General features: G+C 33.7%; 1 protein-coding gene, 1 long non-coding RNA gene and 1 pseudogene across 4 annotated transcripts; 2 read left to right on the forward strand and 1 right to left on the reverse strand.

The window, feature by feature from the left end:
* The first annotated feature begins 42,517 nt into the window (after positions 1-42,517).
* Positions 42,518-45,588, forward strand: LOC132303082 (ATP-citrate synthase alpha chain protein 1-like). 2 transcript variants are annotated; one of them, XM_059800158.1, is made up of 5 exons: positions 42,518-42,656; positions 43,123-43,203; positions 43,606-43,676; positions 44,958-45,134; positions 45,365-45,588. In XM_059800158.1, the coding sequence occupies exons 1-4, from the start codon at positions 42,629-42,631 to the stop codon at positions 45,048-45,050; spliced, it is 273 nt and encodes a 90-aa protein (XP_059656141.1). In that variant the 5' UTR covers positions 42,518-42,628; the 3' UTR covers positions 45,051-45,134; positions 45,365-45,588. The 2 variants fall into 2 exon arrangements, 1 of the variants encoding a protein (XP_059656141.1); XR_009481089.1 differs by lacking the exon at positions 42,518-42,656 and having other exon boundaries at positions 42,663-45,134; positions 45,233-45,588.
* Positions 45,589-46,187: 599 nt separating this feature from the next.
* Positions 46,188-47,939, forward strand: LOC132304879 (ATP-citrate synthase alpha chain protein 2-like; annotated as a pseudogene).
* Positions 47,940-54,235: 6,296 nt separating this feature from the next.
* Positions 54,236-98,550, reverse strand: LOC132303083 (uncharacterized). Of its 2 annotated transcripts, XR_009481090.1 has the most exons (5): positions 98,318-98,550; positions 93,550-93,602; positions 69,098-69,232; positions 54,530-54,632; positions 54,236-54,441 (listed from the first exon to the last, which is right to left on the reverse strand). It is a non-coding gene; the product is annotated as an uncharacterized LOC132303083 (long non-coding RNA). The 2 variants fall into 2 exon arrangements; XR_009481091.1 differs by lacking the exon at positions 69,098-69,232 and having other exon boundaries at positions 98,318-98,543.
* Positions 98,551-144,179: the final 45,629 nt, after the last annotated feature.

Below are 144,179 nucleotides of genomic sequence, written 5' to 3' on the forward strand. Positions count from 1 at the left end.
AATAACCCGTGCCCTTATTCCAAAATAGGTTGGACTGAGTATTTTGAATCAGTCGGTCTCTAGTATGCCACCGTCCCATACCGGCGCATACAATCCACAAAATCCATATAATTGATAGAACATGTAAAACTGTTCACCAATTAACATCCATAAGGTAGGAATTAGCGCTTTGAGCTAAACCATACCTAGTATGTCACCGTCCCATACCGGTACATGCAATCCTCCATATCCGTGTAAATTATAATAAATAATAAGCCAGTAATTTACAGTCCAAAACCAAATATTCCTACCATTGCAAAAGAATATTTAGTATTTCAGTAACTTAAATCCAAAACCATGTAAATTACAACCGATACATAACAGTTTAGCAATTTACAATCCAAAACCAAAATCCAAATAATTGCAGAAAGAAGATTAAAAATCTCGCAATTAAAATCCAATATTAATCCATGTAATTGCATCAAAGAATTTAATGTCTAACAATTAACATCCAGAACATGCATAGTTCCAACTTAATATAACAATGACTCTATCATGTATTTAAAATAAGTTCTATAATCATATTATAGTCCAATAAATCGCTAAATTAATTTAAGCAATTTAATTCCTTCCATCCGGTAACAGCGTACTAAGTTGTATACTTATCTTCTATTTATCTTTTAGCACAGAACCACACCCTATGCCACAAGTCCAATTTATTAATTAAAATACTTCACAGTGCATTTAAAATAAATTTAGAATCATTTTATAGCACCCTAAACTGTCAGATTAAAACTAATCAGTAAATCTCCTTCCAACCGTTAACCGCACGCAAAGTTGTCAAATAGCGTACTGTTAATTCTATTAATACAAATAGGGTATTTTATGCAATATAAGACCTTAATTTCATCCTAAAATAATTATTGAAAACCCCATTAAAGTTTCAAAACTGTTCAGAAACCCCAAGTGCCCAAACAGTAGCTGAAAACCTACAGTACGCATTAAAATGGAAAGAGCCTGCTCTAAAAAAAAATAGAGCAGGCTCAAACCAACATTGAGCCGGTTCCAAAAACTTTTGGAGCCGCCTCCAAGAGGGGGAAACCCACTAGTCCGCTTCTTTCTTCGTTTCCGATGATCTGCTTCGACCCCGGCCACTTTCTACCCTTCAGTTGGTTTCTAAAACTGATCCTAAGGGTCTTATTAATACCAAATAGCATCCCAATGGTTTAAAAACAACAATTGGAATTAAATACGACATCAAAACAACAATCGACTTAACATGTCTTTATGCTCAAAAACTGAAACGAGTTAAATTGTATATGTCAGTTAATCCGTAGCTAGCAGTAATTTAAAACATAAACATACTTGTTCCTATCACTGTTCCATGATTAACATATTGTAACCATCCATAGTAATCTGCTAAATTAGTTTTTTTAAGCGATTAAACTCTTCATCTTCAATGACAGTATCCGGATTTTCATATTCCGACTTATGTTCTGTATCACCCTAAACAATGGTGTTTTAATACTCAGTAATCAACTCTTAAAAGTTATAATATGAACTTAGATCATCTCAAAACACCTCAATATAGCTCATGTCAGAACTTAAAAATCCCAAAATCTGAGCACCACAGCCCAAACAGTCGCCCAAAAACTCAAGAAACTGAAGAAATGAAAAGAGGCTACTCCAAACAAGTTGGAGCCGCCTCCAACCTAGATGGAGCCGGCTCCAAAACCACTTGGAGCCGCCTCCAAGTTACTTTGAGCCGGCTCCAAAACCTTTTGGAGCCGCCTCCAACTTCTCCCCTCCTCTCTGCTTCATCTCGTCAACTATATCTTCTCTGGTGACGTCTTGTTTGATCAGTGATGAGCACTGAAAAGTGCGCATTTAAACCCGTTAAGCTTAAGCATTCTAGTGCCTTTATCTATCTTACTTTGCCGTTTTAGACTTATTACGTGTTATTTATATTTTCAGGCACTAATCCCAAAATTTAGCTAACTCAGCCAAATAAGAGCTTAATTGAAGCAATCCTGAGATAAACCAAAGGAGGGAGCAAAGTGGAGAAAGAAAGGAGCAAAAAGGAATCAAGTTGTGCAGCTGAAAAGTTCGATTGATCCAACTTAGAGTTCGATTGATCGAACATCTATGATCGATCACAGTACTTCTCGATAGATCCAACCTTGGTCTTTGCTGAAATTCCAGGTTCGATCGATCAAACATCACCTTCGATCGATCGAACCCTATTTTGTCCTATTCAAATGATTGATCTTATCCACAGTTGTACGCCTACCAACCACTTTTGTCTTTTTCCCTATAAATATCTTGAAAATATCCCAGCCTTGTCATTGTCCGGAGGAGTCAGACCACTTCGATCGATCCAAGATGCAGTTCGATCGATCGAACCCATTTTCGATTGATCCAAGTTAAGGTTCGATCGATCGAACTTCCTCCAGCGAGAAAAAGTTAAAGTCCAGCTCATTTATTCCGTCCTTCATCCAATCATTGGAGAATATGCCTTGCACGACCACAGCTCATCATGAGGTGTATTTGACCTACCTATATAAGAAATATGATACACTTTTTGAGTGAGTCTCTTATCACACATTGAAAATCATCTTGGAGGCTATTCTTGGAGAGGAAGAAGGGAGGAAGCTAGAGTAACCTTTGGAGGAGACCTTCATCATCAAGGAGCAGATTTTCACCATGGATTTAGCCCTTGAGGGTTGGAGCTTCATCATCATGTGTGGCTAGACATCCTTTTGGGGCTAGAGTTAGCCCCAAACATGATTTCTTTACCTAATCTTGTGTAATTTTGAGAGATTTGTGTTATAATGCATATTTTGACTCTTGAACTTATGAAGATCTTGATTATTCATTGAATTCTATGGATTAATGCTTCTAATTGATCATTTTCTCTATCTATATGTCTATGTATGCTAGAGTAGATGTTCACCTCTAGATTTAATGTTATTGATGCATGTCTATGTGTATTAATGCATTTAATCTTGAGATTGTCAAAATATGAAGTTCTTAATGTAATGCTCTTGTTATGTCTCTAGATGGTTCATACTTATTCCTTGATGGATTGTGCTTCTCTTTTAAGTAGTGTAGTGTTAGTTGGGGAAACAATTCATGCTTGTTCTTTGATGTTCCATACTTTTGAATGCAAGAAGCATATGCTCTAATATTGTGGTGTAATGGAATTTTGAGCTTAATGAAGGATTAATGACTAGTTATGATATGTTGTATCTTTCACATGTGTTTAGACAACTTATTCCTCTCCCAATAGATATTTTGTACCTCTCACATGATGTTTAGATAATGCATGTTTAACTAAATCATCCTTATGGATTGCTTGGACTATGAGCTTAATGAAAGGTTTAATGACTTGAATTGTTATTTTGTTATCTTCACATGATGTTTAGACAATATATTCCTCTACCAATAGATGTATTGTGGCCTCACACATGTTGATTGAGACAATTTGCACTTGTTGAGTCACCCTTACCAATTGAATGTCTTTTACACACACAACATTGTTGCAACACATTCATTTCCCTCATTAGTCACTTGATTATGGTTTGGAATAGTATTGTTTGGTGGTGATCTCTACACCCCAAGACCTTTCCTTCTTACTTACTCTTTATCTTATTGCATTGCTTTGTTATAGTTTAGCTCATTTAGTATAATCAACCAACCCAATTCTCTTTTGCAATCATTTGGTACGCTAAAGTCGAAGTTGAAATTCCAACACGTATAATCCCTTGGGACGATCCCTACTCACCCTATCTATATTTTATATAGAGAAAGGTAGTAGTGGCTTTCTATAAATGTAAAACTTGGCCACCTCCTAAATTCTCACACAACTTTCAAGCTTTGTTCGTTGTGGCGACTCCATCAAGGAAACCAACAATCAGTCCTTAACTCTAATGATTTCTACTGATTAAAATTAAGTTCCAATGCCCCAGATATGTTAAAACCTTTAATCTTAAATCCATCCTAATTAGGACAGAAAAATTCAAGAAAGAAGTAAAACAAGCCAATACGAAACATGAAAAAATGTATACAGTTGCAAACGATCCTAAACATGCAAACAGTTTAAAATTAATACTTTCCAGTGTTACAAGCTAATTTAATTCCTTGTATATTAATTCACATGCATCATACATTCCGTTTCGTGAATTATTTTATGTGTTGAAATACGTAAAACCATAAAACAAGTAGTATAACTCATGGCTACCTTCAGTGAAATATAACAGAGACATGTAATCCAGTTTAAGTTTGATTCTTATTTAATCCTGGAGTTGAATTAGACATGCAAAGAACACAAGTCTAAGGAATAGAGATAGGATTAGAACTTGCCTTACACCGACATCGTCCTAAAGTCTCCGGCCAACCCTCTTTGTTTCTTCCCTCTCTGTTGCTTCCCAGACTTCTCCCAAATTACTTCTGCCTTTTCTATATCGTGAATATAACCCTCAACCCTAGGCAGAACATCACTGGTATATTTATAGACCACCAATTCTAGGTTCTATTAAACCCTAAATGATTTATCCGGCCCGTAGACCAATCTATATTATACCAACGTCGGCTGCATAATTGAGGGTGATAATAACACTAAAACCCTAACCTAATCTTACCATAGTGGAAAAAAAAATAGAACAATACAATTAACAATTTAAATAATTCAAATAATTCACATAAAGCAATTAAATCCATTTAACTAATTCAAATCGCAAATAATAAATGCAAATCAATAATTAATTAAATTAAATAAACACATCAACACATAGCCACGTAAGCTCCCAAAAATAATTAAAAAAAAATTTAATGAAAATAATAAAATAAAAAGTAAATTCCAATTATATCCCTTTTTAAATTAGGGGTATTACACTATGACAGAGGACATCAACATGGCGAGCATCCTTTGTTATATTCAACTGCTTTTTCCAACATCTGGCAGAATTAATATAGTGAGACCAATCAGGATAACAACCTACTTAAAGGAATCAAAATTACTTGCACTTTACTGATGTCTACCATATTTTCTCACCGCGTTAAGATTCAAGCCCAAATACAACCCAAAAATACAGTTCCCTGTTTCCCGTGATTAATTGAGACATTATTTGTTGTCATAGAAATCCCTTGTGCAAGAATATAATTCAGAATAGAATTCAATGGAAAAGTGTAAGCCAAAAACAACCTAAATTAAGTAGAACAAAAAAATTCAGATGAAAACAAACAATATTAAGTATCTCATGTGCAAATTTTTTATTTTTGATGGTGGTGCTGGTGGCAGCAAAGAAGGTCCATTCAGGAATTGTAAGCATTATAATTTTAATCAAAAGATATTAAGTGCAAGCAAACAACTTGCCTAAGTATTCATTATCCTTGCCTTGATCCTCTCCACACCCGTCGCCCACCGTTGCGAAAGCTCGCCGTCACCGTCTCGCCCCCATCCGAGCACTGCCAAAGTTCATCTACAGCCCATCTTGCCCGTTGTTCTGTCAATCGCCGGCGCGCACAAGCCGCCGTCGCTAACGCCAGATCCGTTGCCGCTGTGCCAGTCTCTGATTTGTGCCGAAATCGCGACTTCTCTAGTCGCTGCTCTGCATCGTTGAGCTCTCCACCGGCCGAAATCTCCACAACCCATACCACCGAGCTCTCTCTTGCTCGCCGGCTGCCATCACCTTCACCCCTTTCTCTCTTTCGCTCGGCGGCTACGACGATGATCGATGCTCTATTCCACATCCACGGCTGACGAATTGCAAAGAGATCTCCACCGATGTTGCCGCCACTTCTTCCATTTCTGCAGTGTGTGTGGTTTAGGATTTGGTTGTATTGAGATTATAACAAACTTAGAAGGGCAGTTCCGCCTTTTTACTTTTCCAGTGGCCTGAGTGGGCAAATTGCAACAAATTCATAATTCAGGGGGTTTTTTATAGTTCAAGGGGGTTAGTTGCAAAACTCCTATAGTTCAAGGGGGTTTTTTTGCTTTTAACCCTAAAAAATATCAGGTTATCATATGTAACCAGAGTTACCATTCCTGTAAGAAGGGAACGATATCATCTTGGATCAGGGAGAATCTCGCTTCAACAACTACTACCATTAATGCTTCTATAAAAGAAATGATCAGTCAACTTAAAAAGGTACGCCATAAAATTTATATGTAATCCTTATTGGATATTTAATCGTCGAGTACTAACTTGACCGTCGGAGTGCACCCGGCCGGCACCACGCCGGTCATCACTTCTCTTGTCTTGTAGGAATCGTCACGAGCTCCGGAGTGTGTAGATTTTTCACATCAACAGTTGGCGCCGTCTGTGGGAACGTATATTAGTCCCAACAAATCATAGTTCGTACAAGGGAAATTTAAGACAAAACTTAAAAGCAATTCAGTCCCTTTACAATCTGGCTTTCTCTAAAAAAAAGAGAACAGTTCATGGATTGCATGGCCAAAAGCAAGGGTACAGTTGCTCAATCTGGTAAAATTGCTGGAAAGCCCCACTCGACCACTAGCAGTTGTTTCATCATCGCTGTTAACTGGGTAAGTTTTATGCATTACGCGTATATCAAAATATATGTCTACACTTCCTCACATGATTTAAAGAGAAACAATTTTTTATGTGTTTCCAATTATCTGCAAAATATTGTTCACCTACATAATGATGTAGTTCACCTGGGGACCCTTCGATAGAATACTACGCTTTGCGGGTACTGTTCCCAGAGAGAAAAAAATAAATAAATAAAATAAAAATAAAAATAAAAAATAAAAAAAATTGTGGGTACTGTTCACAGGGTTTAAAAACAAAATTTTATTTTGTGAGTACTATTCACATGAACAGTACCCGCGAGTACTGTTCATAGGGTTTTTTTTAAAAAAATTTATTTTGTGAGTACTATTCACATGAATAGTACTTGCGGGTACTGTTTACAGGGTTTAAAAAAAAAAAAAAATCTTATTCTACAGAACAATCGCTAGCTCCAGTGATGATTTTGGTCCTATGATGCTCAATGATAAGTTTTTGCCTTAATTGGACCAATTCTGATACATATAAATATGTATATATATATTATTCGTTCAAACTGTACATCTGTTCTTTTATTTTTGCTTTGCTAACTTTACAAATAGAAATAGAACATTAGTGTTCCTTGCGCGTGAGAGGCAAGCTTGGGAATGGGGGCAGAAAATTAACCTCTCTAATTAAAGATACGAGCTCACGAAGCTCTGGAAAATCAGTTTTCCTTATCAAATAGATGAGCTCACGCAACTATCGAAAATTAGTCTCTCTTATTAAAAAGATGAGATAACGAAACTCACGAGGATGAACCTCCCATATTAAAAGAATAAGTTCATGAAGCTTAGAGAACCTACTCCCTTTTTAAAGGGCTAGTTGAATGAAGCTCGTAATTGTCATCCCCGTATTATAAGGGATTAATATAAAAGTGCCACGTACTATAAGAGTCCGAGCTGAATGAAGCTCGCAATTGTTGTCCTCCGTATTAAAAGGGGTCGAAATCAACTTGTAAAATATACTTCCCTTTTTAAAGGGAGAGCTGAGTGAAGCTAGTAAAATATATTTTCCTTTTTAAAGGACGAGTTGAATGAAGCTCGTAATTACCATCCCCGTATTATAAGGGATTGATATAAAAGTGCCCCGTACTATAAGGGCCCGAGCTGAATGAAGCTCGTAATTGTTGTCCTCCGTATTAAAAGAGGTCGAAATTAACTTGTAAAATATACTTCCCTTTTTAAAGGGCGAGCTGAGTGAAGCTCGTAAAATATATTTTCCTTTTTAAGGGGCAAGCTGAGTAAAACTCGTAAATATACTTCCCTTTTTTAAAAGGTAAGCTCATTCAGCTTAAGAAAGCCTACTCCCTCAGCTCATGAAGCTTGTAATTGTTGTCCTCCGTATTAAAAGGGGTAAAAATTAACTTATAAAATATACTTCCCTTTTTAAAGGGCGAGCTAAGTGAAACTCGTAAAATATATTTTCCTTTTCAAGGGGCGAGCTGAGTAAAACTCGTAAATATACTTCCCTTTTTAAAAAGGTAAGCTCATTCAGCTTAAGAAAGCCTACTCCATCAGCTCATGAAGTTTGGGCAAATCTTAAGAGATCAACCAAAAAAAGGTCGCCCAATAAAGGTTAACCTAAAAAGAGATTGATTTATGCCAAAGAGATGTCACTCAAAAAAACACTTTAACATTCTCGATGCTTGACAAGCAAGCATGAGAATGGGGGGCAACTGATAAGGACAAAAATAATAGGTAACTCAAAGTCAAAAGAGAAATAAGATAAGGGTAAGGGATTTATCTTAGGGTAAGGGATTTATCTTAGGGTAAGGGATTTATCTTACCCAAAATCTCTATGGAATCATAAAAAAATCTGATTACCATATGTAACCAGAGTTACCATTCCTGTAAGAAGGGAACGATATCATCTTGGATCAGGGAGAATCTCGTTTCAATAACTACTACCATTAATGCTTCTATAAAAGAAATGATCAGTCAACCTAAAAAGGTAGGCCATAAATTTTATATGTAATCCTTATCGGATATTTAATCGTCGAGTACTAACTTGACTGTCGGAGTGCACCCGGCCAGCACCACGCCTATCATCACTTCTCTTGTCTTGCAGGAATAGTCACGGGCTCCAGAGCATGTAGATTTTTCGCATAACACTTAGTATCTCTTTATTTTTATATAATTAATGTAATAAAAAATTAAAATTACAATTGCCATCTTAATAGTGTATGGTGAATCCTAAGATTTAAGCTGCATTATGTATTTGAAAATTATATATATTTATCCTGATATGTAACGTTATTATTATATACGGTGATAGTACCCCATGAGGTTTTAACGTGCATTAAATATTTAGAGGTAAAATACAGCCACACCCCTGAAGTTTGGTAAAAGGACACTCGGAGAAAACTTACTTATTTTTTTGGACAAAGACACCCCTTGAAGTTCAAAAATGGACAAAGACACCCCTTTACATGAAAAATTAATCAAATTACCATTTGACCGTTTAGGAGACTTTTTTAACTTTACAATTTAATAAATTGGACCAATCTACCCTCATAAATAATTTATGCATAAAAAAACAAAGTAATAAAAAACTTTATATTGTTCACTTTCCCCCCCCCCCCCCCTTTTGTTGGGACCAATCTACCCTCATGAATAATTTATGCCTTTGTTTTTTTTTTTTTTCCCTTTTTTTTTCCCCCTTTGTTTTATTATTATTTTTTTCCCTTTTATGTTGGGAAATACATAATATTTGATATATAATTTAAGATGCATGAAGTTATACTGGTACCACATTTTTTATTTTTAAGGAAAAGAGATTGGTTTAATTTTTCTAGATGAAATAATTAAGCATCTTAATTTAAAAATAAAAAAAAAAGAAAGAAAAAGAAGTAATAACAAAATATAATTTATTTGAAATATATGTATTGGATGAAAAAATCATTTTAGACGTCTACATTTTTAAGAATTTGGGACTTTTATAAAGTAAATAAATAAAAAATAAAAGAACAATATAAAGTTTTTTTTTTTTTTTTTTTTTTTTTTTTTTTTTTTTTTTTTTTTTTTTTTACTTTTTTTTTTATGCATAAATTGTTCATGAGGGTAGATTGGTCCAATTTATTAAATTGTAAAGTTAAAAAAGTCTCCTAAACGGTTAAAGGGTAATTTGGTCAATTTCTCATGTAAAGGGGTGTTTTTGTCCATTTTTAAACCTTCAGGGGGTGTCTTTATCCAAAAAATAGGTAAGTTTCCTTTAAGTGTTCTTTTACCAAACCTCAAGGGTGTGATTGTACTTTACCCAAATATTTAAAAACTATATATATCTATACTATTATTAAATGTGCAAAGTGTTTCAGTATTTCAGTATTTATTTATTAATTAATATAAATTTTATAAAACTCAAAATTATCTAATAAAATTAAAATTAATTCAAATTAACAAAATATAAAAAGAGTTTAATTCAAATTACAAAGTCTCACATTGGTTTCAAGTAAAAATGATTACATGAAAGCCTCTTATAAAACTATAGAGCTAAAGAAATAATAATCACACCTTCTCGGCCTTTTGGTTAAGATCAAGTGTAGTATTAAATTTTTTTAGGTCGACCTTTTGGCTAACCTTTCTTGGTCTTTCGGCTAAGATTAAGCATAGTACTACTTTCTTGGCCTTTGTGCAAAGAGTTTTCAATATTTATTTATTAATTAATGATATAAATTCTATAAAACTCAAAATTACCTAATAAAATTCAAATTAAATCAAATTAACAAAATATAAAAAGAGCTTAATTCACAATAAAGAGCTCTCATTAATTATTATATCCCACGATATAAATTCTATAAAACTCAAAATTACCTAATAAAATTAAAATTAATTTAAATTAACAAAATATATAAAGAGTTTAATTCAAATTACAAAATTCCACATTAGTTTCAAGTAATAAGGATTACATGAAAGCCTCTTATAAAACTATAGACCTAAAGAAATAATAATCACAATTACTAAATTATAATAACAGTAATTACCTAATAAAATTCTAATTAACAAAATATAAAAAGAGTTTAATTCACAATTCAAATTATACTATACTACTCTCATTAATAAAAACCTATTCATAAAAAGAGTTTAATTCACAATAAAGTGTTTCAGTATTTCAGTATTTATTTATTAATTGATATAAATTCTATAAAACTCAAAATTACCTAATAAAATTAAAATTAATTCAAATTTCTCGGCCTTTGTGCAAAGAGTTTCAGTATTTATTTATTAATTGACGATACAAATTCTATAAAACTCAAAATTACCTAATAAATTTCAAATTAATTCATATTAATAAAATATAAAAAGAGTATAATTCACAATAAAGAGCTCTCATTAATTATTATATCCCACGATAAATCTATATCTATACTATGATTAAATGTGCAAAGAATTTTAGTATTTCAGTATTTATTTATTAATTGATAAAAAAGAATAATTATTTTTTATGGATAATTATCACAATGTAACATGTTCGCCCCAGTTATGATTATGTCATTATAAGGAGAGGACACATGTCATCATCCTATTAATCCAAGAAGGTTATAAATAGAACCATGGAAAAAGGAGGAAGGGATACAAAAATTGAGAATTCTAGAAATCCAGAATTCTAGAGTAAAATACAGAAACTCTGCCAAAGAGTTTTAGTATTTATTTATTTATATAAAAAAATATTTATTAATTGATATAAATTATTTTTTTATCTATACAATTATTAAATGTGCAAAGAGGTTCAGTATTTTAATATTTATTTATTTAAATAATTTTTTTATTAATTGATGATATGAAAAGATTTTTTATAAAAATTACCTATTTATCTATTTATTATGAGTTTTTTAAAAAAGAAAATCTAATTAGACAAAAATTACAAAAATTGAGAATTATAGAAATCCAGAATTCCAGAGTAAAATATAGAAGCTTCGCCAAAGAGTTTTAGTATTTATTTATTTATATAAAAGATATTTATCAATTGATTGATATAAATTATGTTTTTATGTATAGAATTATTAAATGTGCAAAGAGTTTCAATATTTATGTATTTATTTATTTATATATAAAAAAATTTATTAATTGATGATATGAAAAGAGTTTTTTTTATAAAACTTACCTATTTATCTATTTATTATAAGTTTTTTAATAAAAGAAAATCTAATTAGACAAAAATATTTATTCATTGATTTAAAAAATAATATAATTTCTCTAATACTCTACCATAAATTATATTTTATTATGAGTTTTTAATAAAAGGAAATCTAATTACACTATGATATATTTAAAGAAATAAAATAATCTGTATAAAACTCTACCACAAATTAACTATTTTATTTTCAATAAAACTATATCACATTATACAATGATATATTTAAAGAATTTTTATAAAACTCTAACACAAATTATCTATTTATTATGAGTTTTTTAATGAAAGAAAATCTAATTAAACCAAAAAAATTAATATAAAAAATATTTATTAATTGATATAAAAAAAGATTTAAAAAAAGAGTTTCTATAAAACTCTAACACTAATTACCTATTTATCAATTTATTATGTGTTTTTTAATAAAAGAAAGTCTAATTAGATAAGAATTATTAATATAAAAAAATATTAATTAATTGATATAAAAAATAAAATAATTTTTCTAAAACTCTGCCATAAATTAACTTTTATTTTGAGTATTTTAATAAAAGAAAATTTAATTAGAGAATAATTATTAATATAAAAATAAATATTTATTAATTGATATAAAAGAGTTTTTATAAAACTCTAACACATTTTACCTATTATGGATAATTATCACAATATAACCGAACTGGTTCAGTTATGATTATGACATTATAAGGAGATGACACATGTCATTATTCTATTAATTCAAGAATCCTATAAATAGAGGCATGGAAAAAAAAGGAAGGCGTACAAAAACTGAAAATTCTAGAAATTTAGAATTTCAGAGTAAAATACAGAAATTTTGTCAAAGAGTTTTAGTATTTATTTATTTATATAAAAAAAATATTTATTAATTGTTATAAATTATGTTTTTATATATACAATTATTAAATATGCAAAGAGTTTCAGTATTTAAATATTTATTTTTTATATAAAAAAATATTTATTAATTACTGACATGAAAAGAGTTTTTATAAAAATTAACTATTTATCTATTTATTATAAGTTTTTTTAATAAAAGGAAATCCAATTAGAAAAAAATTACTAATATAAAAAAATATTTATTTATTGATTTAAAAAATAATATAATTTCTCTAATACTCTACCACAAATTACCTTTTATTATGAGTCTTAATAAAATGAAATCTAATTCGACTATGATATATTTAAAGAAATAAAATAATTTGTATAAAACTCTACCACAAATTAGCTATTTTATTTTCAATAAAACTCTATCACATTATACAATGATATATTTAAAGAATTTCTATAAAACTCTAACACAAATTATTTATTTATCTATTTACTATGAATTTTTTAATGAAAGAAAATCTATTCAGACAAAAAGTATTAATATAAAAAAATATTTATTAAATGATATAAAAAGATATTTTAAAAGAATTTCTATAAAACTCTAACACAAATTACCTTTTATTACCTATTTATTAATTTGTTATGAATTTTTTAATAAAAGAAAGTCTAATTAGATTAGAATTATTAATATAAAAAATATTTATTAATTGATATAAAAAATAAAATAATTTTTCTAAAACTCTACCACAAATTACCTTTTATTTTGAGTTTTTTAATAAAAGAAAATCTAATTACAGAATAATTATTAATATAAAAATAAATATTCATTAATTGATATAAAAAGAGTTTTTAAAAGAGTTTCTATAAAACTCTAACACATTTTACCTATTTATCTATTTATTATGAATTTTTTAATAAAATAAAATCTAATTAAACAATAATATATTTAAAGAAAATACAAAAATTTCTATAAAATTTAGCACAAATTATTTTCTATAAAACTCTATGACATTATCTATTTATTATGAGTTTTTTAATAAAATAAAATCTAATTAAACAAGAACATATTTAAAAAAATAAAATAAATTCTATAAAACTCCACAACAAATTAGCTACTTTATTTTCTATAAAACTTTATCACATATAACATGTATTTACATATTTATTATGAATATATTTAAATAAAATAAAATAATTTCTATAAAAGTACGCCTCAAATTACCTATTTTATTTTCTTTAAAACTTTATCACATGTAACTTGTATTTATCTATTTATTTTGAGTTTTTTAATAAAAGGAATCTAATTAAACATGATATATTTAAAGAAAATAAAATAATTTTTTAACAGAGTTTCTATAAAACTCTAACACAAATTTCCTATTTATCCATTTATTATGAATTTTTTAATAAAAGAAAATCTAATTAGACTAGAATTATAAATATAAAAAATATTTATCAATTGATATAAATAATTAAATAATATCTCTAAAACTCTTCAACAAATTGTGATACCCCTCGGATCCGAGACACGGGTTGATCAGGTCCAGGCTCAAACCCGAGAGGAATATCAAACAATCAATATTTAACCGAATACAGAATACAAATTGAATTAAGAAATAAAATTTAAGCTGAAGGAAAAAAAACTAAATATAAATCCTTTAAAATTAAATACTGAAAATCCTCAACATTATAAAGATCAAGTAATCCAACTCCAAAACTTTCAAGGGTACAACTCGGGAATCCATCCAGTGGACCCCTAATAAGAAAACCAAACTGAAATAAAATTAGAAGAAATCCATAATTAAATCATGGAGAGAAGTCATACGTCGTTGGAAAAATGAGTGACCGTCTCTGCTCAGCACGAACAAGCTCAAGCCTGGAACTGACGTACACATGAAAAATAGGAGTGGGTCAGGTCCACGAACAAGTTCTATCATATTACAATTCAAGCAGAGACTCGATACGCAAATACATTCTAACCAACTCAATAATAGTTATCTAATCCGTATATATATATATATCCACACTATTAACTTTCACTGGACTATGATGCGAGTCTCAACCTGAGTGGAAGACAACACGTAAAACGCACCTGAGTGGGCATGACTACCTACGCCTAACAGGGTATACCTCAAGCAATATAACCAACTACACGTCCTATTGCATATACGCTCCCTAACCGTCGACTCTAAGACTTAGGTTCATGTCACGGTTCCATAAAAATATATCAAAAATCCGTTCATAACCATCCACAAAAAATCCAGTAAGTCATCCAGCGTAATCAACTGCACAGACTTATATATAAAGTGGATTTTATTTATAACCCGTACCCTTATTCCAAGATATGTAGGACTTAGCAATTTGAGCTAATCCAAATCTAGTATGTCACCGTCCCATACCGGTGCATACAATCCAATCCATTCAACAGTTGATAAAGCAATAAGTCAAAGCACATACCAACTGATCCATAACATCCACAATCGATAACATAATAAATAAATATAAGCATCAATTGTTCCATATTAAGCATGATAAAAAGGTTGTCAATTAACAGGCTTAATCCATACCCCTTCGCAATGTCAAATAATTGATATTACAGGTTGTAAATCAATTAATTCTAATTACACAAAACAGAATATAAAAGTTCACATGCTTAGTTTAATAACACTGGAACTTAATTTAAAACAAATCCTCCATGAGAATTGCTATCATAAAAGTAAGCAACATAAAATCCTTTCTTTCCGGAAACCGTAAACCAACTATGTTCCAAATAAGCATACTATATTATATATATCCACATGCTTATTTTTATTAAATTGGGATAGATTTAACTGTAAATTTTATTACTAAGAATTGCTATCTTAAACTTTAAGCAATTCGAAATCCTTCCATCCATAAAAGTAAATTGATTTACTTAGCTTCTGCATACTGTTGCATTAAAACAAAGTTGCTCTATTTTACATAAATCTTCTCTCAGGGATTTTAAGCAAGCTTAGAACATCTCCAAACACCTCAATATAGCTTCCAACAGAAACTGAAAATTCTAAAATCCAAGTTCTGTAGCCCACATAGTCGCAGAAAAACTGAAAAACGAACACCCAAGGGAAGAGCCTGCTCTACTAAAAGAAGAGCCTGCTCTTTTCATCTTGGAGCCGGCTCTCCTAGCCTTGGAGGAGGCTCCAAGACCCCTCAGAGCCGGCTCTACTAAAAAGAGAGCCTGCTATTTGGCTCCAAAAGCCGGCGCTGCAAAACTGTGAGCCGTCTCTTCTCTGTTCCTTCATCTTTTCCACGTCCGGTGAGTTTCTAATGAACTGTCCTCCACTCCTAAGACTTCTAGGTCTCTAAACTAGATTTCAACATGTTTCAGAATCCATTATATTCATTGTTCAATTTCCGACAACGGTTAAAACATAGATTATTGCAAGAAGATTTCAAGACGAGCAAGTTAAACAAACATGAAACTCACTGTTTAAAGCTTTCAATTCTGTAACCCAGAATACTCCTAGTGTTTCTCCACATGTTCCAGACTAATTAATATCTTAAATCCTCAATTTACATGAACTCCATTATGTTGTACACCAGAAAACATCAAAACGAACAATACACAAACTTACGACTACAATCAGTTTTTAAAACACAGAGACATAAAAACCAGTTTAATTTTAATCTTTAATCTTTCCCTGAAGTTGTATTAGACATGCAAAGAACACGAGCCAAAGGAAAAGAGTTAGGATTATAACTTGCCTTTGAGATTTCGGTTCAAAATCCCAACGTCGTCTTCTTAAGTTCTCCGACAAACTACCGCAATCCTCCTTTATTCCTTCTCTGCCTCCACTGTCGTGAATAGGGTTCTAAAAACCCTAGGCAAAACTTAATACTCATATTTATAGGTTTACAGGTTTACACAAAACCCTAGTTAAATTCAAACCCTACACTGAATCCTTAGTCGGCCCATAAAACCCTAATTAAAACCTACGTCGGCTACCAAGACGTGACTTCTAACAAAACCCTAAACTAAATCAATAAACAAAAGCAAATAAGTAAATTAAAACAGTGATTCAAAGAATTAAAAATTATGTTATTTAAACAATTTACCAATTAAACCAAAAAATTAAATTCAATTAAATCAAATAATTCACATAATGCAAATAATTCAAATAATTCCAATAATTCAAGTAATTCAAATAATCAAACAACAAAACAATTTAAATAATTAAATTCACATAATTCAAATAATTCAAGTAATTCAAATAATCTAGCAACAAAACAATTTAAATAATTAAAATACAACAAACTAATTAATAAAAATTTCAGGACTATCCTTTTAAAATTAGGGGTATTACACAAATTAACTTTTATTATGTGTTTTTATTAAAAGAAAATCTAATTAGACAAGAATATATTTATAGAAACTAAAATAATTTTTATAAAACTCTACCACAAATTACCTGTTTTATTTTCAATAAAACTCTATCACATTAGACAATGATATATTTAAAGAGTTTCAATAAACTCTAGCATAAATTACTTATTTATCTATTTATTATGAGTTATTTAATGAATGGAAATATAATTAGACGAGAATTATTAACATAAAAAATATTTATTAATTGATATAAAAAGATATTTTAAAAAACTTTCTTTAAAACTCTAACATAAATTATCTATTTATCAATTTATTATGAATTTTTTAATCAAAGAAATTCTAATTAGACATGAATTATTAATATAAAAAAATATTTATTAATTGATATAAAAAAATAAAATAATTTTTCTAAAACTTTATCACCTATAACCTATTTATTATGAATATATTTAAAGAAAATAAAATAATTTCTACAAAACTCTACCAGAAATTACCTATTTTATTTTCTTTAAAAATTTATCACATATAACATGTATTTATCTATTTATTATGAGTTTTTTTTAATAAAAGAAAATATAATTAGACGAGGATATATTTAAAAAATAATAATATTAATTTTTTTAAAAATTTTCTATAAAACTCTAACACAAATTATCAATTTATCTATTTATTATGAGTTTTTTTAATAAAAGAAATTCTAATTAGTCAATAATTATTTATATAAAAAATATTTATTATTTGACAGAAAAAATAAATTAGACAAGGATATGTTTTAAGAGTTTCTATAAAAGTCTAACACAAATTACCTATTATCTATTTATTTTGAGTTTTTAAAGAAAAAAAATATAATTAGACGAAAATTATTAATATTAAAAATATTTATTACTTGATATAAAAATAATTTTTAAAAGAGTTTCTATAAAACTCTAACACAAATTACCTATTTATCTATTTATGATGTGTTTTTAATAAAAGAAAATATAATTAGATTAGAATTATTAATATAAAAAATATTTATTAATTGATATAAAAAATTAAATAATTTTTTTAAAACTGTAACACAAATTACCTTTCATTATGACTTTTTTAATAAAAGGAAATCTAATTAGACAATAATTATTAATATAAAAAATAATCTATAAAACTCTACCACAAATTAGCTATTTTATTTTCTTTTTATATTTCAATATTTATTTATTAATATAATAAATATTTTTTAATTGATATAAAATGAATTAAAATAAAAGAATTTTTATAAATAAAATGAATTAAAATAAAAGATTTCAAATCATTATTAAAAAAACTAAAAATAGGTAATAGTTTAATAAAATAATTTACCAAATAATAAAATAAGTTACAAAACATTCATCACGTGCATCGCACGTGCGTTTTCCTAGTATATATATATATATCCTAATGTAAAGTTGCATTTGTTTATAAGATCGAGCTACATGTCATGGGTAAAAATGTTTTTTATCTTAATGTAAAGTTAGTTTTTCATTCCTCGATTAGAAATTCTTATTTTTTTCCTTTTAAGATTTTCTCATTTTTCTTTCTTTTTTTTCTAATTATTCTCCTTAAAATTTTTCTTTTTAACGTGCATATTTGAATAATTTTCTTCTTCTTCTTCTTTTGTATTTTATATTTTTATTTTTGTTATGTGTATATATATATTGCACTGATATACATATAAATTATCATTTATAATTTTATTAAACTCCTTACATAATTTAATGGAGAGAGTATTATGAATATCTTAATAGTATACATTTTATTATTCTCCTATTTTATCTTTATAATTGTAGTTTTATTATTACGTTTTATTAAATTTATGCAATATCAATATTCTCTTAAAAGAAAAAGAGGTTGGATTGGTAATATTCAGTTTATTTTTAGAGAAAAAGTACTTGTAAACTTCGTAGTAGGAGAACTGATCAAAGGGTTATATGGTGTTCATCAAGAGTCCAGCGGCATTATTGCACTTTTTTAAGGAAGTGGGACCCAATATAGTGTCGTAGTTTTAAGGAAACAAACCCCCCAATAGGCGTTAAGGAAGTGGGACCCAACATAGCCAAGTAGGTGCGCATGATGATTGTTGAGAGGATTGGCCACGAAAATGCATTCCATCCTCCAATTTTTATTTTATTATTTATTTATTTATTTATTTATTTTGCTATAATTGAGTGAAATGTCTTCACTACCCCTTGCTTTTGCTACCCACGTAACTACATTAGATTGGTAATATTCTCTCTCGTCTCAAGCCCACACTTGTAGTACTCTCTATAATGGATTAACTTAAAAGGAAGGCTAGCCAATTCCTACCTTCATTCTATATCAGTTATTCATTTCAAAAATTTTGATTCATTATTACCTTTTTAATTTTAGGTCATTATTAGTCGTATTTCTTTTATATATTTATATATTATTTGTATCCCATATTTTATATAATATTGTGAGTCAAAATTTTCGAAATGAATAATTAATTTGGAACGGAAATAATAATTCAAAATTAAACAATTAGAGAACCTTCAATGCTAACAAAATTATATCTTAAGATCATAGATATATAAATTAACTCAAGAAAATACTAATCAAAATCAATTCCTTTAGGCTTTAACCCTCGATAAACTCAAATTGCATTGCTTATATTATGGTGAATCCAAAAGAAGACTAATCAATTTTTTCACAAAACATTACCTAGTACTCTAATTAGTTAAACACCTAACTTTTTAAGCGGATATGTCCGTGTCCGATTCTCCGTCCTCATAGTTTACCAGAATATTCAAAAAAAGAAAAAAAAAAAAAAATCATCAGTCGTCCCATAACTCAAATTGCATTGCTTATATACGCTAAACTCAAGGTATTCACATGTCAACTCCGCATCAAGTCCAAATTTCAAAAACTGCACATCATTATTTTTTATTTTTCTAAAATAAAAATTTTGGTTGTTCAAATGTTCAAAAACTACCGATAGAAGTTTTAAAAAAAATTAAAGTCTACCAATTAGAAATTGGAGCAATTTTAACATGAAACAACATTAAAATTTGCTCAATAATATCTTTTTATATATTTTTTATTAATTTGTACATAAATTAAACTTGATATCAATTATTATAATTTTAACCAACATTATGCCACCAAATAATAAATAAATCATAAAAATATAAAAGTTTATTTTATTTTGGGTGTACTTGGTTAAATTCACAAATTACGTTGCTTATGCTAAATTTTCAAAAAATTAAATTGCATTAGAATTGAAATAGCTGTTCTCTACAATAGTCCAATCTCTCTCTATTTATAAGCCTTCCTAAACACATCTAATAGAGAGAGATTACAAATAATTCTCAAACATTCTCCATGTTTTGACCTCCCGCGGATCCAAAAAAAGCTACGTGTCACAATTGGGTGAATACCAATCAAATAATTTCCTTATTTATCTAAAAAATAACTTTCTTTATGTAATTAATTACAAAATACACCTGTAATTTTATGAATGGTTATGTTAATCATATATGAACATGTGTTAATTTGTTATTTTTTTTAATAAATACATTTAAAATTATCAATGAAAATGAATAACATTCATTGAAAGAATATCACACGACATATATTGTCAAAATATTATACATATTTTTTATAAATTTAAATAAATGACAAAAACTTAGTATCTTTTTATTTTTATATAATTAAGGTAATAAAAAATAAAAAATAATATATATATATATATATATATATATATATATATATAAAGTTGCAATTGTTTATAAGCCCTTCAGAACAATACAAATGTATGAGAGAGTTTCTTGTGAAAATAAATAAATAAATAAATAAATATATATATATATATATATATATATATATATATAATATAATTATTCACCTACTTAAAGGTGCAAAAAGAATTTATTCACGAATTACCTTTTAAAAAAATATATATATATATTGACAAATTAAATCAATGGTGAATATATATATATATAAGACAAAAATATTAGATTAGCCGTTAGAGGTGCCAACTTAATAGTAGGCTACAAGGCATTGGAGCCTATATATAAATATAAATGACTTTATTTAAGTATTTATTGAGATTTGATGATTAATAACATGCATACATTTTTTATTATACATGTATATATACGCACACATATGTACATATACCTACAACTTCAGTATGACGGATGTACTGAGTTTAGCTTCAATAAGAAGCAAAAAGTCCCACAGAAATTCCATGAAACCACTAGTAGCAATATCTCACAAATAATTATAGTGGACAATTAGACCCTCCTTTATCTCACAAATTGTTAATAGTATTATACACCAAAGTAGGTTGTACCATCTCTATCGGACTATGGATACACATGATATCTATTCCCGCCACGTGGGATAATAGCCACGAACGGCCCAGAAAACGCCACGTCATGACTGATCAAAATTGTGTGATAATCTTGCGTCCCAAAAGTGCAGCCCATAATTTTGGACTTACAGAAAAAGAAGAAACACCAATAATTATTAATTACCAAAACACAATATTGGGCACCGTGCCACGTAAAATACAAGAAAGTGTTGGCTTTTGTGTGAACCCCATTGATGGGTTACAAGTGGGGCCCATAACTGTTTACGGCTCCGATATGTTCAACAGTAGCAGTACTCAACGGCTGAGATTTGTCACACTAAATTTTAACCTTTTCCAGGGTCTGAGCCTGCGCCTGACTGCCTACCATTTTATTAAAAAATAATATTATCCATCAAATCATATATGGATAACATAATATTTGAATATTTTATTTTTTTACACATAATCAAGTAATATTTATACTTTCATACAAAATTTATTCAATAAAGGGTATTTTCTTATTATGCTAATAAAAATTTTTCTTAGAATTAGAATCTAATCAGGATGTAGAGTCCGTGCCTGTATAAATAACCTTAACTATCAAAATAACAAAAAATTTAAATTTTTTTTTTTTTTTTCCTCCTATGTAGTTTCTAACTCTAATTTGTCTTTGCCAATCTTGTTCATTTTTTTAAATATGAATACAAAATCAAACTTATGGTTGTTTATATATATAAATAAATAAATATATATATATATATATATATATATATATATATATAGGTAATTGATACATACAGGGCAAAAAAAAAAGGAAGAGTCCATGACAGCAAGAAAACCCTATAATACAATTTTGGGCATCGTGCCACGTAAAATACAAGAAAGTGTTGGCTTTTGTGTGAACCCCAGTTATGGGTACAAGTGGGGCCCATACCTGGTTACGGCTCCGATATGTTCAGCACTAACAGTAATCAACGGCTGAGATTCATCACACTAAATTTTCACATTTTATAGGGTTGTGAGCCTTTGCAAAGCGGCTATTATTAAAAATAATATTTTCTCCGTCTCAATATAAGGGTCATTTATGAAAAGTGATAATTTTTAAGAGAATATGTAATATTATATATTGTCTGTTTGAAAAATTACTAAGTTACCCTTTTAAGTTTTGAATATTGAAATTTAAAATTTAAACTCAAAAGGTATTTTTGGAATGATGTGAAATATATTGTTTAAAAAAAGAGAGTGAACACTTATTTTGGGATAGACAAAAAAGAAAAGCATGACACTTATTTTAGGATGAAGGAGTATTAGTAATATCATCAATCACATCATCAAATATGAATAAAATAAGTATCCAACTATTTTGGAAGAAGTAATATATTTTAGTATTTTACTATATTTATTAAATTACACAATTAAATACTCCTTCAATCCCATAATATATGTTTTGCGTCGAAAATTCAACTTTTTATAATAACGGAGTTTTAAAAGTTTTTTATTATATTGATAAGAATGAAATTTTAAATATGCACTTACTAAAAGATAAAATAGTGCTCTCTAATTGGTGTATTTATTTAGTTAAAAGGATAGTTTGAGAATGTTATAAAAAATAGAATAGAAAATGTTTTTTGGGAACATTTCAAAATAGAAAAATAAAAAACTATTTTGGGACGACATTTACAAAGAAAAATAAAAGTCCATGGCAGCAAGAAACCTAAAAGAAAAGGGGGAAAAAAAAAAAGCACAAGGAGTCAAAATTTCAGTAAAACACCTCCTCAATCCGAGACAGAGTTTCACATGGGTCTATTTTCCAATAAATAACTTTAACTTTACATCTTGGGAAGGTTTAGGGCAATAGATTCCCTGTCTTGGTAACTTCACATCGGATACATAGTTTTCAAATGTACATAAGAACCCATCACAGAAAAATACAGTTTTTCAAAAGTCTTATAGATTTGAATTGAAATCATTGGAGAGAGAGAGGGAGAGAAAAAAAAAAAAACCAATATATATATATATTTATTGAAAATTAAAACGCGGATTCAAAGGATATAAAAAGTGGTGTAATAAATATATATACAATGCCGTGGGTGTTTGGTACGGAAAAAAAGCCGGAGAGGTACCACCATGCCCATTCATTCATCCACCATGCTCATTCATTAGACATAATATACACGCAGTCTTTAGAGTTATATTGAAATATTGTAATATTTTTGCTTTTAAAATCAGAAGAATGATAGATCTTTCGACTTCAATTGTTGACTATTCTTTCGAATATAACGTGATTAGAAATAAGTCGAAGAGAAAGAGATATTTACGAGAATTTTTTTAAGAGTTTTAATGGAATTCAGCCACATTGTATTCGTAAGAAAAGTCAACAATTAACGTCAGAAGACCTATCATTTTTCTAAAATAAATAAAAAATCTCTATAGAGTATCATTCAGTGTTTTAATTAATATAAAACCTAACTTTTTAACATATATGAAAAAGAATTTATCTCAATTTAACTTCTCTTAATAATAAAGTATTAAGTTCTTCAAGCAAATATATCAAATAAAAAAATAACTATTAACAATTTACACAACACTATTATATTATGAGTATCTCAAAATGTGGATGAATTTTTTACTGTAACAAATAATTGTTTTGTTATGATGTTGTAATTTGTTAACATGTTTATTATGTATTTCAATACAATAATTTTTAAAATCATTAATCAAGGGTTTTTAACACAAAATTAAATTGAAAGTGATAAATTTAATGCCCTGTATAAAGCCCCAATCATAAAATAATAAAATACTTAATATTTTCATACTTAGATTTTAATGAGACTGAGTGAATCAAAATTTGAATGTCATTGATTCAATTGTTTAAAATTAATTCTAATTTCAAATTTTGTGTTTATGTCAATTTTTCACCTGTAAATATGGTACTTAATTAATTTGTAAATTGAATTTTCTTTAGTTGTGAATTTATTCCTAATTACTACGGAGTATGTCATTATTTTTGTGTGTAAAATCAACACTGAGTTTGAATTACAAAAGGTAGTATTGAGTCTATTGACTGTCGTTGTGAGAACCTTCAGTCATGGTACAAGTGGGCCCAAATTTGGCAAGGCTATCCATGAATTGAATGGCTCCGATGTTCAAGTACAGCACACCACTGAAGTGAACGGCTGAGATTACTCACACTATATTTTCACCTAGAAATACCATTTCTAGGGTTTCTCTTTTTTGCTGTGCGGCTGATACCCCTCTATTCAACTAATTTTAATAAAATATATTTTCCATTTATATATGCTGGTTAGGCTATTGCTTTTACTCAGGGCCTACGCTTTTATTTTTTTACTTTTACTTTCTTCAAAAATAAAATCATATTTTACTTTTTTTTAGATAAAATAGAAAATAAAATGATGTTTAATAACCAAATTTTATTTTTAGTATTTTAAAAGTTAGAAACAGAAAGTAAGTTTAATAATTTTAATTTTAATTTTTATCTTCCTCTCTCTAAAATTGTTATCTTCTTTCTCTTTAAAATTTTTTTTATCTGGGTTTGATGAATTTTTTTTATCTAGGTTTGATGTAATAGCTGCTCACTACTTAGCATGTATTCTATCCAACAACTATAATTAGTCTCCTTTGTTTTTATCTTTTTTCATCCGATAAGAATCTGATTGCTTAGAATAGTTTCAATAAATCCCAAGTCATCCAAGTTGTTACAACAGCTATGACAAGTAGGGCAAAGAAATTGTGAGTTTCAGAATTCAAGTAACACCGAAAAGAAGAGAAGGACTGGACAATGACCCTTCATCCCCTTTGCTTCGAGATAAGCAGCATCTAACTTTCTGTTTCCAAGTGTTGTGCTAGCCCAAATGTTGTATTTAATACTTTTGTGAACATTGTCTTTGCTGGAAGACTTGATGATGAAAAACTTCGCATTCTCGTAATTTATGACAAAATCTGGATGGTTGTACGGATCAAAATGAACCCCACAGCTAGACGCACTATCTCTGTTAAAAACGGATAATGAGCTCTCTTCAGAAGTGTTCTTGCCATTTGGCTTTGAAGCCCTAGGTCCGCCATTATGATCACTAGAGATACCATGTGAATTAGTATAAAGAAATCGAAGCCCTATGAGTACAGAGTGTGTGTGTGTGTGTATATATATATATAAGAGGAGGAGTGAGTTTCATACATGGCACAGGGATAGGTATATTGTTGATGGGTTTAGAGAGGAGAGAGACGGTTATGGTTGTGGGCAGTGGGAGGAGGTGGCAGGAGGCGGCGGCCATGGTGGGGAGGAGGTGCGAGGACGCGGCGGATGGGCAATGGGTGGATTTTGGGATTTTTTATTTATTTATTGTTTTTGGATAAATACTGCTACAGTAAGAAAAGTAATTCCTATGTACTTGTAGAAATCACAGAAAAGCACCAGTTTCTCATTTTTCTCTTTCCTTCGTTAAATTTGAAAGTACTTTCTAAAAGTGAAAAAGCAAAAGTATATTAATAAACGTAATTTTTATTTCTACTTCACATTTTAGGAATTGACAATAAAAAATAAAAAGTAAAAATGTTAGTAAACGGGCTCTTAGTGTTTTTTTGATTTTGTTAGCATATTATAGTGAAATAAAAGCACGAATCATGTTTATTATCATTTGAATAATACTAAAGCGTTTCTAAAATTTAGGCCAAAATCAGAAACATCAAAATGATGCTTTTGTTTTAAATTAAAATAATATTTTTAATTACCCATTTAAAATTTTAAACTTGCTAATATTTTTTTATCAAACATGCTTTCATATTTTAGTTTCTAAAATTCGTGTAACAAATTTACATTACAAAATAAGTTTAGAAAATGGTGTTGAATATACTCTAAAGCAAAAACTGCTATTAAAGCAAAAACAAAAAATAATTGTGGTTGTCAAAAGACCCTTAAGTAAGTATTTACTATTTTTATGGAAAATTTGTTCACCATTCAAAAACATCATGAATGCCGTTTATTTACCGGTGCCACTTCCAGGGGCGGAGCCAAGGGGGGCTGGGGGTGGCCATGGCCCCTCCAAATTTTTTGAATTTTTTTTTTAATATAGGTAAAAATAAAAATAATATAGTAAGTATGGTATAAAATCTATACATGGCCCCCTAAGAAGAAAAAAATTCTTCTCACTTCCGGAAACAATACAGAGGAGAAAACCATTCTTTAATTAGCATTTAACAAAAGATAATTAATATATAATCTAAAGGAAAGTGATTTAATTGAATACTATAGAATCTCAATAAAAACTGACTTGTATAAAAATTTAATGTGATTATGTTAAAATTTCAATTCAAACACAATTCTTTCCATAATGTGACTGACTATCTTAAAATCCTTGCGACTATTACTTTCATAACTTTATTATTCTAAAATTTCAACTCATACATGATTTTTTCCGATCACTTTTTATTTATTTATTTATTTTATTGGAATGCTTTTATAAGAATTCTATAAGAAATTAATTTTCACAAAATCTAGAACAAAAATTTCATTTAGAGTTTTGAATATCAACAAAAATTCATATTTAATTTTATTTTATTATTATTTGTTTTTTATCATAGTTATAATTTTTATTGATATATTGTCTAATGATTATTCATTTGTGCAAGTATTACATGAATTTCTTAATTTTTTTATAAATTAAAATCTAATTGTTTAATTATTATTATTATTTTTTAATTTTGGCATAAATCTTATTTATGTTTGTTCAGAGAGTTTGATAAATTTAAATAAATTAGCAAAAGTTTAGATAGATATAATTTTGTATGAATATAATAAATAGTAAAATATTTTTACCTACATAATTTTTTTTTTTTCCTCAAAAGTTCTAATGTTGCTTATAACTTTGGTCACCCCAACCTCAAGATTCTGGCTCCGCCCCTGGCCACTTCCACGCTTGCAACCATCATCACTGCCCAGGCAAGCGAATATCCGGACCCTCATCGCCTCTTTTTGGGCAGCTCTCGCCGAAGCCAAATGGCAATCGACTCCGACCTTGCTTTTGCGTTGCTCGGGAATTGCCTATCAGACAAGACCATCGAAAGAGCGATTTTCATGGAATTCGGATTCTCGTAGATAGATGATGGAAACTTTCGCTTACTGATCAATCGATTGAACGAAGATTGGACCGAGGGAAAAGAAAAGACTAACAAACCACTCGTGAGAAGCTAACCTTCTGATCAGTCAAGAGCAGCCGCAATAAGGTCCTCTCGGTTCTTACGTTTCCAGCCAAGCCTGAAATCCATCATCACTTTATGGGGGAGTCTAAGGTCCGGCGATCTTCTGTCATTCTTGAATCTAGAGAAGAGAATCAGGCAGTGGATTGAGGAAAATCACCAATTGACGCTGTTCACTGTGTTATCGAAGGAAGCCCCTTTATAGATCAAGAAAGTCTTGGACTGCCCTTCCCTGTCTTGCCAAGAAAGGCTTGTTTATTAAGCGATTCTGAAATCAGAACTGAACATCATGGAATGTATCTTTCTCTACGCAATTACGAAAGAAGAACATGGACTGTTTGAATTTCATTTGAACAAACTGAGCAACAAAAAGCATTTTGAGAAAGAGCTTGGAACAAATTCAGCAAATGGACTCATCAAAGAATCAATGAATCGACTTGTTTTTCGCTGATTGCACTATCTAGCTCATCTCAGTCAAATCTGAATTCTAGAAGTTCACCTCGTATTAGGAAATCTGAATTGGAAAAGAATTCTAGAAGTTCACCTTTGGCCTGTTTCTCTCTTCGATTCCACTTTACCCTTCTTTGCTTTGTACGGGGAAAAAATGTGTTTGTTAGAAAGAGATAGAGGAGAGAGGAGAGAGAAATCAACATATGATGACAGCTGGACAACCACGTATTTCTGCCTAACAAATCTGCTAAAATAATCGGCCCAAATATCATTTTCCTAATATTAAACTACCAAATTCATGTACCGGATATAAATAAGATTTTGATTAGAATCTGTCAAATTGTACATGGAGTGATAAAATTAAATTATTTATATATTTTATTTATACTGAATACGGACTCATTTATGAGTGATCCATTGAATTATTAAAACAAATCGAATTAAGATATAGATATGAAAAAATACATAAATTTGGTGGAGTGTTGAATTCCAAGAACGTAGGACACGAGTTATATGAACACCACTAATATACATATAAATTATCATTTAAAATTTTATTTAACTCTTTACATAGTTTAAAGGAAAGAGTTATATGAATATTCTAATATTATATATTTTATTATTCTCCTTTTTTATCATTATAATTATAATTTTATTATTATATTTTATTACATTTATGCAATATCAATATTCTCTTAAAAGAAAAGGAGGTTGGTTGGATTGGACCCAGCATAGCCAATTGGGTGGGCATGATTATCGTTGAAGTGGATATAGGAACGGTGTTACAAGTGGTTCTTCTCCTACGTTGAATTTGGATGGGAGATGAAATGTGAATAAATTAGTGGGTATACGATACTATTCAATAATTTAAGTTTTTGAATAAATGAGCAAGCGCTCAGTGCCCACCTATTACAGTTGGTATCAGAGTTAGACTTAATCTTTGATCCAGTGTCATGCCAAGTGCAAGCTCGGATAGCGTCCGGGTCTGAACCCCGGGTAGGCAGGGTGACCCGATCCTAACGAGAGCGTCACGCTGGTACTTATCCCACGTTGGATTTGGACGAGAGTTGAAGTGTGTATAAATGGATGAGGTATGCAGCACTATCCAATAACTAAGTTTTTGGGAATAAATGAGTAAGCGTCCACCTGTTACAATTCGCGTAACTGCCTCTTTTTTTTTTCATGTCCATTTTCAGGTGTAATTGAGTGAAATGTCATCACTACCCCTTGTTTCGTTTGCTTTGCTACCCACATAACTACATTAGATTGGTAATATTCTCTCTCTCAAGGCCACATAAATTACATAATGTGCTTGCACTCTTTAGAATAGATTAACTCAAAAGAAGGCTAGTCAATTAATTCAAAATTAAACAATTAGAGAACCTTCATCACTAACAAAATTATATTTGAAGGTCATAAACATATAAATTAACTCAAAAAAATATTAATCAAATCAATTCCTTTAACCCTCTAGAAACTCAAATTGCATTGCTTATATTATGGTCAATCCAAAAGAAGACTAATCAAAATTTTCATTGAACATTACCTAATGGTTTAATTAGTAGAATACCTAACTTTTTAAGCGGATATGCCCATGTCCAATTCCCTGTCCTCTTAGTTTACTAGGATATATAAAAAATAATAATTGTCTCCTTAAACCTCCCCGAACTACCGAATGTCTGCACCACTAAGTAAGAATGACTTCAAACCTTAGAGCATGTGGTCCAACACTTGCTTGGGCCATCATCGGCAGTGATAACTAACTTCTCCATCGACTTCTTGGATTGGAGCTCAGATCAGAAAAAGATGAATATGAAAATGCAGAAAGCTAGAGAGGTAACACCCATATATATATATATATATATATATATATAGACACACACATCAATTGAACTTCTACAACTAAAATATATAAATTGAACATTAGGCTAAACCCACGATGGAAGGAGAGAGAAAAAACAAAACAGAATTCATAAAATTTCACCAATTTATTGAATCGGTTGAAATTCACCATCACGACAAATTGGTTGATAATTCCATTGGAGCCAAAGGAAAGGCAGGTGTCATCAAATTGGTTGGGTTTTATAATCTAGACTGAGCTTTGTGTGTCTACATATAATATGTATGTATGTATGTATGGTGTTCATTTGTTACTGATTTCTCTAGAGTGTATAGATTTTGGTTCAAGTGATTCCAACCCAGATGGGTTATATCCTAGAGAGAGAAAGTATGTGTGTATAGAGAGATAAAGAGAGGGGGGTGAGGGTAGGTGATGAGCACTGAAAAGTGCGCATTTAAACCCGTTAAGCTTAAACATTCTAGTACCTTTATCTATCTTACTTTGCCGTTTTAGACTTATTACGTGTTATTTATATTTTCAGGCACTAATCCCAAAATTGACCTAACTTAGCCAAATAAGAGCTTAATTGAAGCAATCCTGAGATAAACCAAAGGAGGGAGCAAAGTGGAGAAAGAAAGGAGCAAAAAAGAATTAAGTTGTGCAGCTGAAAAGTTCGATCGATCCAACTTAGAGTTCGATCGATCGAATATCTATGATCGATCACAGTATTTCTCGATAGATCTAACCTTGGCCTTTGCTGAAATTCCAAGTTCGATCAATCGAACATCACCTTCGATCGATCGAACCCTATTTTGTCCTATTCAAATGATTGATCTTATCCACAGCTGTACGCCTACCAACCACTTTTGTCTTTTTCCCTATAAATATCTTGAAAATATCCCAACCTTGTCATTATCCGGAGGAGTCAGACCACTTCGATCGATCCAAGATGCAGTTCGATCGATCGAACCCATTTTCGATCGATCCAAGTTAAGGTTCGATCGATCGAACTTCCTCCAGCGAGAAAAAGTTAAAGTCCAGCTCATTTATTCCGTTCTTTATCCAATGATTGGAGAATATGCTTTGCACGACCACAGCTCATCATGGGGTGTATTTGACCTACCTATATAAGGAATATGATACACTTTTTGAGGGAGTCTCTTGTCACACATTGAAAATTGATCTTAGAGGCTATTCTTGGAGAGGAGGAAGGAGGGAAACTAGAGCACCATTGGAGGAGATCTTCACCAACAAGAAGCAGCCATGGAGTTAGCCCTTGAGGGTTGGATCATCACTACCATGAGTGGCTAGACATCCTCTTGGGGTTAGAGTTAGCCCCAAGCATGCTTTCTATACTCTAATCTTGTGTATTATTGAGGGATTAGTGTTGTATGATACATCTTGATATTCATGTATATATAAATCTTGATTATTTCATGGTTTGTATGGTTTAATACTTCCAATTGACTATTCTATTCTATCCATATATCTATGTATGCTAGAATAGGATATTCATGTGCTTATCCCTAGATTTAGTGTTTTTGATGCATGTCTATGTGTATTGATGCTATAGATTTAGAGATTATCAAGATGATATGCTTAATGAATGCTATTTTGGTTCATTTGATGGTTTATGCCTATTCTTGATGGTTTGTGCCTCTCCCCTAGTCTAGATAGCTTTATTTTCATGCTAGTAGTGTAGATTTAGTGTAGTGGTAGTGTAATGTTAGATGGGAGGACAATCTACTCTTGATGTTTGATGTTCCATGCTTGTGAGTTCAAATGGCATATTCCTCTAATATTGTGTTGTATGTGGATTGTGAGCTTAATGAAGGATTAATGACTTGTTTTGATCTATTGTGCTAACCCCATGTTGTCTAGACAATATATGCTCTATTGTTTAGATATATTGTGCTCTTCACATGATGTTTAGACAATACTTGCTTGATTTGTCATCCTTGCCAATGGAATCAACCTAATGCACACACACCCTTATCATATTGCAACACATCCATTACCCTCAATTGATCACTTGTTAGTAGTATAGAAAAGTATTGCTTGGTGGTGATCTCTACACCCCAAGACCTCTCTCTCTCTTGTTTACTTCATATTATTTTATTTAGTTGAATTCAATTTAGTTTAATCAATCAACCAATCAATTGTGTGATCACTCGACCTACTAACCCTAATTACCATAGTTTCACAATTCGATACACCATTAAATCCCTTGGGACGATCCCTACTCGCCCTATCTATATTTTATATAGAGAAAGGTAGTAGTGGCTTTCTATAAATGTAAAACTTGGCCACCTCCTAAATTCACAACTCTTCAAGCTTGACTTGGTATCGCGACCCTTGTAAAGGACCGGTCAGTAGGGGTGGATTAGAAACTGGTGCGCCTCACATCTCCTTACGCGAAGAAACCTATGCAGCTCCAAATATGGCACCCCAACCTGTCAAAAGAAAAGCAACCCAGTCACCTCACCCATGTTTGGGTCAAATTCTTCAATATTTCAATACATTGGTGGACGGCCAAAGGACTAACCCACATTGCAAGTGCAATTGGCCGCCCAATGCATGCAGATTATGCCACTGAGAACAGGGAAAAACTGAGGTATGTAAGGATTTGTGTTGAGATTGATTTGAACTTACCACTGCTCAGGTCTTTTACTTTGAAGAATGGTGCTGGAAGTACGGACGAGATCTGTGTTAAATACCAAGGCATTCCCAAATTCTGCTCCTTCTACAGGTTGGTTGGGCATCCCTTATCTTTTTGCCCACTAAAAGAAGGTTTCACAGCTCGCAATCATACCTCTCGGCCTCAATCTGAATGGAATGTCGTTCCCTTAAAGAAAAGAAGATCACCCCCCAACAACCCACAACATCCAAGATCAAACGATAATCATGTCACTGCTCACATAACATCCACCTCCTGCCTTAATGTACAGCCTGATTCGGTGCCCCCTACTCTTAATCCCACACAAGCTGCGATTGAACTTCAATGTGATCCTCATCAAGGTTCCCCACTTTCCCCGATAGTTAAGGCACATACCAACTCGCTTTCAAGGAACCTTTCTCTCATCCATATTAAGAAGTTAGCAAGAGGCATTCCCGACAATAGGCTCCAGAGCTGTGATCCTCAATGCTCAGACACTGCACAAGAATCTCAACAATTGGAGCTACTTAACAAGTTTTATCCACTTGCTGAGAATGATGTTGCTCATGAGACTGATATTCTCCCCCAAGATGAGTCAGATCAGCTTTCCTCATCATCCTCTCTTAGCATGACCAGTTCAGGTATTTCTAAAGGAAGGAAATCTACAGTCAAGAAGAAGATAGCCATAAATGGGTTGCATTTGCATGTCTTTCCTTTCAAAGGGATTAGGCATCTGAAAGGAACTACTAAGTCCCTTTTTAATGATTAACCTAGCCGCATGGAACATTAAAGGCTTGAATAGCCTCCCAAAGCAGTTTGAGCTGCATGAAATTATCAAATGTCATAAGTTAGACTTGCTGGCTGTGCTAGAAACAAGAGTTTCCCATGATAATGTAGCTCCCATCCACAAAGTTATTACCCTTAAATGGTCCATTATTCACAACTATAATCACCCTTCTCTTGGTAAAATTTGGATTTTGTGGAACCCAAATAATATTAAAATCTCAGTGGTGCTTTGTTCCAGACAAATCATCCATTGCTCTGTTCAATTCCCTAGTAATCAGCACTGCTTCATCTCTTTTGTGTATGGTGCTAATACCTACATTGAAAGGAGGGAGTTACTGGCTTCCATCATTCACCATGCTACCCTTTTTTGTGATGCACCTTGGCTGGTCCTTGAAGAATTCAATGTTATCATTAACTGCCATGAGAATTTTGGGGGTTCTCTTAGAAGGTCATGTGCAAGTGCTGAATTCAATGACTGTGTAATGGATTCTAAGTTGGATGACCTGAGGTACACAACCATTCACTACACTTGGAATAATCAGAGCTTGGGACATACCAATATTGTCAAGAAACTGGATCGAGCTCTAGTGAATGAACAATGGTCAAAGGTTTTCCCTATGTCTTATTGCACTTTTATCCCTCCCATTCTATCTAACCACAGCCCAATCCTTGTTAAACTTGGCCCTCCTGCACCAAAGAAGAAAATACCCTTCAGGTACTTCAATTCTTGGGCCTCCAACCCTTATTTCAAACCTATTGTTAAGCAGGTATAGGCATCCAGTGTTAGTGGTACACCAATGTTTCCGGTGATGCAGAAACTGAAGACACTCAAAGGGGCCTTAAAGAAAATGTAGGATGGAGATTTCACAAGCATCTATTCAAGTTAACTAGGCTAGGCAAGCCTTGGCTTCATGTCAGCTGCAGCTGGACATTAATCCCATGGATGTGAATCATAAGCTTTTTGAAAAGGAATTATCACAACAGTTCACTGCCCTTTCCCTATCTGAGAAGCTCTGTATCAGACATAAATCAAGAATCAGGTGGTTAAAGGATGGGGATAACAACACAACATTTTTTTTAAAAAGTTTTCAACTCTAAGGCTAACAGAAGGAAAATCACCAACTTGACAACAGCTACTGGTAATTCCATAACTATGTACATCTTATCAATTCAGAGATTATAGCTCACTTTCAGTCCCTGTTGGGCTCTTCCCCTCCCTTATACCCTGGGATCTCACACTTACACCCTTTAATCATAAAATCCATTCTATTGCACTTCCACCCCATGCTTGTCTCTATCCCAACAGAAGAGGAAATCCAATCATGCTTTCTTTCACTGAATAATGAAAAATCACCAGGGCCGGATGGGTATAATGCACACTTCTACCAAGTGGCATGGCCAATTGTAGGCGATGATATTACTAATAGCATTAAATCTTTTTTCCTAAGTGGGAAGATGCTAAAGGAAATCAACAACTCCTATATTGCCTTAGTCCCTAAAGTACCCAATCCATCATCTCTTAATGATTTCTGCCCTATTTCATGTTGTAACACAATTTACAAATGCATAGCTAAGCTTATTGCTAATAGGCTTAAACAAGTCCTACCTTCAATAATCGATCCATGCCAGAATGCATTTGTAAAGGGATGGCACATTGAGGACAATATTCTTTTAGCTTAAAAGCTTTTTCAGGGTTATCACAGACACCTTGTTCCCCCTAGGTGTGCTATCAAAGTGGACCTAAAGAAAGCCTTTAACTCAGTTGGATGGGATTTCATCCTTGACTCACTACCACTCTTTGGTTCCAAACAACTTTTGTGGAATGGGTGAGAGCTTGTATCACTACAACATCCTTCACCATCTCTGTAAATGGAGAGTTTCAAGAACATTTTCGTGGGGCTAATGGGCTGAGGTAGGGGGATCCAATCTCCCCTCTCTTATTTGTCATTGCTATGGAAGTACTCACATCTATCATAAAGAGGCACATCACTGACAACCCTTGCTTCAAATACCACTCTAGATGCAGATCTCTGGCCATATCCCATCTTATTTTTGCAGACGACCTACTACTCTTCTCCTATAGAGACTTGGCTTCTATCACCACTCTCAAGAATGCCATTGATCAATTCTCAACTCTCTCGAGACTTTCCATCAATAATCACAAGAGTTACTTTTTTATCTCTGGTGCAACTGATGTTCTTATTAATGATATCAAATGCCTTCTGGGATTTGATCATGGTGAACTACCATTTAAATACCTTGGTGTCCCCCTTGTCTCTACAACTTTAAAGGCAGTTGATTGCAGAGGGTTGGTTGAGAAAGTCACTAGACGAATTTGCCACTGGTCATCTAATTTCCTATCCTACGCGGGAAGACTTCAACTGATACAGTCAGTGCTTTATAGTATGGTCAACTATTAGATAAGCCTCTTCATTTTGCCTAAGTCAGTTCTAGCTGAGATTAATGGGTTGCTAAGGAACTTCCTATGGTCAGGGACAGAGCTTAAGTATTCTGGTGCTAAAATTACCTGGCCTGCTGTTTGCTTGCCCAAGAGCTGTGGTGGGCTTAGTTTCAGGAGCTTGGAAATTGCCAACACGGCAACATGCCTAAAGCATATTTGGAATGTTGTCTCCTCACACAGGGATAACATCTGGGTCAGTTGGGTGAGGGTTTAGCTTATTCGGAATAGGTGTTTATGGACCATGAATATTCCTCAGGTGTCTCCTAGTAATTGGAAGAAACTTATGCAGTTAAGCGGTGTGGCTAGGTCAATGATCAGAACAAGGGTTGGATGCGGTTCATAAACCTTCTTTTGGGATAACAGTTGGCTTCAGGGTGGGCCTTTTACCTTCAGAGCAACCCCGGGTTTCATTCGTGACTCACACATTCCAGCTGCATAAAAGCTCTCTGCATTCTCTTCAAACAACCATTAGGAATTCCCAATTGAAGTCATTCAACAATTCCCCGATCTTTTACTCCTCGATCCCCCTTATAATGCACCTGATAAAGTATAGTGGATTCCCTCACCAACTGGTGTATTCTCGCTTACCAATACAATGACTTGGCTAGCACCTCATTATCACCCGCGACCGTGGAATCACTTGGTATGGAACTCCTTCTCCATCCCACGATGCAAATTCAGCTTGTAGCTTGCTGTGCAGAAGCGGCTATTGTAATACCCCTAATTTTAAAAGGATAGTCTCGGTATTTATTTCATGATTTTATTACATTTTTAAATTCATTATTTGATTATTTGACTATTTGTTTAATTGTTTAATTGGATTATTTGTTTTAATTTAAATTGTATGCTTATGTGGTAATTGAAGTAATTATTTATTTGATTTATTCTTAAATAGTGTGTTTGCTTACATGAATTTATTTGTAGATTAAATGTGTTATTTTATTTTTATTTTAAAAATAATTTTTAAATAGATAGTAGTAATGAACCAACAATTAGGTCGCATGGACTACTTGAATATGAGTTGATTATGGGTACGGATATTTACCCATATATGGATGGTTGTTTATATATTTGATTATATACGTATATAAGGATAAACTGTTATTATTATTAATGCTAATAATAGTAATTTTAGGTTAGCAGGTTATATATATAATTATAAATTATATGTATATATTTGATTGTCATGTATAGGATATTATATGTATACGTAATTATATTATATTTTCTTTTATTTTCCCTTAAGATAGCCGACTTAATATTGGTTTGGGATTAGGGTTAGCCTATATTATATATAGGTAAAGTTGTGTCTGCGTTTTAGAACCCTATTCACGTAATAGTGGAGACAGAGAGAAAGAACAAAGAGTTTATAAGAGAAGGGAGAGAGGAGGACGAGAAGGATTGGCCAAGAACCAAGGCTGAACCAAGGAGAGGAAGAAAGGGTATTGTTCGTGGGTTGAACCAATGGCAACAGAGGAGTTAAAAACAGTCAAGGATTGCTGAAAAATCTAAGAAGACGATGTTGAGATTTTTATCCGAAATTTCAAAAGCAAGTTCTTTATCTTACTCATTTCCTTAGACCTGTGTTCTGTGCATGTAATACCCCTAATTCTCAAAAGGATATAACTGGAATTTATTTATTTATTTTATATGCATTTTAATTGATTATTTGATTTGTGTGCATTTGAAATTGTTATTTATTTTATTATTTGCGTAATTGATTAATTGTGATTTATTTATTTATTTTACTTTAATTATTTAATTGTAATGGGTTATGTGTTTTAATTTAATTGTTTATTTGATTATTAGTGACTTAATTGACATGTATTTTTGGTAGCTTAGAGTATTTACGTGTGTTGTATTTATAATTATGTTTAGGCTTTAATTTATGTATAATGGGGTAGCCGACGTTTCAATGGACTGGGATTAGGATTAGGGTTTTAGAAGGAACCTATATATATATAAGATAGTAGGATTTGCTAGGTTACAAACCCTATTCACGACATAGTATCTTGAGAGGAAAAACAGAGGAAAACTAGAGAAGAGAGAAACAGAGAGGTTTTAGCTATAGACTGAAGGTGTGCCACAGAGGAAGGAAGAGGTTGATGGTGGAATAGAAATGGAGTAGTAGGAAGGTTGCCGGTAGTCGTCCGTTCGTCGAAAACTCCATAGACGGCGGTGAAGATTTCAAACCGGAATCTAAAGGCAAGTTTCATTCTATCTCCTTCCTGTAAACTTGTGTTCTGTGCATTCTCTATAGTCTCCAGGAATCTAATTTAATTATTAAAATGGATGTTTATGCGTGATAGAGTCTCTGTACAATTTTAAACCCCTGTTCGCTTTTGAAACTATGAACTGTTGTGTTTTTGTTTTAAATTTTTTTGTCATTAATTTCACAAGAGAATTTGAGGAGTTTCTAGGATTTAATGAACTTGAATTGAACCCTAGGAATGTAAGAAAAATTCTAGAACGGAGGGTTGAAATTCGCCAGACGCGAAGAAGATAAACGGAGAAAATATAAACTGTTGCGTTCGTGGTTTAAGCTTTTGCTCGGTAATTCATGCTGGAATTAAAGAAGTTTCTAGGCTTGTTAGGACTTAATTTGAACCTTAGAAATCTTTAACAAAAGGTGGGACAGAGGGCGGAGGCTTGCCGGATACGAAAAAGGCAACACAGAGGAAGCAAAGAAGGAAAAACGGAGGCTGGGGAAGTGGAGGCGGCTCCATTGAAGTGGAGTCGGCTCCACAAAGAGTTGAGGCGGCTCAACTAAAAATTGGAGCCGGCTCAACTTAAAATTGGAGGCGGCTCCAATTTTATAAAGTGCCCAGTACGTGAATTTTGTGATTTCAGGGCTCCAATGTGTGTTTAAACTTGGTTGGATGGATTTGAATGATGTAATTAAATAGGATTATACCCAAGAATGATTAATTATACCCATGAATGATTAATTCATGTTAGGAACTTGATCAACTTGGGATTTAAAATTAAATTCACATGCGGTTTACGGCTTGGAAGAAATTAAATTTCTTGTCATGATGTTTAAGCAAATTTAATGGAGAGGTTTTAAAATGATGTATTTAATCTATTCAAAGACCTAGAATTATTGGTTGAGGCTATGGGAGTGGATGTCATGACTTTTAATTATTAATTAAGCATGCAGTCAAGGAGGGTGGAAGGGTTAATTTCTAGCGTGGTACTAGTAAATTAAACGGACTAAAATAAAAGTTGTTTTGTGAGGTTATATAAATGAAATATATAATGTATGGGTCCCAGGAATGTTGGTTTCTACTATAGTTATAGATATCATGAAATTTAGATACTAAATTATATGCTGTCAGGAGCAGTGCAAGTTGTAATTACTAGTCTCGCTTTAGAAAACTAAATGGACTAGCATGGAGGTGGTTTTGGCATTCAAATAAAATGTATTCAGTTTTTATATCTGAGTATAATTAGATCATGCTTCGGACTTATAGTTGGGGATTAAATAGTCGCCATAAGAATTAAATATTAATTTACATGCCGACAAGGATTGAGGAGGATTTATATGCTAGTCTTCGTTTCAATAATGTAAATGAACTAGTATGGATGTATTGGTTGGGAATTCTAGTATAATGTGCAGTTATAATTCTGTTATTCATTATATTATGTTATGGATGATAATTGCTGAACTGTCATAATTTCTGTTCTGTCAATTATATGGAAATGGATGGCTTAAATTGTTTATCAGTACTTTAACAATTTAAAAGGAGGATCTATGATTATAATCATATACTGGATGCATAATAGGATCTTAATAATACCTGTTTTCTATTATGTTGGTTCATGGATATACTTGATGTTCTAATGAATGTGCATCACTGGTGGATCATTTGCATTATATGTACCGGTATGGGACGGTGACATATCAGGGATGGATTAGATCAAAAAGCTAAGTCCTACCCCTTCATGCATACAGAATGGATTAACTAAAACAGTTAAATCCTACATGGATGCATGTCCTGTCAACTAAAACAGTTGAACGACATAACGGATGTTTGTTTTATCTTTCTGCGTTAGGAAGGAATTTATATATATATTTATGGTACCGTGATACGAGCTTGAGTCTCCTGATCACGGTTAGGGTGCGTATATTACAAAGGTTAAGTAGCTAGATATAGCTAATGTTCCTTAGTAAGTCTAGGTACTTGGCCGCTGAAAAGCGTGTTTTATATGTCACCTTCTACCCAGGCTGAACTATGTTATAGTTTAATGAGCATCCTATAGTGTGTATATATATATATGGACTATTGTAGATATTGCCGAGCTATCAAGGATGTATTTGCGTATCGGGTTTATGTACGGATTGTAGTAGATTGGAACTTGCATGTGGGCTTGACCCACTTCTATTTTTCAGGTATTCGCCAGTACCAGGCTTAGAGTTGGATCGTGTTGATGCAGATACAGACACTCACTCTTCCGGTTATATAGGATTTCCTTTCTATTTTGGTTTTGGATTTTAATTCTGTAAATTTATTTAAAGTTTTGGAATTAGGGGTCCACTAGATGGATTCCCGAGTTATACGGATTTAAATTATATTAATTTATTATTTAAGGTTCGAGGATTTTCATTTTAGTTTTCTTTCAGCGCATTATTATCTTATTCTTAATTCAGTTTTATTCTTGCTTGTTTATATATTGACAGTTGGTATCCCTCAGATCTGTGCTCGGACTTGATCACCCGTGGCTCTAGAATCGAGGTGTATCACAGTGCATGCCTAGATAATCTCCAGGATTTAATCGAACATTAAAATTGGACTTGTTTGAATGTTAATTCAGAGTTTAAACTGTGTTTTGTGTTTTTATTCTGAGTTTTCTGTTCATCCAGGAGGAGATAAAATGTATCAAGATATAAAGCGGCAGTTTTGGTGGACAGGTATGAAGAAAGACATTATTATTTTTGTCTCTCAGTGTAGTACTTGTCAGATGGTCAAGATCGATCATCAGAGGCCACCAGGATCTCTACAGCCACTGCCTATACCAGAGTGGAAGTGGGAGAGCATTTTTATAGATTTTGTGGAGGGATTGCCTAATTCATTCAAGGATTACAATTCTATTTGGGTCATTGTTGATAGGTTGACTAAATCAGCTCATTTCTTGCTTATTCGCACTGACTTCACATCGGAGCAGTTGGCAAGACTTTACTTATAGAGGTTGTGAAGTTGTATGGCATTCCGTTATCTATTATATCGGACGGGGATTCGAGCTTTGTGTCGGGATTTTGGAAGAGTTTTCAATAGGCTTTGGATACAGAGTTGCATCTTAGCACTGCTTATCATCCTCAGACTGATGGACAGACCGAGAGGGTTAATCAGATCATAGAGGATATGCTTCATTCTTGTGTTCTTCATTTTAAGGGCCACTGGGAGAATTTTTGCACTTGTGGAGTTCGCGTATAATAATAGCTTCCAGAAGACTATTGGTGTGGCATCGTTTGAGGCATTATACGCCGTCCATGTCAATCTCCTATTTGTTGGATGGAGGTTGGAGAGAGCAGATTTCTGGGTCCTGAATTCATTAAGGATACTTCTGAAAAGATTGCTCTTATTAGGAATCGCATGCGCACTGCCCAGAGTAGGCAAAAGAGTTATGCCGATCATCATACTCGTGCATTAGAGTTTCAGGTTGGGGATCAGGTTCTACTCAAAGTGTCTCGTATGAAAGGAATAATGCGCTTTGGGAAGAAAGGGAAGTTGTCATCGTGCTTTGTCGGCCCATTCATGATTATGGATTGAGTTGGAGATATGGCTTATCGGTTAGCACTTCAGGACCATTTGGATCGTATGCACAATGTGTTTCATGTTTCCATGTTGCAGAAATTTCTGCGAAATGAGGATCGTTATCAGCATATTGATGTTGGTGAGATTGAGTTGCAGCCGGATGGAACATATATGGAGCCACCATGTCGTATTGTAGATCGTCGGGATCGAATTCTTCGCAATAAGGTTATACCTTTAGTGCGTAGAGTCACCATAATGAGGCTGAGTCTACTTAGGTACGGGAGGACGCCATTTGCTCGCCATTTCTTGAAATAATGGAATATATATTTATAAGAATAGTTATGAGTTCATAATAAATGAAGAATTTTAAGTGCAATTTCTTTGAGAGAAGTCCACAAGAATAAAATATATATCAAATATATTTAAGAGTTAGAGAAATAATTTTGTACGACATTAAAAGTGGTCCAATTCTTTCATTTTCTTTATTGAATTTTGGAGACTAACTATTAAGAGTGAACAATATGAAGGCTCCTATTTAGTGACTTAAGCTAATGAATTACAAGCAACTCACTCCTAAGTAACAATCCTTTTTGTGCCTCATTGGCTTGGGAGTTGGCTTGTGTAGTCAACCCTTATGTTGGGAGTTCGAGGTTTGGTGGAGAGAGAGGAGAGAAACTCGCTCCAAGAGGAAGTTGTCAGAATAGTATGTTTATCTAATAATTATTTGTTAATATTGTTCATACTTGTTAATGTTGTTTTTCGTCTTTGAAAAAAAAACAAAAAATGTTTAGTTAAATAAAAAGTAGTAATTTTTTTGTTAAACATCTTGCATTGGATAGTAATAGTATACCTGACGTTGGCATTGTATCACTTTTGTTGTTATAATTAGCTTGAATTGAAAATTAGATTGTAAATCAAAAAATGTTATCAATCAATTGAGGAAAAAGTACTCTAGCTTGTCAAATTCAATAGCGAACCTGAATTGGATAATAACATATTATTGTAAATTTAATTGTGCAAAAATAGCATAGCAATATATATAGAGCGTTTAAGCATTGTTGTGTAATTTTTAATTTTTTCTTTCAATTATCAACCCTTTTATAAATAATATAGATATTTCATAAGTCTCATGTTGAGATTTCTTTTTCATTTCTTTTCTTAAAAGATGTGTGCAGGATATGGATTATGTGAGTGGCGGCATGAGCACCCCGTGACATAACCCATGTTCAACATCATCGGATGTTAGAGAATGTATCTCTGCTCTATATTTACTTTATGTATGAACTCTAACATCAACCAAATCATTTCTTGAGACTTAAATAAATAAATAAGAAAAACGCAAAATTTTCAACTATAAATAGACCCAGCTAAGCATGAAAAATTTCAGCGGTTGTTCAATCTCTCTCTCTCTGAATCTCTCTAAAGCCTCGTTTACCTTTAAATCAACGACATTTAATTTCATTTTCCTTTTTCCCATATAATTCCAAGCTATGATCTCAACATATCTCTATTTTTTTCATTAATTTACAGTAGATCTGTGTTGGTGCGATTTACTGTACAGTGCTTTTCTTCTAAGACGATCATTAGATTTTGTTTCAATTGTTGAGTTTAAAAATGTAACCTTGTGTTTTTGTTGAATTTAATTTAGATTTTTTCTAATTTTATGAAATTTTCTTTGATGCTTGTGATCTGGGATTGTAGATTTGAGATCAAATTTTAAAGATCATGGTTTTGTGAAAACAGGTAAAGAAGAAATGGCACGTGGGAAGATCAGAGAGTATGATTCCAAGAGGCTGTTGAAGGAGCACTTCAAGAGGCTCTGCGGTAACGAATTGGTTATTAAATTGGCACAAGTGTATTTTCTTATATTTATATCTTTAATTTTTGGGCATATTGAGTTCATGGATTGACAATGACAAGCTTCTTAATTTTTGTATAATGTTTGTTTCTGCTGAAAAAAGTCTCCATTTTTACTATTCTGTAATCTTTGTAGTCGAAACACCAATGGGCATTAGTCCAAATGGTATGACCTCTCATCCCAAAAAGAAATTTCAGAGTTCAAATCCTGCTATAGGTCAATATTGAGAAAAAAAAAAAAATACTTATAGTCAAAATATTTATTATTTATTAGAGCACTTGTGGTTAGGGAAAAGATTAATCTATACCTACAAGTGCAACAACTGAGCTTCCCGTCACACCTAAAGTGTCAAATGGATTTTAAACTAGGTGCCAAGACCATTCTCTTTCTGAAGATCCACTGTGCTTTTCCGTGCCTAATGATTCCAAATATTTGTCATGTAAGTTCAATATCATCAAGAACTGACTCTCACAAAATCTAAGTTGATGTCTAAATATTAACATGTATCTAGTTTCAGTATGTACAATAGGTCAATATCGTAGTTTTGGTTCATGGTTAAATGTTCTACTTATTTCATCGTATGAGAGAGGGAAGTTTCTAGCAATATCATTCTTTGAATATCTTAAATTGGATTTTTAATTTGCTTGAAAATTTACATTGTTTATAGAGATTTGATCAGATATGTAACAGAAGTTGTATTGTTTATAGAGATTTGGTAAAAACTTGTAACATTGAATCTGGTAATTCTAATTTGTTCTTGCAAAAGATTTATTGATAGGCTATAAAGCATGGAAATGGACACGGAACACAGGTCGGTGCGACACGATACAAACACTACAGTATGACAAATCTAAAAAAAGAAAAGAAAAGAAAAGAAAAGAATATGGACGGGGCAGGGATCCGAGAATAAATAATAATGTAATATATTATTATACATATAAAAAATTGATTTTTGATCATTTTGTCCACATTAGGAGCTTAGTGCTATATGTGTGTTATTTTTATTTTCTAGAACTTATATTATTTTTTCATTAACCTATAATATGATTTAAATTTGCATTGGAACCTATTTTTAGAAACGTAATTGTAAAACTACCCTGCCATGTCCTAACTGTGCCTTTGATGTGTCCCCTTTGTGTCGATGCCATGCGTAGCAAGAAAAAAATAATAATTATAAAATTTAAAATCAAACTCAGGGACACTCTTAGCCATGTTGGACAAGGGTCCGCCATGTCCTCGTCTTCGACGCATCCATAGCACCTCTAGAGGAGTATCAGTGCTTCCTAGGTAATCAGTAAGAAATCAGCAGAATTTGGAGCATCGAACATGAAAGGTTTTGGTTTTTGCACCAATCTTTTGAACCACTTTGGCTAGCAAGGTGATCTGTGATGAATGAAACATGAAATAGATGCTCTTTGTTACATAAGTCTGTCAAATAACCGGGCTTGACCTCCAGTATATCTTTTTCTAATGTTTCATAGAGCTTTGGGTTGTCAAAGAAACCAAGGCCTTGAGAGCGTGAAATAGATGCTGTTTGGAAATGAGAAACACTGATTGAAGCATGAAAAATATATATTTTTAAAATTTTGATCATTCATATTTGTTGAATAAGTTACCAAAGTGAAGAATGGCTTTAATTGATCTTTTATACAATACAAGCAGGGCAGTAAGATGCAGCTCGCTGAACTTAACGATGTGTTATGTCCTTAATGTGGCATAGATTACAGAATCAACGGATTTCAATGGGCTAGTAGAAAAGGAACCATGGCTCTCGTCAGGGAAACTTGTTGTGAAACCTGATATGTTGTTTTGAAATTGTGGGAAGAGCGGTCTAGTTGCGTTAAATCTAGATTTTGCTCATGCTGATACTTTTGTGAAAGAGTGACATGGGAAAGAGGTACTTCTTGTTATGTCGCTCATTTTAATAATTCATCAAGTTCCAATATAATCTTTTGATGACATGGTTTTTCAATTTGCATCTTCTTTGTTCAATAGGTAGAGATGGGGGATGTAAAGGACCTATAACAACATTCATTGTTGAACTTATCAAAAAAAAAAAAAAAAAACATTCATTGTTGAACAAAATATCCCACACAATGAAGAATTTTAACCATAATATTGTTTCAGAGCGACTTGGACGTAGCATAAGCTTTTCTGAATGTGGAGGAATCGAAATTGAAGAGAACTGGGACAAGGTACTTTTGATCATGGAATTTGCTGTTTAACCCTACAAAATGATAAAATTCTTCTGAAACCGAAATGGACTTTTTTCTTTGTAGCATGTTATTTTGTATATCTAAAAATTTATGGAAGTTATTTCTTCCATGTCCTGGTTAAAACTATATTTGTCCCAACAGGGGTGTCCTTTACATCAGAGATATGCACTCCACTTGTTGCAACCCTTCCCTTGGAGGTAATTTCTTTGTAACAGTATTTCCGTGGGCTATTTTCCTGCTCCTAGTTATTCCTTACTGCAAAATTTTAAAGTCAAAACGTCCTGGAACACTAAGAAAGAAAAAAATTCATGCGTGCAGTCATACGTCTCTTTCTGTTGAATTTTGTTTTCTTAGTTACAAATAGGTTCCTTTCCTTTTCTATTGATATTATGCAAAAAAATGAAACAATTTATTCCAATAGCTGTTAACTTACTTTCATGTAAGGTTATGTGGTATTCTCTCTGGGTAGCAATTCAGCCGCAACTCTATTATCCAGATCTAGGGTGTACATGAGGAGTTCATTAAAGTGATTTTTACTCTATTTTTTGGTATGATGAGAATCTTTAACAGATACTTGTGTATATATTTACATTTGAAGTTGTTAAGACAACATTAAATCCTGTTGTAATTTACTTTAACTTTTTGGAAATTTGTTTCTTATGTTAGTTTTGGACTTCACTTTCCTTGAGATGAATCCTTTAACATTGATCGATGGAAAGCCTTAACCTTTGGATATGAGAGGCCAACTTGATGACACTGCTGCTTTCAAGAACTTCAAGAAGTATAGTATTTCTTAGTGATTACCACCTTTACTTTGTTTTTTTCTTTATTAGGTATTCTCTTTTTTTTTTTTTTTTGGGTATGGAACTCGAGCAATTCAAACATATTCATTTTATAATTTTATTAGTCTCTCCCCTTACAAGACTTTTCTCTTGCAGGTGGGGCAATATTGAATTTCTATTATCTTTCGAAAGAGTTATGAGTCCCTACTGAAAGCTTAATACATGGTCTAGATGAAAAGGTATAAATAGATGCTTTAAATATTCGATAGTTGTTTTATTTACAAATAAATCCCGGCTTTAAGAAAAATGTAAACAATTAGAGTTGATTTGTTCTTGAATCTCAGCATTGTGTTTAACCCAAAGCAAACCCTAGAGTGGTGGCTTGCTTCTTGAAACCCAAAAGTTTTTGTTCTTAAATTTTTTGTTTTTTCCTATTGGGAGGGGGAAGAGGTAAAACATTATGAAGTTGCATGCTGTTCAATGAATTTCTTTACCCACAAGGATCTTATTAAATTTATGAGTTAGTTATTCGTTTGAAGCAAGTGCATCCTTGCAGTTCACAGTTAAATTTTCGAGTTTGTTATTTGCTTGCCGACAAGTGCATCTTTGAAGTTCACTGTTCTGGACCCCAAGGGCTGAATTTGGACTGTTGAGAAGGTGCTAGTGTCATCTATGTGGATACGGTGTGGTTCTCATCCGATGCACTTGGGGCTTTTATTAACTTTTAACTCTCGCTCTCTCTGTGCACATCATCGTCGTCGTCGTCATCCTTGTCCTTTTACATGGCAACTAGTTTAACCTGATCAGGTTGGAGATATTGGCTATGCTTCCGAGCTTGGGAATTATGCTGAATATAGTGGAGATGCCAATGAAGAGGAGGTGTTGCAGTATGCCAGAGTTGTAATTGATGTAAGAACTCTTCCTCTCTGCTCCTAATTTAATGTTACAGCTCCACTTTGCAGATGAAGAATTGTTAGCAAAACTAATTCTACATTTCCTTCAATAAACTTAATATATGCTTTTATCAGGCTATGCAATTCTGCTTATAGCAACTAATTCCCTGAATTCTCCACTACAGACTACAGAGTGCATTGTAGACCCCTTGTAATAGGTGGTGGAATCGCCAACTTTACCGATGTTGCTGCTACATTTGATGGCATTATTAGAGTCTTGAAGGAGAAGGTAAATATTGTATCTATCATGGCCATGTTTATTATTCTCAACGTCATCCTCTTGCTATAAGCACAGTGGCTGAATCTGTCGTATGTAAATAGGAATCAATGCTTAAAGCCGCGAGGATGCACATATATGTAAAAAGAGGAGGTCCAAGTTACCAAAGGGATTCTGCCAAAATGCGGACACTTGGGGATGAAATTGGCATCCCTATTGAGGTACCCATACATTCATGCAACCCAAAAAGCATTCCCATGTTGGTTTAAACTTTAAAATGATGCGGAAAATTTCGTGGACTTATAATCGTAGATTTGAAAATACTGAAAATTTTCTCTTGTTTGTATGCTCTCTTGTAGGTTTAAGGACCCGAGGCAACAATATCTGATATATCCAAACGGACAACTGAGTGCATCACTGCAGCTGCACAAGTCTGTCAACTCTTGTAGCTATTCAATTTAAGTTTTACTATTGTGTTATTGTACCTGAAAATGTGTTGGTGGGTTTAATTATTATATCCGTCTTTGATATAAATGGGACCAATAATGGGCTTGCTTGGTTCCTGAGAATAGTTTTTTTGTTTTGAAAATCTAAAAACTATACAAAAATCTGTCTGGTCGACAGTTTCTGAGAACTACTTTTTGAAAACTAGGACTGATTTCCGAGTGCAACCAAGCAAGCCCTAATTTTCCCTGGGAATTTAGTCAGTAATCACAATATTGTTGGCAAATCAAATAGCTTGCGTTGTCTTTTGAGCCCCCTGGCTTTAACAAAAACATGCAAACAAGCTACATTAGAAAGCAATCAGCCTGCCCCTCACTCTGATATTGAAGGTAAAAAATTATGAATTTCCAAGGAACAAAATAATAGAGATTCAGATGCCACAATGTGAATTTTAAGAGGAAAAAATGAGATTCAGATATATATCTCTGGGATTAGAGTAACAAAATATCCAGCCTGAAATTTAGGTTTATAAAGTTTCTCATAAAAGCATCTGCAATTCCTCATCATCTCAACTGGGCTAAGTAACAAGTGGTGTATGTTGAATAAAATAAAAATAAAAATTCAAATCAAATCAAAGGATTTAAAAGAGGTTGATTCATGGATTTGGATATCAGGTAAGGAAAAAATTTGTGTGAGCTCCAAAAAAAAAAAAAAAAAAAAAAAAAAAAAAATTCCTAGTTTTGCTAAATAAAATAAATATATAAATAAATAATTTTTTTTTTTAAAAAAAAAAAGAAAAGAAAACTAGTATGCCATAGTTTTATTATATAATTTAAATAAATATATTTATAAAAATAATAATAATAATAAAAATAATAAAACTAGAAAGGCTTAGTGCCGAAGCTCAGTTCTAATTCAAACAAAACAAAAGCCCAAAACTGCAGCTATTGGGTCTTTATATCTATAAATTTAGTCTGGGACTGCAACTGGGGTTGGGCTTATTGTTGGGTTGGGCCTAGTGGTCCTGTTACAACAGTGTAAACGTCCTGATAGTATCCCTGTTACAACAGTTGATCCCATGAGGTCTTCCCAATTATAAGGTGATACGGTAATACAAAAAATCTCAAAATAAAATAAAATTAGAACATAGTAATGACATGGATACATCAAAATAATAATAATATAATATATATAAATTATATATAATTTTTTTCATTTTATCCCTATAATCATAGATAAACTAATAAGTTAAGAGTTTGGAACCGGATGTCTGTTATTTTAGATTTTATATTATTTTTTTAATTAACCCATAATTTATTCTAGATTGCATTGAATTATAGTTTTTTTTCTTCTTTTAAATAATTACAAAATTATCTCACCGTATTTTTTTTTTCTTTCATGAATGACTTATCTCACCGTATTTTAAAAGTATTCAAAAAATATTCTTACTGTGTACATATATAAAATAAAATATTCATTATTAAAAATATTTTTAACCGTAGCCCACACGTGATCGAAATGTATCTGAATATAGTATATGATTCCACCCTGTTCGAAGTTTTCATGCTTCTAATGTTTGGGCACCTTTCCTAAGATGCAGGCAAACCAGGATAAAACGTGACGTAGCCAGTTACTTTCCTCTAAAACCATTCTTTGGCTGATAAAATAATTGAAATATAGCTGACACAGGGCCAAACATCGGATCCAAATCTGCTCTAGTGCACCTCTCACTGGAGCAGGATCAGTGCATATCCAATGGCTGAGATGAAACCACCTCAACCCATTTGCCACGTCAGCACTCAGTCAGCATTTACACAAAAAAGTTACTGATGTACTATTTTTATTTACCACATGTACAAATACTCTATACACTTATACTAATATACCATACACTTATACATTATACGAAATCAGAATACATAATTTACAATTACATTTAATAATTTTTTGTTAAAATTACTTTCAACTTTACCGTTGGGGGTAAAATTACAGAACCCTAATTTGACTCCTCTGCTCTTCGTCTTCGTTGCTTCCTCTGAACGTTCTTCCATTATTCTTCTTCCTTCCAACTCCTGTACTATCCTCTTCGTCTTCGTCTCAAGTTCAAAATTTCAAATTTTAATGGCTAGGTTAAAATCTATAGCGAGGAAGAAAACCAATAAACGTACGTTCCAGGTATCTAGGAAGAAAAAGTCAATTTCTACCAATGACGCAAGAACAGAGAACGTCTCACATGAAGGACAAACCTCACGTGAAGGACGAAGCAGTGTTGGTATTTCCGGTGGCGAGCAGGATTTGGTGAACCAGCCTCCCATAGTGTTCTTAATGTATAGGTAAACATTGATTATGGATTGGTTTGTTTTAGGGTTTAGAAATTTTATTCAGATTTTATGGTTGGGAATGGTGAAATTGAGTTTTGGAAGTTAATTTTTTTAACGTGTTGGGAAAATATTATGATGTTAAATGCAATTGATGCATGATACATGTGTTTAAAAGTTCGTATAATAATAATTTGTTGTTTCCGAATATGAAATCTTCCTACATATACTCAAAGTGTTTATGGTTGTTATTATTAATTTAGGAATTGTGAGATTAAGTTGTGGAAGTTAATTTTTTTAAGTTGGTAGGTCAATATGTTGATGCAATATAAATAATAAGTTAATTTCATACATGATACATGTTTAGACAAGTTGTGAGCAAAATAAATTGATCTGCCCAACTTTTAATTTAGTAATTGTATTGTATTACGTTACAAATAGTAGGTGATGAAATATGCAAATCTTCCTATATATATGTTGAAAGTATTTGTGGTTCTTATTTTTAATTTATGAATTATAAAACTGAGTTGGGGAAGTTAATTGATTTAACGTGTTAGAAAAATATGTTAATGCAATATGCAATTCATACACGATACATGGTAAAATAAGTTGTGATAATATGCAATGCATACATAAAGGGCCGAGTGCATTAGAAAGTACAGGACAGAGCACTCAAATCATGACAGGTTACCAAAGGCAGTGATGAATACGGTGCGCAAATTGCTAAACAGATATGGAACCATGGATCAGAGAGAGTACAAGACAAAAGGAAGAGTACGACAAGCTTCCTGAAAAAAGAAGGGCCCCAAAAAAAGAAATGGTGATTAAATTTTAATGTAAATATTTTATTTGATGACGAAACCCAGAATGTATGCATGATGTGTTATAATCATATGCCTTTGAAGCAGAAGAAAAGGGAAAAGATCAATTTGACCCAAGGTGCCTGGCACAAATGCTCCTTTCCAAGTTCCGCAAAGCAGTATCACAGCTTGATGAGGAAAAGATAAAGGTTGTTGAGTAGGTTGGATTTGGAAAATTACTGGAACTTAAATGTTCTTTTTTGTCCCGGGAGTTATGTATGTATTTAATCAAAAATTTTGATTTTGAAAAATGTTGTATAAAAGTTGAGGACATAAGTTATATACCCATTCATTTAGTTGATATCCACTCTATCCTTGGCATACCATTTGGCCTTATAAAAGTGCCGAAAAATAATCAGTTTCTTGATTCTAAGTGGATAGATGAAGGTGGTTATAAGGAAGCTGGTCGAATGCACCAAGATGTATTGTTAGAGCAGGTTTTAACGGTAAAGGGAATGGATGAATTCAAGCGAGCGTTTGTGCTATTTGCTTGCAGTACTGTACTCAGTCCCACCGGTTGTAATAATTGTCATTGGGGCTTGTTGAAAACTGTAGATGATGTGAATACAATTAGCAGTTACAACTAGTGCAGATATGTCCGTGATTGTTTGGTGAGAACCTCGGAACCATCTGCAGATGGCAAGTTGAAAAAGTCATACGATGGTTGTATGATTTTTTTGCAGGTATCCTTGGTTATGAATTTTTTTTTTTTTTTTGTGAATTACGTATTCATTTGATTCAACATAAGTAATATTTATTTTAATTATTGGTCTTTTAAATCAGCTGTTTTATCTGATACGTTGTGATGCGCAATACCGAGCTTATCCTGAGGGAGATATTAAAAGGTTAGGTTTTTGGACATCAGAGGTTGTACGATCACGCATCAGATGGGAGATAGGTAATGAAGGTTTTGGACATGGACAGGTAATTATTTTTGTCATGTATGGACAGGTATATTTACGAATATTATTTTGTATTGTTGCAAATAGTTATATATATATATATATATATATATATATATATATATATATATATATTATAATTTGATGATAGACTAGTGTTATCTAAATATGGAATGGAAATAGTTGATCTCTCTGAAGCCGAAGACATATAGCAGCAGTAGTGGTAATGATGTGCCAGCCGAAGGTGGTTTTGGCCCTTCTTTAAACATTGATTGTGATGATTATCATTTTTCTGACTCGGATGTGGAGGTAATTGTGTTGTAAAATACATTTTATGTATTTACAAGATATATTTGAAAAAGTTATGTGAACTAATTGTCCTTATTTTACATAGGTTTGCATAAGTAGAGTGCAAATGGACATACAAATGGCTGAATTAAGTGTATTAAAATCCAAAAGAAGTCTAACAAAAATGTTGTTTGCCTTCAAGAAGTGGGACATGCCAAAAAAAAGCAAAACTGTCAAGGGAGAACAAAGAGAAGAATGATGGGTTGGGTGGGCAACCAAGTGGTGCAGATGGTAATGGTAATGATGATGATGTTGACCGTGTTGAGGAATCAGGTGGGGATGAAGAAGTTGAGGATGAAGAAACTGATGGTGACAATGAGGAAGAAAGTGATGGAGACTCTGCGGATGGCAATGAGGCCAATGAGGAAGGTGAGGATGAAGAAAATGATGGAGAGTCTGGCAATAGCAATGAAAGAAGCGAAGATGAAGAAACTGATCAAAGAAGTGAGGAAAAGTGTAATGATGATGATGAGCAGGAGCAGGGTGAAAAGAATGAGAGTTGTTCTATTCCAACTCACAGTTTTTTGCTAAGTGTCGAGGAAAATAATGAGTTGAATGCTGTTGTTGCGGCCATTTATCGAGACAGTGAGTTAAGTTCGCACCAAATTGAGTTAACCAAGAATGAAGGACTTGTAGAGTTTGCAAGGGGGAAGAAGAAATTAAAGAGCTGTGGATATGCTTACGCTCCCTATGTAAAGAAAAACAATAAAATGGTTTGTCTCACCAAGGAGCAGAAACTGCTGTTGACATATGTGGGAAAGTTTGACGGAGATAGTTCGTAAGTTTTTTAAAGCACACTTGTCATCTTCTGCATTACATATGTTTGCGTTTGAATAATTATTGCATGTTTTTAGATGTAATGTGTGAGTATTATAGTTAATTTACAAGCGTTGTTATTAGTTGTCTCTTCACTGAAATAATTGTTTCCATGTTTGGTCGCACTATAAGTCATCATCAGATTCAAAGTGTATTCCATGATAGGTGGTTGTCCGATGATGTGAGTTAAATGGATTTCGTACATTACTATTGCATAGTTATGGTTATTGATGGTATAAAAATTGAATGTGTGTAAATGAAATGTATTTATTTAAAGGTGGTTAATTTCTTTGGGAATATACTAAACATGGAGCAAGGACCTGCTGGGGAAAAGTACTGCTTTAGTAGTAGAGCGGTACAGTTCATTATTGATTTCAATGTGATGAAGATAAAGACTAAAGGTGGACGCTGGCCTGTCCCACAACAAGTCTGGTCAAAATACAATAAGGATTCTGAGATAACTTTTCTTCCACATCCCATACAAGCGCAATTGGTGAGTATGTATTTTATTTATTGGATATAATTTTTTAAACCATAGTTTTTGTAAGATTAACTTTATATTGACCTTGGTGCAGTTATTATTCCCATCATGCATAGACGGGCATTGGTTATTGTTTGTGGTAAACCGTCGCAAGCGAATGGTGGATTACATTTGTTCAAAGGGAAGAACCCATACATGTAATTCGTATGTTAATTTGTTGGTACGTATATGCAGTTTCAATTGATATAAAGAATTTTACGTGGCAATATATTTAAAAAAAACTTGCTTTGAACAACAGAAAGAGTTTGCTGGGATTGTGTTGGGTGAAGATTTGACAAAATATCGTACGTATATACCGAAGAAAATACCCCAGCAACCTGACAGGTACGTATATTTATATTTACTTATATATTGCTCTTAATAGCTATTATGGGCCTGTAGGGAATTTATTTATATATTATTATTAACATGGAATAAATATTAAAAATTCAGACGTGTTAAAACATGTAATAGCTATTATGAGCCTGTAGACATAAACCAGACATGTTAAAACATCAAAATCTCATCAAATTAGTAACAACATAGTTATAAAAGTGATGTATGGGAGAAAGACATCGTAAGCTTAAGATAGAAGAACAATCAACATAGATAGCAACACATATAAAGTCTGAAAATACCTGCATTGCATAAATATTTAAAAAGTCTCCGGATACCCAAAAATGTCCCAGGTATCACAGGTATCAAATATGGACATACAATTGAAATGGTAGAATTATAATAATGAAGTTCTATCAGACAGGTTCATAATCTCTCGTCATTTTATGTGCCGGAAAACACTCAAAAAAAAACATTGCCGCCGTCTTGGACCTGAAAATTTTTGAAACAGAAAGTGAACTGAGCCAAGTCTAATGGTGTTCAAGATATCAGGAAAAGCCACCAATAAGCAGATACGTACATAATCAATTCGGGCGATCAGTAAGCAGTGCTATCACCCAAATGGCAATAGCAACACCAATTGCAACGCCATGAATAATTTCAGTTGATTTATCTTCTTTTTTCTGCAAATGCATTCCAATTCAAAGGAAATAATAAGTCCAAAAATGAGAAAGAAAAAGTAAAAAGTGTAAGGTTGCGAAAGTTTTTAAAGGCCTCTAGTGTTGGGGATTGAAAAACAGCATTTGCACAATTTGAAAAACAGCATTGTCAAAACGACATCTGTTGAGTTTCCAAAGGCCTCTAATCTCTCTTTTTTTCTTCTTCTGACCCTCATTGATTTAGTTATTTACCCTAGATTTTGTACCATTAATTTCACACTAATTACAGAAGCTAAAGTATAATTAGTGGGTAGCAATTTTCATATATATATATATATATATATATATATATGTTGTACTTGCTACTTTTTCTATATACATATACTAGTATAAATGCACATGGAAACCTCATAAGTATAGTACAAATAGACATAAACATTGTATTACAAATACGAAGTCCTGATTGATCTAAGTTTCAACAAAAAGAAACTAATCCTATGTTTGGTTGGACGGAAGGATTTAGAAGGGATGGATGAGAAGGGGGATAAAACCAACTTTTTTGTTTTGGTTGCAGGGAAGGGAAATGAGGGATGAAAGCAAGGAGGGATGAAGCATTCCTCCTTGCTGTATTTTTCTATCCCAATATTGGGGGAAGAGGAGAGAAAAAGAAGGGATAATTAAAACAAATATAAAATTCCATTTTTAACCTTACCAAAAATTTGAAATGTATATCTAATTCTAATAATTTTAGAAAATGAGGATATATTGGTAAAAAGAATATAAAAACATTTTATTCCCTTTCATCCTCTCTATTATCCATTCCATCCAACCAAACAAAAAAAGTGTCACCCCATCCATCCTTTCTATTATCCATTCCATCCAACCAAACAAAAAGTGTGAGAGACATTTTCCCTTCCCTAGGGATGCTTCATCCATTCATTCCCTCTCCCTTCCATCCATTCTCCCATCCCTCAAACCAAACAGAGCATAAAAGTCCAATCAAAAATATTTTGTCGAATTAACAATTAGGTCTACTACTATTGAAATTTAGTTATTAAGTTGGGGAATGGATTAGTCATGCCCACTAATTGAAAGTCATAAAATAGATTGGAATACTTTCTTTTTTTTTATAGGTAATAATAAATTAAAAAAGCGTTCAAATGGGGAACGCGTCCCTAAAACAATAATTCGGGGACTAAGGCTCCAAAGAATCCAAAAAAATAATTAAAGCATCAGAAGAAGAGCAAAAACTCCTCTTCACATAACTAAAGAAAGAGCGAATAATAACAAGTTTTAGTGTCGCCGTAGACGACTCTTTTCCTTCAAACATTCTACTATTTCTCTCCTTCCAAATGCTCCACCATACGCAATGTGGGACATTTCTCCAGTAATCGCGCACACCTCTGCTCACGCGACATCCTCCCCAGGCATAAACCAAATCCTTAGTAGAACGTGGCATTACCCAACACATGCCAAACAGTCCATGACTAAGATTCCAACAATCGTACGCCACATGGCAATGCATTAGAAGATGATTAACAGATTCCCCATCTTACTTACAAAGGCAACACCAATTAACAATGGCAATGCATTAGAAGATGATTAACAGATTCCCATCTTGCTTACAAAGGCAACGCCAATTAACAATACAATTTCCCCTCTTCCTCAAATAATCAATCGTCAGAATCTAACCCCACACAGCTGTCCAAACAAATAATGCCACCCTAGTAGGTGCCGAAGAGTGCTATATAGTTTTCCGAGGGAAGACAAAGCTAACAAAATTAGACAGACATAAGAATAAAGATCGTACTTCAAAACGACCGTGAGAAGAGGGAATCCACATCAAATAGATTGGAATACTTAAGAACAACCACGTGATGAAAGTCATAAAATAGATGCATGGACTGATTCAATTGTCCACCCGAAAAGCTATGGAAGAGATATAGGTGAAGATAACTTGGTGGATTTGAATCTGACCTGTAGCGAGGACCATAAAAACAAAAGTAGTTCATAAATTATTAGTATTAATAATTTTAAATTCGTCAAACTGTATTTGATCTTGCAAATGAGGAAGGGCATCATTGCCTATTTTAATTTATAAAAGACTCTACGAGATATACAACCTTGAGAAACCTGAAGATTATATTAAGCTGCACAATTACAAAACCTACTATGTGTACAACAATTACTCACAGTTCAAAGAAGAAAGTATTTTTCTCCTACAACATTCAATGCCTTTCGCTATTACAATCCTTCCTTTTTATACCTCTTTCATTCTTACACTAATTTTTCTAACTTGAAGCTATAGATAAGGACCATAAAAACAGAAGTAGTTCATAAATTATTAGTATTAATAATTTGCAATTCATCAAACTGTATTTGATCTTGCAAATGAGGAAGTCAGTGCTCTCATCTTGCCTAGTCGGACGTTTTGACGAGGTTGGAGGGTGTGACCGAGTGGGGGTAACACCTTTATCCGACTTACTGCTCCTTTTTCGGTTTCCTTCTCAGGCAGAGGCCAAACGTGTGCTGAAGGAAGGCCGACGACAGTGGGAATCTGTAACTCTGAGGATCGACGTGTGGTCCTTCAGAGTTGGGTGTTGTGGCATTCTTAGAGACAAAGGTCTCAAACAGATCTGGTTGTTTGGCCTTCCTCTGCATCTATGGTGTCATGCTTTGTTCGTCGAAGTGGGAGAGCTTTGTGGTGGGTACGTGAGATCTGATGCGGATGAGACTAAGGACGCTGAAAGCGTTCAGATCACAGTGAGAGGTTCGTGTTTATTAACGACAACACCTTCTACTGCAAGGTGGCGATTTGGGAAGAAATCTCGCCGGAGCTTGTTCCTTCAACGGAGAGCCTTGAAGGTAGTGACGGATCACACCTTATGACGGAAGAGGAATGGACTAAGATTCTCAGTAAAGGTAAAAAGGGGGTACTCGAGATTCAACAGTGGTTGAAGGATAGAGAAATCCAACAAGCAGTGAAGTATATAGGGGGAAAAAGACGAAGTGTTCAACACACGCCGGCCAAGCGCGTTGATGATGAACAGCGAAGGAATACACGTGGAGGTCGACGGGATGCTCATCCGGATTCCCTCTTATCCTTATCTTTAAGTGTTGATGATAAGATAGGGGAGGAAAAAACTAATTGGGCTGAGGTTGGTGGTGAGATGGGCAAGAAGATGTCAAGGCAAGCCAAGGGTGAGATCGGGCCTAGTCTTAATTTTGGGCTCACTCAGTCTAAACCCAACAGAACTTTCATTGGTTTTGGGCCTAATTGACACGTACAGACAGGGCCTACTGGATTCGGGCCGAATACACGGATCCAAACAGGGCCTAATGGATCTGGGCCTAATAGACGAAAAGGGCCCAAGTCTTCAACCGTCTCTTCCTCAAACACTAAGCAAGGCCCTAATCCTTTGGGGCCATGTAATGAAGAACAAGCCCATGTCAAGCCTCCGTCTCATTTCTCAAAGCGAGTCTTGCCTGAGTTTAATCACGTGCTTTCGTCGGATAAATCTAAGCAGACGATGATGGATGTTGGTCGCCATGGTTCTCGGTGGATTTCGAGTGAAAAGCAAGAATGGGTAGCACGATCTCACGCCTCTCATCTAGGTTTGATCTCTGTTCATTCTCAAAGCTCTCTTTCTACTTCTACTCCTCCTTCGGGTGGAGTGGTGAGAACTGGGGGTGGTTTGGAGGATGAATCAACTCAACAGAGGGGTTTTCTTGGGTCCTCAGGTTCATGGTGTGATGGGTCAATGTTGGATGCCTCAAAAGCCACAACTGGGAGCGTAGGTTGCTTCAATGGGGTGACAGTTTGCGTTGGGTGAGACCGCACTTCAAACTAACAAATGACTCAGTTGTAGCTCTACTTAAAGAGCTTCGGCTTTTGCTACGTTAAAAGGGCTGAATTGTCTACCATCTGTGAATGAGGTGAGTTTGTCAACTGAAAAAGATGATTTGGAAACAGAGGGGGATATGCAATTAGGAGAGGTTAATAGAGATTTTCCTTCTCAGCAGTATTGTTCTAATGACTCCTATTCCTGGACGAATATGGATCAACCAAATGTGGACTTAATGGAACCTTTGGCAGTTGTGCGGCCAGATTGTTTGGAGACGACCAATGATCTAGGTATGGAATGGGTAATTGAGAATATTGGAGCAATAAGTGAAGCCTTGGGTGTCTCTTCAGAGGTTTATGATGATCGAACCTTGTCTATTCTTCATGAAATGGTTGCTAGTAATGACAATACAGAACCTTATTGAGGCACAAAAGAAGTTAAAGCCAGAAAACATTTTTCGCATCGGAAAGGGGAACAGGAAGTGAAGAATCTGATTTCTTGTGTTAATTATGACGGGAAGGATGGGTCGACTAAAGAAAGGGGAAGGACCAGAAGTGGAAAATGGGGAGAAGGAGGGGAGTTTATCGTTTTTGGTTCTTGATGAAGCTACGACTTATTACGTGGAATGTTCGTGGTCCAAATGATAAGGACAAAAGAAGAGTAGTCAAGGTAGCTTTGAGGAAGTAGAGTGCCCATGTCGTTTGTTTACAGGAAACTAAGATAACTTCTATCACTGATAAGATTGTTAGGAGTCTTTGGGGAGGAAGGTTTATGGAATGGGAAGTGTTAAATGCCTCCGACACTTCGGTATCGAAGGTGGTTATCAAGTATGAACAGTTGGAAGGGTATTTTCTCTATGTCATGTGTGTTTCAGATGGGTGTTTTCAGGAGTTTATGGGCTTGTTATTGATAGTGACAGACCAGTCCTGTGGGAAGAGCTTTGCTACGTTAAGGGATTGTGGTCATTGCCTTGGTGTTTAGGCGGGGATTTTAATTCTTTTAGGTCCCCGTTTGAGAGGTCCACAGGGAATAGGCGGTCCTTTGAAATGACCATGTTTTCAGAATTCATTGATAGTCACTTTCTCATTGACCTGCCTTGGAAGGGTAGCCTTTACTTGGTCTAATGGTAGGGATCCAGTTACTTTTTCACAACCGGATAGTTTTCTGATTTCTGGGGCGTGGGAAGAGCATTTCCCGGATGTCTCTCAAACTGTTCTAGTTAGAGTGACATCTGATCATGTGCCTTTAGTTCTTGATTATGGTGGTAAGAGATCTAGACGCATACCTTTCCGTTTTTAAAATATGTGGCTCAGATCTGAGGATTTCCAAGGGAAAGTTCAGTCTTGGTGGGAGGAAACGAGTTTATAGGCTCTGCTAGCTATGTGTTAGCTAGAAAGTTTCAGATTCTAAAAAAAAGGGATAAAGAGGTGGAATAAAGAAGTGTTTGGGAATCTTGAATGGAAGCTTAAGGCACTATCTAGCCGTAATGGGGACAAAGCTCCATGACCAGATGGGTTTACTATGCGGTTTCTTAAAGAGAGTTAGGAGGTTGTGCGAACTGAGGGGATGGGCACCTTTCAGGATTTTTATTCTCATGGCATATTTGAGAAATCATTGAAAGCATCTTTTATTGCTCTCATTCCCAAGAAGGGCGGTGCCTCTGATATTAATGACTTCGGCCAATCAGCTTAGTGGGATGTATGTATAAGCTCATTGCCAAGGTTCTCGTCTCCAAGATGAGTAATGTTTTGGATGGTCTTATTTCAGAATCACAGAATGCTTTTGTTGGAGGACTGCAGATTTTGGATTCTGTTCTTATCGAAGGGGAATGTGTTGATTCTAGATTGAAAAGTGGGGTTCCTGGCATTTTATGTAAGCTTGACATTGAGAAAGCCTATGATCATGTTAATTGAAAGTTTCTTCTTTATCTACTTCGGAGGATGGGATTTGGAGATAGGTGGATAAAATGAATTGAAACTTGTATCTTGTCCGTTATGTTCTCTGTGCTCGTGAATGGTTCCCCTGCAAGTTTTTTTGCTAACTCGCGTGGTCTGAGACAAGGAGACCCATTATCGTCTTTGCTTTTCCTTATTGTCGTGGAGGGATTGAGCAGATTAATGAGAAAAGCGGAAGATTTGGGTTACATCAGGGGGTTAAGAGTTGGCAGAGATGTTGAACATCAAATGCAGATCTCCCATTTGTTGTTCACGGATGACACTACGGTTTTTTGTGAAGTCTCTCAACTCAGTTATATGAGATGCATTCTTGCTTGTTTCCAAGCGGTTTCGGGACTAAAGATTAAAGTTGGAAAGAGTGTGCTTGTTCCAGTGGGGGATGTTCCAGATATTTCTTCCTTAGCTGTTGTTCTTAGGTGTGGAGTGGGCACTTTTCCACTTCCTTACTTAGGATTGCCTTTGGGAGTTTCCTCTACAAGAGTTGGGAATTGGGACCCAGTGATTAATAGATATGAGAAGAGATTAGCAAGATGGAAAAATACAGTATCTTTCTAAGGGGGGGAAAGTCACTCTCATTAAGAGTACTCTCTCGTCCCTTCTTACCTACTTTTTATCTTTGTTTCATATTCCATACTCTGTCGCTGAAAGGATTAAAAAAATTCAAAGGGATTTTCTATGGGTTGGAAGGGGAGAGGAGTTTAAGTATCATCTTGTTAATTGGGAACAAGTCTGCCAACCGTTGAAAATAGGCGGGTTAGGCATTCGAAAGCTGGTCCCTTTTAATCAAGCTCTCTTGGGAAAGGGGTTATGGAGATTTGGAAAGGAACGCCATCGTCAGTGGAGAAGAGTTGTCTCATGTCGCTTTGGAGAGGAGAGTGTCCTCTCTCCCAGTCACTATTACTGGAGGAGTTGGTGTGTGGAAATTCATTCGAAAGGGCTAGGATGTTTTCTCTTCACACATTAGATTCAAAGTTCGTGATGGTAGACATGTTCGATTTTGGGAGGACCTATGGTGCCGAGATCAGCTGTTGTCTCACTCCTTTCCTAGACTTTACAGTATTGTAGACAATAAGCACGTCTACGTAATTGATTGTTGTCAACTTGATAGCAGTGGAGTTACGTGGGATGTGCGTTTTAGGCACCTCTTTCAGGATTGGGAAATGGAGGAAGTTTGTGTTTTTTTGGATACGTTGTATAGACAGCAGGATGTTGGCAAAGGGTGTGATGATATTTTGTGGGTCCTTTAGCTCATGGTAGGTATGGTGTCCGATCCATGTTCTTGTGTTTGTCCAACTTCGTTGTTCACGATTTCCTATGGAAGTCTGTTTGGCGTTCTAAAGCTCCTCTTAGAATCGCGTTCTTTGTTTGGACTGCCACATTGGGAAAGATTTTGACATTGGATAACTTGACAAAGAGAGGCAACATCATTGTTAATTGGCGTTATTTATGTAAAACAGACGGTGAATCCGCGGATCACATTCTTTTGCACTGTCCTGTGGCGTACGATTATTAGAATTTCATATTTAGCATGCTTGGCGTTTATTGGGAGACAATGCCCCGTTAAAGAACATGCTCGTGATTATTGGAGGATTGTTCCACATTGTGTTTGGTGGTGTCTATGGCGAGAGACGAATAACAGAAACTTTGAAGGAAAGGAATCGTCCTTAGCAAATCTGAAAATTCATATTCTTCGTTCTTTGTTCAATTATGTAAGAGGAAGCGCATACTCCTCGATTGATGACTTCTTTGATCTTTTGGATGCTATTGGTCCTTAGGTCTTTTTTCTTCTAGTATTAGGGACGCGTTCCTTTTTTGAACGCATTTCTAATATACTTTTTACTTATCAAAAAAAAATGAGGAAGGGCATCATTGCCTATTTTAATTTATAAAAGACTCTACAAGATATAAAACAACCTTGTGAAAACTGAAGATTATATTAAACTGCACAATTACAAAACCTACTGTGTGTACAAGAATTACTCACATGTCATAGAAGAAAGTATTTTTCTCCTACAACATTCAATGCCTTTCGCGATTACAATCCTTCCTTTTTATACCTCTTTCATTCTTACCCTAATTTTTCTAACTTGAAGCTATAGATAAGGACCATAAAAACAAAAGTAGTTCATAAATTATTAGTATTAATAATTTGCAATTCATCAAACAGTATTTAATCTTGCAAATGAGGAAGGGCATCATTGCCTATTTTAATTTATAAAAGACTCTACAAGATATACAACCACCTTATGAAAACTGAAGATTATATTAAGATGCACAATTACAAAACCTATTGTGTGTACAAGAATTTCTCACAGTTCAAAGAAGAAAGTATTTTTCTCCTACAACACTCAATGCCTTTCGTTCTTACAATCCTTCCTTTTTATACCTCTTTCATTCTTACCCTAATTTTTCTAACTTGGGGCCTATGCTTCGGTATCATCAGCTTGGACCCTCCTTCTTGACTGTCCTTCTTTTTCGGCCTCCCAATCAAGTGATTGGTCCACACAATTCATCCTAGGCCCGCCTGTCTCGCTTTGGCCTTCAGCGTGGTTGGTCCATATTCTGTGTGATCTGTCGCTGCTTACACGTGGCACGCTAAAATTGGTGACGCGTCCTCCCCAAATGCCATGTTTTCATTCGGGGATATTTTCGCCCCTCACCTTGCCCCCAATTTCGCCCCTCACCTCGCCCCCAATTTCGCCCCTCACCTCGCCCCTCACACTTTTGTGGGGATGAAATTTCAAATGTAAGGAGGCGAACGGTTCGCCTCCTTTTTGGATATTGTCGTAATCAATGCTTTAATGGGAGCGTGTGCCTTCGGGTCTCGTGCGGGTCTTTTCCAAGTCTTCTCAGCATGTCAGACTTCACTATTTAAGAAGGGACAATGTTTAAGTCCTGCCCTATTAGGACAATTTTAGTCCTGCAAGCTGAGTTGGTCCAATAAGAGGCTGACACCTCTATTCAGCTCTAAAAAATACAAAGCATGAGTTATGCCCATTTACTTGGGGCTAGACCCGACAGATCATTCATTACCTTTTTGTTTCTCTCTGCTACGTCTTCATTTCTTTTTTGTTTCTCTCACATCATGCTCCCATGTCCCTAGGTCTTGCCCTCACCACATACTGCAAAATTTGTAGAAGAGTAATGGAGGTGCTAAAAATGTTAAGATTTTATTTTTATTTTGTTTTCGTTTATGCATTACAATGAATTCCTGTTCTTTCCTTGAAGGTTAGAATTTGAAGAAAAAGCTTTTTCACTTTACCTTTCTTTTGTTTTTCTTTTTTATTGAATTTTTTTTTTTTTTTCCTCTCTATTTCTTAAAGAAGAAGTGATGATCAGATACCAGCTATAGAACATTTATTCCCTTTGCTAAAGAGCATAACTATATATATAAAAATTGAATGAAACTTCACCCAAAAAATATCAATACATTTTTTTATCTAATCAAAATGAAGAATACCATTTAGGAAAAAAAAAATATATATATATCATTTTTTTATGGAAAACGAACCTAAACAAGTATGAGAGGAAAAGGATACAAACAGAAACCTTTGTTTTTGAAAGGAAAAAAACCCAAAATTTGAACACAATTAAGCTTGAATTAAGCTCGTTTTGAACAAAAAAATTCAACAAAACCCATACTTGATTTAAGCTCTTTGAAAGAAGAAAAAAAAAAACAATTTGCATCGGAAAATATAATATTTGAACATACCTGCTTCAAGAATGTGAATCAAGAAAAAAAATTTGAGTTAATCCTTGCTAAGACCAGAACACTGTCCGAAATCAAGGGACTGGATTCGATGTTTCCTAGAGTTTAGATTTGTGAATGGAGGCGACAATGTGAAACGGAGATGGGAGCATGATGTGAGAGAAACAAAAAAGAAATAGACATATGCACATGGGAGGAGAGAGACTTTTCTACAGCAATCTCTCCTTCCTTCCTCGGTGCATTTCCGGTGATCATCTTTTCCTTACTTTGAGGCCAGTTTTCTTCGTTTTTTCCTACCTCAAAACCTTTTCTTTTTTCTCTCCAGTGGATTTCTGGATTCCTTGTAATGGCCATCGATCTTGAAGCGCTTCGTGTTAACTGCTAGATCCCCGACAATGTTTACATTAAACACTACCCCAATGACGCAAAGTTCAAGGTTGGGGAGGGTTTTAACCCCGGTTAGATGATCTTCTCTTCCCCTCAGTTAGGGGTTTTTTGGGTTTCCTCTACATCCCCTGCATCATTTAGTGCTTAATACGCTCAACCTTGCCATGCTACAAGTCAACCAGAACTTCTTTGGGATAATTTCCATGCTTCTCATTCTAAATCAGAGGTAGAGTCTCGACCTTAGTATCATTGATTTGCTTTTCTGTTATAAGGTGTGTAGAATCCGCCTTAAAAATAATCGATACCACTTTTTTCCTATCTCAGGTCGTGCAATCTGAGCCGATAACCCCAACTATTGAAAAGAATGAAAAGACGATCACATAATGGTCTGGGGGAATTGGAAGACCAAAGTATCCGAGTCTGCCCTGATCCCCTCCTCGTTCAGGGAGTGCACTCTCTGAACATTCACCCCCTTAGGAAGCATAAATATGTGTGTAGCACGCGCGTGCGTGAAACTTGTCTCGTCCGCTTCTATAGATTTATTTGTCATTTTGTTGGTGTCCCCACAGATCTCTTGGACTACTCCATTGCGAAGGGAAGGCTCCTCTACCTGTGCCAGAAAGTGTGGAGCAACGTCTTACCCCCGAAGAAAGTGTCTGTCGAAGCCGCTAGGATGTCTGATACTAACATTCGGCAGAAGAGCCGCCGGATAGGGGAATGTGAACCAGACTCTACAACCCAAGAAAAGTCTTTGGGGAAAAGAATAGAAGACGGCAAATCTGGAGGTTCCAATCAGAGCGCACCAGCACCCAAGCGTTCAACCGTTCATCAACCTTCTTCTGCCGTTCAGGTTCAGGCTTCTCGATCGGCCCAAGCAGTTGCCTCTGGTTCCATTGCAGGGGATACTTCTCGTTCGAGCAAGCCATGGGCTCCCAAATTCCTAAAGGTTGATGGGTCCTTCGTGACAGCTGAGGACACCATGTGTTTGCTTTCAAGGCATGACCTGTTTGCTAGGGTGTCTATCTGTGCAATGGAGGTGAGAACTCCCCAATTCGTTATAATTCTTTACTTTCAGTTTATGTGTATTCTCTCATCCACCTGTTGTACTTAGATTCCACTTCTATCCTTGCAGACCATGTTCGGGATAGCTTCTCTATGTCACACCATTGAGGCTGGTGATCGTAAGGTAGCGAGCTTGCACTCTCAGAAGAACAAGTTGGTTCTTGAGGCCAACAAGGTGGTTGTTCGACACCAGGAACTTGAATAGAAATGTACTGAGTTGTCTAGCGCCTGGGCAGTGGAGAAGGCAGCCAGGATGGCCGCAGAAAAGAAAGTTGGCCCATCTGTGTGTGCTGTCACTGCTTACACATGGCACGATATGATTGGTGACACATCCTGCCCAGATGTCGTGTTTTTATTGGGGGATATTTTCGCCCCTTCACCTACCGTCTAGGCCATGATGTCATATGATACTCAAAGAATATTTCAAATAGCTACTGTACAAAATGCAAATTTAAGCTTGGTCATGGCCGTTAAACTCTTAGCCTTCTTAACTGACTGATATGCTACCTTTTTTCACTGGTTTGTGACCTTAAAACAGTTTGGTACACAAGTTCCTCCCTTGAACAATTTAAGGTCTTTTATAAAAATCACATGTAGGTGTAAGAACTATGTACAATCAATAAAGTCCACTCACATCTTTGATTGAGCAGAAAATATTTATCTACGTATAATATTTTTTCTTCAATGAATTCTTTATCACCTTTCATGCGTATAAAACTTCCTCCATCCGAAATAAGGCCAGGTATCGAAATGGTATATCTAAAATAACATCATGAAACATATTGAAACATTTTTTTGACATGAATCCCTTGTGAGACCATTTTTTGAGATTTCCAATAGATAGAAAGTTGCACCTATTACTTTATAAGAAAATGTAGTGCTACCAACATGAAACATTTTGAAATTAAAATAGTTGCAACACCTATATATATACAAACTACTAAGCATTCCAGGAAAAACAACAGAAAATTAAAACTGATACGTAATCAAAAATTTACTTCTATTGCATGAAAAACTAATTTCTTTGGACTTCTACTGAGAATTAATGTTTAAGGCTGCAAAAATAACAAAAAAGTTGAATGAAGTTGTGCATGGCCTATGAATTAACATATATGAGGTTTCACGAGGATATATCACATTTGAATTAAACAACTCTTGCATAAACAAAGAAAGTTGAAAAACCGAGAATAAATCCTCAAACAAATGAAAACAACTGGTTTTGTGGAAAAGAAATTCATGTTGCTAAGAGTTTTTGTTAAATAGAATAATTTGAAATGTGTTAAATTAAAAATGAAGAGATAGAAGATAAGAGACAAGGCTTAAAAAGTTAAATATAATAGGAGACATGCCTTGTAATAGAAAGAACGGAAAAACAAAATTCATATATAGTAACAGCAAGTGATGCAATTCTAGTAACTGAATTAAAGAATCATGCATACATTACTAGCATTTCCTTCAACTTATAATCAAAAGCATTGACTTAAAATGTGATGACCATGTCATCTTTTTCTTTTTTCTCCCTAGTTTATTTTATTTTTAATTTTATTTCCTTGTTGTCTTAGGGTTGTGTGGACCCAAGGTAGGGTCAAGTGTTCGGAAATGGCTTCCGACACTTGATGCATTTCATTCTAGTGCATTCTATCCTCAAGACATGATTTAATTGTGTAGCACTTACATGCTTCTTAAGTTGTATTTTGTGGGGTTATTAGTGCTATTTCTTTTTTGGGGTCCTTTGTGCAATTATCTTTAGAAGATATTTTATTTTGGGGCATTAGTGCGATTAACTTTTAGAGATATTTCTTGGAGAGACTTTTATGCAATTAGGGAAAGTTAGGACATGTGCCATTTGATGATTAGGACAAATGTTGGAGTTTGAGTGGAGACATGTGGGGGACCAAGATTGAGACAAGTGGAGGGCTTATATACTATTTGAGAGGTAGTTCTAGGGTTAGTTTTTATGTTATATATCATATTTTGTACACTTTTCTCTAATCTTCTTCTTCCTCTTACCGGCTACCCAACCCGACCCCACAGTGCAAGTAGTATTTTAAGTCAGGAACTTGCAGAGTTGGAGGAAAATCGAACCCACACCCAAGTGCTAAATACGGGCGTCTAGCACTTAGAGACTCCCACTACCACCATTGTTGCTCCACCTCAAACCATATTCCTCCACCACCTCTCATCTTTTGACAACATCATAGAAGGGAAAAAGCTTGGTGGTTCCTTTGGCAACATAACCCTTATCTTGGATTTGCATTTGCACCATCTTGTTCTTGGATTTCTAGGAGGCTTTCTCTAGTGAGGTAGGGGGTGTAGTATAATTGTAACCTAGGATTTTCGTTGTGGTTTGGAGAGTTTCATGAGCTTTACTTGTGTTGTGTGAGTTATAGAGAGATTTAATTGTTTTTAGTTCTTAACCTAAGTTTGCTTGACATTTCTATGTTATATAGCTTTTAACTTCATTGTTCAAGTAATGAAGTAATATGTCTTATTCTAGTATCCTTGTAAATTATAAATTGTGGTATCTATATTATCTTCATACTTGAAGTTGATTTACCTTGTGTTAAGACTTACTTAAGTTGTGTATGTATTATCTCTTAACCCAATGATCCTATATCCATGTTTATGTGCCTTGAATTGTTAGAATGTTAGCAACATTTAATGCTAGCATGATATTAGATTTGAATTGAATATCTAAATGTTAGTATACTTAGTTTTTTGCCTATGTTCATGTCATGGTCTTAGTATTCATGCTTAGATGACCTTGTTGACATCCTACCATGGTCTATGACCATTTTACCCTTGACATATGTACTTTGATCTATTTGTCTTCACTTCCACATTCCTGTTTACTTGGATTATTTGTTCTTAGTTCCGCATTGTACCGTGTTAGAGTCTCGTGACTCTTCTTGATGTCCTATTCTTGCCTTAGAGACGGATTTCATCTCTAGTGTCTTCTTTCCTTGTTTAGCTTCCGCATTTCTTAATCCGGTTTCAAGTCAAGTTTTCGGATCACTTTGGTTGATGAACCAAATCACGGGATTTGGGGCATCACATAAAAGCAAATACTTCGTTCTAGTTAGGACATAAGTAGAATATCCCCACCAAAATATACCAAGAAAATCTCAAAATCAACACTATACCAAATAAACAGGTCTGGTCTTGTTTTCTGAACTAACCTCACAGCCACATCTTATACCGGCTTATATCATATAGACCTCTCAAGTATTTCCCATGAGATGACGGATAAATTTAGTAAGTATTTGAAATATATATATAATTTATATTTAACACTTCAAATTCAGCTCTTGAAATTTTCAATACTTATATTTTAACGTTTATCAAACAACACTTAGGTAGAATCACAAGTTTGTTTAAACATAAAAAATAATAATAATAATGATAAATAAATAAAATAAAAAATAAAATTGATAAGTAAACAATTTTGTTTATACATAAATATGAGTGCTATTTCAGTTTTTCTACAAATCCTTTAACACAATTATATTTTAAATGGACTTGAATACTCACCGGAGATGCCATTTTAATTAGGCCATCATTAATTTTTTTTATATTCTCGTTCCCTTTCTCTTGCAAGGCTTTGTGCTCCCGAAGCACAAATATCTGGGTCTTCCATAGAACATCAGTGATCCTATTAGAGGAGACCTACAAGAAAGGCATGATAATACAAATCACAATTGTAGTCCAACTACTTTATTCTGTCACTAGAGTGGACATAATTAAATTCATATACCCTGTAGTAACTAAATTTGTGTGTCTGTGTGAGTGATTGAGAAGGAGAGCAAGAGGGAGAGAGAGATAAACCTGGTATCCAAAGGCCAATAACATTACGATCACATTGGTCAAAGCAATACTGACTGTGAAAGGGTATTTCTTAAATTCAGCAAAAAAAATTGCTTTTAGATTTGCAATGCGGGTGAGGGGTGGTGGCAGGGTTGTGGATGGAGGGGGAGGTGGTGGGGGTGGGGGTGGGGGTGGTGGTGGTGGTGGTGGTGGGATGGAGGGGGTTGGGGTGGGGGTGGGGGTGGGGGTGGGGGTTTGGGAGTTGGAGTGGGAGTGGGAGTGGGAGTGGGAGTGATGGTGGAGGGGTTGGGGGTGGCGGTGGAGGGGTTGGGTTTGGGATGTCTCAAGGAAAAGGGGTTCAAAATTCTACTGATGTGAGCATTGGTGCTAGGAGGTGGAGGGAGGGGGAAATGGGTTGTGTTTCCCATAGTTGGACGAAGTACTGATCTGTTTAGGAGGAGGGTGGCCTTCCGGCGACAAAGGACGCCGATGCGAAGCATAAGAACCATTGAGAAGGGTGGAGAAGGGTTCTCTCTTGGAGATAATTGGTTAGTAATATATTTGGGGTCTCGGTTATAATAGTGGCAACACAGTTTACAATGTATGGAGCTTTTTGATCCTCAAAGTTAAACAAGTCATTTAATAAAAAATAATGCCACTAAACTTTTTTGTTTTTTTCTTCTCATGCGACTAAACTGATGTTCACTCTCTCTCTCTCTCTCTCTCTCTAATATTTTTTCTTTCTATTAATTTTTTTTATTTTATACATGTGTATATAAATTTATATATTCTCTTGTGCACTATCTCATATTCTTTTCTTTCTATTAATATTTCCACCCACAGTGCCACTATTATAACCGTGCCACTATTAAAAGTTTATATTCTTTTCTTTTGGAGAAGGGAATTTTTCCACCACTCATAGTGAGCAATCAGATAGAAACATGCATGTCAGGCCAGAGAAAAAAACCCATAATGTGTCCCATGGACCAAAATATATCCAACACCGAATTGGCCCGAAGAGCAAGATCCAGCCCAGCAAGTCCAACCCAAAATTACAACCAAGCACAATCGAAAATAACGCTCATCAATAAATTACTAATAATTATGGAAATATTAATATTATATATGTAACGGCCTATGACAGCCCCAAGAAATTCTCATTGTACGAGTATAAACACAAGGGCAAGGACCCAATAAAAGGCATCTGATTCCCAATGCCATTAGCCCTTATTTTTCCTTGATTGAGTATTTTAGTGTTTAATCCTTCGGGTCAAATCATCATATTCAAGCCGAAATTTTATACACCTACACTTTAGCACCATCTGTGGGAAGGTACTGAAAGTCTCTCACCATCATTGTTGAGTTCTTTGATACATGTAACACCGTTGTAATAGGATCAGACGCTGTTCAAATGCAGCAGCTATAAATCATACAAAAAATGCACGAAGAGATACAAGAACAATTCAATACTATGCGCTAAGCGAATGAGGCCAGCGCCCAACAGATCAATACCTTAAGGCAAGCCAGTGAGGCAAGTGTCGCTCAAATCAATGCCTTACGATAGGAAAACGAGGAGCTTAGGGCATCCCCTGCCAGCTACTAATCGGCAGATTCCCCAGGATCAACAACCCGAGTAACGGGACGAACAGCTGAGCCTGCCATCAGTCCCAACAGTTCAAGGGGACAATAACAACCTTCAGCAGCCGAGGATTCCCCCACAAAATCTTGACGCGCTTCGAGCCATACCAGAGCAAAATGCGAATGACATGACCAATCAATCCCAAGTAGCGGCAAAATCTACATTAGGAATACTGAAACAGACACGAACGCAAGGCTTTGAAGATCACGTCGAATCCGAGAAGCGCAACACTTTAATCCCGGATGGGTATCTTCAACATTTGACTGATAACGATATCCTGGCAAATTTCAGGAGAGAAGTGGACTAACAAATCGATGGACTGAAGGCCCAAACGCCCGAAGACATGACTAGAGAATTCACCACCTCTATAATTAAAACCCACTTTACCGACGAGATAAACCAAGTTGAGAGGCCAAAAAAGTTCATCATGCTGAAATTTATTAAGTTTGACGGAACCGGAGATCCGATGAAGCACTTAGACCACTACAACCAGGAGATAACTTTAGACACACGAAACGATTTGTTCTTGTGCAAGATATTCCCATCCAGCTTAACGGGAGTTGCACTAGAATGGTCCAAAAACAGACCCCACAAGTCTATCCCAGACTTCAAGACGCTATGCACAACCTTCTTAGCACAATACTGTGGGAATAAAAAGCAGAAGAACACCATATCCATCCTGTTCACCATACGGTAAATGAAAGGAGAAAAACTTCAAGATTTCCTGACCAAATTCAACATGCCGACTGTAACCAAGCAACTGGTTGTGGAAGTATTCAAGATAGCAATGATCCAAAGAACCAGGTTCAATGACTCTTTGATAAAAAAGACCACGTCGACATGTTAGAATTAAACGCAAGAGCCCAAAACTACATAAGGCTCGAAGAGAGCGAGGCCAACAGGCAACATAGGGCGACACTGGTCATAGTGGAAAGTCGAACTAAAGAGCGGGTGAGCATCCCAAAGGCACAATAGGAACCGCCAAGCTTCGAAAACAGAGCCATAAAGAAAAGGTCATGGGTGGCTGAGAAGGTAACCCCACTCGAAACCACTTTAGCAAGATTGTACAAGGAAAACAAAGGCAGAAAGATTTTCTAAATCCCTCTTCCCATCAGGCAACCAATGGATCAAAGGGATCAGGATAAGCACTGTGCTTTTCACAACGATTTCGATCATTTAACTAATAATTGCGGGAGCTTGAGAAGGCAAGTGGAAACCCTACTGGCAAAAGGAGAGCTCACCGGGTACTTTCTCAAACCGGTTAATTCTAAGTAACCTGATGTAGAACAGCTCGCTCACGATTATTTGAGCATACAGGATCATCGCAAATCAGGGAGGTTAAAAAGGTAAGGAGAATAGAAGGAAATAAATAAATAAGGAAAAGTCAAAAGAATCATCGCAAATCAGGAAGGCTGAAAGGGTAAGGAGAATAGAAGGAAATAAACAAATAAATAAGGAAAAGTCAAAAGGAGATTTCATGTAGTTGCCAGCAATAGAAGATATTATTCTCCATTGCAAGATTTAAGGAGGATTCTACTCCATCAAATCTAAAATTTCCCCTTTAATATTATTTCACGCATGTTTTCTTTTTCTTTTCTTTTTTTTGACTTGCCTCTGTAAAGGCAAGAGATGTAAGTCTACAAACATCATCATTATCAATATAATTTCAATTTCTCTCTTGTGAGTGTGTTCTTTGTGAGTTCAAGGGTTTAACCATGTTCTTTATCGTTTCCGCTACGTTAGTTGGTATCAAAGCAAGGTTCAGAATCCAAGATTCGCCTTTGTTTTCGATGGCCGGTTCACGGGATGGAAGCAACGCCTCCAGCGACAGTGATCGTGATGGAGTAGCTCTTTTGAAGGCTGAGTTTACTATGTTCCAGACCAACGTTAATCGAACCTTGCTTGATATACATGAAACTATGCGTCAAGTATTGGCGAGATATACAACGGTAGAACTTAACCGCGAGAACAACATGCTGTCCAACAACGGTGATTATGGACGTCCTGCTAGTAATCACAACCCAAACCCACCGAATAGGCAACCAGCCTATGAGGAAAATGTCGGTTTTGGTAACCACCGAGCCATACAGGTGTTTGGCGATAATCGAGGTCGATGGGGAATTAATGATTCCAGGGATTTTCGTAAGAAGATTGACCTACCCACCTTTCAAGGTCATCTTCGTATTGAAGAATTCTTGGACAAGATTAGTGAAGTTGAACGTTTCTTTGACTATATGAAAATCCAGGAGGAGAAGCAAGTCAAACTCGTGGCGTATAAGTTGAAAGGCGGCGCGTCAGCATGGTGAGATCAAGTGCAAACTACCCGTGCACGTGAGGGTAAGGATCCAGTACATACGTGGGTTAAGATGAAGAAGTTGATGAAAACTCGATTTTTACCCCCTGATTACGAACAGGTTCTTTATCAAAAATATCAGTCTTGCACACAGGGAAGTAGAACGATTGCTGAATATGCTGAAGAATTTTATCGGTTGTCATCCTGTAACAAACAGGTGGAACCCGAATTTAGCATGGTGGCCCGTTTTAAAGGCAGGTTACGATGGGATATTGAAGAGAAAGTGGCGCTCCAACCGTTATTCAAACTGTCTGAGATTGTCACGGTGGCAGAGAGAGCAGAATCGTTACTAGAGAAGTCAAAGAATCGATCTTATGGTTCATATAACACCCAACGTCCTTCACATGACATGGGTAAACAGACCATGATAGCCCCTGTTCCAATGACATGGCGAGGCATTGGAGATGGTCCAACAAAGGCCAAACCCGCAGCACCAATAGGCCCTGCTAGAAGGGGAGCCCTAACTATGAGAGAAAATCCCTATGCACACCCAAGTATGGGCAAGTGTTTTTGATGTGGAGAACCTGACCATAAATCCAACAATTACCCCAAGCGACCAACAGTAAATCTGGTCGAGCATGAGAAAGGCGAGGGTGAGAAAGGTGAGTTCCTTACCTTTGAAAAAGAAAAGGTGATTGAAGGAGACAATGGCGAGTTGCTATCCCACTCTTTAGTCGTGAGGAGGTTGATGTTCACACCAAAGAAAGAGGAGCACCCACATCATCATAATGTGTTCCGTACAAGTTGCACTGTCAACCATAAGGTATGTGATGTTATTATTGATAGCGATAGTAATGAGAACATTGTTTCCTTAACAACGGTTCGAAAATTGGGGCTTAAAACAGATAAACATCTCCATCCATACAAAATTGGATGGATCAAGAAAGGCTCAGAAACACGAGTAACTGAAACCTGCACCGTTCCATTCTCAATTGGGAAAACATATACAGAGGAGGTGCGTTGTGATATAGTCGACATGGATGCATGCCATATGATATTGGGCAGACCATGGCAATTTGATGTCGATGCCACTCACCGCGGTAGAGACAATGTGTATAATCTACACAAGAATGGTCAAAAGATTATTTTGGGTCTGATGAAAGAAGCTGAATTTCCCAAAGGAAATTCAGTTATGTTGATCAACAGTGTGGAATTTATGGGCGAAATAACAACTGCCCCTGGAATCTTTGTTGTTATGTGCAAAGGGGAAGTAGTTAAACAACCTCCTTTTATAGTAGCCACTACTACAGGAGTTTAGTGAGTTGGTGCCTGAAGACTTACCTGATAGTCTCCCTCTCATGAAGGACATTCAGCACCACATTGACTTGGTGCCCGGGGCAAGCCTGCCAAATCTACCACATTACCGAATGAGTCCCAACAAGAGTCCGATCTTACAAGAGTAATTGGAAGAGTTACTACGGAAAGGGTTGATCTAGAAGAGCACGAGCCCATGTGCTGTTCCGGCCTTGCTAGTACCGAAGAAAGATGGCAGTTGGAGAATATGCATTGATAGTCGCGCAATTAACAGAATCACTGTCAAGTACAAATTTCTCATTCCACGGTTGGATGATATATTAGATATATTGGCGGGATCAAAAGTCTTCACCAAAGTGGACCTCAAGAGTGGATACCATCAGATCATAATCCACCCTGGGGATGAGTGGAAAATGGCGTTCAAAACAAAAGAAGGACTGTATAAGTGGTTAGTCATGCCATTCAGATTATCCAACGCGCCAAGTACTTTCATGCGGTTGATGAATCAGGTACTCAAACCATTTATTAATCGATTTGTAGTTGTTTATTTCGACGATATTCTGGTTTATAGTCAAACAAAGGCAGAACGTCTTTTTCACTTGAGAGAGGTATTAAAAGCTTTACAGAAGAATAAACTGTTCATTAATCTGAAGAAGTGTAGCTTTGTGACCCCAAGCCTAGTATTCATCGGCTATATGGTTTGTAGTGATGGCATTCGGGTAGATGAAGAGAAGGTGAGGGCCATTCCGGAGTGGCCTATGCCAAAGAATGTGGGAGAAGTACGCAGTTTCCATGGCTTAGCCACGTTCTACCGAAGGTTCATCAAGAACTTCAGTAGTATTATGGCTCCCATCACAGAATGTATGAAGAAAGGAAAATTACAATGGGGAGGGGAAGCTGAGATAAGTTTTGCCTTAATCAAGGAAAAACTGTCAACAGCCCCAATCTTAGTCCTTCCAGATTTTGAGAAGTTATTTTAGGTAGATTGTGATGTCTCAATAGTGGGAATCCAAGCAGTTCTATCACAAGAAGGAAGGCCAGTAGCGTTTTACAGTGAGAAGTTGAGTGATGCATGCAAGAAGTGGACTACCTATGAGTTGGAATTCTATGCGGTGGTGAAACCTTTACATACATGGGAGCATTATCTTATCCAGCGAGAGTTCATGCTGTTTACAGATCACCAAGTATTGAAATCCATCAACAATCAAAACAGTGTCAATTGGATGCACGCGCGATGGGCAGCTTATATCCAGCGATTCACCTTCTCGCTAAAACACAAGTCAGGCTAACAAAACAAAGTTGCAGATGCACCAAGTCGGAGAGCAATTTTCTTAGTAACTATGAGGGCTGAAATCATAGGGTTCGAATGCCTGAAGGAGTTATATGAGGCTGACGAAGATTTTAGCCAAGCTTGGGCAGCATGTAAAACAAGCCAATCCTTTAAAGGGTTGCATATGCAGAAAGGATTTCTCTTTAATGGCAATCAGTTGTGTATTCCACGGAGCAAGTGGTTGGTGAATTGCATGGCGGAGGATTAGGAGGACATTTGAGGCGTGATAAGACGCGAGAAATGGTAGAAGAACGGTATTATTGGCCACAACTCAAGCGTGACGTGGAGAACCATGTGCGACGGTGCTCAATCTGCTAAACTAGTAAAGGTCAATCTCAGAATACTGGTCTTTACACACCGCTGCCTATTCTAGATGCTCCATGGGAGGATTTATCCATGGATTTTGTTCTAGGGTTGCCGAGGACGCAGAGAAGAGCAAACTCTATTTTTGTGGTGGTCGATTGATTTTCCAAGATGTCCCATTTTATTACATGCAAGAAGACGAACGTTGCAGTCCAAATGGCTAATTTGTTCTTTAAGGAGGTGGTTCGTTTACATGGGTGCCACAGTCCATTACCTCAGATCGTGACACCAAGTTTTTATCTCACTTTTGGCGGACTTTATGGAAGAGATTTGATACCTCTCTTAATTTCAGTAGCACCAGTCACCCCCAGACTAATGGCCAAACAGAGGTGGTGAATAGGACCCTTGGAAATCCAATTCGCTGTATTTCAGGAGAGAAACCAAAATAATGGGATCTTGCTCTTGCCCAGGCAGAATTTGCTTACAATTGCATGGTTAACAGGTCCACTGGCAAATCCCCGTTTGCGGTTGTGTATTATTGTCCTCCAAAAGTTGCTTTGGATTTAGTATCCTTACCGAAGTTGCAGGGAAAGAGTGATGCTGCAGAGAAAATGGCTGAGTACGTTAAGACCATTCAGGAGAGTGTCAAAAAACATCTAGAGGAAACTTACGCCAAATACAAGGCTGCAGTTGACAAGAGACGAAGGAAAAAAGTATTTGAAGAAGGGGACCTGGTTATAGTATATTTAAGAAAAGAGAGGTTTCCAGTGGGAACATACAACAAGCTGCAGGCAAAGAAATATGGTCCGTACTAGATTCTAAAGAAAATCAACGACAATGCCTATGTGATTGATTTACATACTGACATGACCATTTCTTCTACCTTCAATGTGGCTGACGTACATGAATATTATCCGCCAGATTCAGGTAACTCGGGGACGAGTTCTTTTAACGAAGGGGAGACTGATGTAGAATAACTCGCTCACGATTATTTAAGCATACAGGATCATCGCAAATCAGGGAGGTTGAAAAGGTAAGGAGAATAGAAGGAAATAAATAAATACGGAAAAGTCAAAAGAATCATTGCAAATCAGGGAAGCTGAAAGGGTAAAGAGAATAGAAGGAAATAAATAAATAAATAAATAAGGAAAAGTCAAAAGGAGATTTGGTGTAGTTGCCAGCAATAAAAGATATTATTCTCTATTGCAAGATTTAAGGAGGATTCTACTCCATCAAATCTCAAATTTCCCCTTTAATATTATTTCACGCATGCTTTCTTTTTTTATTTTATTTTTGACTTGTCTATGTAAAGGCAAGAGATGTAAGTCTACAAACATCATCATTATCAATATAATTTCAATTTCTCTCTTATGAGTGTGTTCTTTGTGAGTTCAAGGGTTTAACCCTGTTCTTTATCATTTCCGCTACGTTATAATCTGAAAGGCCCAGACCAGCACCGAAAGCACCATCAGATAATTAACCCATTTGTGTCATCAATATAATCCATGGTTGTCTAAAAGAGGATGAGGAGCCAGATAATTCCTACAGAATACAACTCAAGCAAGCTCATAAATTCCGTAGAGTCGGAGAAGTCAACTTAGTCGAGAGCAAAGCAAGTTATGCTCGAATTACCTTTCATGTCAGATATCTTAAGAGGGTGCAACATCCACACGAAGACCCTCTAGTGATCAGCCTGTTAGCGGCAAATTGTTTACTAAGAAGAGTATTAATAAATCCAGGCAGCAGCGCCAACATAATAAACAGGTGGACCTTCGACAGCTAAAAATAGATCCAGAACAGGTCAGACCTACGAGGAATCCCCTAGAAGGTTTCGATGGAAGGCGGGTAGAGCTGATGGGCATGGTTACAATATCAGTCAACGCCGCCAAAAGAACTCAGAAGGAAAACAACCGTGATTATAAACATTCACCCCATCTATAACCTCCTAATAGGTCGGGATTCATCGAATGAATGGCATTCCTTCCACTTTGCACCAAGTCATAAGATGCATAAGCCCTAACGGCCAAGACGTAATTGACATATGGGGGAATCAGGTGGCAGCCAAGGATTGTTATCACACAACTATAAAGACTGAGGATAAAGGCAAACAACCGTCTAAATAGCAACAACAGCATCCCTAGGATCCCGAGGCAGTGAAGGGGCCGGAGGGAAGGGTCCCAGCCGAAGAACCCTTAGAGGCTATACAACTGATTAAGAACGATCAAATGAAAGTAACTTACATCAGGTCGCTCCAATCACCCGAAGAAAAGATGAGCTTAGCAAAAGTCCTCCATCAGAATGCAAATATCTTCGCCTGGAGTCATTTGGATATGCCAGGAATCGATCCACAAACACCTTGCCACAACTTGAATGTTGATCCAAGCTTCCATCCAGTGAAGCCGAAATTGAAAAGGTTCGCTCTGGAGAGGAACCGAACTATATCAGAGGAAGTCAAACGGCTACATGAAGCAGGGTTCATACGAGAAATTGACCTTCCTTGATGCTTACTCAAGTAACAACCAAATCCCGATGAACCCAACAGACGAGGAAAAAACATCATTCAACACCGAATGAGGAACCTACTACTATAAGGTCACGATTTTCGGCCTCAAGAAAGCGGGAATCACTTATCAATGGCTGGTTAACAAAATAAAAGCAAATTGGAAACTCTGTTGAGGCTTACATAGATGATATGGTAGTCAAAAGTAAGAAACAATAAGATCGTAACCTACATCTATAGGAGCTATTTGACACTCTAGAAAAAATAATCTGAGATTGAATTCAGCGAAATGTTCATTTGGAGTCTCCTCTGGCCAATTCTATGGGCATATGGTCAACAGAAGATGAATAGAAGCCAGTCCAGCCCAGATAGATAAACTAGCTCAGAATGAAGAGCTTCACACCATGAGAGATATACTACAAGTACTGACTGGACGGATAGCATCCCTTAGCCATTTCATTTCCAAACTCTCTGACAAGTACAAACCTTTATTTGACACCATAAAAACAAAGAGAGGAGACATGTGGGGAGGAAGGACAACATCAACAGGCGAGACTGGCTCAGTAATGGAAGTAGAAAGATACTGGATTGGGGGCAGGACCTAAGGGACAGGATACCCTTGAGAAGCTCCGCAAGCTCTATGATGTTTCTCATTTTTCTATTTTTTCGGGCATTTTTCGCAATTTTTGCATTTATTTATTTATTTTTGATAAGTAGAAATCGATTAGAAAAGCGTTCAAAAGCGGAACGCGTCGCTAATACAAAAAACGAAAGTGGAACCTAATGACCAATAAAGTCCAAAAGATCAACTAAGTTATTAGTCGAGGAGCAATCGCTTCTTTTCACATAACAGAAAATAGAACGAAGAATATTCATTTTCAATGTCACCACAGATGTTTCATTTCCTTTAAAATTTCTGTTATTCCTCTTTCTCCAGATACACCACCAAACACAGTGTGAAACTATCCTCTAATAGTCATGAACGTGGCCTTTCACTGTGCATGTTCTCCATGCAATAATTAGTCCTATGGAAGACTGAGGCATTACCCAATGGACACCAAAAATGCCGAATATGAGGATCCAACAATCATACGCCACAGGACAGTGCAAAGAATGTTATCCACAAACTCACCACCTGATTTACATAGACAACACCAATTAACAATAATGTTTCCTCTTTTCCTTAAATTATCTAACGTCAAGATCTTGCCCCAGACGGCAGTCCAAACAAAGAATGCAACTCTAAGTGGAGCCTTAAAACGCCATATAATCTTCCATGGGAAATCATGACCAACGAAATTAGACAAACAAAAGAACATGGACCGAACACCAAATCTACCATGAGTGGAAGGGACCCACAAAATGTCATCACTGCCTCTACCAACATCCTTCTGCTGATATAACAAATCCAAAAAAATGCATACCTTGTCTATCTCCCAGTCCTAAAAAGAATGCCTAAAACACACATCCCACATAACCCCACTGTTATCAAGCCGATAACAGTCAGCTACGCAAGCGTACCTATTTTCGGCAATACTATAAAGTCTAGGAAAGTAAATCCTCCCAAAAACGGACACGCCTACCATCACGAACCTTAAATATGATGTGTGAGGAAAACACACCCCATCCCTTCCTAATGAATTTTCACACGCCGACGACTCCCGCAACAGAGACTGGATAAAAGGACCAACCTCCACTCTCCTCCCCAAAGCGACACGAGACAATCGTTCTCCACTGGCAATGTCGTTCCCTGTCGAATCTCCATAACCACTTCCCCAATAAAGCTCTATTTAAAGGAACCAGCTTTCAGATGCTTAAACCGCCTAACTTCAAGGGTTTACAAACTTGCTCCCAGTTTACAAGATAATACTTGAACTCCTCTCCCTTTCACCCCAAAGAAAATCCCTTTGGATTTTTTCAATCCTTTCAGCGACAGAGCATGGAATTTGAAACAAAGATAAATAGTAAGTGGGAAAGGACGAGAAAGTACTCTTAATTAGAGTGACCTTCCCCTCCCCCCCCCCCCCCCCGATAGATATTACTACTTCCATCCTTCCAACCTCTTCTCATACCGATTGATCACCGGATCCCAACTCCCCACTCTCCTAGGGGACACCCCCAAAGGCAATCCTAAATAAGGAAGAAGAAAAACACCCACCCCACATCCAAGAACTATAACTAAGGAGGAAATATGTGGAACATCCCCTACCGGGACAAGCACACTCTTTCCAACATTGATCTTTAACCCAGAAACCGCCTAAAAGCAAACAAGAATGCACCTCAAATATCTAAGTTGGGAAGCATCTGCATCACAAAAAACCACGGTATCATCCGCAAACAGTAGATGAGAGATCTTCATCTGATGATCTACATCTCTGCCGACTCTGAATCCCCTGATATAACCCAACTCCTCCGCTCTTCTTATTTGTCAGCTCAAACCCTCCATAACTATAAGGAATAGAAAAGACGACAAGGGGTCCTTTTGTCTCAAACCTTGAGAACTTGCAAAGAAACCAGCAGGAGATCCATTCACTAAAATAGAGAACATAACGGAAGAAATACATGTTTCAATCCATTTCCTCCACCTAACTCCAAACCCCATCCTCTGAAGCAAGTCAAGGAAAAACTTCCAATTAACGTGATCATAAGCTTTCTCAATGTCAAGTTTGCATAAGACGCCATAGACCCCACTTTCCAACCTGGAATCTACGCATTCCCCTGCTATATAAATAGAATCCAAAATTTTCCGTCCTCCAACAAAAGCATTCTGGGACTCCAAAATAATACCATCCAATACATTACTCATCCTAAGAATAAGAACCTTGGCAATAAGCTTATACATGCATCCCACTAAGCTAATTGGCCGAAAATCCTTAATATCATAAGCGTCTCCCATCTTAGGAATAAGGGCAATAAAAAATACGTTTAACGACTTCTCAATTATGCCATAAGAGTGAAATTCCTGGAAGGTACCCATCACCTCGCTGCGCACCACTTCCCAACTCTCCATAAGAAACCGCATAGTGAACCCATCTTGCCCCGGAGCTTTGTCACCATTGCAGCTCGATAACGCCTTCAGCACTTCCTCTTCAGAAAATGAAACCTCAAGCCTGTCTCTATCCAACTCAAAAATGGCATCAAAGTGGAGACCATCAAGCTTAGGCCTCCACCCTAACGTCTTAGTGCAAAGCTGCTGATAAAAAAATGCCATCCCCCCACACCTCATCCTCTCTCCACAACTCCTAACCATTCACACAAATACGCCCAATATGATTGCTCCTTCTATGAGCATTAGCAAGCCTATGAAAAAAAATTTGTGTTGCCCTTCTTTGAGCCACAAGCTCGAGATTTCTGAATCCATGAAATCTCCTCCATAGTAGCTATCTCAGCAAAAGTCGCCTGACAAGAGGCTCTCCTAAAGCGCAAAGAATCCACAACCTATCCCAATTCATCAAGACGATTAAGCTCAGCAATTTCAACGGGGACTCTATTCTTCTTCCATTTAAGGTTCCCAAACACCTCCTAATTCCACTTCTTAAGCACAAATTTGAGAAACTGAAACTTCTTAGCTAATACAAAGCTAAAGGAACCTGTAACAATCACCGCCTCCCACCAAGACTGTACTTTCCCTTGGAAATCTTCTGATCTTAACCACATATTCTCAAAACGAAATGGGATGCGCCAAGATCTCAAACCCCCACAATCAAGAACTAAGGGAACGTGATCAGATGTTACCCTTATGAGAGTTGCCTGAGTAACATTCGGGAATTTCTTTTCCCATTCCCCAGAAATTAGGAATCTATCCAGCCTTAAGAAAGTAACTGGATCCCTACCATTAGACCACGTAAAGGTTGCCCCTTCCATTGGCAAATCAATAAGAAAATGACTATCAATAAACTCTGAAAACTAGGTCATTTCTGAAGACCACCTACCCCCAGTGGACCTCTCAAATGGAGACCTAATAGAATTGAAGTCCCCGCCTAGACACCAAGGCAACGCCCACAGTCCCTTAACGTAGCAAAGCTCTTCCCAAAAGGCAAGTCTTTCACTGTCAATAACTGGCCCGTAAACCCCAGAAAAAACCCATCTAAAATTGTCCTCCTCCATCTTGAACTCTTATGACAAAGAGTAAAATCCCTTCCAATTATTCATCCTTGACAACCATCTTCGATCCCATATAACTAGGATTCTACCAGAGGTGCCTAAAGTGTTTAACGCCCCATTCCACAAATCTTCCTTCCTAAAAACTTCTAACCACCCCATCAAAAATAGAGGCTAACTTAGTTTCTTGCAAGCAAACAACATGGGCACTCCATTTCCTCACAGCTACCTTAACCACCCTCCTTTTGTTTGGATCATTTAGACAACAAACGTTCCGTGTAATGATTCGTAGCTTCATTAAAAACCATAAACAATCATCTCCCCTTTTCCCCATTTCCCACTTCTGGTCCTTCCCCTTTCCTTCGCCGCCCCATTTTTCCCCTCATAGTTAACATATGAAATGAGGTTCTTAACCTCCTACTCCCCTTTCTGTGACATTAAAGGTCTTTTACTTTTGACCTTTTTCGTGCCTTGAATAGACTCTGCAGTATCTCTCCCTGCCACAATTGCGTGAAGAATATACAAGGCTTGATTATCATTGCCCTCTGTAGAGACACCTAGAGCTTCACTAATAACACCAATATTCTCTGCCACCTAATCCTTGCCCAAATCATTAGTCGTCTCTAAGCTATCAGGTCGCATTACTGCCAAAGGTTCCACTATTCCCATAACGGATTGGTCCGTCTTTGCCATGCATTGATTTACGTGACACGAGGGTTTTTATATTGATTTTGAATATTTCTTTGAGTTTGGGACTCCTAGAAATACATTTTGGCAATTTTTGAAATTTAGGACTAGGAGACCCGTATGGGTCCCACACCGGGATTTTTGGGTTCTAAATTATTTTTCTAGCAGTAATTGTTTATTGTGTATATTAATTGTCATTTACATGAGGGTAGGATGAACCTTTGACATTTAAATGGCATAATAGTGATTTAGTGATGTTGGAGGGGCATTTTGGTCTTTATGCATGGTCACCCTTTGACCACTTTTGTGCTTGACACACACACATACACTTGGCATGTTCATTACATTATTTCATGTACATGCTCAGCCATCTCCTTCCTCTTTTTTCTTTCCTTCCTCTTTTTTCTTTCTTCTTCTTCTTCCTTAACCAAATCTGTCTCCATTGTTAGCCCTTCTTTAAGCTTATATTTGAAGGGCTTTGTAGAGGGAATTTAGGGTTGCCATAAGAAGAGAAAATGACCCCAAGGGAGAGAGCTATCCATTGATCCAAAAATCAAAGTCATCCCTTCACAACTGAAATTTTGAAATGCCTTTAGAAGTGGGATTTGGTTGGGGCTTCAAGAGAGGTTTTGCTCCTCTTTTCTTCTCATTTCCTTTGGTGGTTCTTGGGTGACACTTGGTAACCTTGGACCTACTAAATTGGAGGCTGTCCTTGTGGGGTTTAGCTTGGCATGAGGTAGGGGTTGGTCTAAACCTCACACCCTTTGTTTTCTTATGAATTAAATTCTCTAAATTAAACCATTATATAACTAAAATTGAATTTTCTTTGCAAGCACATTATGTAGTTAAAAATCCGAAATTTGTAGTTGTATATTAATGATGTATTGTGTGGTCTAGAAACTGAAATTTAGGCTTCCTAAATGTGGTTGTTGTATGTGTTTAAAATTGAGAATTTTTGCTCAATTGTGTTATGTAAATTAGGTGAATTACACTTTTTAAATTGAAACCAAAATGTGACTAGCTCTAAGCCACCCTCCGAGCCTGTCATATATATTTTAGAACTGAAAATTGTAGCTTCTATATTGGTGCGTGTAATGTGTTTAGAAACTGAATTTTAGGCTTCCTCAATGTTAGTTGTTATATGTGTCTAAAATTAGACTTTTCTTGCTTAATTGGGTTATGTAAATTAGCATGAATGTTGAAACAAACACTTGTTGCCTATGTTCAAATTGCCTAGTTATACTACCGATTTTTCTGTATAAATGAATACATTGTTGTGATATAAAAGCTGCCATGTTGTTGTCATCAAAGTATGGTTATAAAACTAAAATTTGATGTGGAAGTTGTTAGAATGTTGTAACATTACGTAGTTAGATCATTCATGCATTACATTGGGTAGCATTTGGGCAAAAACTGAATTTGAAAAGGAGGAACATTATGTTTTTGGAATGAATGATACTAAACTGATTTTGTGGGGAAATGTTTTGAAACATTCTTTGTGAAAACCGGGTGGCAAGGAGTTACGTTGTGTCCGTGTCGTTAATGGGACCTAGAGGGGACGTAGGGAGCTTGCCTTGCACGTGGTTGAGTTATTAGGCCCTAAAAGACGCTAAGGAGTTACCTTAGGTCAGGGATAGATAGCCAATCCTCCTCTCATGAAGGCGGGGAGTTACCTTAGGCCAAGTTACATTAACGGTTTGACGATTAAGGCGTTTGATGAAATTTTGGAAAATGGGGTGAGACATTAGCATCACATTAGCAATGCATTCTATTGCATTTACGGGATTGAATTATGTGATGATTGTTACTTCCTAAAACAAGCATGAATCCTTTCTTAGTGGCTATTCTTTGTTTAGCTTCACAGAGGCATCAAGGAATGCGTTTTAGACATCTCCTATTGAGCTGTTGTGTTCACTCCTTATTACTATTTTTCAGGTCATGGAAAGGACGTGGTGGAAGACTTTCCTCCACAAAAATAAATAACAATGGGATTAGCAATTTTGATATCTTTTATTATATAAATGTTTACGTTGTAAAGCCTTGACTTAAGTTTTGTTGGAAGCTATGTAATTTTAGACTTGTAAATGCAGCAATGTTTTCATTTAAGGCTTGTAACCATGGACATTAGAAACTTTATGTTTTGGATGCATGAAATGGGACAATGATTGGCCGTAATTCAAGCTTTTATTTGGGAATCATTACGTTTTTTATTTTATCTATAATGTTACCATGTGATTTAGGCCTTTAAGTACACATTTGGTACAGGTTTGAAGGGTGTGTGATAGACTTCTAATCATAGGGACACCTTAGAACCAATGACAATGCCAAATTATGGCTTTGAGCTTGACCATAAGGCCTAAAATGGTGAAATCCCAAAAGCAGTTTTTTGCACTTTAACCCAAACTTCAAAAGACCATAACCTCCTCATTTTAAACCCAAATTGGGTCATTCTTGAGTCTAAACTGACCGGCTCGAAGTTAGCTTTCCAATGGTGGTAATTCTAGCCATAGATTCCTATTTTAGAGAGAGTTATGGCATCTTTAGTGCAGACTACTCCAGAATTCTTTGAAACTAAAAAGGTGCAATTGTGTGCAACCATCTTTCTTATGTCTAGAACCTTATGGCATGAGTCCATATAACCAATTAGACTTACGTTGACCTTGTACTACTCACTTAGAGTCATCTCATTCACTTTCATACCTTGAGTTGACCGTTTTACCCTTAAGTGTTCTCAGGTTCAGGTAAGAACCCAGTTAGCATTTCGGACCTCGGATTTGGGGCGTTACAAGCTCCTTCTCATTGGCCCCAGCTAAAGCCTCAGTATACTCCCTGATGAGCTAATAAAAGCCTTGCTCCATATCATGTTCATCGACATCAGCATACTCCCTCTCCTCAGCCGGGAGGGACCCCTGAGAAAATCCAAGACGAAACCCTTTGGCATAACAAAGATCAGCAATCTGAGAGAAACACTGAAACATCTCCAAACCACCATCTTTGCATATCTGAAGCCTATAGTTAGCTTGGGCAAGCTACAATTCTAGGTTGGCAGCCTTGTTTTCCATCTCTTTGGATCTCTTGCCGAAGTACTCGGCCATCTGATGGCTCTCTCTGCTTCCCTTTAAGCATTTTTAACAAAGGCCTCCAAGGAGTCAATCCTCTTCTAAAGGGCCTCAATTTGATTGGCTTGAAGAGAGTCAACGGAACGCTTCTTCAAGAGAGAAAACATGTTCTGTAGAAGACAAACGCAAAATGTTGGAGAAAAAAAAAAAACAAAGACACACTTGGATAAATAAATGATTATCAAAATTCACTACATCCATAACAGACTAAGGAGTAAGAGATAAGAGATCATCAATACTCATCTGTTGCTGGATGATCTCGTCCCGGGGTGGCCACATTCCTCTGGCCAAATCCTTTATAATCTGCGGGTTCTCAGCCCCGGAATCACCAATGGCAATTGCAGAGCCATCAGCTTTTAGCATTTCGGGAAACCATTTCTCTTTGGATCCCGCGAAATCATCGCCGGTAGAACCAGCGGAAGCAACAATGCCAAAAAGGGCGCATTTTTTTTTCTTAAAGCCCCAGCCCTGAGCTTGGGGCGCTTGAGGTCAGGGGCATCCCTTGACAGTTGGCATTCTAACACCAGCGCAGATGAAACCCCCCTTCAATTTTGGGAAGAGGGGGTATTCTTCGCCCCAAGGAACACATTTTTCCGCTCATGAGCTAACTTTGCAGCTGCCTCCTTCTCCTTCTTAGAGATACGAGCCCTAGGAGGCGGAAGTTCCATTGTAGACGTGAAAAAAAAAAAAGGATAAACGGAAGAAGCAGGCTCAACTTCAGAGTCAGAATCCCGAAGGTCAATGGGCTCCTCGGGATCTTGGGGAGCGAGAGGGGGATTTCTAGAGATGGTCTCAAGTAGAGAAGAAGACAAAATAATTCTTGCAAAAAGAACGGTGTTCCAAACATTTGCTTGGAGATACTCAAGTCTCAAATCTGCAAATTTGGAAGGAAATAAATCAGTCTTGTGACCTAGAAAATCATAAATAAAGCAGAAAAACTTAACTACACAAACAAAGCAAGAGGACTCGCCATCATCATCAAATTAAGGAATAGAAGGGGTACGGAAGCTCGATTGAACAGGAAAATCCTAAAGAAATGAGGGGCGCCAAGCACCCACAACCTTAACAATTTTCTCCATCCACTCATTGTTTGAGGAGTTGAGGCCAGAGAACATGGCTCGATTCATTCGGGTATATAAATGATATCTATCATCCTCATCCCTAATTCTATTTAATGAAAAAACAAAATCGAAGATTGAAAAAATTCAGGGTTAGCCCTCTGACCCGATTCAAAACCAAAAGGCAAGAAAATATGCAAAAGAAGTTAGGATTTACTTAAAGAGGGGCAAAATTAAGAACCAGAGAACCCGAAGATAAAAAGGGTTCAACGAAAATATAAAGGTAAGCAAATGGTTAGCCGAGAAAAGCATCTCGCCTTCCTCAAGGCCCTCACCGATACTGAAATTAAGATGGTGAGGGTATATGTTAAGAGAAATGTCCTCGAAAACTTTGTTCTTCTTTCTCAATTGAAGAACGGAAATGGACTTCCTCTCTACTATATTGGCGAGAAGGACAATTGGGCCCTCAGCAAAACGCTGGCCACTCGTGCTGACCTCAGGCACTCCTGATTTACATTCAGAAATCCTAGCACTCAAGGTGCGACTACTGCTCTCTTGACTCATAACTACGAAATCGAATAGAAAAGAAAAACAACGAGATAGAAAGTGGATAAGACTAACCTTCGCAAAATGGATGATATCACTGTGGGGAAAGGACTTCACAAACACAAAGATGCTCTCTCGGTGTAAAGCCCTAGGATGAAGATACGATGTATATAACAGCCCTAAGAAATTCTCATTGTATGAGTATAAATACAAGGCCAAGGACCCAATAAAAGGCATCTGATTCCCATTGTCATTAGCCTTTGATCTTCCTTGATCTCATTCTCGGTCTTCTATTTACTATTTGCATATTTTCTTGATTAAGTGTTAGTGTTTAATCTTTCGGGTCGAATCATCATATTCGGGCCGAAATTTTATGCACCTACGTGTATATAAATTTATATATTCTCTTATGCACTCTCTCTATTGCTCTCTAGAATTCTCTCCATCTTTACTGGGATCTCTTTGAAATTTAATCGTGGCCAGAAAATACCAAATCAAATACATATATACTACTCTTAACATTGCAAAGGATTTCGGCACAACGATCAAACGTGAACCAACATTCATCACTATCTGATATATTTTTTTTATTTGCTTTCTTTCTTCTAATGTTTTGATTTTTGGGTACGTTCCAACATTCCTCTACTATCTCATTTTTTTTTCGTTGCTCACGTTGCCTCATTCACTTCTTAGTTGTCATCGTCGCGATATCCAGTTATTGATCAATCTCTCTCACGCAACCTTCGAAGTTCGGTCATTGCCGTTGTCTTTTATCGTTGCCATCAGTGACATCATTTCTCATACTCTCTCCCCTTCTCTCTCACTTTCAATTCACAAATCTCTGAGTCTCACAGCGTGTTTGCGCCTCAAACACAACCAACAATGATAACGAATCAAGTTTCTTAATTTTCAACCAAGGATTTGTCATCCTTTTCAGTTTCAGTAAGATTCAACCTTATTTTAATTTCTAGGGTTTAGCTTTTGGATCTATTTCACCCATTTTCCCTTCTCTTTTTATCTCACTATTTTATTCCCAGATTCGGGAATGTAAATGATTTTATTGTTATTTTTGTTGTATATACAATTAAGGGAAAAAATATTCAACTAAAATCGTGGAGCCGAACCGAACCAACCCATTTTTTCACGGTTTGGGCTGGTTCGGTTCCATAACTCAAATGGTCTAGTTCGAATCTGAAACCGTGAAGTGGTTTGGTTCAAAAAATCTTCAAAATTGGATCAAACCGAACCGGGTGCACCCCTAGAAGATATATACCAAGAGAAATTGAAGTGTTATTGATTTATTATAGGGTTTATTATATGCAATAACAGTTGAAATCAATCACACTATATTCTCATCTTTTTAAGGTTTATGTATCTTTGTAGATCCCAGCCCACCATTTGATGTAGGAGAGTGTAAAGGTTGTTGTTGCTTGCGGTTTCTGCCATCATTAGTACCTAATGCATATTTTTCTTTAAAGGCTACCGATTTGTTAAAAGGCTGGGAAATTCGAGCCCCTATCATATCACATTGAGCATTCAGCCTTCTAAGTTTTTCCAAATTTTGTAATGTTTATTGTCCAATCTTTCATTGGCCGATTGAGTAAACATAATGTCTACTTAGGCTCTGATACAAAAAACTGATGTAGGACAAAGGACAGACTTCAATAGAAGAAAGTAAATAAGAGTTATGGGCTGAAAATTCAGAAACAAAGTTAAGATTCCGCAGTTGTTAGTAGAAAAGAATGATTGAAATTAACAAAGAAAAGCCTATTGGAATCACTCCAATAGGACCTAGGTATCACACCTAAAGAAGGCCTCACACCCTCAGAATTTGTGAATCACTCACAAAGAATTCTCAAAGGATAATTTTATTCAATCGTTCGTTGAGTATTCAGAGTTACCTAGTATCATTTTTATAATAAAAGATGACCCTTGGATTACCCTACAATGGAGGTAATCAAAAGTTGACTCTAATTTAATAAAGTAACAAATAACTTAATTGATGCAATTTACCAAAATAATGCGGATTTTCATAATAAATGCAATTACCAAAATAATGAAATTTGACCAAACCCCCTAATAATGCAATTTACCAAAATGATGCAGATTCACCATAATTAATGCAATTTGACCAAACACCCTAATTATGCAAGACTTCAAATGGACCCCATCATCTAGCATGTGCCAAATAAAGGTTTGAACTCTAGAATCCTTCTTGTCACGCCTTTTAAATACTTTAAAAGGCTGATGTCACTGTTCTCTACCACCATTTCATTAAAATTAATTTTTAATAATAAAATTCAACAATTCAAGGTCAAGTAATTTCGTACTATTTTTTGTTTTTATATAATCAAGGCAATAAAAAAAAAAAAAAATTTAAAATTTACATAACATATTGAGTCTTACAATTCGGATCTGAGGAGGAATATCGAAATTGAATAATCATTTTTTTCTTTGACTTTACGTTGTTAAAAATATGCAATATGTTAAAATTAGATTATTCTATGTAGTCCTCACTCTAATTTCCCTTTCTCAATATTCTTCATTGTTAAAAAAATAAATAAATAAAATAAAATGAATCCAAAATCAAACCTATGATTGTTTATATATATGTATATATATATTTGGTAATTGATAATTGTATTAAAAGAAGAAAAAACGAAGAGTCCTAACTAAAAGAAAACAAAAGGAAAAAAAAATTTAGAAAAAGCAAAAACATCTACTCAATCCGAGACAGGGTTTCATATGGGGTCTATTTTGCCAGCTGCCAAAGGTAACTTTAACTTCACATCCTGGGAAAAGTTAGGGCAGTGGATTCCCGGTCTTGGTATGAGTTTTCAAATGTGCATTGGAAGCCACCACAGAAAAATACAAAATATATGTCAAAAAGTCTGGTGAATTGAAGGGAGAGAACAAAAACACACAACAACAAAATAAATAAATAAATTGAGGATTAAAACTTTAGAGACTCAATTTCATATTACTCAAATATTATTATGAATGTGGATTCGAAGGATATTTGGAGGAAAAGTAGCATGGGTTTTATAATCATTCTTTATTATGTTGTTAGGTGAGAGGTTCCACCACCTCTCGGGGCAAATTTGATTTATCAGTCACCCACTGTCCATTCATTGCACTTTTTTAAAAGTGGAACGAGCCCCAAGATAGCCAAAGGGTGGTTCAAGGATTAGCCACAAAAATTCTATCTTTAAGTTTCACTGTCAGGCACTAGCTATACACTAGATTGGTAACTCTTCCCCTCTCATGTACATACACTGGAGTAAAGGTTGACAAATATAATGCTATTAGACGTTATTACTGGAGAAGAATTAATGGCGTTGATTAGTGTTACTTGTCATTATTATATTTATTTTCTTCCACCTTCAATATCTCCCCATCACCTCTCGCACCTCCACGTCCTAATCATGATCATTTTCACCTTTTAACGACCGTCATCATCCCCTCCCCTCTCAACTTCTTACCACAAACCCCTTTCCATCAATTATCATATTTATAGACGCATATACTTTAAATAAAGTTGTGCACCTAAATTTATATATATAAATTTAATTTAAATAAAAATTAATACATTTATACAAATATATTCATGAATCAAAACACACACACATATATATATATATATAATCACACATTATTCTTATGTGTTGAAAATGTTGATTTATTTTGGAGCTAATTAATATTCCAAAAATAAAATACTCTTTATAAGAATGTGCAATTGCCATTTTAATTAATTTTAAGTGACAGTCAATTATGCTTCTAAATTTCAAGGCATGTGATAGGTCATGTGATTTTCATCACAATGGGGAATTCGAATCCATGTAAAATATATGATTTTTAATTATAGAAGGAAAATGAGCAAAAAGGGATACTTAATTTAAAGTGAATAAAATATAACAAACACACAATTAAAAAGCTTTAAAACCTTTAATTCCCAACATGTTTTTCTTTCCCAAGGGAGGATACAGATAGATGATAGAACATGTCGCTAAGCTCCTAAAATCAATTTAAAGGTATCAAAGAAATCTTCAAACCCTGGACATGTTGAGTCACCCAATGCCTTCAACCTTAAAGGGAGGATTATTGGGATAGCAAATGAGCGAGAATGAGTTGAACTTGAATAATTTAAAGTTCGAACAAGTTATTTTTATTATTATTATTTTTTAAAAGTATAAAATAATAGAACAAAAAAAATGGAATTAAATCAATCTAATTGGCCAACCCACAAAAATTATAAGATGGGGAATTAAAAGAAGATATATTAGACTCGTAAATCTCAAAACGAACAATTTTAACGAAAGTGGATTCTGTAGGATCATGTTTTTGTTTTAAAATGTACAACAGAAATTCATTTTTCCAGAGTTGGATTCTACATAGTCTTGTGAGGTTAGCAAGCATGTGAGAGGCAAGGTTCCAGTGTGAGTTAGGTGTACTCAAAAGTCTAACATCGCCTCAGTGTGACAAGATAAAGTACTATACGTAGGTTCATTACCTTTTATGAAACAACGCGTTTTAAAAGCGCAATGGCCGTAAACCTATCAAAACTCTAGAGTTATGCGTGATTAACTTAGGGTAGGGATAGTATTAGGATGGGTGACCTCCTAGGAAATTTCTTGTCCAGATGAGTCAAAAACGAAAAATATTATGTTTGTTGGGTAAGAGCTATTACAAATGGTATCAGAGATTAATCCAATCGGAAGTGTACCGACGAGGACGTCGGCCCCCAAAGAGGGTGGAATTGTGAGGCTTGGTGGGAGGGAGCAGGCCTGTAAGAGGCAAGGCTCTGATGCGAGCTATGTGTGCTCACAAATTCTACATCGCTTGGGTGTGAAAATGCGAAATACTATATGTAAGTTCTTTACCTTTCCATGACACAACGTTTTTAAAATCGTGAATATATCAAAATTCTAAAGTCGAGCAATGTTTAACTTAGAATACTACTGCAATTTGGTGGCTCGTTGTCTTTCTGGAGTTGGCCAACGGACCAGTAGGGCCAAAAAAAAAAAAAAAAAAAAAACACAACCAGCAAAATTACTAACAAACCGTTAACTTTCAGATTAATTTTTTTAACTTATCAAAACTACCCCACCACCCTTCTACAAAGGGTCTTACATCTCCCCTTATACAAACTTCATCTCGTACTCCAAATGATACAAATTTTATTCATTTTCAAATTCCTTTATTACAAGTTACAATTACTGAATCCAATTTCAATTACTTTTTCAAATCTAATTTCAAATTAAAAAATAATTGGTTTTAAAAAAAAAAAACCTGTTATCATCTCCTTGATCCATCCACATCTAATCTGTTCTTCAATAACAACCCTGAAAAAAAACATGGACATGATTAAGGAACTGTTATCCTAATAAATTCAACCACAAAAAACATTAATAAATAAATTAAAAAGGGTATGGAATAACCAAATAAAAAAAATCATATAGATGAGATTCAACCCAAAAATCAATCTCAAGGTGATGAGATTCATGAGATATATTTGACACCAAAATTTTCAAAACGAACAATCTCAACGAATCTTCCAATTTCTTATTTTACTGCTATCAAATCAATAACAAATTTTATTTAAAAAAAGTATAAAATAATAGAATAAAAAAATCATAAAAAATTAACTCAATCTAACTGGCCAACCCACAAAAATTATAAGATGGGAATTAAAAAAAGATATATTAGACTCCTAAATTTCCAAACAAACAATCTCAACGAAATCTTTCAATTTCTTATTTCATGCAATCAAATCAATAACAAAAAATCAAAAATAAAAATAAAAAAGTATAAAATAATAGAATCAAAAAAATCATATGGAATTAACTCAATCTAATTGGACAAACCACAAAAATTATAAGATAGGGATTAAGAGAAGATAAATTAGACTCGTAAATTTCCAAAAGAACAATCTTGACGAAATCTTTCAATTTTTTATTTTACGATCAAATCAATTACAAGATATATATATATATATATATATATATATATATATATATATATATAATAATAATAGAATCAAAAAAATCAGATGGATTTTTTTTTAATTGATAATTAAGCAAATTAAATAAAAAAAACTTTCAAAAAGGGAACGTGCTCCAATGACAAGAAAGGGATCCTGTGGTCCCAAAGAAGAAATAAAATCAATCATCTCCTACGGGGAGAAACAAAGCCTACCCGAACCCCAAAAACATAAAGATGTAATAAAAGTTGACTTAAGAATAGCAATCGATGATTCCTTTCCTTCAAAATATTTATTACTCCACTCCCTACACAAACACCACCATAAACAAAAGGGCGCCATCCTCTATAACCCACGAGCATAGTCTCCCACATAGCACGCTCTCCAAGCCTTCATCAATCTTCTCGTAGATCGAGGCATAACCCACGAAATCCCAAACATTCCAAGCAAAAGACACCAACAACCCAAGGCCACTGGACAATGCATAAGAAGATGATCCACCGATTCCCCATTGCACTTAAACATACAACACCAGTTAACTGTAATTTGTCTTCGCCTCCTCAAATTATAAAGCGTCAAGATCTTGCCCCACACCACTGTTAAGTTAAAAATGCCACTTTAAACGGCACCTTAGATCTTCACACTGTTTTCCACGGAAACGTAATCCCAATAGTATCTGAGAGAAAAAAAGATCTCACTTCAAACATTCCCCGAGAAGCAAGCACTCAGACGAGCGAATCTCTGTCTCCACCACGAATCTCGAGCCGATATAAACGATCTAACAACCCATAAATATCGTCCAACTCCCAATCCTGAAACGCTCGCATAAACAGCACATCCCAAGTCAACCTCCCGCTATCAAGCCGATAGCAATCAACAACCGAGACATAGCTATCCACAGCAATCCAAAATAATATAGGAAATGAACAAGCAAGAATACAATCACCACACCAAAGATCCTTCCAAAACTTCACATCCCTGCGATCCTAAACTCTAAATCTGATGTGTTTGGAGAACTCATTCCATCATATGGAATTAACTGAATCTAATAAGGAACAATTACAACAAATCTTTCAATCTATTATTTTACTGTGTTCAATTCTATATATTTTAATGAATAAAGCAATCTAAGAACACGTAACATAGTAAACGGCAATGTTAAAGTCTCAGGCAATAAATATTAAATCAACATGGGAACAACAAAATGATATATATTCATTTACAAAATCAAGCAGGAGAATAGATCAAGCTAAACAGTATAAGATCATTTTTCCTATTACTGATAATATTGTAATTTGTAATAGCCATAAAGAAGGAAGTAATTGCTCGGGAAAATTGAAAGCTTTTAAGCCGAAGTCCAAATGAATCAAAATTTCCATTTGAAAATTCAATTACGAAAGCAATAAACGTTACAGTTTAGAAATGCAGGTTGTAAAGTAAGAAGTATTACGTCCAACACAAATTTATACAAGAAAGTATATGCCTCAGGGGAGCAAAAACAATAAGGTCTTCATCATCACTTGCACCAATTCTAATTTCAAATCTTAAAAAAAAAAAATAATTGGTTTAAGAAAGAATTAAAAAAAAGAAGCTGTTATCATATCCATGATCCGTCTGAATTTAATCTGTTCTACAATAACAACCTAGCAAAACGTGGACATGATTAAGGAACTCTTATCCTAATAAAATCAAGCACAAAAAGAAAAAAAAAAATTTAAAAAGAGTATAAAATAACCAAATACAAAAAATCTTATAGATGAGATTCAACCCACAAAAATAATAAAGATCGGAATTAAAATAATTAATCTCGTTGACATGATTAAGGAACTCTTATCCTAATAAATTCAACCACAAAAAAACATTAATATATAAATTAAAAAGGGTATGGAATAACCAAATAAAAAAATCATATAGATGAGATTCAACCCAAAAATCAATCTCAAGGAGATGAGATTCATGAGATATATTCGACACCAAAATTTTCAAAATCTTCCAATTTCTTATTTTACTGCTATCAAATCAATAAAAAATTTTATTTAAATTTTTTTAAAATAATAGAGTAAAAAAAAATCATATAGAATTAACTCAATCTAATTGGCCAACCCACAAAAATTATAAGATGGGAATCTAAAAAAGATATATTAGACTCCAAAATTTCCAAACAAACAATCTCATCGAAATCTTTCAATTTCTTATTTTATGCAATCAAATCAATAACAAAAAATCAAAAATCAATAACAATATATATATATATATATATATATATATATATATATAAGATAATAGAATAAAAAAATCATATGGAATTAACTCAATCTAATTGGACAAACCACAAAAATTATAATAAGATAGGGATTAAGAGAAATAAATTAGACTCGTAAATTTCCAAAAGAACAATCTCAACGAAATCTTTCAATTTTTTATTTTACGATCAAATTAATTACAAATTTATATAATAATAATAGAATAAAAAAATTAGACGGAAATTTTTTTTTTTTGATAATTAAACAAATTCATTTAAAAAAACTTTCAAAAGGGGAACATGTCCCAATGACAAGAAAGGGATCCTATGGTCCCAAAGAAGAAATAAAATAAATATCTCCTCTGGGGAGGAACAAAACCTACCCGAACCCCAAAAACATAAAGATGTAATAAAAGGTGACTTAAGAATAGCAATTGATGATTCATTTCTTTCAAAATATATATTATTCCGCTCCCTACACAAACACCACCATAAACACGAGGGTTCCATCCTCCAAAACCAATGAGCATGGTCTCTCACATAGCACCCTCTCCAAGCCTCCATCAATCCTATCAAAGATCGAGGCATAACCCACGAAATCCCAAACATTCCAAGCAAAAGACATTAACAATCCAAGGCCACTGGACAATGCATAATAAGATGATCCATCGATTCCCCATTGGACTTACACATACAACACCAGTTAACTGTGATTTGTCTTCGCCTCCTTAAATTATCAAGCGTCAAGATCTTGTCCCACACCATTGTCAAGTAAAAAACGTCACTTTAAGTAGCACCTTAGATCTCCACACTGTTTTCCACGGAAACGTAATCCCTGTAGTATTTGAGAGGAATCGGAAAAAAGATCTCACTTCAAATATTCCCTGCGAAGCAAGCACCCAAACGAACGAATCTCTATCTTCGCCATGGATCTCGAGCCGATATAAACGATCTAACAACCCGCAAATATCGTCCAACTCCCAATCCTGAAATGCTCGCATGAACCGCACATCTCAAGTCAACTTCCCACTATCAAGCCGATAGCAATAAGCAATTGAGACATGACTATCAACGGCAATCCAAAACAATTTGACAAATGAAGAAGCAATGATACAATTACCACACCAAAAATCCTTCCAAAACCTTACATCCCTACCATCCTCAACTCTAAATTTGATATGTTTGGAGAACTCATTCCATCATAAGGAATTAACTGAATCTAATAACGAACAATTACAACAAAATCTTTCAATCTATTATTTTACTGTGTTCAATTCTAATTTCAAATCTAAAAAAAATAATTGGTTTAAGAAAAAAAAAAGCTGTTATCATATCCATGATCCATCCGAATTTAATCTGTTCTTCAATGACAACCTTACAAAACGTGGACATGATTAAGGAACTCTTATCCTAATAAAATCAAGCACAAAAAATAAATAAATAAATAATAATAAATCATATAGATGAGATTCAATCCACAAAAATTATAAGATCTGAATTAAAATAATTAATCTCATGGAGATGAGATTCATGAGATATTTTCCACATCAAAATTTTCAAACCACAATCTCAACGAAATCTTTCAATTTCTTATTTTACTGCGATCAAATCAATAACAAAAAATTAAAATATATATATAAAATAATTGAATTTAAAAAAATTATATGGAATTAACTGACTCTGGTGAACACATAAAAATTATATGATAGGCATTAAAAGAAGATATATTAGACTCGTAAATTTCCAAATGAATAATTTCAACGAAAATTTTTAACTTTTTATTTTACTATGTTGAATTCTATGTATTTCTCGATCCGTAGAATTATTATAATTACCTGAATCTTATGGCCCGTCTCCATGAGAACGTCCGATGCTCTACCGCCTGGTGCATCAAAGAAAATTATCCCCGACTCCGGCATGATGTGGCTGCTGCTCAACAGCAGAGCAGAGCAGAGGTATCTTGGTTCCGGCGGATTACTAAGATGCCATTATTTTTTCATGTTTGTAACCTACGCTACGTAGTTGGTAGGTCATTATTAATATATCATAATTCAAAATAACTATCATTGCTTGCCGAAAGGGCCACTCTCCAGCGATGATATTTACAGCCCATAATTTTGGACTTACAGAAAAAGAAAAAACACCAATAAATTACCAAAACACAATTTTGGGCATCGTGCCACGTAAAATACAAGAAAGTGTTGGCTTTTGTGTGAACCCCAGTGATGGGTACAGGTGGGGCCTATATCATTTGTTTCTGAGCCTTTGCAGGGTGCCTGACAGCCCACCAATCAATTAAAAAATAATATTTTCAATCACATCAATGATTAACATAATATTTGAGTATTGTATTATATTTATTAAATTACATAAAATCAAATAGTATTTTTATTTTCATATAAAATTTATTCGATGTCAGATTATTTTTCTATTATTTTTTATTTTTATATAATCATGAACAATCAAAAAATTCTTAGAAATCGGATCTAGTTAAGAATGTAAAGGACGTTTCTGTATAACAACAAAATAATATATATATATATATATATATATATATATATATATATAATTTTTACCTCGTTTCTCACTCTAATTTGCCTTTGTCAAATGTTGTTCATTTTTTAAAATATGATTACAAAATCAAACCTATGGTTGTTTATATATATATATATATATAAATAAAGGTAATTGATACTTACAGGGAAAAAGAAGAGTCCATGGCGGCAAGGAAACCCTAAAAGAAAACACAAGGAATCAAAATTTCAGAAAAAGCAAAACACCTCCTCAATCCGAGACACAGCTTCATATAGGTCTATTTTTCAATAGATAACTTTAACTTCACATCCTGGGAAGGGTTAGTGCAATGGATTCCCTGCCTTGGTAACTTCACATCCAATACACAGTTTTCAAATGCATGTACATATGAACCCATCACACAAAAATACAATTTTTCTAAAGCCTTATAAATTTGAATTGAAATTATTGAAGAGAGAGAAAGAAAAAAAAAAAAAAAAAAAGGATTCAAAGAATATAAAAAATAGTGTAATAAATATATATACAATGCACCATCTATCATCCACCATGCTCATTCATTGCACTTACTTAAAAATAGAGTCCAAGATAGTCAGACATGCACATTACTAAATTTTTATTTCTCATGTACACACAATGTAGGTGCAATTTTTATAATTATATTGGAATATCATAACATTTTTGCTTTCAAAAAAAATATATATATATATATGCAAAGAGTTTTTATTTAAAAAAAAAAAAAGAAAAAAGAAAAATGTCAATCAAACTCTAAAATCTATCTAATAAAAATTTAAGTTAATCTGTTTATCTATTTATTATTATGAATTTTTTAATAAAATAAAATCTAATTAGACTAAAATTATTAATATAAAAAATATTTATTAATTGATATATAAAATAAAATAATTTTTCTAAAACTCAACCATAAATTAACTTTTATTATGAGTTTCTTAATAAAATTAAATCTAATTGAACAAGGATATATTTCAAGAAATTAAAATAATTTTTATAAAACTCTATCACAAATCACAAATTTTATTTTCAACAAAACTCTATCACAATAGGCAAAGATATAATATTTAAAGAGTTTCTATAAAATTTTAACTCAAATTTTCTATTTATATATTTATTAAGTGTTTTTTAATAAAAGGAGATCTAATTAGGCAAGTATTATTAATATAAATAATTATTTATTAATTGATCTAAAAAGAGTTTTTAAAAGAGTTTATATAAAACTATATCACAAATTACCTATTTATCTATTTATTTTGAGCTTTTTTAATAAAAGAAAATCTAATTAGACAAGCATTATTAAGATAAAAAAAATATTTATTAATTAATATAAAAAGAGGTTTGAAAAGAGTTTCTATAAAAATCTAACACAAATTACTTATTTATCTATTTATTATGAGTTTTTTAATAAAAGGAAATCTAATTAGACAACAATTATTAATATAAAAAAATATTTATTAATTGATATAAAAATTATTTTTTAAAGAATTTTTATTAAACTGTAACACAAATTACCTATTTATTTATTTATTATAAATAGATTTCCAGAGAATATAATAATTTCCATAAAACTCTAACACAAATTATCTATATTATTTTCTTTAAAACTCTATCACATATAACTTGTTTTTATCTATTTATTGTGAGTTTTTTTATGAAGGAAATTTAATTAGATAACGATATATTTAAAGAAAATAAAATATTTTTTTAAAAGAGTTTATATAAAATTCTAATAAAAATTACCTATTTATGTATTTATTATGAATTTTTTAATAAAATATAATATAACTAGACAAGAATTATTAATATAAAAAATATTTAATAATTGGTAGAAAAAATAAAATAATTTATCTAAAACTCTACCACAAATTATCTTTTATTATGAGATTTTTAATATAAAAAAATATAATTAGACAAGGATATATATATTTAAAGAAAATAAATAATTTATATAAAATTCTACCACAAATTACCTATTTTATTTGTAATAAAACTCTATCACATTAGATAATGATATATTTAAATAGTTTTTATAAAACTCTAACACAAATTAGTAAAACTTTACCACAAATTAAGTATTTTATTTTCTTTAAAACTCTATCACATATAACCTGCATTTATCTATTTATTATAAGTTTTCTAATAAAATAAAATCTAATTAAATAAGGATACATTTAAAGAAAATAAAATAATTTCTATAACTCTATCACATTAAACAAGGATATATTTAAAGAAAATATATAATAATATAATAATACATATAAATAAAATATTAATGTTAAAGAATTTGAACATTTCAGTATTTATTTTTTAATATGAAAAATATTTATTAATTAATACAAAAAGATAACTCTATCACATATAAGTATATAACCCTTGTATTTATCTATTTTTTATGAGTTTTTTATTAAAAGAAAATCTAATTTTACAAAGATATATCTTAATAAAATAAAATAATTTCTAAAAAATTGTACCACAAATTACATATTTAAAGAAAATAAAATATAACCTAGGGTCTTCCAAAAACCACAAACTCCATATAATAAAATTTTATATCAATTTCAATCTAATGTATAGTTAGTATAATTGAATTTCTATTTTAAAATTTAATTAAAAATTAATATAATTGAATTTCTATTGTAAATTAAAAATTATACTAAATTTCAAATTATCTAATAAAATTCAAATTACAAATTACCTAATAAAATTCAAATTTCCTAAAAAAATTTGTTACTTTGCAAAACTCAAATATTTCACTATTAAAATAAAATACTATTATTTAATAAAAAAATAAAATATACATATTTCAGTATTAATATAAAAACATAAAGAGAATTTATTAATTTACGAAACTTAAACTCTATCACCAATTTCTAAATATTTCAGTATTTATTTATTAATATAAAATAAATTTTTATTAATCAATATGAAGACAAAAATTTTATAAGTTACAAAATATTCACCACGTGCATCGCACGTGCCTTTTCCTAGTATAATATAATTTCGTGTCCATAAATTACAAAAGGTAGTATTGACAGTTAAGAGAACCTTAGTCATGGTACAGTGGGGCCCAAATTTGGCAAGGCAATCCATGAATTGAATGGCTACGATGTTCAAGTACAACACGCCATTGAAGTGAATGGCTGAGATTACTCACACTATATTTTCACCATTTGTTTTTCCTTTTCATCTGCGGCTATTCAAGTTATTTTAATAAAAAATATTTCCCGAATATAATGTTAATAGAAAATTGATTCACCATTCAAAGACATGAGGAATGCATTTTATTTATGAAAAATACAACGTGACAGAAATTATAAAAACTTAGTGATAAGGGTAAAAATAATACGCAACTCAAAGTCAAAAGAGAAATAAGATAAGGTAAGGGATTTATCTTACCCAAAATCTTTATGGAATCATAAAAAAATAAGGTTAAATGCAAAAAAACCCCCTAAACTATTGGCAAAGTTGCAACTAACCCCCCTGAATTACAAAAGTTGCAATTAATCCCCTGGACTATTCAATTTTGTTGCAGATGACTCCATCCGACAGGAATCCGGCAGCTTTTGGCCGTTAAAAATAGTTTACTTATTTTAAAAGACCATACTGCCCTTATACGCATGAAAGGACTAAAATGCCCTTAATTTCCCAAACACGCCCTATAACTGTTCACTATCTTCAACAGCGAGCGTTTGTGGTTCCACACCGACAAGCTCATCTTCCACACCGAAAGCCGTTTAACCCAAACCACACTAAAATCCCACTGCCACCACCATCCAAAGCAATTGAACCATAATTTTAAGAAATTCATATAATTTATAGTGAACCAGTCCAGCCACTGCCATCATCGCCGTAGCCACAAACGGTTCTCAAACAATTTCCCAATTGAATCAATTCAAATACAGTAATTCGTACTGAAACACCCAAGCTCAATCGATATATATATATATATATACACACACACACACACGAGTCGTCACTGGTAATCACCCCAAATCAATTGCACCATGAGTCGTCATTAGTGGCGGCTCCACTACCACCACCATCGTCTGAAGGCAAGCTCGCTGCTGCCATCACGCTCCAAAGCACCTCATCGCGGTTGAGTCCTCTCCACAACCCGTTGCCCACCGTTGCGAAAGCTCGCTGTCACCGTCTCGCCCCCATCCGAGCACTTGCCTATAATTCTTTTGAATGATTGGAAGTAAATATAGACAAATGTTTATGGGTAATAACCTCCGTAGTTTGGATTCCTGTTAGAAATAGTGGCCAGCCATTCATCTGCCTTTTCAATTGCAAGAGAATAGAGTTTATGCACATCACCTGTAACAGAAAGTCTGCTGACGATGCCCCGTGACATCTTGGACGAAACTCCATTCACTGGACCAACCTCTGTTTCTAATTTGGTCTTGGCATCGCTGACAATTTCATGCAGTAATTTTAACCTGGAAGTTCCATCCAAGGGCCTGTAACTCAAGAACATCCTATATGTGATACCCCTGGATTTCAGGATGCGAGTTGGCCAGGCCCACGCCTGATTACCCGAGGACATCAAACCAATTAGCAATTAACGAACACAAAATACAATTAATATAATAGGAACGAATAAAAATTTTGCTGAAAAGAAACTAAAACGAATATCCTTTATTGAAAATCCTCAGAAATAAAAATTTTGTAAATAAGAACTAGTTTGATACATCCAACTTCTTCTCCACTTCTAATACAACTCAGGAATCCAACTCGTGGACCCCTACTAAAATCCAATACTGAAAAATAAACAACTGAAAAGAAATCCAATGCTAAACCATGAGGAATACTCCTACGTCGTCGGTAGAGTGAGTGACCGTCTCTACTCAGCACGAACAAGTCTAAGTCTGGAACTGATGAGTACCTGAAAAATAGTAGTGGGTCAGGCCCACGAACAAGTTCTAACCTACTACAATCCAAGTAGAGACTCGATACGCATATACATTCTAACTAACTCAACCATAGCTAATAGTCCGTACGTATGTATATTCACACTACAGGACTCTCACTGGGTTATAAAGAGGGTCTCAACCTGAATAGAAGGCAACATGCGAAAACGCACCCATAGGTGGGCATGAGTACCTAAACCTAAACAGGGTATACCTCAACCCTCACAGCCAGCTACGCATCCTATTGCATATATGCACCCTAACCGTTGACGCTGAAACTCAAGCTCACATCGCGGTATCATAAAACTATATTTAAACTCCGTTCCTAACCATCCACAATAAATCCAATAAGTCGTTCGGCGTATTCAACCGCACCGAGTCATAAATATAAGGAGGATTTTATTTAATAACCCGTGCCCTTATTCCAAAATAGGTTGGACTGAGTATTTTGAATCAGTCGGTCTCTAGTATGCCACCGTCCCATACCGGCGCATACAATTCACAAAATCCATATAATTGATAGAACATGTAAAACTGTTCACCAATTAACATCCATAAGGTAGGAATTAGCGCTTTGAGCTAAACCATACCTAGTATGTCACCGTCCCATACCGGTACATGCAATCCTCCATATCCGTGTAAATTATAATAAATAATAAGCCAGTAATTTACAGTCCAAAACCAAATATTCCTACCATTGCAAAAGAATATTTAGTATTTCAGTAACTTAAATCCAAAACCATGTAAATTACAACCGATACATAACAGTTTAGCAATTTACAATCCAAAACCAAAATCCAAATAATTGCAGAAAGAAGATTAAAAATCTCGCAATTAAAATCCAATATTAATCCATATAATTGCATCAAAGAATTTAATGTCTAACAATTAACATCCAGAACATGCATAGTTCCAACTTAATATAACAATGACTCTATCATGTATTTAAAATAAGTTCTATAATCATATTATAGTCCAATAAATCGCTAAATTAATTTAAGCAATTTAATTCCTTCCATCCGGTAACAGCGTACTAAGTTATATACTTATCTTCTGTTTTATCTTTTAGCACAGAACCACACCCTATGCCATAAGTCCAATTTATTAATTAAAATACTTCACAGTGCATTTAAAATAAATTTAGAATCATTTTATAGCACCCTAAACTGTCAGATTAAAACTAATCAGTAAATCTCCTTCCAACCGTTAACCGCACGCAAAGTTGTCAAATAGCGTACTGTTAATTCTATTAATACAAAGAGGGTATTTTATGCAATATAAGACCTTAATTTCATCCTAAAATAATTATTGAAAACCCCATTAAAGTTTCAAAACTGTTCAGAAACCCCAAGTGCCCAAACAGTAGCTGAAAACATACAGTACGCATTAAAATGGAAAGAGCCTGCTCTAAAAAAAAATAGAGCAGGCTCAAACCAACATTGAGCCGGTTCCAAAAACTTTTGGAGCCGCCTCCAAGAGGGGGAAACCCACTGGTCCGCTTCTTTCTTCGTTTCCGATGATCTGCTTCGACCCCGGCCACTTTCTACCCTTCAGTTGGTTTCTAAAACTGATCCTAAGGGTCTTATTAATACCAAATAGCATCCCAATGGTTTAAAAACAACAATTGGAATTAAATACGACATCAAAACAACAATCGACTTAACATGTCTTTATGCTCAAAAACTGAAACGAGTTAAATTGTATATGTCAGTTAATCCGTAGCTAGCAGTAATTTAAAACATAAACATACTTGTTCCTATCACTGTTCCATGATTAACATATTGTAACCATCCATAGTAATCTGCTAAATTAGTTTTTTTAAGCGATTAAACTCTTCACTTCAATGACAGTATCCGGATTTTCATATTCCGACTTATGTTCTGTATCACCCTAAACAATGGTGTTTTAATACTCAGTAATCAACTCTTAAAAGTTATAATATGAACTTAGATCATCTCAAAACACCTCAATATAGCTCATGTCAGAACTTAAAAATCCCAAAATCTGAGCACCACAGCCCAAACAGTCGCCCAAAAACTCAAGAAACTGAAGAAATGAAAAGAGGCTACTCCAAACAAGTTGGAGCCGCCTCCAACCTAGATGGAGCCGGCTCCAAAACCACTTGGAGCCGCCTCCAAGTTACTTTGAGCCGGCTCCAAAACCTTTTGGAGCCGCCTCCAACTTCTCCCCTCCTCTCTGCTTCATCTCGTCAACTATATCTTCTCCGGTGACGTCTTGTTTGATCAGTGATGAGCACTGAAAAGTGCGCATTTAAACCCGTTAAGCTTAAGCATTCTAGTGCCTTTATCTATCTTACTTTGCCGTTTTAGACTTATTACGTGTTATTTATATTTTCAGGCACTAATCCCAAAATTTAGCTAACTCAGCCAAATAAGAGCTTAATTGAAGCAATCCTGAGATAAACCAAAGGAGGGAGCAAAGTGGAGAAAGAAAGGAGCAAAAAGGAATCAAGTTGTGCAGCTGAAAAGTTCGATCGATCCAACTTAGAGTTCGATCGATCGAACATCTATGATCGATCACAGTACTTCTCGATAGATCCAACCTTGGTCTTTGCTGAAATTCCAGGTTCGATCGATCAAACATCACCTTCGATCGATCGAACCCTATTTTGTCCTATTCAAATGATTGATCTTATCCACAGTTGTACGCCTACCAACCACTTTTGTCTTTTTCCCTATAAATATCTTGAAAATATCCCAGCCTTGTCATTATCCGGAGGAGTCAGACCACTTCGATCGATCCAAGATGCAGTTCGATCGATCGAACCCATTTTCGATTGATCCAAGTTAAGGTTCGATCGATCGAACTTCCTCCAGCGAGAAAAAGTTAAAGTCCAGCTCATTTATTCCGTCCTTCATCCAATCATTGGAGAATATGCCTTGCACGACCACAGCTCATCATGAGGTGTATTTGACCTACCTATATAAGAAATATGATACACTTTTTGAGTGAGTCTCTTATCACACATTGAAAATCATCTTGGAGGCTATTCTTGGAGAGGAAGAAGGGAGGAAGCTAGAGTAACCTTTGGAGGAGACCTTCATCATCAAGGAGCAGATTTTCACCATGGATTTAGCCCTTGAGGGTTGGAGCTTCATCATCATGAGTGGCTAGACATCCTTTTGGGGCTAGAGTTAGCCCCAAACATGATTTCTTTACCTAATCTTGTGTAATTTTGAGGGATTTGTGTTATAATGCATATTTTGACTCTTGAACTTATGAAGATCTTGATTATTCATTGAATTCTATGGATTAATGCTTCTAATTGATCATTTTCTCTATCTATATGTCTATGTATGCTAGAGTAGATGCTCACCTCTAGATTTAATGTTATTGATGCATGTCTATGTGTATTAATGCATTTAATCTTGAGATTGTCAAAATATGAAGTTCTTAATGTAATGCTCTTGTTATGTCTCTAGATGGTTCATACTTATTCCTTGATGGATTGTGCTTCTCTTTTAAGTAGTGTAGTGTTAGTTGGGGAAACAATTCATGCTTGTTCTTTGATGTTCCATACTTTTGAATGCAAGAAGCATATGCTCTAATATTGTGGTGTAATGGAATTTTGAGCTTAATGAAGGATTAATGACTAGTTATGATATGTTGTATCTTTCACATGTGTTTAGACAATTTATTCCTCTCCCAATAGATATTTTGTACCTCTCACATGATGTTTAGATAATGCATGTTTAACTAAATCATCCTTGTGGATTGCTTGGACTATGAGCTTAATGAAAGGTTCAATGACTTGAATTGTTATTTTGTTATCTTCACATGATGTTTAGACAATATATTCCTCTACCAATAGATGTATTGTGGCCTCACACATGTTGATTGAGACAATTTGCACTTGTTGAGTCACCCTTACCAATTGAATGTCTTTTACACACACAACATTGTTGCAACACATTCATTTCCCTCATTAGTCACTTGATTATGGTTTGGAATAGTATTGTTTGGTGGTGATCTCTACACCCCAAGACCTTTCCTTCTTACTTACTCTTTATCTTATTGCATTGCTTTATTATAGTTTAGCTCATTTAGTATAATCAACCAACCCAATTCTCTTTTGCAATCATTTGATACGCTAAAGTCGAAGTTGAAATTCCAACACGTATAATCCCTTGGGACGATCCCTACTCACCCTATCTATATTTTATATAGAGAAAGGTAGTAGTGGCTTTCTATAAATGTAAAACTTGGCCACCTCCTAAATTCTCACACAACTTTCAAGCTTTGTTGGTTGTGGCGACTCCATCAAGGAAACCAACAATCAGTCCTTAACTCTAATGATTTCTACTGATTAAAATTAAGTTCCAATGCCCCAGATATGTTAAAACCTTTAATCTTAAATCCATCCTAATTAGGACAGAAAAATTCAAGAAAGAAGTAAAACAAGCCAATACGAAACATGAAAAAATGTATACAGTTACAAACGATCCTAAACATGCAAACAGTTTAAAATTAATACTTTCCAGTGTTACAAGCTAATTTAATTCCTTGTATATTAATTCACATGCATCATACATTCCGTTTCGTGAATTATTTTATGTGTTGAAATACGTAAAACCATAAAACAAGTAGTATAACTCATGGCTACCTTCAGTGAAATATAACAGAGACATGTAATCCAGTTTAAGTTTGATTCTTATTTAATCCTGGAGTTGAATTAGACATGCAAAGAACACAAGTCTAAGGAATAGAGATAGGATTAGAACTTGCCTTACACCGACATCGTCCTAAAGTCTCCGGCCAACCCTCTTTGTTTCTTCCCTCTCTGTTGCTTCCCAGACTTCTCCCAAATTACTTCTGCCTTTTCTATATCGTGAATATAACCCTCAACCCTAGGCAGAACATCACTGGTATATTTATAGACCACCAATTCTAGGTTCTATTAAACCCTAAATGATTTATCCGGCCCGTAGACCAATCTATATTATACCAACGTCGGCTGCATAATTGAGGGTGATAATAACACTAAAACCCTAACCTAATCTTACCATAGTGGAAAAAAAAAATAGAACAATACAATTAACGATTTAAATAATTCAAATAATTCACATAAAGCAATTAAATCCATTTAACTAATTCAAATCGCAAATAATAAATGCAAATCAATAATTAATTAAATTAAATAAACACATCAACACATAGCCACGTAAGCTCCCAAAAATAATTTAAAAAAAAATTAATGAAAATAATAAAATAAAAAGTAAATTCCAATTATATCCCTTTTTAAATTAGGGGTATTACACTATGACAGAGGACATCAACATGGCGAGCATCCTTTGTTATATTCAACTGCTTTTTCCAACATCTGGCAGAATTAATATAGTGAGACCAATCAGGATAACAACCTACTTAAAGGAATCAAAATTACTTGCACTTTACTGATGTCTACCATATTTTCTCACCGCGTTAAGATTCAAGCCCAAATACAACCCAAAAATACAGTTCCCTGTTTCCCATGATTAATTGAGACATTATTTGTTGTCATAGAAATCCCTTGTGCAAGAATATAATTCAGAATAGAATTCAATGGAAAAGTGTAAGCCAAAAACAACCTAAATTAAGTAGAACAAAAAAATTCAGATGAAAACAAACAATATTAAGTATCTCATGTGCAAATTTTTTATTTTTGATGGTGGTGCTGGTGGCAGCAAGGAAGGTCCATTCAGGAATTGTAAGCATTATAATTTTAATCAAAAGATATTAAGTGCAAGCAAACAACTTGCCTAAGTATTCATTATCCTTGCCTTGATCCTCTCCACACCCGTCGCCCACCGTTGCGAAAGCTCGCCGTCACCGTCTCGCCCCCATCCGAGCACTGCCAAAGTTCATCTACAGCCCATCTTGCCCGTTGTTCTGTCAATCGCCGGCGCGCACAAGCCGCCGTCGCTAACGCCAGATCCGTCGCCGCTGTGCCAGTCTCTGATTTGTGCCGAAATCGCGACTTCTCTAGTCGATGCTCTGCATCGTCGAGCTCTCCACCGGCCGAAATCTCCACAACCCATACCACCGAGCTCTCTCTTGCTCGCCGGCTGCCATCACCTTCACCCCTTTCTCTCTTTCGCTCGGCGGCTACGACGATGATCGATGCTCTATTCCACATCCACGGCTGACGAATTGCAAAGAGATCTCCACCGATGTTGCCGCCACTTCTTCCATTTCTGCAGTGTGTGTGGTTTAGGATTTGGTTGTATTGAGATTATAACAAACTTAGAAGGGCAGTTTCGCCTTTTTACTTTTCCAGTGGCCTGAGTGGGCAAATTGCAACAAATTCATAATTCAGGGGGTTTTTTATAGTTCAAGGGGGTTAGTTGCAAAACTCCTATAGTTCAAGGGGGTTTTTTTGCTTTTAACCCTAAAAAATATCAGGTTATCATATGTAACCAGAGTTACCATTCCTGTAAGAAGGGAACGATATCATCTTGGATCAGGGAGAATCTCGCTTCAACAACTACTACCATTAATGGTTCTATAAAAGAAATGATCAGTCAACTTAAAAAGGTACGCCATAAAATTTATATGTAATCCTTATTGGATATTTAATCGTCGAGTACTAACTTGACCGTCGGAGTGCACCCGGCCGGCACCACGCCGGTCATCACTTCTCTTGTCTTGTAGGAATCGTCACGAGCTCCGGAGTGTGTAGATTTTTCGCATCAACAGTTGGCGCCGTCTGTGGGAACGTATATTAGTCCCAACAAATCATAGTTCGTACAAGGGAAATTTAAGACAAAACTTAAAAGCAATTCAGTCCCTTTACAATCTGGCTTTCTCTAAAAAAAAGAGAACAGTTCATGGATTGCATGGCCAAAAGCAAGGGTACAGTTGCTCAATCCGGTAAAATTGCTGGAAAGCCCCACTCGACCACTAGCAGTTGTTTCATCATCGCTGTTAACCGGGTAAGTTTTATGCATTACGCGTATATCAAAATATATGTCTACACTTCCTCACATGATTTAAAGAGAAACAATTTTTTATGTGTTTCCAATTATCTGCAAAATATTGTTCACCTACATAATGATGTAGTTCACCTGGGGACCCTTCGATAGAATACTACGCTTTGCGGGTACTGTTCCCAGAGAGAAAAAAATAAATAAATAAAATAAAAATAAAAATAAAAATAAAAAATAAAAAAAATTGTGGGTACTGTTCACAGGGTTTAAAAACAAAATTTTATTTTGTGAGTACTATTCACATGAACAGTACCCGCGGGTACTGTTCACAGGGTTATTTTTAAAAAAATTTATTTTGTGAGTACTATTCACATGAATAGTACTTGCGGGTACTGGTCACAGGGTTTAAAAAAAAAAAAAAAAATCTTATTCTAAAGAACAATCGCTAGCTCCAGTGATGATTTTGGTCCTATGATGCTCAATGATAAGTTTTTGCCTTAATTGTACCAATTCTGATACATATAAATATGTATATATATATTATTCGTTCAAACTGTACATCTGTTCTTTTATTTTTGCTTTGCTAACTTTACAAATAGAAATAGAACATTAGTGTTCCTTGCGCGTGAGAGGCAAGCTTGGGAATGGGGGCAGAAAATTAACCTCTCTAATTAAAGATACGAGCTCACGAAGCTCTGGAAAATCAGTTTTCCTTATCAAATAGATGAGCTCACGCAACTATCGAAAATTAGTCTCTCTTATTAAAAAGATGAGATAACGAAACTCACGAGGATGAACCTCCCATATTAAAAGAATAAGTTCATGAAGCTTAGAGAACCTACTCCCTTTTTAAATGGCTAGTTGAATGAAGCTCGTAATTGTCATCCCCGTATTATAAGGGATTAATATAAAAGTGCCACGTACTATAAGAGTCCGAGCTGAATGAAGCTCGCAATTGTTGTCCTCCGTATTAAAAGGGGTCGAAATCAACTTGTAAAATATACTTCCCTTTTTAAAGGGAGAGCTGAGTGAAGCTAGTAAAATATATTTTCCTTTTTAAAGGACGAGTTGAATGAAGCTCGTAATTACCATCCCCGTATTATAAGGGATTGATATAAAAGTGCCCCGTACTATAAGGGCCCGAGCTGAATGAAGCTCGTAATTGTTGTCTTCCGTATTAAAAGAGGTCGAAATTAACTTGTAAAATATACTTCCCTTTTTAAAGGGCGAGCTGAGTGAAGCTCGTAAAATATATTTTCCTTTTTAAGGGGCAAGCTGAGTAAAACTCGTAAATATACTTCCCTTTTTTAAAAGGTAAGCTCATTCAGCTTAAGAAAGCCTACTCCCTCAGCTCATGAAGCTTGTAATTGTTGTCCTCCATATTAAAAGGGGTAAAAATTAACTTATAAAATATACTTCCCTTTTTAAAGGGCGAGCTAAGTGAAACTCGTAAAATATATTTTCCTTTTCAAGGGGCGAGCTGAGTAAAACTCGTAAATATACTTCCCTTTTTAAAAAGGTAAGCTCATTCAGCTTAAGAAAGCCTACTCCATCAGCTCATGAAGTTTGGGCAAATCTTAAGAGATCAACCAAAAAAAGGTCGCCCAATAAAGGTTAACCTAAAAAGAGATTGATTTATGCCAAAGAGATGTCACTCAAAAAAACACTTTAACATTCTCGATGCTTGACAAGCAAGCATGAGAATGGGGGGCAACTGATAAGGACAAAAATAATAGGTAACTCAAAGTCAAAAGAGAAATAAGATAAGGGTAAGGGATTTATCTTAGGGTAAGGGATTTATCTTACCCAAAATCTCTATGGAATCATAAAAAAATCTGATTACCATATGTAACCAGAGTCACCATTCCTGTAAGAAGGGAACGATATCATCTTGGATCAGGGAGAATCTCGTTTCAATAACTACGACCATTAATGCTTCTATAAAAGAAATGATCAGTCAACCTAAAAAGGTAGGCCATAAATTTTATATGTAATCCTTATCGGATATTTAATGGTCGAGTACTAACTTGACCGTCGGAGTGCACCCGGCCAGCACCACGCCTATCATCACTTCTCTTGTCTTGCAGGAATAGTCACGGGCTCCAGAGCATGTAGATTTTTCGCATAACACTTAGTATCTCTTTATTTTTATATAATTAATGTAATAAAAAATTAAAATTACAATTGCCATCTTAATAGTGTATGGTGAATCCTAAGATTTAAGCTGCATTATGTATTTGAAAATTATATATATTTATCCTGATATGTAACGTTATTATTATATACGGTGATAGTACCCCCATGAGGTTTTAACGTGCATTAAATATTTAGAGGTAAAATACAGCCACACCCCTGAAGTTTGGTAAAAGGACACTCGGAGAAAACTTACTTATTTTTTTGGACAAAGACACCCCTTGAAGTTCAAAAATGGACAAAGACACCCCTTTACATGAAAAATTAATCAAATTACCATTTGACCGTTTAGGAGACTTTTTTAACTTTACAATTTAATAAATTGGACCAATCTACCCTCATAAATAATTTATGCATAAAAAAACAAAGTAATAAAAAACTTTATATTGTTCACTTTCCCCCCCCCCCCCCCCTTTGTTGGGACCAATCTACCCTCATGAATAATTTATGCCTTTGTTTTTTTTTTTTTTTCCCCCCTTTGTTTTATTATTATTTTTTTCCCTTTTATGTTGGGAAATACATAATATTTGATATATAATTTAAGATGCATGAAGTTATACTGGTACCACATTTTTTATTTTTAAGGAAAAGAGATTGGTTTAATTTTTCTAGATGAAATAATTAAGCATCTTAATTTAAAAATAAAAATAAAAGAAAGAAAAAGAAGTAATAACAAAATATAATTTATTTGAAATATATGTATTGGATGAAAAAATCATTTTAGACGTCTACATTTTTAAGAATTTGGGACTTTTATAAAGTAAATAAATAAAAAATAAAAGAACAATATAAAGTTTTTTTTTTTTTTTTTTTTTACTTTTTTTTTTATGCATAAATTGTTCATGAGGGTAGATTGGTCCAATTTATTAAATTGTAAAGTTAAAAAAGTCTCCTAAACGGTTAAAGCGTAATTTGGTCAATCTCTCATATAAAGGGGTGTCTTTGTCCATTTTTAAACCTTCAGGGGGTGTCTTTATCCAAAAAATAGGTAAGTTTCCTTTAAGTGTTCTTTTACCAAACCTCAAAGGTGTGATTGTACTTTACCCAAATATTTAAAAACTATATATATCTATACTATTATTAAATGTGCAAAGTGTTTCAGTATTTCAGTATTTATTTATTAATTAATATAAATTTTATAAAACTCAAAATTATCTAATAAAATTAAAATTAATTCAAATTAACAAAATATAAAAAGAGTTTAATTCAAATTAGAAAGTCTCACATTGGTTTCAAGTAAAAATGATTACATGAAAGCCTCTTATAAAACTATAGAGCTAAAGAAATAATAATCACACCTTCTCGGCCTTTTGGTTAAGATCAAGTGTAGTATTAAATTTTTTTAGGTCGACCTTTTGGCTAACCTTTCTTGGTCTTTCGGCTAAGATTAAGCATAGTACTACTTTCTCGGCCTTTGTGCAAAGAGTTTTCAATATTTATTTATTAATTAATGATATAAATTCTATAAAACTCAAAATTACCTAATAAAATTCAAATTAAATCAAATTAACAAAATATAAAAAGAGCTTAATTCACAATAAAGAACTCTCATTAATTATTATATCCCACGATATAAATTCTATAAAACTCAAAATTACCTAATAAAATTAAAATTAATTTAAATTAACAAAATATATAAAGAGTTTAATTCAAATTACAAAATTCCACATTAGTTTCAAGTAATAAGGATTACATGAAAGCCTCTTGTAAAACTATAGACCTAAAGAAATAATAATCACAATTACTAAATTATAATAACAGTAATTACCTAATAAAATTCTAATTAACAAAATATAAAAAGAGTTTAATTCACAATTCAAATTATACTATACTACTCTCATTTAATAAAAACATATTCATAAAAAGAGTTTAATTCACAATAAAGTGTTTCAGTATTTCAGTATTTATTTATTAATTGATATAAATTCTATAAAACTCAAAATTACCTAATAAAATTAAAATTAATTCAAATTTCTCGGCCTTTGTGCAAAGAGTTTCAGTATTTATTTATTAATTGACGATACAAATTCTATAAAACTCAAAATTACCTAATAAATTTCAAATTAATTCATATTAATAAAATATAAAAAGAGTATAATTCACAATAAAGAGCTCTCATTAATTATTATATCCCACGATAAATCTATATCTATACTATGATTAAATGTGCAAAGAATTTTAGTATTTCAGTACTTATTTATTAATTGATAAAAAAGAATAATTATTTTTTATGAATAATTATCACAATGTAACATGTCCGCCCCAGTTATGATTATGTCATTATAAGGAGAGGACACATGTCATCATCCTATTAATCCAAGAAGGTTATAAATAGAACCATGGAAAAAGGAGGAAGGGATACAAAAATTGAGAATTCTAGAAATCCAGAATTCTAGAGTAAAATACAGAAACTCTGCCAAAGAGTTTTAGTATTTATTTATTTATATAAAAAAATATTTATTAATTGATATAAATTATGTTTTTATCTATACAATTATTAAATGTGCAAAGAGGTTCAGTATTTTAATATTTATTTATTTAAATAATTTTTTTATTAATTGATGATATGAAAAGATTTTTTATAAAAATTACCTATTTATCTATTTATTATGAGTTTTTTAAAAAAGAAAATCTAATTAGACAAAAATTACAAAAATTGAGAATTATAGAAATCCAGAATTCCAGAGTAAAATATAGAAGCTTCGCCAAAGAGTTTTAGTATTTATTTATTTATATAAAAGATATTTATCAATTGATTGATATAAATTATGTTTTTATGTATAGAATTATTAAATGTGCAAAGAGTTTCAATATTTATGTATTTATTTATTTATATATAAAAAAATTTATTAATTGATGAAATGAAAAGAGTTTTTTTATAAAACTTACCTATTTATCTATTTATTATAAGTTTTTTAATAAAAGAAAATCTAATTAGACAAAAATTACTAATAAAAAAAAATATTTATTCATTGATTTAAAAAATAATATAATTTCTCTAATACTCTACCATAAATTATATTTTATTATGAGTTTTTAATAAAAGGAAATCTAATTACACTATGATATATTTAAAGAAATAAAATAATCTGTATAAAACTCTACCACAAATTAGCTATTTTATTTTCAATAAAACTATATCACATTATACAATGATATATTTAAAGAATTTTTATAAAACTCTAACACAAATTATCTATTTATTATGAGTTTTTTAATGAAAGAAAATCTAATTAAACCAAAAAAATTAATATAAAAAATATTTATTAATTGATATAAAAAAAGATTTAAAAAAAGAGTTTCTATAAAACTCTAACACTAATTACCTATTTATCAATTTATTATGTGTTTTTTAATAAAAGAAAGTCTAATTAGATAAGAATTATTAATATAAAAAAATATTAATTAATTGATATAAAAAATAAAATAATTTTTCTAAAACTCTGCCATAAATTAACTTTTATTTTGAGTATTTTAATAAAAGAAAATTTAATTAGAGAATAATTATTAATATAAAAATAAATATTTATTAATTGATATAAAAGAGTTTTTATAAAACTCTAACACATTTTACCTATTATGGATAATTATCACAATATAACCGACCCGGTTCAGTTATGATTATGTCATTATAAGGAGATGACACATGTCATTATTCTATTAATTCAAGAATCCTATAAATAGAGGCATGGGAAAAAAAAAGGAAGGCGTACAAAAACTGAAAATTCTAGAAATCTAGAATTTCAGAGTAAAATACAGAAATTTTGTCAAAGAGTTTTAGTATTTATTTATTTATATAAAAAAAATATTTATTAATTGTTATAAATTATGTTTTTATCTATACAATTATTAAATATGCAAAGAGTTTCAGTATTTAAATATTTATTTTTTATATAAAAAAATATTTATTAATTACTGACATGAAAAGAGTTTTTATAAAAATTAACTATTTATCTATTTATTATAAGTTTTTTTAATAAAAGGAAATCCAATTAGAAAAAAATTACTAATATAAAAAAATATTTATTTATTGATTTAAAAAATAATATAATTTCTCTAATACTCTACCACAAATTACCTTTTATTATGAGTCTTAATAAAATGAAATCTAGTTCGACTATGATATATTTAAAGAAATAAAATAATTTGTATAAAACTCTACCACAAATTAGCTATTTTATTTTCAATAAAACTCTATCACATTATACAATGATATATTTAAAGAATTTCTATAAAACTCTAACACAAATTATTTATTTATCTATTTACTATGAATTTTTTAATGAAAGAAAATCTATTCAGACAAAAAGTATTAATATAAAAAAATATTTATTAAATGATATAAAAAGATATTTTAAAAGAATTTCTATAAAACTCTAACACAAATTACCTTTTATTACCTATTTATCAATTTGTTATGAATTTTTTAATAAAAGAAAGTCTAATTAGATTAGAATTATTAATATAAAAAATATTTATTAATTGATATAAAAAATAAAATAATTTTTCTAAAACTCTACCACAAATTACCTTTTATTTTGAGTTTTTTAATAAAAGAAAATCTAATTACAGAATAATTATTAATATAAAAATAAATATTCATTAATTGATATAAAAAGAGTTTTTAAAAGAGTTTCTATAAAACTCTAACACATTTTACCTATTTATCTATTTATTATGAATTTTTTAATAAAATAAAATCTAATTAAACAATAATATATTTAAAGAAAATACAAAAATTTCTATAAAATTTAGCACAAATTATTTTCTATAAAACTCTATGACATTATCTATTTATTATGAGTTTTTTAATAAAATAAAATCTAATTAAACAAGAACATATTTAAAAAAATAAAATAAATTCTATAAAACTCCACAACAAATTAGCTACTTTATTTTCTATAAAACTTTATCACATATAACCTGTATTTACATATTTATTATGAATATATTTAAATAAAATAAAATAATTTCTATAAAAGTACGCCTCAAATTACCTATTTTATTTTCTTTAAAACTTTATCACATGTAACTTGTATTTATCTATTTATTTTGAGTTTTTTTAATAAAAGGAATCTAATTAAACAGGATATATTTAAAGAAAATAAAATAATTTTTTAACAGAGTTTCTATAAAACTCTAACACAAATTTCCTATTTATCCATTTATTATGAATTTTTTAATAAAAGAAAATCTAATTAGACTAGAATTATAAATATAAAAAATATTTATCAATTGATATAAATAATTAAATAATATCTCTAAAACTCTTCAACAAATTGTGATACCCCTCGGATCCGAGACACAGGTTGATCAGGTCCAGGCTCAACCCCGAGAGGAATATCAAACAATCAATATTTAACCGAACACAGAATACAAATTGAATTAAGAAATAAAATTTAAGCTGAAGGAAAAAAAACTAAATATAAATCCTTTAAAATTAAATACTGAAAATCCTCAACATTATAAAGATCAAGTAATCCAACTCCAAAACTTTCAAGGGTACAACTCGGGAATCCATCCAGTGGACCCCTAATAAGAAAACCAAACTGAAATAAAATTAGAAGAAATCCATAATTAAATCATGGAGAGAAATCCTACGTCGTTGGAAAAATGAGTGACCGTCTCTGCTCAGCACGAACAAGCTCAAGCCTGGAACTGACGTACACATGAAAAATAGGAGTGGGTCAGGTCCACGAACAAGTTCTATCATATTACAATTCAAGCAGAGACTCGATACGCAAATACATTCTAACCAACTCAATAATAGTTATCTAATCCGTATATATATATATATCCACACTATTAACTTTCACTGGACTATGATGCGAGTCTCAACCTGAGTGGAAGACAACACGTAAAATGCACCTGAGTGGGCATGACTACCTACGCCTAACAGGGTATACCTCAAGCAATATAACCAACTACACGTCCTATTGCATATACGCTCCCTAACCGTCGACTCTAAGACTTAGGTTCATGTCACGGTTCCATAAAAATATATAAAAAATCCGTTCATAACCATCCACAAAAAATCCAGTAAGTCATCCAGCGTAATCAACTGCACAGACTTATATATAAAGTGGATTTTATTTATAACCCGTACCCTTATTCCAAGATATGTAGGACTTAGCAATTTGAGCTAATCCAAATCTAGTATGTCACCGTCCCATACCGGTGCATACAATCCAATCCATTCAACAGTTGATAAAGCAATAAGTCAAAGCACATACCAACTGATCCAAAACATCCACAATCGATAACATAATAAATTAATATAAGCATCAATTGTTCCATATTAAGCATGATAAAAAGGTTGTCAATTAACAGGCTTAATCCATACCCCTTCGCAATGTCAAATAATTGATATTACAGGTTGTAAATCAATTAATTCTAATTACACAAAACAGAATATAAAAGTTCACATGCTTAGTTTAATAACACTGGAACTTAATTTAAAACAAATCCTCCATGAGAATTGCTATCATAAAAGTAAGCAACATAAAATCCTTTCTTTCCGGAAACCGTAAACCAACTATGTTCCAAATAAGCATACTATATTATATATATCCACATGCTTATTTTTATAAAATTGGGATAGATTTAACTGTAAATTTTATTACTAAGAATTGCTATCTTAAACTTTAAGCAATTCGAAATCCTTCCATCCATAAAAGCAAATTGATTTACTTAGCTTCTGCATACTGTTGCATTAAAACAAAGTTGCTCTATTTTACATAAATCTTCTCTCAGGGATTTTAATCAAGCTTAGAACATCTCCAAACACCTCAATATAGCTTCCAACAGAAACTGAAAATTCTAAAATCCAAGTTCTGTAGCCCACATAGTCGCAGAAAAACTGAAAAACGAACACCCAAGGGAAGAACCTGCTCTACTAAAAGAAGAGCCTGCTCTTTTCATCTTGGAGCCGGCTCTCCTAGCCTTGGAGGAGGCTCCAAGACCCCTCAGAGCCGGCTCTACTAAAAAGAGAGCCTGCTATTTGGCTCCAAGAGCCGGCGCTACAAAACTGTGAGCCGTCTCTTCTCTGTTCCTTCATCTTTTCCACGTCCGGTGAGTTTCTAATGAACTGTCCTCCACTCCTAAGACTTCTAGGTCTCTAAACTAGATTTCAACATGTTTCATAATCCATTATATTCATTGTTCAATTTCCGACAACGGTTAAAACATAGATTATTGCAAGAAGATTTCAAGACGAGCAAGTTAAACAAACATGAAACTCACTGTTTAAAGCTTTCAATTCTGTAACCCAGAATACTCCTAGTGTTTCTCCACATGTTCCAGACTAATTAATATCTTAAATCCTCAATTTACATGAACTCCATTATGTTGTACACCAGAAAACATCAAAACGAACAATACACAAACTTACGACTACAATCAGTTTTTAAAACACAGAGACATAAAAACCAGTTTAATTTTAATCTTTAATCTTTCCCTGAAGTTGTATTAGACATGCAAAGAACACGAGCCAAAGGAAAAGAGTTAGGATTATAACTTGCCTTTGAGATTTCGGTTCAAAATCCCAACGTCGTCTTCTTAAGTTCTCCGACAAACTACCGCAATCCTCCTCTATTCCTTCTCTGCCTCCACTGTCGTGAATAGGGTTCTAAAAACCCTAGGCAAAACTTAATACTTATATTTATAGGTTTACAGGTTTACACAAAACCCTAGTTAAATTCAAACCCTACACTGAATCCTTAGTCGGCCCATAAAACCCTAATTAAAACCTACGTCGGCTACCAAGACGTGACTTCTAACAAAACCCTAAACTAAATCAATAAACAAAAGCAAATAAGTAAATTAAAACAGTGATTCAAAGAATTAAAAATTATGTTATTTAAACAATTTACCAATTAAACCAAAAAATTAAATTCAATTAAATCAAATAATTCACATAATGCAAATAATTCAAATAATTCCAATAATTCAAGTAATTCAAATAATCAAACAACAAAACAATTTAAATAATTAAATTCACATAATTCAAATAATTCAAGTAATTCAAATAATCTAGCAACAAAACAATTTAAATAATTAAAATGCAACAAACTAATTAATAAAAATTTCAGGACTATCCTTTTAAAATTAGGGGTATTACACAAATTAACTTTTATTATGTGTTTTTATTAAAAGAAAATCTAATTAGACAAGAATATATTTATAGAAACTAAAATAATTTTTATAAAACTCTACCACAAATTACCTGTTTTATTTTCAATAAAACTCTATCACATTAGACAATGATATATTTAAAGAGTTTCAATAAACTCTAGCATAAATTACTTATTTATCTATTTATTATGAGTTATTTAATGAATGGAAATATAATTAGACGAGAATTATTAACATAAAAAATATTTATTAATTGATATAAAAAGATATTTTAAAAAACTTTCTTTAAAACTCTAACATAAATTATCTATTTATCAATTTATTATGAATTTTTTAATCAAAGAAATTCTAATTAGACATGAATTATTAATATAAAAAAATATTTATTAATTGATATAAAAAAATAAAATAATTTTTCTAAAACTTTATCACCTATAACCTATTTATTATGAATATATTTAAAGAAAATAAAATAATTTCTACAAAACTCTACCACAAATTACCTATTTTATTTTCTTTAAAAATTTATCACATATAACATGTATTTATCTATTTATTATGAGTTTTTTTTAATAAAAGAAAATATAATTAGACGAGGATATATTTAAAAAATAATAATATTAATTTTTTTAAAATTTTTTTATAAAACTCTAACACAAATTATCAATTTATCTATTTATTATGAGTTTTTTTAATAAAAGAAATTCTAATTAGTCAATAATTATTTATATAAAAAATATTTATTATTTGACAGAAAAAATAAATTAGACAAGGATATGTTTTAAGAGTTTCTATAAAAGTCTAACACAAATTACCTATTATCTATTTATTTTGAGTTTTTAAAGAAAAAAAATATAATTAGACGAAAATTATTAACATAAAAAATATTTATTACTTGATATAAAAATAATTTTTAAAAGAGTTTCTATAAAACTCTAACACAAATTACCTATTTATTTATTTATGATGTGTTTTTAATAAAAGAAAATATAATTAGATTAGAATTATTAATATAAAAAATATTTATTAATTGATATAAAAAATTAAATAATTTTTTTAAAACTGTAACACAAATTACCTTTTATTATGACTTTTTTAATAAAAGGAAATCTAATTAGACAATAATTATTAATATAAAAAATAATCTATAAAACTCTACCACAAATTAGCTATTTTATTTTCTTTTTATATTTCAATATTTATTTATTAATATAATAAATATTTTTTAATTGATATAAAATGAATTAAAATAAAAGAATTTTTATAAATAAAATGAATTAAAATAAAAGATTTCAAATCATTATTAAAAGAACTAAAAAATAGGTAATAGTTTAATAAAATAATTTACCAAATAATAAAATAAGTTACAAAACATTCATCACGTGCATCGCACGTGCGTTTTCCTAGTATATATATATATATCCTAATGTAAAGTTGCATTTGTTTATAAGATCGAGCTACATGTCATGGGTAAAAATGTTTTTTATCTTAATGTAAAGTTAGTTTTTCATTCCTCGATTAGAAATTCTTATTTTTTTCCTTTTAAGATTTTCTCATTTTTCTTTCTTTTTTTCTAATTATTCTCCTTAAAATTTTTCTTTTTAACGTGCATATTTGAATAATTTTCTTCTTCTTCTTCTTTTGTATTTTATATTTTTATTTTTGTTATGTGTATATATATATTGCACTGATATACATATAAATTATCATTTATAATTTTATTAAACTCCTTACATAATTTAATGGAGAGAGTATTATGAATATCTTAATAGTATACATTTTATTATTCTCCTATTTTATCTTTATAATTGTAGTTTTATTATTACGTTTTATTAAATTTATGCAATATCAATATTCTCTTAAAAGAAAAAGAGGTTGGATTGGTAATATTCAGTTTATTTTTAGAGAAAAAGTACTTGTAAACTTCGTAGTAGGAGAACTGATCAAAGGGTTATATGGTGTTCATCAAGAGTCCAGCGGCATTATTGCACTTTTTTAAGGAAGTGGGACCCAATATAGTGTCGTAGTTTTAAGGAAACAAACCCCCCAATAGGCGTTAAGGAAGTGGGACCCAACATAGCCAAGTAGGTGCGCATGATGATTGTTGAGAGGATTGGCCACGAAAATGCATTCCATCCTCCAATTTTTATTTTATTATTTATTATTTATTTATTTATTTATTTTGCTATAATTGAGTGAAATGTCTTCACTACCCCTTGCTTTTGCTACCCACGTAACTACATTAGATTGGTAATATTCTCTCTCGTCTCAAGCCCACACTTGTAGTACTCTCTATAATGGATTAACTTAAAAGGAAGGCTAGCCAATTCCTACCTTCATTCTATATCAGTTATTCATTTCAAAAATTTTGATTCATTATTACCTTTTTAATTTTAGGTCATTATTAGTCGTATTTCTTTTATATATTTATATATTATTTGTATCCCATATTTTATATAATATTGTGAGTCAAAATTTTCGAAATGAATAATTAATTTGGAACGGAAATAATAATTCAAAATTAAACAATTAGAGAACCTTCAATGCTAACAAAATTATATCTTAAGATCATAGATATATAAATTAACTCAAGAAAATACTAATCAAAATCAATTCCTTTAGGCTTTAACCCTCGATAAACTCAAATTGCATTGCTTATATTATGGTGAATCCAAAAGAAGACTAATCAATTTTTTCACAAAACATTACCTAGTACTCTAATTAGTTAAACACCTAACTTTTTAAGCGGATATGTCCGTGTCCGATTCTCCGTCCTCATAGTTTACCAGAATATTCAAAAAAAGAAAAAAAAAAAAAAAATCATCAGTCGTCCCATAACTCAAATTGCATTGCTTATATACGCTAAACTCAAGGTATTCACATGTCAACTCCGCATCAAGTCCAAATTTCAAAAACTGCACATCATTATTTTTTATTTTTCTAAAATAAAAATTTTGGTTGTTCAAATGTTCAAAAACTACCGATAGAAGTTTTAAAAAAAATTAAAGTCTACCAATTAGAAATTGGAGCAATTTTAACATGAAACAACATTAAAATTTGCTCAATAATATCTTTTTATATATTTTTTATTAATTTGTACATAAATTAAACTTGATATCAATTATTATAATTTTAACCAACATTATGCCACCAAATAATAAATAAATCATAAAAATATAAAAGTTTATTTTATTTTGGGTGTACTTGGTTAAATTCACAAATTACGTTGCTTATGCTAAATTTTCAAAAAATTAAATTGCATTAGAATTGAAATAGCTGTTCTCTACAATAGTCCAATCTCTCTCTATTTATAAGCCTTCCTAAACACATCTAATAGAGAGAGATTACAAATAATTCTCAAACATTCTCCATGTTTTGACCTCCCGCGGATCCAAAAAAAGCTACGTGTCACAATTGGGTGAATACCAATCAAATAATTTCCTTATTTATCTAAAAAATAACTTTCTTTATGTAATTAATTACAAAATACACCTGTAATTTTATGAATGGTTATGTTAATCATATATGAACATGTGTTAATTTGTTATTTTTTTTAATAAATACATTTAAAATTATCAATGAAAATGAATAACATTCATTGAAAGAATATCACACGACATATATTGTCAAAATATTATACATATTTTTTATAAATTTAAATAAATGACAAAAACTTAGTATCTTTTTATTTTTATATAATTAAGGTAATAAAAAATAAAAAATAATATATATATATATATATATATATATATATATATATATATATATATATATAAAGTTGCAATTGTTTATAAGCCCTTCAGAACAATACAAATGTATGAGAGAGTTTCTTGTGAAAATAAATAAATAAATAAATAAATATATATATATATATATATATATAATATAATTATTCACCTACTTAAAGGTGCAAAAAGAATTTATTCACGAATTACCTTTTAAAAAAATATATATATATATTGACAAATTAAATCAATGGTGAATATATATATATATAAGACAAAAATATTAGATTAGCCGTTAGAGGTGCCAACTTAATAGTAGGCTACAAGGCATTGGAGCCTATATATAAATATAAATGACTTTATTTAAGTATTTATTGAGATTTGATGATTAATAACATGCATACATTTTTTATTATACATGTATATATACGCACACATATGTACATATACCTACAACTTCAGTATGACGGATGTACTGAGTTTAGCTTCAATAAGAAGCAAAAAGTCCCACAGAAATTCCATGAAACCACTAGTAGCAATATCTCACAAATAATTATAGTGGACAATTAGACCCTCCTTTATCTCACAAATTGTTAATAGTATTATACACCAAAGTAGGTTGTACCATCTCTATCGGACTATGGATACACATGATATCTATTCCCGCCACGTGGGATAATAGCCACGAACGGCCCAGAAAACGCCACGTCATGACTGATCAAAATTGTGTGATAATCTTGCGTCCCAAAAGTGCAGCCCATAATTTTGGACTTACAGAAAAAGAAGAAACACCAATAATTATTAATTACCAAAACACAATATTGGGCACCGTGCCACGTAAAATACAAGAAAGTGTTGGCTTTTGTGTGAACCCCATTGATGGGTTACAAGTGGGGCCCATAACTGTTTACGGCTCCGATATGTTCAACAGTAGCAGTACTCAACGGCTGAGATTTGTCACACTAAATTTTAACCTTTTCCAGGGTCTGAGCCTGCGCCTGACTGCCTACCATTTTATTAAAAAATAATATTATCCATCAAATCATATATGGATAACATAATATTTGAATATTTTATTTTTTTACACATAATCAAGTAATATTTATACTTTCATACAAAATTTATTCAATAAAGGGTATTTTCTTATTATGCTAATAAAAATTTTTCTTAGAATTAGAATCTAATCAGGATGTAGAGTCCGTGCCTGTATAAATAACCTTAACTATCAAAATAACAAAAAATTTAAATTTTTTTTTTTTTTTTCCTCCTATGTAGTTTCTAACTCTAATTTGTCTTTGCCAATCTTGTTCATTTTTTTAAATATGAATACAAAATCAAACTTATGGTTGTTTATATATATAAATAAATAAATATATATATATATATATATATATATATAGGTAATTGATACATACAGGGCAAAAAAAAAAGGAAGAGTCCATGACAGCAAGAAAACCCTATAATACAATTTTGGGCATCGTGCCACGTAAAATACAAGAAAGTGTTGGCTTTTGTGTGAACCCCAGTTATGGGTACAAGTGGGGCCCATACCTGGTTACGGCTCCGATATGTTCAGCACTAACAGTAATCAACGGCTGAGATTCATCACACTAAATTTTCACATTTTATAGGGTTGTGAGCCTTTGCAAAGCGGCTATTATTAAAAATAATATTTTCTCCGTCTCAATATAAGGGTCATTTATGAAAAGTGATAATTTTTAAGAGAATATGTAATATTATATATTGTCTGTTTGAAAAATTACTAAGTTACCCTTTTAAGTTTTGAATATTGAAATTTAAAATTTAAACTCAAAAGGTATTTTTGGAATGATGTAAAATATATTGTTTAAAAAAAGAGAGTGAACACTTATTTTGGGATAGACAAAAAAGAAAAGCATGACACTTATTTTAGGATGAAGGAGTATTAGTAATATCATCAATCACATCATCAAATATGAATAAAATAAGTATCCAACTATTTTGGAAGAAGTAATATATTTTAGTATTTTACTATATTTATTAAATTACACAATTAAATACTCCTTCAATCCCATAATATATGTTTTGCGTCGAAAATTCAACTTTTTATAATAACGGAGTTTTAAAAGTTTTTTATTATATTGATAAGAATGAAATTTTAAATATGCACTTACTAAAAGATAAAATAGTGCTCTCTAATTGGTGTATTTATTTAGTTAAAAGGATAGTTTGAGAATGTTATAAAAAATAGAATAGAAAATGTTTTTTGGGAACATTTCAAAATAGAAAAATAAAAAACTATTTTGGGACGACATTTACAAAGAAAAATAAAAGTCCATGGCAGCAAGAAACCTAAAAGAAAAGGGGGAAAAAAAAAAAGCACAAGGAGTCAAAATTTCAGTAAAACACCTCCTCAATCCGAGACAGAGTTTCACATGGGTCTATTTTCCAATAAATAACTTTAACTTTACATCTTGGGAAGGTTTAGGGCAATAGATTCCCTGTCTTGGTAACTTCACATCGGATACATAGTTTTCAAATGTACATAAGAACCCATCACAGAAAAATACAGTTTTTCAAAAGTCTTATAGATTTGAATTGAAATCATTGGAGAGAGAGAGGGAGAGAAAAAAAAAAAAACCAATATATATATATATTTATTGAAAATTAAAACGCGGATTCAAAGGATATAAAAAGTGGTGTAATAAATATATATACAATGCCGTGGGTGTTTGGTACGGAAAAAAAGCCGGAGAGGTACCACCATGCCCATTCATTCATCCACCATGCTCATTCATTAGACATAATATACACGCAGTCTTTAGAGTTATATTGAAATATTGTAACATTTTTGCTTTTAAAATTAGAGGAACGATAGATCTTCCGACTTCAATTGCTGACTATTCTTTCGAATATAACGTGATTAGAAATAAGTCGAAGAGAAAGAGATATTTACGAGAATTTTTTTAAGAGTTTTAATGGAATTCAGCCACATTGTATTCGTAAGAAAAGTCAACAATTAACGTCAGAAGACCTATCATTTTTCTAAAATAAATAAAAAATCTCTATAGAGTATCATTCAGTGTTTTAATTAATATAAAACCTAACTTTTTAACATATATGAAAAAGAATTTATCTCAATTTAACTTCTCTTAATAATAAAGTATTAAGTTCTTCAAGCAAATATATCAAATAAAAAATTAACTATTAACAATTTACACAACACTATTATATTATGAGTATCTCAAAATGTGGATGAATTTTTTACTGTAACAAATAATTGTTTTGTTATGATGTTGTAATTTGTTAACATGTTTATTATGTATTTCAATACAATAATTTTTAAAATCATTAATCAAGGGTTTTTAACACAAAATTAAATTGAAAGTGATAAATTTAATGCCCTGTATAAAGCCCCAATCATAAAATAATAAAATACTTAATATTTTCATACTTAGATTTTAATGAGACTGAGTGAATCAAAATTTGAATGTCATTGATTCAATTGTTTAAAATTAATTCTAATTTCAAATTTTGTGTTTATGTCAATTTTTCACCTGTAAATATGGTACTTAATTAATTTGTAAATTGAATTTTCTTTAGTTGTGAATTTATTCCTAATTACTACGGAGTATGTCATTATTTTTGTGTGTAAAATCAACATTGAGTTTGAATTACAAAAGGTAGTATTGAGTCTATTGACTGTCGTTGTGAGAACCTTCAGTCATGGTACAAGTGGGCCCAAATTTGGCAAGGCTATCCATGAATTGAATGGCTCCGATGTTCAAGTACAGCACACCACTGAAGTGAACGGCTGAGATTACTCACACTATATTTTCACCTAGAAATACCATTTCTAGGGTTTCTCTTTTTTGCTGTGCGGCTGATACCCCTCTATTCAACTAATTTTAATAAAATATATTTTCCATTTATATATGCTGGTTAGGCTATTGCTTTTACTCAGGGCCTACGCTTTTATTTTTTTACTTTTACTTTTTTCAAAAATAAAATCATATTTTACTTTTTTTTAGATAAAATAGAAAATAAAACGATGTCTATTAACCAAATTTTATTTTTAGTATTTTAAAAGTTAGAAACAGAAAGTAAGTTTAATAATTTTAATTTTAATTTTTATCTTCCTCTCTCTAAAATTGTTATATTCTTTCTCTTTAAAATTTTTTTTATCTGGGTTTGATGAATTTTTTTTATCTAGGTTTGATGTAATAGCTGCTCACTACTTAACATGTATTCTATCCAACAACTATAATTAGTCTCCTTTGTTTTTATCTTTTTTCATCCGATAAGAATCTGATTGCTTAGAATAGTTTCAATAAATCCTAAGTCATCCAAGTTGTTACAACAGCTATGACAAGTAGGGCAAAGAAATTGTGAGTTTCAGAATTCAAGTAACACCGAAAAGAAGAGAAGGACTGGACAATGACCCTTCATCCCCTTTGCTTCGAGATAAGCAGCATCTAACTTTCTGTTTCCAAGTGTTGTGCGAGCCCAAATGTTGTATTTAATACTTTTGTGAACATTGTCTTTGCTGGAAGACTTGATGGTGAAAAACTTCGCATTCTCGTAATTTATGACAAAACCTGGATGGTTGTACGGATCAAAATGAACCCCACAGCTAGACGCACTATCTCTGTTAAAAACGGATAATGAGCTCTCTTCAGAAGTGTTCTTGCCATTTGGCTTTGAAGCCCTAGGTCCGCCATTATGATCACTAGAGATACCATGTGAATTAGTATAAAGAAATCGAAGCCCTATGAGTACAGAGTGTGTGTGTGTGTATATATATATATATAAGAGGAGGAGTGAGTTTCATACATGGCACAGGGATAGGTATATTGTTGATGGGTTTAGAGAGGAGAGAGACGGTTGTGGTTGTGGGCAGTGGGAGGAGGTGGCAGGAGGCGGCGGCCATGGTGGGGAGGAGGTGCGAGGAGGCGGCGGATGGGCAATGGGTGGATTTTGGGATTTTTTATTTATTTATTGTTTTTGGATAAATATTGCTACAGTAAGAAAAATAATTCCTATGTACTTGTAGAAATCACAGAAAAGCACCAGTTTCTCATTTTTCTCTTTCCTTCGTTAAATTTGAAAGTACTTTCTAAAAGTGAAAAAGCAAAAGTATATTAATAAACGTAATTTTTATTTCTACTTCACATTTTAGGAATTGACAATAAAAAATAAAAAGTAAAAATGTTAGTAAACGGGCTCTTAGTGTTTTTTTTTATTTTGTTAGCATATTATAGTGAAATAAAAGCACGAATCATGTTTATTATCATTTGAATAATACTAAAGCGTTTCTAAAATTTAGGCCAAAATCAGAAACATCAAAATGATGCTTTTGTTTTAAATTAAAATAATATTTTTAATTACCCATTTAAAATTTTAAACTTGCTAATATTTTTTATCAAACATGCTTTCATATTTTAGTTTCTAAAATTCGTGTAACAAATTTACATTACAAAATAAGTTTAGAAAATGGTGTTGAATATACTCTAAAGCAAAAACTGCTATTAAAGCAAAAACAAAAAATAATTGTGGTTGTCAAAAGACCCTTAAGTAAGTATTTACTATTTTTATGGAAAATTTGTTCACCATTCAAAAACATCATGAATGCCGTTTATTTACCGGTGCCACTTCCAGGGGCGGAGCCAAGGGGGGCTGGGGGTGGCCATGGCCCCTCCAAATTTTTTGGATTTTTTTTTTTAATATAGGTTAAAATAAAAATAATATAGTAAGTATGGTATAAAATCTATACATGGCCCCCTAAGAAGAAAAAAATTCTTCTCACTTCCGGAAACAAAACAGAGGAGAAAACCATTCTTTAATTAGCATTTAACAAAAGATAATTAATATATAATCTAAAGGAAAGCGATTTAATTGAATACTATAGAATCTCAATAAAAACTGACTTGTATAAAAATTTAATGTGATTATGTTAAAATTTCAATTCAAACACAATTCTTTCCATAATGTGACTGACTATCTTAAAATCCTTGCGGCTATTACTTTCATAACTTTATTATTCTAAAATTTCAACTCATACATGATTTTTTCCGATCACTTTTTATTTATTTATTTATTTTATTGGAATGCTTTTATAAGAATTCTATAAGAAATTAATTTTCACAAAATCTAGAACAAAAATTTCATTTAAAGTTTTGAATATCAACAAAAATTCATATTTTATTTTATTTTATTATTATTTGTTTTTTATCATAGTTATAATTTTTATTGATATATTGTCTAATGATTATTCATTTGTGCAAGTATTACATGAATTTCTTAATTTTTTTATAAATTAAAATCTAATTGTTTAATTATTATTATTATTTTTAAATTTTGGCATAAATCTTATTTATGTTTGTTCAGAGAGTTTGATAAATTTAAATAAATTAGCAAAAGTTTAGATAGATATAATTTTGTATGAATATAATAAATAGTAAAATATTTTTACCTACATAATTTTTTTTTTTTCCTCAAAAGTTCTAATGTTGCTTATAACTTTGGTCACCCCAACCTTAAGATTCTGGCTCCGCCCCTGGCCACTTCCACGCTTGCAACCATCATCACTGCCCAGGCAAGCGAATATCCGGACCCTCATCGCCTCTTTTTGGGCAGCTCTCGCCGAAGCCAAATGGCAATCGACTCCGACCTTGCTTTTGCGTTGCTCGGGAATTGCCTATCAGACAAGACCATCGAAAGAGCGATTTTCATGGAATTCGGATTCTCGTAGATAGATGATGGAAACTTTCGCTTACTGATCAATCGATTGAACGAAGATTGGACCGAGGGAAAAGAAAAGACTAACAAACCACTCGTGAGAAGCTAACCTTCTGATCAGTCAAGAGCAGCCGCAATAAGGTCCTCTCGGTTCTTACGTTTCCAGCCAAGCCTGAAATCCATCATCACTTTATGGGGGAGTCTAAGGTCCGGCGATCTTCTGTCATTCTTGAATCTAGAGAAGAGAATCAGGCAGTGGATTGAGGAAAATCACCAATTGACGCTGTTCACTGTGTTATCGAAGGAAGCCCCTTTATAGATCAAGAAAGTCTTGGACTGCCCTTCCCTGTCTTGCCAAGAAAGGCTTGTTTATTAAGCGATTCTGAAATCAGAACTGAACATCATGGAATGTATCTTTCTCTACGCAATTACGAAAGAAGAACATGGACTGTTTGAATTTCATTTGAACAAACTGAGCAACAAAAAGCATTTTGAGAAAGAGCTTGGAACAAATTCAGCAAATGGACTCATCAAAGAATCAATGAATCGACTTGTTTTTCACTGATTGCACTATCTAGCTCATCTCAGTCAAATCTGAATTCTAGAAGTTCACCTCGTATTAGGAAATCTGAATTGGAAAAGAATTCTAGAAGTTCACCTTTGGCCTGTTTCTCTCTTCGATTCCACTTTACCCTTCTTTGCTTTGTACGGGGAAAAAATGTGTTTGTTAGAAAGAGATAGAGGAGAGAGGAGAGAGAAATCAACATATGATGACAACTGGACAACCACGTATTTCTGCCTAACAAATCTGCTAAAATAATCGGCCCAAATATCATTTTCCTAATATTAAACTACCAAATTCATGTACCGGATATAAATAAGATTTTGATTAGAATTTGTCAAATTGTACATGGAGTGATAAAATTAAATTATTTATATATTTTATTTATACTGAATACGGACTCATTTATGAGTGATCCATTGAATTATTAAAACAAATCGAATTAAGATATAGATATGAAAAAATACATAAATTTGGTGGAGTGTTGAATTCCAAGAACGTAGGACACGAGTTATATGAACACCACTAATATACATATAGATTATCATTTAAAATTTTATTTAACTCTTTACATAGTTTAAAGGAAAGAGTTATATGAATATTCTAATATTATATATTTTATTATTCTCCTTTTTTATCGTTATAATTATAATTTTATTATTATATTTTATTACATTTATGCAATATCAATATTCTCTTAAAAGAAAAGGAGGTTGGTTGGATTGGACCCAGCATAGCCAATTGGGTGGGCATGATTATCGTTGAAGTGGATATAGGAACGGTGTTACAAGTGGTTCTTCTCCTACGTTGAATTTGGATGGGAGATGAAATGTGAATAAATTAGTGGGTATACGATACTATTCAATAATTTAAGTTTTTGAATAAATGAGCAAGCGCTCAGTGCCCACCTATTACAGTTGGTATCAGAGTTAGACTTAATCTTTGATCCAGTGTCATGCCAAGTGCAAGCTCGGATAGCGTCCGGGTCTGAACCCCGGGTAGGCAGGGTGACCCGATCCTAACGAGAGCGTCACGCTGGTACTTATCCCACGTCGGATTTGGATGAGAGTTGAAGTGTGTATAAATGGATGAGGTATGCAGCACTATCCAATAACTAAGTTTTTGGGAATAAATGAGTAAGCGTCCACCTGTTACAATTCGCGTAACTGCCTCTTTTTTTTTTCATGTCCATTTTCAGGTGTAATTGAGTGAAATGTCATCACTACCCCTTGTTTCGTTTGCTTTGCTACCCACATAACTACATTAGATTGGTAATATTCTCTCTCTCAAGGCCACATAAATTACATAATGTGCTTGCACTCTTTAGAATAGATTAACTCAAAAGAAGGCTAGTCAATTAATTCAAAATTAAACAATTAGAGAACCTTCATCACTAACAAAATTATATTTGAAGGTCATAAACATATAAATTAACTCAAAAAAATATTAATCAAATCAATTCCTTTAACCCTCTAGAAACTCAAATTGCATTGCTTATATTATGGTCAATCCAAAAGAAGACTAATCAAAATTTTCATTGAACATTACCTAATGGTTTAATTAGTAGAATACCTAACTTTTTAAGCGGATATGCCCATGTCCAATTCCCTGTCCTCTTAGTTTACTAGGATATATAAAAAATAATAATTGTCTCCTTAAACCTCCCCGAACTACCGAATGTCTGCACCACTAAGTAAGAATGACTTTAAACCTTAGAGCATGTGGTCCAACACTTGCTTGGGCCATCATCGGCAGCGATAACTAACTTCTCCATCGACTTCTTGGATTGGAGCTCAGATCAGAAAAAGATGAATAAGAAAATGCAGAAAGCTAGAGAGGTAACACCCATATATATATATATATATATATATATAGACACACATCAATTGAACTTCTACAACTAAAATATATAAATTGAACATTAGGCTAAACCCACGATGGAAGGAGAGAGAAAAAACAAAACAGAATTCATAAAATTTCACCAATTTATTGAATCGGTTGAAATTCACCATCACGACAAATTGGTTGATAATTCCATTGGAGCCAAAGGAAAGGCAGGTGTCATCAAATTGGTTGGGTTTTATAATCTAGACTGAGCTTTGTGTGTCTACATATAATATGTATGTATGTATGTATGGTGTTCATTTGTTACTGATTTCTCTAGAGTGTATAGATTTTGGTTCAAGTGATTCCAACCCAGATGGGTTATATCCTAAAGAAAGAAAGTATGTGTGTATAGAGAGATAAAGAGAGGGGGGTGAGGGTAGGTGATGAGCACTGAAAAGTGCGCATTTAAACCCGTTGAGCTTAAACATTCTAGTACCTTTATCTATCTTACTTTGCCATTTTAGACTTATTACGTGTTATTTATATTTTCAGGCACTAATCCCAAAATTGACTTAACTCAGCCAAATAAGAGCTTAATTGAAGCAATCCTGAGATAAACCAAAGGAGGGAGCAAAGTGGAGAAAGAAAGGAGCAAAAAAGAATTAAGTTGTGCAGCTGAAAAGTTCGATCGATCCAACTTAGAGTTCGATCGATCGAATATCTATGATCGATCACAGTATTTCTCGATAGATCTAACCTTGGCCTTTGCTGAAATTCCAAGTTCGATCAATCGAACATCACTTTCGATCGATCGAACCCTATTTTGTCCTATTCAAATGATTGATCTTATCCACAGCTGTACGCCTACCAACCACTTTTGTCTTTTTCCCCATAAATATCTTGAAAATATCCCAACCTTATCATTATCCGGAGGAGTCAGACCACTTCGATCGATCCAAGATGCAGTTCGATCGATCGAACCCATTTTCGATCGATCCAAGTTAAGGTTCGATCGATCGAACTTCCTCCAGCGAGAAAAAGTTAAAGTCCAGCTCATTTATTCCGTTCTTCATCCAATGATTGGAGAATATGCCTTGCACGACCACAGCTCATCATGGGGTGTATTTGACCTACCTATATAAGGAATATGATACACTTTTTGAGGGAGTCTCTTGTCACACATTGAAAATTGATCTTAGAGGCTATTCTTGGAGAGGAGGAAGGAGGGAAACTAGAGCACCATTGGAGGAGATCTTCACCAACAAGAAGCAGCCATGGAGTTAGCCCTTGAGGGTTGGATCATCACTACCATGAGTGGCTAGACATCCTCTTGGGGTTAGAGTTAGCCCCAAGCATGCTTTCTATACTCTAATCTTGTGTATTATTGAGGGATTAGTGTTGTATGATACATCTTGATATTCATGTATATATAAATCTTGATTATTTCATGGTTTGTATGGTTTAATGCTTCTAATTGACTATTCTATTCTATCCATATGTCTATATATGCTAGAATAGGATATTCATGTGCTTATCCCTAGATTTAGTGTTTTTGATGCATGTCTATGTGTATTGATGCTATAGATTTAGAGATTATCAAGATGATATGCTTAATGAATGCTATTTTGGTTCATTTGATGGTTTATGCCTATTCTTGATGGTTTGTGCCTCTCCCCTAGTCTAGATAGCTTTATTTTCATGCTAGTAGTGTAGATTTAGTGTAGTGGTAGTGTAATGTTAGATGGGAGGACAATCTACTCTTGATGTTTGATGTTCCATGCTTGTGAGTTCAAATGGCATATTCCTCTAATATTGTGTTGTATGTGGATTGTGAGCTTAATGAAGGATTAATGACTTGTTTTGATCTATTGTGCTAACCCCATGTTGTCTAGACAATATATGCTCTATTGTTTAGATATATTGTTCTCTTCACATGATGTTTAGACAATACTTGCTTGATTTGTCATCCTTGCCAATGGAATCAACCTAATGCACACACACCCTTATCATATTGCAACACATCCATTACCCTCAATTGATCACTTGTTAGTAGTATAGAAAAGTATTGCTTGGTGGTGATCTCTACACCCCAAGACCTCTCTCTCTCTTGTTTACTTCATATTATTTTATTTAGTTGAATTCAATTTAGTTTAATCAACCAACCAATCAATTGTGTGATCACTCGACCTACTAACCTTAATTACCATAGTTTCACAATTCGATACACCATTAAATCCCTTGGGACGATCCCTACTCGCCCTATCTATATTTTATATAGAGAAAGGTAGTAGTGGCTTTCTATAAATGTAAAACTTGGCCACCTCCTAAATTCACAACTCTTCAAGCTTGACTTGGTATCGCGACCCTTGTAAAGGACCGGTCAGTAGGGGTGGATTAGAAACTGGTGCGCCTCACATCTCCTTACGCGAAGAAACCTATGCAGCTCCAAATATGGCACCCCAACCTGTCAAAAGAAAAGCAACCCAGTCACCTCACCCATGTTTGGGTCAAATTCTTCAATATTTCAATACATTGGTGGACGGCCAAAGGACTAACCCACATTGCAAGTGCAATTGGCCGCCCAATGCATGCAGATTATGCCACTGAGAACAGGGAAAAACTGAGGTATGTAAGGATTTGTGTTGAGATTGATTTGAACTTACCACTGCTCAGGTCTTTTACTTTGAAGAATGGTGCTGGAAGTACGGACGAGATCTGTGTTAAATACCAAGGCATTCCCAAATTCTGCTCCTCCTACAGGTTGGTTGGGCATCCCTTATCTTTTTGCCCACTAAAAGAAGGTTTCACAGCTCGCAATCATACCTCTCGGCCTCAATCTGAATGGAATGTCATTCCCTTAAGGAAAAGAAGATCACCCCCCAACAACCCACAACATCCAAGATCAAACGATAATCATGTCACTGCTCACATAACATCCACCTCCTGCCTTAATGTACAGCTTGATTCGGTGCCCCCTACTCTTAATCCCACACAAGCTGCGATTGAACTTCAATGTGATCCTCATCAAGGTTCCCCACTCTCCCCGATAGTTAAGGCACATACCAACTCGCTTTCAAGGAACCTTTCTCTCATCCATACTAAGAAGTTAGCAAGAGGCATTCCCGACAATAGGCTCCAGAGCTGTGATCCTCAATGCTCAGACACTGCACAAGAATCTCAACAATTGGAGCTACTTAACAAGTTTTATCCACTTGCTGAGAATGATGTTGCTCATGAGACTGATATTCTCCCCCAAGATGAGTCAGATCAGCTTTCCTCATCATCCTCTCTTAGCATGACCAGTTCAGGTATTTCTAAAGGAAGGAAATCTACAGTCAAGAAGAAGATAGCCATAAATGGGTTGCATTTGCATGTCTTTCCTTTCAAAGGGATTAGGCATCTGAAAGGAACTACTAAGTCCCTTTTTAATGATTAACCTAGCCGCATGGAACATTAAAGGCTTGAATAGCCTCCCAAAGCAGTTTGAGCTGCATGAAATTATCAAATGTCATAAGTTAGACTTGCTGGCTGTGCTAGAAACAAGAGTTTCCCATGATAATGTAGCTCCCATCCACAAAGTTATTACCCTTAAATGGTCCATTATTCACAACTATAATCACCCTTCTCTTGGTAAAATTTGGATTTTGTGGAACCCAAATAATATTAAAATCTCAGTGGTGCTTTGTTCCAGACAAATCATCCACTGCTCTGTTCAATTCCCTAGTAATCAGCACTGCTTCATCTCTTTTGTGTATGGTGCTAATACCTACATTGAAAGGAGGGAGTTACTGGCTTCCATCATTCACCATGCTACCCTTTTTTGTGATGCACCTTGGCTGGTCCCTGGAGAATTCAATGTTATCATTAACTGCCATGAGAATTTTGGGGGTTCTCTTAGAAGGTCATGTGCAAGTGCTGAATTCAATGACTGTGTAATGGATTCTAAGTTGGATGACCTGAGGTACACAACCATTCACTACACTTGGAATAATCAGAGCTTGGGACATACCAATATTGTCAAGAAACTGGATCGAGCTCTAGTGAATGAACAATGGTCAAAGGTTTTCCCTATGTCTTATTGCACTTTTATCCCTCCCATTCTATCTAACCACAGCCCAATCCTTGTTAAACTTGGCCCTCCTGCACCAAAGAAGAAAATACCCTTCAGGTACTTCAATTCTTGGGCCTCCAACCCTTATTTCAAACCTATTGTTAAGCAGGTATAGGCATCCAGTGTTAGTGGTACACCAATGTTTCCGGTGATGCAGAAACTGAAGACACTCAAAGGGGCCTTAAAGAAAAATGTAGGATGGAGATTTCACAAGCATCTATTCAAGTTAACTAGGCTAGGCAAGCCTTGGCTTCATGTCAGCTGCAGCTGGACATTAATCCCATGGATGTGAATCATAAGCTTTTTGAAAAGGAATTATCACAACAGTTCACTGCCCTTTCCCTATCTGAGAAGCTCTGTATCAGACATAAATCAAGAATCAGGTGGTTAAAGGATGGGGATAACAACACAACATTTTTTTTTAAAAGTTTTCAACTCTAAGGCTAACAGAAGGAAAATCACCAACTTGACAACAGCTACTGGTAATTCCATAACTATGTACATCTTATCAATTCAGAGATTATAGCTCACTTTCAGTCCCTGTTGGGCTCTTCCCCTCCCTTATACCCTGGGATCTCACACTTACACCCTTTAATCATAAAATCCATTCTATTGCACTTCCACCCCATGCTTGTCTCTATCCCAACAGAAGAGGAAATCCAATCATGCTTTCTTTCACTGAATAATGAAAAATCACCGGGGCCGGATGGGTATAATGCACACTTCTACCAAGTGGCATGGCCAATTGTAGGCGATGATATTACTAATAGCATTAAATCTTTTTTCCTAAGTGGGAAGATGCTAAAGGAAATCAACAACTCCTATATTGCCTTAGTCCCTAAAGTACCCAATCCATCATCTCTTAATGATTTCTGCCCTATTTCATGTTGTAACACAATTTACAAATGCATAGCTAAGCTTATTGCTAATAGGCTTAAACAAGTCCTACCTTCAATAATCGATCCATGCCAGAATGCATTTGTAAAGGGATGGCACATTGAGGACAATATTCTTTTAGCTTAAAAGCTTTTTCAGGGTTATCACAGACACCTTGTTCCCCCTAGGTGTGCTATCAAAGTGGACCTAAAGAAAGCCTTTAACTCAGTTGGATGGGATTTCATCCTTGACTCACTACCACTCTTTGGTTCCAAACAACTTTTGTAGAATGGGTGAGAGCTTGTATCACTACAACATCCTTCACCATCTCTGTAAATGGAGAGTTTCAAGAACATTTTCGTGGGGCTAATGGGCTGAGGTAGGGGGATCCAATCTCCCCTCTCTTATTTGTCATTGCTATGGAAGTACTCACATCTATCATAAAGAGGCACATCACTGACAACCCTTGCTTCAAATACCACTCTAGATGCAAATCTCTGGCCATATCCCATCTTATTTTTGCAGACGACCTACTACTCTTCTCCTATAGAGACTTGGCTTCTATCACCACTCTCAAGAATGCCATTGATCAATTCTCAACTCTCTTGAGACTTTCCATCAATAATCACAAGAGTTACTTTTTTATCTCTGGTGCAACTGATGTTCTTATTAATGATATCAAATGCCTTCTGGGATTTGATCATGGTGAACTACCATTTAAATACCTTGGTGTCCCCCTTGTCTCTACAACTTTAAAGGCAGTTGATTGCAGAGGGTTGGTTAAGAAAGTCACTAGACGAATTTGCCACTGGTCATCTAATTTCCTATCCTACGCGGGAAGACTTCAACTGATACAGTCAGTGCTTTATAGTATGGTCAACTATTAGATAAGCCTCTTCATTTTGCCTAAGTCAGTTCTAGCTGAGATTAATGGGTTGCTAAGGAACTTCCTATGGTCAGGGACAGAGCTTAAGTATTCTGGTGCTAAAATTACCTGGCCTGCTGTTTGCATGCCCAAGAGCTGTGGTGGGCTTAGTTTCAGGAGCTTGGAAATTGCCAACACGGCAACATGCCTAAAGCATATTTGGAATGTTGTCTCCTCACACAGGGATAACATCTGGGTCAGTTGGGTGAGGGTTTAGCTTATTCGGAATAGGTGTTTATGGACCATGAATATTCCTCAGGTGTCTCCTAGTAATTGGAAGAAACTTATGCAGTTAAGCGGTGTGGCTAGGTCAATGATCAGAACAAGGGTTGGATGCGGTTCATAAACCTTCTTTTGGGATAACAGTTGGCTTCAGGGTGGGCCTTTTACCTTCAGAGCAACCCCGGGTTTCATTCGTGACTCACACATTCCAGCTGCACAAAAGCTCTCTGCATTCTCTTCAAACAACCATTAGGAATTCCCAATTGAAGTCATTCAACAATTCCCCGATCTTCTACTCCTCGATCCCCCTTATAATGCACCTGATAAAGTAGAGTGGATTCCCTCACCAACTGGTGTATTCTCGCTTACCAATACAATGACTTGGCTAGCACCTCATTATCAACCGCGACCGTGGAATCACTTGGTATGGAACTCCTTCTCCATCCCATGATGCAAATTCAGCTTGTAGCTTGCTGTGCAGAAGCGGCTACTGTAATACCCCTAATTTTAAAAGGATAGTCTCGGTATTTATTTCATGGTTTTATTACATTTTTAAATTCATTATTTGATTATTTGACTATTTGTTTAATTGTTTAATTGGATTATTTGTTTTAATTTAAATTGTATGCTTATGTGGTAATTGAAGTAATTATTTATTTGATTTATTCTTAAATAGTGTGTTTGCTTACATGAATTTATTTGTAGATTAAATGTGTTATTTTATTTTTATTTTAAAAATGATTTTTAAATAGATAGTAGTAATGAACCAACAATTAGGTCGCATGGACTACTTGAATATGAGTTGATTATGGGTACGGATATTTACCCATATATGGATGGTTGTTTATATATTTGATTATATACGTATATAAGGATAAACTGTTATTATTGTTAATGCTAATAATAGTAATTTTAGGTTAGCAGGTTATATATATAATTATAAATTATATGTATATATTTGATTGTCATGTATAGGATATTATATGTATACGTAATTATATTATATTTTCTTTTATTTTCCCTTAAGATAGCCGACTTAATATTGGTTTGGGATTAGGGTTAGCCTATATTATATATAGGTAAAGTTGTGTCTGCGTTTTAGAACCCTATTCACGTAACAGTGGAGACAGAGAAAAAGAACAAAGAGTTTATAAGAGAAGGGAGAGAGGAGGACGAGAAGGATTGGCCAAGAACCAAGGCTGAACCAAGGAGAGGAAGAAAGGGTATTGTTCGTGGGTTGAACCAAGGGCAACAGAGGAGTTAAAAACAGTCAAGGATTGCTGAAAAATCTAAGAAGACGATGTTGAGATTTTTATCCGAAATTTCAAAAGCAAGTTCTTTATCTTACTCATTTCCTTAGACCTGTGTTCTGTGCATGTAATACCCCTAATTCTCAAAAGGATATAACTGGAATTTATTTATTTATTTTATATGCATTTTAATTGATTATTTGATTTGTGTGCATTTGAAATTGTTATTTATTTTATTAATTGCGTAATTGATTAATTGTGAATTATTTATTTATTTTACTTTAATTATTTAATTGTAATGGGTTATGTGTTTTAATTTAATTGTTTATTTGATTATTAGTGACTTAATTGACATGTATTTTTGGTAGCTTAGAGTATTTATGTGTGTTGTATTTATAATTATGTTTAGGCTTTAATTTATGTATAATGGGGTAGCCGACGTTTCAATGGACTGGGATTAGGATTAGGGTTTAGAAGGAACCTATATATATATAAGATAGTAGGATTTGCTAGGTTACAAACCCTATTCACGACATAGTATCTTGAGAGGAAAAACAGAGGAAAACTAGAGAAGAGAGAAACAGAGAGGTTTTAGCTATAGACTGAAGGTGTGCCACAGAGGAAGGAAGAGGTTGATGGTGGAATAGAAATGGAGTAGTAGGAAGGTTGCCGGTAGTCGTCCGTTCGTCGAAAACTCCATAGACGGCGGTGAAGATTTCAAACCGGAATCTAAAGGCAAGTTTCATTCTATCTCCTTCCTGTAAACTTGTGTTCTGTGCATTCTCTATAGTCTCCAGGAATCTAATTTAATTATTAAAATGGATGTTTATGCGTGACAGAGTCTCTGTACAATTTTAAACCCCTGTTCGCTTTTGAAACTATGAACTGTTGTGTTTTTGTTTTAAATTTTTTTGTCATTAATTTCACAAGAGAATTTGAGGAGTTTCTAGGATTTAATGAACTTGAATTGAACCCTAGGAATGTAAGAAAAATTCTAGAACGGAGGGTTGAAATTCGCCAGACGCGAAGAAGATAAACGGAGAAAATATAAACTGTTGCGTTCGTGGTTTAAGCTTTTGCTTGGTAATTCATGCTGGAATTAAAGAAGTTTCTAGGCTTGTTAGGACTTAATTTGAACCTTAGAAATCTTTAACAAAAGGTGGGACAGAGGGCGGAGGCTTGCCGGATACGAAAAAGGCAACACAGAGGAAGCAAAGAAGGAAAAACGGAGGCTGGGGAAGTGGAGGCGGCTCCATTGAAGTGGAGCCGGCTCCACAAAGAGTTGAGGCGGCTCAACTAAAAATTGGAGCCGGCTCAACTTAAAATTGGAGGCGGCTCCAATTTTATAAAGTGCCCAGTACGTGAATTTTGTGATTTCAGGGCTCCAGTGTGTGTTTAAACTTGGTTGGATGGATTTGAATGATGTAATTAAATAGGATTATACCCAAGAATGATTAATTATACCCATGAATGATTAATTCATGTTAGGAACTTGATCAACTTGGGATTTAAAATTAAATTCACATGCGGTTTACGGCTTGGAAGAAATTAAATTTCTTGTCATGATGTTTAAGCAAATTTAATGGAGAGGTTTTAAAATGATGTATTTATTCTATTAAAAGACCTAGAATTATTGGTTGAGGCTATGGGAGTGGATGTCATGACTTTTAATTATTAATTAAGCATGCAGTCAAGGAGGGTGGAAGGGTTAATTTCTAGCGTGGTACTAGTAAATTAAACGGACTAAAATAAAAGTTGTTTTGTGAGGTTATATAAATGAAATATATAATGTATGGGTCCCAGGAATGTTGGTTTCTACTATAGTTATAGACATCATGAAATTTAGATACTAAATTATATGCTGTCAGGAGCAGTGCAAGTTGTAATTACTAGTCTCGCTTTAGAAAACTAAATGGACTAGCATGGAGGTGGTTTTGGCATTCAAATAAAATGTATTCAGTTTTTATATCTGAGTATCATTAGATCATGCTTCGGACTTATAGTTGGGGATTAAATAGTCGCCATAAGAATTAAATATTAATTTACATGCCGACAAGGATTGAGGAGGATTTATATGCTAGTCTTCGTTTCAATAATGTAAATGAACTAGTATGGATGTATTGGTTGGGAATTCTAGTATAATGTGCAGTTATAATTCTGTTATTCATTATATTATGTTATGGATGATAATTGCTGAACTGTCATAATTTCTGTTCTGTCAATTATATGGAAATGGATGGCTTAAATTGTTTATCAGTACTTTAACAATTTAAAAGGAGGATCTATGATTATAATCATATACTGGATGCATAATAGGATCTTAATAATACCTGTTTTCTATTATGTTGGTTCATGGATATACTTGATGTTCTAATGAATGTGCATCACTGGTGGATCATTTGCATTATATGTACCGGTATGGGACGGTGACATATCAGGGATGGATTAGATCAAAAAGCTAAGTCCTACCCCTTCATGCATACAGAATGGATTAACTAAAACAGTTAAATCCTACATGGATGCATGTCCTGTCAACTAAAACAGTTGAACGACATAACGGATGTTTGTTTTATCTTTCTGCGTTAGGAAGGAATTTATATATATATTTATGGTACCGTGATACGAGCTTGAGTCTCCTGATCACGGTTAGGGTGCGTATATTACAAAGGTTAAGTAGCTAGATATAGCTAATGTTCCTTAGTAAGTCTAGGTACTTGGCCGCTGAAAAGCGTGTTTTATATGTCACCTTCTACCTAGGCTGAACTATGTTATA

Source organism: Cornus florida, unplaced genomic scaffold, assembly GCF_030987335.1.
Source record: "Cornus florida cultivar Cherokee Brave unplaced genomic scaffold, ASM3098733v1 CherokeeBrave_3.0.0_Hap2_Chr04, whole genome shotgun sequence".
Taxonomy (NCBI): Eukaryota; Viridiplantae; Streptophyta; class Magnoliopsida; order Cornales; family Cornaceae; genus Cornus; species Cornus florida.

What these genes read in the sequence shown, in the direction of transcription:
- LOC132303082 (XM_059800158.1), top strand. Translation starts at nt 42,629, where the DNA reads ATGTATCTCTGCTCTATATTTACTTTAT. An exon ending in CTGCTCTATATTTACTTTAT is followed by an intron (nt 42,657 to 43,122) that starts GTATGAACTCTA and finishes TTGTGAAAACAG; the next exon opens with GTAAAGAAGAAATGGCACGT. An exon ending in TGATTCCAAATATTTGTCAT is followed by an intron (nt 43,677 to 44,957) that starts GTAAGTTCAATA and finishes AATGTGGCATAG; the next exon opens with ATTACAGAATCAACGGATTT.